This window comes from Microtus oregoni, unplaced genomic scaffold, assembly GCF_018167655.1.
Source record: "Microtus oregoni isolate MIOR12 unplaced genomic scaffold, Mior012 000006F_ref0000085, whole genome shotgun sequence".
NCBI lineage: Eukaryota > Metazoa > Chordata > Mammalia > Rodentia > Cricetidae > Microtus > Microtus oregoni.
In genome coordinates this window covers 52,831,870-52,971,134 of record NW_024543065.1, presented here as the reverse complement: position 1 = coordinate 52,971,134, position 139,265 = coordinate 52,831,870, and the positions used below count along the sequence as shown (strand labels likewise).

The 139,265-nt window shown below is 47.8% G+C and overlaps 5 protein-coding genes across 15 annotated transcripts; 3 read left to right on the top strand and 2 right to left on the bottom strand.

The window, feature by feature from the left end:
• Positions 1-17,717: 17,717 nt before the first annotated feature.
• Positions 17,718-32,187, bottom strand: Kcnn4 (potassium calcium-activated channel subfamily N member 4). Of its 2 annotated transcripts, XM_041653812.1 has the most exons (9): positions 31,666-32,176; positions 27,837-27,932; positions 25,584-26,005; positions 24,002-24,137; positions 21,656-21,766; positions 21,113-21,231; positions 20,847-20,916; positions 18,614-18,781; positions 17,718-18,239 (listed from the first exon to the last, which is right to left on the bottom strand). In XM_041653812.1, exons 1-8 carry the CDS (start codon positions 31,822-31,824, stop codon positions 18,617-18,619), a joined length of 1,278 nt encoding a protein of 425 aa, XP_041509746.1. In that variant the 5' UTR covers positions 31,825-32,176; the 3' UTR covers positions 17,718-18,239; positions 18,614-18,616. The 2 variants fall into 2 exon arrangements, with proteins under 2 accessions (XP_041509746.1, XP_041509747.1); XM_041653813.1 differs by lacking the exon at positions 18,614-18,781 and having other exon boundaries at positions 31,666-32,187.
• Positions 32,188-51,308: 19,121 nt separating this feature from the next.
• On the bottom strand, positions 51,309-56,275 carry Lypd5 (LY6/PLAUR domain containing 5). The gene is made up of 5 exons (XM_041653239.1): positions 56,218-56,275; positions 53,433-53,561; positions 52,425-52,601; positions 51,930-52,076; positions 51,309-51,568 (listed from the first exon to the last, which is right to left on the bottom strand). Exons 1-5 carry the CDS (start codon positions 56,273-56,275, stop codon positions 51,309-51,311), a joined length of 771 nt encoding a protein of 256 aa, XP_041509173.1.
• Positions 56,276-73,088: 16,813 nt separating this feature from the next.
• On the top strand, positions 73,089-73,787 carry LOC121449083 (calcineurin B homologous protein 3-like). Its single transcript, XM_041653284.1, has one exon. It carries the CDS (start codon positions 73,089-73,091, stop codon positions 73,785-73,787), a length of 699 nt encoding a protein of 232 aa, XP_041509218.1.
• A 24,830-nt stretch (positions 73,788-98,617) lies between these two features.
• Positions 98,618-123,427, top strand: LOC121449150 (zinc finger protein 45-like). 10 transcript variants are annotated; one of them, XM_041653401.1, is made up of 8 exons: positions 98,618-98,708; positions 100,151-100,221; positions 101,504-101,617; positions 101,727-101,787; positions 102,467-102,507; positions 104,510-104,636; positions 110,648-111,900; positions 122,633-123,427. In XM_041653401.1, the coding sequence occupies exons 5-8, from the start codon at positions 102,493-102,495 to the stop codon at positions 123,389-123,391; spliced, it is 2,154 nt and encodes a 717-aa protein (XP_041509335.1). In that variant the 5' UTR covers positions 98,618-98,708; positions 100,151-100,221; positions 101,504-101,617; positions 101,727-101,787; positions 102,467-102,492; the 3' UTR covers positions 123,392-123,427. The 10 variants fall into 10 exon arrangements, with proteins under 10 accessions (XP_041509335.1, XP_041509329.1, XP_041509326.1 ...); XM_041653395.1 differs by lacking the exon at positions 122,633-123,427 and adding an exon at positions 104,281-104,426 and having other exon boundaries at positions 110,648-113,243; XM_041653392.1 differs by lacking the exon at positions 122,633-123,427 and adding an exon at positions 102,087-102,153 and having other exon boundaries at positions 110,648-113,243.
• Positions 114,966-134,559, top strand: LOC121449149 (zinc finger protein 227-like). Its single transcript, XM_041653390.1, is given in 7 exon segments — positions 114,966-115,274; positions 118,013-118,058; positions 118,847-118,973; positions 128,934-128,995; positions 129,696-129,822; positions 131,612-131,707; positions 132,332-134,559. Coding segments are annotated over 6 exon segments (2,316 nt in total). The 5' UTR covers positions 114,966-115,274; positions 118,013-118,040; the 3' UTR covers positions 134,218-134,559.
• The last annotated feature ends 4,706 nt before the right edge of the window (positions 134,560-139,265 follow it).

Here is a 139,265-nt window from a genome sequence, read left to right as displayed (position 1 = left end):
CTAGGGACTGGCTGTGGGGCGCGATCATGAAGGGCTTATGGGCACGGCCCAGTTCAACAAGGGCAGCGAGAACACCTAGTTCAGTGGTTCTCAATCTTCCTAATGCTGTGACCCTTTAAAACAGCCCCTCAAACGGGCGGTGGTGGCGCTTGCCTTTACTCCCAGCACTTGGGAGGCAGAGGCAGGCGAATCTCTGTGAGTTCGAGACCAGCCTGGTCTATAAGAGCTAGTTCCAGGACAGGCTCCAAAACCACAGAGAAACCCTGTCTCGAAAAACCAAAAAAAATAAAAAAATAAAACAGCCCCTCAAACGGGCGGTGGTGGCACATGCCTTTACTCCCGGGCATAAGCAAGTGGATCTCCGAGTTCGAGCCCAGACTGGTCTACAAAGGAAGTTCCAAGACAGCTAGGGCTGCACAGAGAAACCCTGTTTAGAAAAATCAAATAATAGTAATAATAATACAGTTCCTTGTGGTATGGTGACCAACCATAAAATTGTTTTCGTTACTACTTCATAACTGTAATTTTGCTATTATGAATCGTAATGTAAATACCCGTGTTTTCCCATGGTCTTAGGCGACCCCTGTGAAAGAGTCGTTGGACACCCCCACCAGGGGTCGGGACCTGCAGGTTGAGAAAGGGCTGACCTAGAGAAAGGTCTAGACTAGCATCTGTGGCGAGCGATGGGCACCAGAAGCCTCAGGTGTATGTGGCCCGATTGAGGACAGAACTATCATATCAATTACTGATGGCTGCTAGGAGCCTGGGTCTGCAAAAGGGGCTGACATTCAAAAGGCTCCACGCACAGCATGAAGCTGCAAGAAGGCATAAGACAGTGGGCTGCACTCATGGGGACCCAGCCAACCACCAGGTGTCTGGTTGCCCAACGGAAAGACAGGTGAATGGCAATGTGCCACCTCCACCAGTTCTTTTCCTTTTTAAAAAGGCCTCAGTGTTGTTACCCTGCTGCCCCTGTCTCTTATCCTACCTACGTGCACCCCCTTTCTTACCTTTGCCTCCAGAGTGCTGGGATCCTGCCCCCTCCAGCTCTTCTTTGTTTCCTCCCTCTTTCTCTTTTGTACTAAGAAAAGAAAGAGAGCCTTGCTATGTAGCATTTCAACGCGCGCGCGCGCACACACACACACACACACACACACACACACACAGTATGGTCTCCATGCATGCTAATCTCAGTGATGGCCGTAACTCAGACAGCATCCCCCCCTTCCCCATCCCCCAGCTCTTCTCTCCATTCTCCTGTGGGCAGCTGCCAAGACTTAAAGTTTGCCTTCCCTTTCTTTCAAATTTCAATACAAGTGCCCTCTGGAGTGCTGAGATACAGACATGCTCCATTATGCCTGTCTGTGTGAGGCTGGGGATTGACCTAGAGCTTCATGCATCCTAGATAAGCACTCTGCCACCTGGACCACATCCCCAGCCTCCGAAGGAGTTTTGTAATTAAAGCTTGGCGACAGAAAGCACAGGTTTACTGGCTGAAGGTGGCCTGCAGGGCATGGCTGTTGGAGGGCTGTTCATAAAGAGCTCAATGCTTCTGCAGTCACTGGAGCTTTAAGCAGGATGTGTGGCCTCTGGGGGTTAGGATGAGGCTTGAATTAAAGGCTTGTCTATTTTGTAACATTTATTATGTGTGCATGGGTGTGCACGTACACATGGAGGCAGAAGGTGACTTGCAGAAGTCAGTACTCTCTTTCCATCACATGGGTCCCACAGATCAGACTGAGGGCCCAGGTTTGGCAGCAAGCCGGCTCACCGATCCCTGAGTTTTAGCATACATATATTTGAGATCGGGTATTGGGGACTGAACTTAAGGATTAAGTCAGCTACAACCCAGCTCTCTGCTTATTTTTTTTAAAGATTTCTTTTTTTATGTGTATGAGTGCTTTGCCTGTAAGTATGTTTGAGCACCATGTGTATGCCTGGTGCTGTCAGAGACCAGAAGAGGGCATTGGATTCCTGGAACCAGAGTAACAGAAGGTTTTAAGCCACCACAAAGGTGCTGGGAATTGAACCCCTGCCCTCTACAAGAGCAGCCAGTGCTGTTGACTGCAGAGCCATCTTTCCAGGCCAGATTTTATTTTTTGAGACCAAGTCTTAAATTGCCCATGAACTCACTACAAAAATAGGCCTCTTCTGGCTTCCATGGGCACAGCATGGATGCGGTGCACAGACATACACGCAGCAAAACACTCCTACACATAAAAACAAAAAATAGACGTCACTGACGTCAACTCTGGCCTCCATGTTCACTCACACGGAGTGAGTGCACTCGTCTGTGCACACACCACCAAATGGGCATGGAGAGGCTAAGCATTGACCTTGGGCCACTGTGTACCAGGCTGTGCCTCCCCTGACTTCTCTCGGTACAGCTCCCTCCCTTATTGACAGGAAAGTGGAAGCTGAACTCGAAGGCCCCATGGTTAGGGAGTATCAGAGCCCAGCTACCAAGCCAAGGTTGACTCGCCCAGGGAGAGTCAGCTGCACAGTCCGCCACAGAGAGTTCTCATGCTAGCAGCTGCTCAGGCTGTTCAGCTTTCTGTTGATGCCTACACACGCATCCTGAGCCTTCCTTCTATAAACACGTATTCCTGTGTATACATGCATGTGGCAGGATTCTTTTTAATTAGTAGTTAATTATTTTGTGTGTATGAGTGTTTTACCTGCATGTGTGTAAGTGCACCCACCATGTGTGTGCTTGGTTCCCATGGAGGTCAGGAGAGGGCATCGGATCCACTGGGAATGGAGTTTCAGCGTTCATCATGGGGTGAATGCAAACAGCTCCTGGGTGCTGCCAACTGAGCTCCCGTTTCAGTGAGAGACCCTGTCTCACGGCAGTAAGGTAGAGAGCAATGAAAGAAGACACTCAATGGCCTCCATGGGCGTGTGCACAGATATGTGGACCCACACTCACGTGCATGCACCCTGCTTCCACACACAGGCCCGTCGTATGTCTGACATTGTGACTATAGTTACGAGCAGTAAACCCTCCATGTGAAAACCCTGAAAAACAGGCTCATGTGTTCTCAGTAATAATACCACAGAGTGTACGAGGTCAGGCAGATGTCAGTAGTCAGCAGCTGTCAGGCTCCAGATCCAGGTCCAGGCGCTCCAGAAGAGGCAGACATTCAGGAGATAAGAGAGAGGGGTAGTCAAGTTTCTTACTGGTCTTGCATTTGGAGGGAGTCCTGCTTCCAGACTCCTGTCTTGGCGAACTCTTTTTTTTTCCTTTTCTTTCTTTCTTTCTTTTTTTTTTTTTTTTTTTTTTTTTTTTGGAGACAGGGTCACCATGATGCCCCATCTGTCCTGGAATTCCCTATGTAGACCGGGCTAGCCTCCAGCTCACAGAGATCCGCCTGCCTGTGTCTCCGGGTTTCTGGGATTAAAGATGGGCACCCACACTTTTCTGAAGAGGAAACAGAATTGTGGGGAGACATTTGGGTAGGAAGGCTGCATGCTGGGCTAGATTTCCATCCCCAGAACGTCTCCTTTTTCCTTGTAGAAGCTCAAAGTGGGCTTGGGGGCTTGGACTTCTGGGAGCGCGAGGTGGGGGGGGAAGGGGGCATACTTCCTCTCTTCTCTTTCAAAGGTCTTATGACCTTGTTTGTTTGTTTTTAAACTAAACTGTGGAGCAGTTTGCAAAGTTTGTGTTAATCCACACTGAACTGAAGGGCCCTCTGATGTCATCTGAAGGTCAGCGGGTTCTTCTGAGTTCTGTAAACCCAAGGAAGGATTATTATTTAGGGGCTAACATCTTAGTCATTTGTGTGCGGCTTTTTGGAGTTAAAAATGCTAAACCGGAACAAAGGAATATAATCCTTGCCAAAGGCTTAGTGAGGGCCATGAGCTTGTCCTGAGTTTTGGGTAGCCCAGGCTGGCTTTAAGCCCCTGATCCTCCTGCCTCCATCTCCTGAGGACCATAGGCATGTGCCACCATGTTTGGCTGGGGGGCACCTCTGAAAGAATCAAGAAAGGAGACTTAATCCTTGCAACTGGACAGTTGGAACACTTCACAATAGAGTGTGCTGTAGTTGTGGCCTACATACGTTTATACCAAAACATTGTGTGGGGGCTGACGAGATAGTTCAGTTGGTAAAGGTTCCTGCTGCTGGACCTGATGAGCCACACACATGCACATGCATAGACACACTTACACCTGAGACAAACATAATAAAATCCATTGCCCACCATACACATTCAATTTTTATGTATTAGTTTTACAAAGAAAATAAAGCTCTAAGGAAAAGACAAGGGGATTGAGAGTTTTAAAAGTCATAGGGTGTGGCAGAGCCCCAGAAAGTTACTGTAGGGGGTGGTGCTTGAGCGAAGGCATTAAAGGGCAAGGAAGTGAGTCTTCAGGGAGGTTCAGAAGCCCCCAAGAGGTGGAGTGGGCCTGGGACAGGAAGAAACAAACTCAGTCTGCCCTCCCCCATCTCTCTCTACGGCTCTGACTGCAGGTGTGGGCAAGGGGGTTCCCCAGCATGCAAAGCAGTGTGAACTGGGTGTCCTCTAGCTAGGGTCCCACAAGGTCATTTGCTGGCAGCAGCACCTCACAGATGGGGCTCTGCCCCTAATACTGTCCCCCATGCACCAGACACAAGCCTCAGGTGTCCCATTCCCGTAGAAGTCAGGGAATGCTGGGTGCTAGCTCTTAAGAAGGATGAAGTGTGTCATAGAGTTGGTGTGAGAGGGGGACAGGGGCTGCTATATCTCTAGGGGCATGGCCAGAAAGCTTGTCTTTCTGTTTTGTTTTGTTGGTTTTTTGAGACAGCGCCTCACTATGTAACCCAGACTGGCCTCAAACTCAGGCCAATACTCCTACCTCAGCCTCCTCGGTGCTGGAATTTAAATTTATTTTGTTACATTTATTTCTAGTGTATGTGGGGAGGTCAGAGGACAGCATTTGGGTTCTCATCTTTCAACATGTGGGGCCTGGGGATTGAACTCAGACCCTCAGGCATGGCAGCAAGGGCCTTTACCTACTGAGCCATCTTGCCATCCTCTCCCTTTGATTCTATATGGGGCTGCATTCCATAGGCGTACTTGATGACATCACTGGCCATTGCCGACCAAGGTGGCCTTCACCTATGACCTGTCCCTGAAAGTTGGGATGGGACAAGCCATGAAGATGGCCAGAGGGGCCAACAAAGCGGCAAGAAGAAAGCGGGGCCATGAGCACTTAGGAATGGAGGCACAGGTTGGTTTGTTTTTCAAAATTTCTCACATTTGTTTATTTATCATGTGGACATGGAGTAGGGAGACGTGGAGTAGGGGGTAGGATGTGAATGTGTGAACCATGGTACACATGTCAGGAATCATTTTCCTCCTCCCGCCCGTGGGTTCTCGGGAGAGCTCAGGTCATGATGCTTGTGGAAAGAGCCCAAGATGGCCTACACCCAGAGGTACTGTCCTCCTAAGTCATGTATGGATTTATAACTTCAGGTGCAATAAGAAATGGTTGGAGGACTACATACAAGGCCTAGCATGTTCTGATGTGTTATTGTTATTAATAATAAAATATTTCCCTAGTAACCTCCAAACTTCACAATGGTGGTTGCCTGGAGGTTAAGGTGAGAGACATATGTGAATCAGGACTGGTAGCGGGGGGGGGGGGGGCGACACCAGAATGCACTACCCTTTCTACAAGGACTCTCTGGGTGCTTTGAGGAGAAAGGCCTGCAGTGCTGTCAAGTGCAAGCAGGGCATGTGGAAGCCGCAGGACCTGTCTAGGCAAGATGCCCCGCGATGACTTGGGAAGGTAGAGGAGCTGATTGACAGGGAACTTGGAAAGTTGAGCAGAGGGTTAAGCTGGAGTGAGAGGAAGTATGACTCAGGGTGACAGACAGTTATCTTAGGGATCCATCGGGCAACATGATGACTCCAGATGATAACCACCTGGGGAATGCGTGGAGTTTGCTGAGGGAAACTTAAGGGTTCTCATGACAAGAGTATAGGTGCTAAGGTAGTGCGCATGTTTAGCAGCACGAGTTAGCCTTCTGTACTTGTGTGCACATACTAAAAACACCACGATGTTTAAAAAGTTCTTTTTGAGGGGCCAGAGAAATGGCTTAGTGGCTAAGATCCAACTGCTCTTTCCAGGGCCTGGTTCAGTTCCCAGCACCCCTATCAGACAGCTCAGAACCCCCAGTAGCTCCGGCTCTGGGAGATCTGATGTCCTCTGGCCTCCACAGCCGCAAGCATGTGGTATAGGTAAACACAGGCTAGCACTTGCTACACATTAAAGATAAAGAAATATCTTTTTTAAAAAGATAGTCCTTTTGATGCAGGGCAATCTTTGGAGACAGAGTCTCTCAACCCCAGTTGGCCTCTCACTCACTACATAGCCCAGGTTGGCCTTGAACTTGTGACCTCCCAGCTGGGTACACTACCACACCTACCCTGAGCAAGGGTCTGGGGCCTGCTTAACTTGATGAATGATGCTCCTTATGGCATGTGGGAAAGGACAGAGCTAGATAAACTTTAAGGTTGGCAGAAAGCCAGGCATTGTGGTGCACACCTATAACCCCAATCCCAGGGAAGTTGAGGTAGGAAGGTCCTGAGTTCAAGGCTAGCCTGGGCTCTACAGCAAGAGCTTCTGGCAGCAGAGAAGTTGGCGTTTGGAGATAACATTTTTTCTTTTCACTAAATAATTTTGAAGCCTACACAAGGGTATGATGGAGTCAAGAACTCCCGCGTGTCTGCTGCCCAGTCTGAAGGCATCTTACCTTGTTCCCACCGCTCCTGCACCCCACCCCCCAGGTGTGCTTGTTTTTTCTGTTGACTGAGCTTGGTTGCCAGCTTGGCTGACACTCTTGGGGGGGGGACCAACTAAGGAGTTGCCTCTGTCGGATCGGCCTGTGGACATATCCATGTAGCAGTCTCTTGATTGCTGGTTGCTGGCAGAGGGTCCACCTACTGTGGATAGTGCCACCCCAAGCAGGTGGTCTGGGTTATAAAATACAGCCGACTGAGCAAGCCTCTGCGAGAAACAAGTCGCTAAGGAGAGCTGCTCCGCGGTCTTGGCTTCAGTCCCTGCCCTGACTGCCCTCAATGATGAGCAGTGACGTGTATGAAGTACAGCCCCTACCCTTTCATGGGCAGAGTTGGTTTTGAGATTTGTTTATTTATATACGGATGTTGTGTCTGTGCTCCATATATGTGCAGTGCCCATTGAGTCCAGAAGAGGGCATCAGACCACCTTGGAACTGGAGTTACTCATGGTTGAGAGCTGCTGTATGGGTGCTGGGAATTGAACCTAGGTCCTTTAGAAGAGTAGCCAGTGCTCCTAAGCACTGAGCCATCTCTCCAGTGCCTTGGTCAATGTTTTTTTTTTAAAGATTTATTTATTTATTATGTATACAACATTCTGCCTCGATGTATGCCCGCACGCCAGAGGAGGGCGCCAGATCTCAGTACAGATGGTTGTGAGCCACCATGTGATTGCTGGGAATTGAACTCAGGACCTCTGGAAGAACAGCCAGTGCTCTTAACCTCTGAGCCATCTCTCCAGCCCTGGGCAGTGTTTTTTTAAATACATTTTTAATTGATATTTATTGAGCTCTACATTTTTCTCTGCTCCTCTCCCTGCTTCTCCTCTCCCCCTTCAATCCTCCCCCAAGGTCCCCATGCTCGCAATTTACTCAGGAGATCTTGTCTTTTTCTACTTCCCATGTAGATTAGATCTATGTAAGTCTCTCTTAGTGTCCGCATTGTTGTCTTAAGTTCTCTAGGATTGTGGTTTGTAGGCTGGCTTTCTTTGCTTTATGTTTAAAAACCACCTATGAGTGAGTACATGTGATAATTGTCTTTCTGTGTCTGGGTTACCTCACTCAAAATAATGTTTTCTAGCTCCATCCATTTTCCATTTGGCTGCAAAATTCAAGCCGTAGTGGCTTTTTTTCTGCTGTGTAGTACTCCATTGTGTAAATGTACCACATTTTTCTTATCCATTTCTCAATCGAGGGGCATTTAGGTTGTTTTCAGGTTCTGGCTACGACAAACAAAGCCGCTATGTATGAACATAGTTGAGCACATGTCCTTGTGGCATGATTGAGCATCCTTTGGATATATACCCCAAAGTGGTATTACTGGGTCTTGAGGAAGGTTGTTTCCTAATTTTCTGAGAAATTGCCACACTGACATCCAAAGGGGTTGTACCAGCTAGCATTCCCACCAGCAATGCAGAAGTGTTCCCTTTTCCCCACAACCTCTCCAGCATAAGTTGTCATCAGTGCTTTTGATGTTGGCCATTTTTACAGGTATAAGATGGAATCTCAGAGTTGTTTTGATTTGCATTTATCTGATGGCTAAGGGTGTTGAACATTTCCTTAAGTATCTTTCAGCCATTTTAGATTCCTCTGTTGAGAGTTCTCTGTTTAGGTCTGTACTTCATTTTTTTTTATTGGATTATGTGATCTTTTGGTGTCCAGTTTCTTGAGTTCTTTGTATATTTTGAAGATCAGACCTTTGTCTAATGTGGGGTTAGTGAAGATCTTTTCCCATTCTTGTTGACCGTGTCCTTTGCTTTACAGAAGTTTTTCAGTTTCAGGAGGTCGCATTTATTGTTTCTTTCAGTGTCTGTGCTGTTGGGGTTTATTTAGGAAGTGGTTCCCTGTGTTCTTCCCACTTTCTCTTTTATAAGGTTCAGTGTGGCTGGCTTTATGTTGAGGTCTTTGATCCATTTGGACTTGAGTTTTATGTATGGTGTTAGATATAGGTTTATTTTCATTCTTCTACATGTTGATATCCAGTTATGCCAGCACCACTTGTTAAATATGCTTTCTTTTTTTCATTTGATATTTTTGCTTCTTTATCAACAAGCAGGTATTCGAAGATGTGTGGATTGATATCCAGGTCTTCTTTTTTGTAATATTTTTTTAAATTTATTATGTATACAATATTCTGTCTATGTGTATGTCTGCAGGCCAGAAGAGGGCACCAGACCTCATTACATATGGTTGTGAGCCACCATGTGGTTGCTAGGAATTGAACTCAGGACCTTTGGAAGAGTAGGCAGTGCTCTTAACCTCTGAGCCATCTCTCCAGCCCCCTATCCAGGTCTTCTATTCAGTTCCATTGGTCCTCCTGTCTGTTCTTATGCCAGTACCAGGCTGTTTTCAGTACTGTAGCTCTATAGTAGAGTTTGAAGTCAGGGATTGTGATGCCCCCAGAAGTTCTTTTATTGCCCAGGATTGTTTTGGCTATCCTGGGTTGTTTGCTTTTCCAAATGAAGTTGAGTACCATTCTTTCAAGGTCTTTGAAGAATTTTGCTGGGATTTTGATGGGCATTGCATTGAATCTGTCTTGGTCAGCGTTTTATCAGAGTAATAGAGAAGCAAACTGATACATTTTCCTTTTGGATTTTGTCTGTCTTAAACAAATGACAGGTGTTCTGTCCTCTTACCAATAATTACACAGGTACGCTAAGTTTACATGTAGCTTGTATTTAAAGTCCTGAGATCTGCTGAGGTCATCTGGGCTGAGGGGTTGGTGACGACAAAGTGAGGCTTGGCCTCTTGGAATTGGAGATGGGGAAAGGAGCTGAATGCTGGAGAGGGACTGAGGATCAGGGACGTTAGGAAGGCCATGACTTAGAGCCAAGGGAACAAAGTGCTCCAAAGAGAAGGTGATGAGCTAGAGGTGAACCTGGAGACCATCATGAGAGAGACAAAGGCTCCTTTGTCTGTGAATATGATGCTAGGGACTGAGTCCAGCTAGGAAAGTGCTCTACCATTGAGCCACGCCCCAGCCCCTCACTGGGGAATTCTAGGCAGGGGCTCTACCACTGAGCCACACTCCCAGCCCCTCACTGGGGGATTCTAGACAGGGGCTCTACCACTGAACCACACTCCCAGCCCCTCACTGGGGGATTCTAGGCGGGGTCTCTACCACTGAGCCACACCCGCAGCTCCTCACTGGGGATTCTAGGCAGGGGCTCTACCACTGAGCCATGCCCCAGCCCCTCATTGGGGGATTCTAGGCAGGGGCTCTACCACTGAACCACACCCCCAGCCTCTCTTTTAATGGTTTCACTTTGAAGCAGTATTTCAGTGTCTCAGTAAGTAGGTCAGGCTAGCCTAGAACTCACTTCGTAGCTTAGGCAGTCCTTGACCTTTTGAGATCTTACAGTAATTCCCATCACAGGCCCAGGCAAAGAATTTAAACTCCCCATTCTAACTATCATGAAAATTTCTCAAAATCGAAGTTCATATTCTGTGAGATGTTTGTCAGCATTTATCTTGGGAGAAGTGTAGCTTTGCCGAGAGAGTCCATGAAGAGTGTGGTGGCACATGCCTGTTATCACGGCCCTCAAAAGGTTGAGGCAGGACGGTCACCAGTGGCCTACCTAGTGAGGCCTTGTCTCAAAAAATGCAAAACACATGAAAGTCACAAGATGGGTGACCTTCTTGCAATAATATGGAATAATTTTTCAATTCCGAGTCATTTTCCTAGGCTAGTTCTCTAGAAGGTTCTGATGCCCCAACACCTGTCATGATGGATGACCTAAACTGATCTCCAACCTAACCTAAGTGACTTGAGCCAGCCTGCCGTCTGTGTATCTGCTTCATCAGCTTTTGGTCAAAGTCTTCCGTGTCACGTGTCACCCACCTTGTGTTCCTTAAGGGCTGGCTTTGAACGATTTCCAGAACTGATAATTGTACGGTATTTGTTTTTGTTTCATTTTTGTTTGTTTGTTTTGTTTTTGAGACAGTCTTCAAACAAGAGATTGCCTTCAAAATCACGGAGATGGGCCTGCCTCTGGCTCTGGAGCGCTGACATTAAAGGTGTGCGCCACACCTGCAAAGTGTGCAGTGCTTAAAACCAAGACCCGTGCAACCCAGCGGAGAGCACTGCACACCCGGCCTGTGAGAGGCCCTGGGTTTGGGTGCCTGTATAATACATAAAGGAATGGACGAACTGAAAGGCTGAACTTCAGATCTGAATGTTTGGCTGTTTGGTGTCTGGTGGGCCTTAAGTACCACATAGAACCTAAAGGGTCCTTTACAGTCCCGACGAGATGTTTATAGGATGTGTGTCTGAGGTGAGTGCGAGCAAGTTCTAGGAGAGATGAGAGTTAAAGTTGGTCTTTCCCTGCCTTTTACCCCCCTCCCTCCCTTGATCCTCTTCTTCTTTCCTTCTTTCTCTTTGTCTCCTTTCAAGACTGGGTCTCACATACTATAGACTGCTGGCTGCAGATGACCTTGCCTGCCTGCCTGGTCCTCCTGCCTCCACTCACTGAGCACTGGGAATGTGAGGTTACAGGCCAGCACCGCCATGCGCAGCTCAGGAGTCTGTCCACGAGGAAATGAGGGAGGGTACTGACAGGACAGAAGGCTCACCTCGTTGGTAAGAGGAAGGAAGGTTTTGGCATTTGGCACTCCCTCTGCCCTGTCTCCGCCTGGCTCTGGTATGCTGGCAGAGACTCCCCAGCACATAGGCTGCAAGCAGGTCTCTGCACAGCCAGCGGAGTGAGGATGTTTACAGAGGATGATAAATCATGCTACAAATGCTGGAGATGATTGTTCTAAGCAATGGGGCGAGGGAGGAGGAGAATAGTGGGGTAAGGGAGCCACAGAAGGGGACCTACTGGGACAGGGAGGGGGGCTGGGGAAGGCAAACAGAGCCAGGCCTTGAAGAAACTCCAGGTGAAGGCTCATGGGGCCTCTGACACCCCAGAACACCCCTGCCCTGGGTGGGCATGATGTCCATGGAGGACATAACAGCAGCTGTGAATCCCACTCACTTCCTGGGCCCTAAGCAGGTGAACCCCAAGATCTCTTCCAGGTTAACCACACCAGGAGGGACGGCATGGAAGACAGCCAGTGGGTGGAGGACTGCAGTGGCCCTGAGAGCTTCGAGAGGGCTGGGGACTGCTTGCTTGGATTGAGTGGTGACTAGTCATGAGAGTGCATCGGTCCAAGTGCACCAAGGTGCCAGTGAGACGGCTTAGCAGGTACTGGTGCTCCCTGCCAGTGCTGACATTTGGTCTGGGTTTGATCCCTGTGCCCCACAAGGGACACAGAAGAGGCAAACCAACTCACACAAGTTGTCCTCCAACTACCACACACATGCTATGCCATGTGCATACCCACGCATGCTATGCCATGTGCATACCCACGCATACTATGCCATGTGCATACCCACACATGCTATGCCATGTGCATACCCACGCATACTATGCCATGTGCATACCCACACATACTATGCCATGTGCATACCCACACATACTATGCCATGTGCATACCCACACATGCTATGCCATGTGCATACCCACACATGCTATGCCATGTGCATACCCACACATGCTATGCCATGTGCATACCCACGCATACTATGCCATGTGCATACCCACACATGCTATGCCATGTGCATACCCACGCATGCTATGCCATGTGCATACCCACACATGCTATGCCATGTGCATACCCACGCATGCTATGCCATGTGCATACCCACGCATGCTATGCCATGTGCATACCCACACATGCTATGCCATGTGCATACCCACACATGCTATGCCATGTGCATACCCACGCATACTATGCCATGTGCATACCCACACATGCTATGCCATGTGCATACCCACGCATGCTATGCCATGTGCATACCCACGCATGCTATGCCATGTGCATACCCACACATGCTATGCCATGTGCATACCCACGCATGCTATGCCATGTGCATACCCACGCATGCTATGCCATGTGCATACCCACGCATGCTATGCCATGTGCATACCCACACATGCTATGCCATGTGCATACCCACACATGCTATGCCATGTGCATACCCACACATGCTATGCCATGTGCATACCCACACATACTATGCCATGTGCATACCCACACATGCTATGCCATGTGCATACCCACGCATGCTATGCCATGTGCATACCCACACATGCTATGCCATGTGCATACCCACACATACTATGCCATGTGCATACCCACACATGCTATGCCATGTGCATACCCACGCATACTATGCCATGTGCATACCCACGCATGCTATGCCATGTGCATACCCACACATGCTATGCCATGTGCATACCCACACATGCTATGCCATGTGCATACCCACGCATGCACATGTGTGCACAACTGAAGAAAAAATCCCCAGTGAGGGGCTGGGAGCATGGCTCAAGTGGTAGAGCATTTCCTGGAATTGAATCCAACAGTGAGGGTGGAGATAGAGCACCAGCATGTTGTCTACTGCATATAAGGTCCTGGGTTCAGTCCCTAGCAGTGCAAAGTAATGGGGGTTGGAGGCAGAGATTGAGTGTCTGTGCTAGGCCTTGCAGCTAGCCCTTGACAGAAAGCCCCTGGAAGCCACTGTGGATTTTGAACGGGGAACGGTGCAATCAGTCTGGATGTTAGGAAGGTCCTCAGGGCAATGAGGAGTATGGTATACATTAAGGAGGGAGGCTGGCCTCTGGCCCTTCTGACTCCTCTATGAGCCCTGCTCCCCCACATGTCCTCGTGGGAGTGCAGGCAGGACAGAAATAGGAGAGGGAAGTAACCCAACTCATCTCACCAGACTGTTGGAGGCCAGCACCCTCTGACTCAACGTCCGCAGCTCAGCTCCCGCCTGGCATGGGGCTTTTAGGAAGCATTGATATGATGAAGGGGAATGTACAGCCATGGGAAGAGGGGAGTCAGGCTCTGAGCCCCCCTGAGAATAGGGACAGAGCCGAGCTACCCCAGGACAAGGGGTCTCTTGTGGGGGCTCACAGTGTCGGCCAAAATCCGCTTGTGTTTCTGCCTTTGTTTCAGTCAAAATCATTGAAGATGTGCATGCATGTATGTGTGTTTGTGTGTGTATGTGTGTGCGTGCATGCATGTGTGCGTGAGTGCATGTGTCTGAGTGTGTGTGTGTGTGCTTGTGTGCTTGCGTGTGTTTGAGAGTCTGTGTGTGTTGCTGTAAATGGAACCCGGGACCTCCTGCATGCTGGGCAAACACTTTACCACTGAGCTGCATTCCTCGCCCCCACCTCTAAGTCTGAGTTCTCTGATGGCAGGGTGCTTCTGACTACCCAGATATATAAAACATTTTTCCTTAGGGACATTTTCTAAGATCGCTGGTGTGCGGGGACCTTTGGTACTGAAGATGTGACAGAGAGCTAGTTAGCGTGATGGCCATCCCCTTCGGCAGAGCAGCTGTGAGGACTTGCAGGTCTTAGAGATCGGTCTCTGGCCTCGTGGCCTTGGGAGATGGTAGAGTACACAGACTGGGAAGGCCAGCTGAAGGGGCACTCCATCTATGGAGCTGTAGGGAAACCATCGTTCTGTTCCCATATCCCTTGCTAAAGGGTTCCAGAAGCAGCAGGGAAAGTCAAAGATGCTAAAATATAATGTAATGGTGACTGAGCGACCTCTTGACTGAGTAGTGGGGTGCAGGACCACATCCCACTTCCCTATGACTCCTCATTTCTTTATCTATTAAGAGACAGAATCTCACTCTGTGGCCCAGGCTGGCCCCGAACTCATGACTTCTTTCCTCAGCCATCTAAGTTCTGGGGTTAAAGGTATGCACCCTAACATTTGGCTTCCCCTATCTCTTTGCTATGGTTTTGGATAGGTTTCTTTGATTTTTTTGTTTTTGTATAGTGTCAAGATTTGAACTCAGGGCATGACACACTCTACTGCTAAGCTACAACTCCAGCCTGTGCAGATTTATTGTCTGTCCACTACTTAGTTAACTCATGTAGAAAACTCAACCCTCCCCCGCCCCCGTGTTTCCTTTCCCTGCACTAGTGAAGTTTTATAAAGAGCTTAACATGGTGCTTGGCTTGATCAATATTATGATGACAGGAGAGGTCACTAGAAAGGGCTTCCTGGAAGACTTCCTGGAGGAAGGGGCATCTGAGCCAAGGCCCAAAGGAGGAGTAGGCAGAAGTTTCCCAGCTGAAGGGAATCTGGAAATAGTGGTCCCATAGGAACAAGTTGATAGGATATAGTCCTAGACCTGAGGGCCTCTTGCAGGGGATGGACATCTTTGGAGCCCCTCCAACCTGTTTCTGGAACCTCTGCTTAGCCACCAAGTGGGCAGGCATGCAGAGGAAGGACAGTGGAGGCAGTAGGTGGTGGATACTCCAATTTAGCCCAGGGGTGAGACTAGCAGAGGACTTGGAGGGAAGTCCAAAGATAGCTCAGCCAGAATGACTCGTAGCCTGGGCTTCCCCCTTCCAAGCCAGGATGATTCAGCCTGGGTAGCAGGAATGCAGCCTGGGTCCCAGGCCCAAGGCCACTGGGCTCTGACTCACATGGGGCAGGGCAGGCGGGCAGACCAGCCAGGGGACACGAGGGCTGGCTGGGAAGTTGGGCTATGCAGCCGGATGTGTGGCTTCCTGGCTGGGACCTCGGATCAGACCTGTGTGCTCTGCAAGCTCAGTTTCTAGTTCTGTGTAATGGGGAAGCTGAGGCATGTGTGATGGTGGGGGTTAAGGGTTTCTAAAGACAGAGAGCTGGAGAGAGGCTAAGGGAGCAAAGGCACTTGTCTCCAAGCCTGGTGACCTGTTTGGGACTCCTATCAAAGAAGTAAAGAACTAACTCTTGTAAGTTGTCCCCTGACCTGCCACATGTGCCCATGGTGTCCACACAAATACACACATACAACACACAAAATGTGTTTTTTAAAACAAAACAGGGTACTAGCCAGAGGTGGCACATGACTGTAATTCCAGCACTTAGGAGGCTGAGCAAGGATTGAGTTCAAGGATAGCCTGGACTACAAAATACCAGGGTAGCCAGGGCTACATAATGAGACCCTGTCTCAAATAAAATAGCGGGGCTGGGGAGATGCCTCAGTTGGCACAGTGCATGTGGAGCAAGCATGAGGCTTGGATCCCAGAACCCATGTTGCATCAGCCAGACGTGGCAGTGCCTGGGAAGGCAAACACAGGCTGATGCCTGGCACTCCCAGCCATGAATGGGTGTAGTGTGTTCCATACCAATGACAAATCTTGTCCCAAAAGAAAAAGCACAGAAAAGAAAGGAAAGGTAGGGGCCCAACCTAGCAGCTCACACCTTTAATCCCAGCACTCAGGAGGCAGAGGCAGATGGATCTCTGAGTTGGAGGCCAGCCTGGGCTACAAGAGCTAGTTCCAGAACAGCCAGAGCTCCATAGTGAGACCCTGCCTTAGAAGAAGAGAAAGGTAGAGCAGAGCCCAGAGACGACACTCAAGCTTGACCTGTGGCCCTTACATGCATACATACTCACAAATACACACACACGTAAACCCTTACATCCATACATACTCACAAACACACACACACGTAAACCCTTACATCCATACATACTCACAAATACACACACACGTAAACCCTTACATCCATACATACTCACAAATACACACACACACGTAAACCCTTACATCCATACATACTCACAAATACACACACACGTAAACCCTTACGTGCATACATACTCACAAACACACACACACATAAACCCTTACGTGCATACATACTCACAAATACACACACACACACACACACACACACACACACACAAACCCAAACAATACAAAATGCAAGAAGCAGGGTCCAAAGAGTAGGTGCTCTGTCAGCTCCGGCTCCTCACTTCCTGAGACCCAGGCAGCTCCATGTGAGCAGTTGTGAAACTACTATGTGCGGCACAGTGGGTGCCTACTCATCCCTCCGTGTGACTTCTTTTTTTTGAGACAGGGTTTCTCTGTGGTTTTGGTTCCTGTCCTGGAACTAGCTCTTGTAGACCAGGCTGGTCTCGAACTCACAGAGATCCGCCTGCCTCTGCCTCCCAAACGCTGGGATTAAAGGCGTGCGCCACCACCGCCCGGCCCTCCATGTGACTTGGCATCTAGGACAGGGTCAGGCGTGAATGAATAGGGGGAAGTCAGCGAGGACTGGGCAGCCACATACCGTGTGTGAAAATGATTAGCCATGGTGAAAACAGCCCCTTCCACTTGGGCAATATTACATGCTGGCCGGCCCTCTATGGCACTGTTTTTCCTTAGATCTTCCCAGCAGTTCCATGGAGACACAGCACTTGACAGGTGCTTAAAAAAGTCTTCACAGAAGTGAATGAAGCTGCCTGTCCTAGGTCAACAGCAAGGAGAAGGTAGACTCAGAATCTTGTTGTCCATCTGCTGGAATTCAAGAGCCTTGCTCTGGCCTCGGATCTGGACAGGGTGTCCATGACAACAGCCTAGCTTATGAAGCTGGGCGTGGGCACTTCAGGAGACTTGGATAGCATTTTTGTTTGTTTGTTTTCCATTTATTTATCTGTGGGTAGTGGGTGGGTTGTGGTAGTCAGTAGGTACCTCTAGACCAAGCTGGCCTTGAACTCACAGAGATCCTCCTGCCTCTGCCTCCCAAGTGCTGGGATTAGAGGTGTGGCGCCACAGATCCAGAAACAGAGCAGGGACAGCGAATGATGCTAAAATATAACAAGCATGGTGATTTGCATCTGTAACACCAGCTTCTCAGTAAGTGGACAGGTAGAGATGGGAAGGTCAGGGTTCAAGGTCATCCATGGCTACGTGAGTTAGTTTGAGGCCGGCCTGAGATGCTGAAGACCCATTTTCAAAACAGTTGGTGAGGTATTTGCCATCATACCCTGCTCAGGCTTCCTCAATAGATGGAAACTGAGCTTGGATAGGGCAAGTGCCTTCCACAGGAAGGTCTGAAGGACTCTGGTTTTGGGAAAGAAACTGCTGCGTCTGGCTTTGTTTACCATTTATTACAAAGTGTGACAGTGGACAGGTGAGCGGCACCCACACCCCTCCTCCCAGCAGACGTCTCTGCCTTCCGGGAAAGCGGCGTCTTCCATGGCGTCCACCAGGGGGCACCGGCTCCTGCCTCTCGGACCTGGTTCCTTCAGCGAGGCCAGCCCTCCCTTAACTGAAGCTTCCCAGCATCCTGGACCCCAGGCTACCAGTTGCCTCTCTCCCCAGGAACCTGTAGTCTAGCCCTAGGCACCTTCACCTTTGACAGAGCTTGAGAGTTCGTGAACAGCAGCACAGCAAGAAGGCTTCTGGTGAGCGCATGTGTGAGGTGGTGGCCATGATCCCATCACGGTTGGAGATCCAAGCCGCTACCACCAGAGAGTCCACGCATCTCAACGTGGGCCCACTTTGGTCCTAGCATCTTGAAGTGCTTTATTCATGGGACTCGGTCAGAAGTGGTAGGGAGGAAGTTGTTGAGGTCAGTCCTGGGGTACATAGCCTGATTCTTCTTCCGTGGGTGCTGAAGACAAAGGGGTGGTAGATGGGTAGTAGGTTAGAAAGCACAGGGCAAGGACACCAGAGGTGGAGGCTGTCGGAAGCCAGGTAAGGGAAGAGAGAAAGGTGCAAAGGTCCAGGAGAGGGGGTACAAGCGGATATGGGGACGGAGACCAATCAAAGAAAGGGAGAGGGCCAGGTGAGAGGCTGGGGCATGATTCAGTGGTAGAGCACCTGCCTAAAATCCCTCAGGCTCTCTTCCTCAGTCCAGCCCAGAACTCAAAAGCCCTAAGAGGTGACACAGCTTAAGAGAAAGGGTGACTTTATACATGGGCAACAAGCCACCAGGTGCCTGCCTCGTCCTCAGGGTTTTTCATGGCCCAGTTCCTGCCCCCTTACCAGCTACGTGGCCTCCTGCCTGGGTTCTGGTAGCTGCTGTTGCTGCAGGGCAGTGCCCAGCAGCTCGGTCAGGGCATCCAGCTTGCCTGCCAGCCCGTCTATTCTCTTCTCCAGGGCCCGGTGCGAGGTGTTGAGACCCAGCTGCAGGTCGCACAGGATCATGTGCATCTGAGTGGGAAGGGAACGCTGGAGTGAGAGTGTCGAGAGGTCCTGTCTGCTCTGCAGGGTGGGATGGCAGGGTGCACACACGCCCTCTCTGGCCCTTGAGCACTGTTCTAACCGTATCTTCTGTGAACCTCTCAGACCCTGGTGTTTGGCAGGTGCTGTTGTTAGGCTTAAGAGTCTCCTAAAAGTCAAAGTGGCAGGGGCTGGAGAGATGACTCAGAGGTTAAGGGCATTGGTTGCTCTTGCTGGAAGACCTGGGTTTAGTTCCCAGCACCCCACATTGGGTGGTTCACAACTGCCTGTAATTCCAGTTCCAGGGGCTCTGATGGCATCCAGAGGCAGAAGGCATACACATTCATACATACAGGCACAACAATCATACACGTAAAGTAAAACAAATCTAAAGAAAACTAAAGTCTAGGGGCAGGCATAGAATGTGGCTCAGTTGGTAGAGTTCTTGTCTAGTACTCCCAAAACCCTGGGTTTGATCCCCAGCGTGGCGATCCACATCTGTAATCCCAGCACTTAGTAAGTGGACAGGCAGAGATAGGAAGGCCAGGAGTTCAAGGTCATCCTTGGCTAACGCGAGTTAATTTGTTTCCTATTTTTTTTTTTTTTGTTTTTTCGAGACAGGATTTCTCTGTGGTTTTGGAGCCTGTCCTGGAACTAGCTCTGTAGACCAGGCTGGTCTCGAACTCACAGAGATCCGCCTGCCTCTGCCTCCCAAGTGCTGGGATTAAAGGCATGCACCACTACCACCCGGCTGAGTTAATTTGAAGACCCCCTTTCAAAATAACCAACCAACCAACCAACCAAACAAACAAACAAAAAACATGCCCCAGGGGTGGGAACCCTGTTCTGGTGTAAACAGCAGGGAGGTGTCATGAGAAGGCCTAACATGAAGTATGTGCTCATTCAGATTCATTAATCATTTGTGGAATTGGTGATGCCTGGCCTCCAGACCCAGGCAGCCTTATTCTGGAGAGGATCCTGAGGATCCTTGGGGGTCTGTAAGACCTTTTGGGAGCAGGCTGGAATTTAATTTACTGTGTTATTGAAGTTAACAGGCAGATGGAAGCTGCCATGCGGGCGCTGGGAACAGTAGTGCTCTTAACTGCTGAGCCATCTCTTCAGATCTAAGTACCCTGAATTTCTGATCCTCCTGCCTCTGCCTCCCAAATGCTGGAGGGCTGGGGACTAAACTCAGGGGCTCTCGCATGCCAGACAGGCACGCATCCCCAACCTTCAGAGCTTGCTGCAGAAACTCTCCAGTTAGGTGCTCACACTGCATCACTCCCACCTGTTCTGCTGACCCAAGCCACCCTGTCCTTCCTCCAACGTGTCATGTTGTTTGGGGACCTGTGTCTTTGTGTTTACCATGGCTTTGGTGCCAAAGGTGGCTGTTTGAGTAGTGCTGGGCTAATGACAAAAGGCAAAGGCCATAAGGAAAGAGCAACATGAGCCAGGCCAAGGGGTACAACGTCACCATCGCTGGTGGAGACACGGGAGCTGAGCCTTAGCTGCGCAGGGACCCATTCTACCCTCAGGCAGCCACTTCACAACAGCATGGGAAGTGGCTTTCACTAAAACAATGTCATCGCTTGTCATTGTGTCTGTCAATTTCTTTTCCAAGTTGGGCTTGTTGCCAGTGTTTGAGAGCTGTGTAAATCTGCCTGGTTTTATTTGAATAAGAATTGCACCTGGAGGGAAATTTTATATATGTCCACATGTAAGTAATAAAGATAATTTGAAACCAAACATTGGCATTCTTTGTGTGCTTTTTTTCTTACGTCTAAAAGGGAACGGTGTCTTACATGTGCGTAGGAAGCTTTTATCTTCATTCCATAACCTCTGCCACACATCTGTGCGTTCCAGCCCCCTGCAGTGATTCCCTTTTACTTATTTATATTTTTTAACCTTTCGTTTTTCTTTATTTTCTTTTTTGTTTTTTTTTAAGACAGGGTTTCTCTGTGTAGACCTGGAACTTGCTCTGTAGACCTCTATTGAACTTTCAGATCTGCCTGCCTCTGCCTCCCAAGGCCTCCCGCACACCTCAAGGGCCTGGTACCTTGGAGATGTCCACCATGGAGTTCACTTGTTCCCGGAGCTTCCGGTGTTTCAGGCGTACCTGGCGGAACCTGTGGGGAGGAGGACTCAATTACAACCCTGGTCCCTGATTACCTCAGAGAGTAGGGGTGAGGAGGGGAACAGAGCACAAAGGAGCAAATCCGGGAATCCAGGACCACCGACACTGAATTCCCATCCAGGTGGACAGGCCTGGACATGCACACAGGAGCCAACAGAGAGGTGACAGGGACCCCGAGAGACCCTCACGTGTAGATGGCGGACAGCAACTTGCGCTGATGCCTCCTGGCAGCTCGGGAGTCCTTCCTGCGAGTGTGCTTGTAGTACATCCAGGCTTCCTGCAGGAGGCGTGCTGCTGACTCCTTCATCTGATGGGGGCACAGTGTCAGCGAGAGGGATCCCTTGTAATCTGAAAGACCTGGCTTGGAGAAGGCGGACTGGATTTTTTCCTTTAGGGTCTTGCTATGTAGCCCATGTTGGCCTCAGTTTTACTGCCTAATCCTCCTGGGGTTACTGGCATGAACCTCTATGGCTAGCTTTAAGGGAACTGGCTTTTTTTTTTTTTTTTTTTTTTAATCCACGTCTCCTGTGGCCCAGTTGGCCTTGAACGAACTCACTTGCAGGTGAGGATGACCTTGAACTCCTGATCCTCTGAATCCTGGGATTACAGGCCTGTACTACCGTGCCATTTATTTGGTGCTGGGCATTGAACCCAGGGTCCCATGCACCCTAGGCAAGTGTTCTAACTACTGAGTTACAGCCCCGGTCTGGGTGCCCAGTACCCAGCCTCACCTCTTTGGCATAATGAATATCCATCATGAAGTTGTGCACGTGTTTTTCCGCCTTGTTAAACTCCAGCTTCCTGGCCACCACAGCCACTAGCAAGGCAGTGCAACAGACCCCCTGTGAGTACAGCAAGCAAGGCGTGTGAGGCTGTGGGACTCCGAGGGTCAGTCGTACGTCACCAGCTCCCTTCTGTCATCTCACAGCCACAGAGAGCAGGCACAACCGTTGCCATTCCACCGCCATCAGAACTGCCTTTCAGGCTGGCCACAAAGTTCCGATCCTTCTGCCTCCAACTCCAAAGTGCTGGAAGTACAGGCACTATCACTGTGCCCAGTTAATACAGTACTGGCGGCCTAACCCAGGTCTCTATGCATGCTGGACAAGCCAGATTCCCAGCCCTGTTTATTTGGGGGTGCAGAGTCACTCTATGTAGCCCAGGCTACCCACAAAGCTGCATCAATCCTCCAGCCTGTGCCTCTCTGGTTCTGGAATCACAGGCATACCCCACTCGTCCCCACCCCACAGCTTGAATGCCTCTTTCCTTAGACGACTATTTTGAAGAGGGGAGGTAGTGTAAATGCCACCAGCTGCCACCTGCAAAGCGGCAGAGCAGAAACTGGCAGAGGACCAGTCTGCTACAGGGCCGGGCTCTATGATACACACCTATGTATCCAGTGCCAGGGGAAGAGGGGACAGCACTGAGGCAGGAGGATCAGCCTATGTTACATGGCACCTTTGAGGCCAGCGTGGGTGGGCTACCTAAGCCCTTTGTCCACCCCTCCGCCCCCCCCCAAAAAAAACACAAAAAAGGGTCATCAAGATGGCTCAGGGAGTAAAAGGCACTTGCCTCTAGGCCTGATGATCTGAGTTCAAATCCCGGAACCATTACGGTGGAAGCAGAGACCCCACCCCCTCGACATGAATGCCAACAGACATGCCCTCCCAAATAAACAATGAAATGTTATTTGAAAATGGTGGTGTCTAGTCATCTCATTTCACGTGGTTTCTGTTTTTGGTCAAATGATACAGACCTGAGGGTCCCTGACCCTTGGGAATATCCTTCTGGCCTTTCCTTTGACCCAAACACTCACTACTGTTTGGGTGTCATGGACTCAAGGTTGAGGGACTCAGCATGTGTGGGGGGGGCAGCATCGGAGCTGGGAGCTGGTGGCTTGGGTCCCCTGTGGGAAGGCCTAGACCAAAGCACTGGGAGCTGGGCCCTGAAGGCAGGGGCTGGGTGAGAGAAACTGGTCGGGGGAGGATCTGTGGTAAGGAGGGCAACTGTAGGGAGGAAACAGCCTGGGGCTAGGAGCTTCTGCCTTGGCCTGGTGGGGCAGCCAAATGGTGGGGATCCGTTAAACCAACCCCCGCTTCCTCATGGAGAGTCAGGAGGGGGGTCAGAACAGATGTGTAGGATTGGTCATAGCAACCGTCATCTCCCCCACCCCTCAACCGTCACCCCCTATCCCCTCAACTGTCACCCCCACCTCCTCAACCGTCATCTCCCCCCCACCCCCTCAACTGTCACCCCCACCTCCTCAACTGTCACCCCCACCTCCTCAACCGTCATCTCCCCCCCACCCCCTCAACTGTCACCCCCCACCTCCTCAATCGTCATCTGCCCCTCCACCCCCACCATCTCCCCCCAGGGCATTTACTGAATACTTCCTGTTTTGAGCTTTTGATATGATGTTCTTCATTTACCGCTCAACAATCCCACAGGAGGATGCTGGGACTGGGACCCACCCACTTTATAGACGGGAACACTGAGGCCCAGAAACATCAAGCAGTTTGCTTGAGCTTCCAATTGGCAAGGAACAAAGTGAGGTTCGAATCTATGAAGGCTGGTCCCCAAAACATACTCCAGACGATGACTCTATGCCCAAGGGGAGGACAGGAGACTGGATCCCTTGGCTCAGGAAGGAAAGACTGGAAAATTGGGGCCTGGGTCTGAGGAAATGGAACCTGGGTTCTAGGAAGGAGTAAAGGGCAACTGTCTCAAGAGAAAAATGGGTTTTAGTATGTCGTATCCAGCATGCTGAAGGCTAAAGCAGGAGGACTGAGGGTTTGAGGCCAGCCTGGAGCATATAGGGAGGTTGAGGCTAGCCTGGGCTACTTAGCAAACCCAACCCCTAACTTAAAGGAGGAGGAGGATAAGCGGGGGAGGGAGAGGACGAAGAGAACGCAATGGTTCTGGGTATCTGGGTCTTGAATAAAGAACGAAGCTGTCAGGGGTGGGGTTCAGACACCCACATTCCTCAGGGACATCAGGGAGGGCCTGTGTTGGTTCATGGTTTCCCGAGCCATGAGGTTAAGCAGCAGGCAGGATGAGGGGGTGGGAGTGGCACTCACCATGACTCCAGTGCACAAGCAGACGATCTTGCCCCACATGGTGCCAGGTACCACGTCCCCATAGCCAATGGTCAGGAATGTGATGGGTATCAGCCACAGCGTGTCTGTGAGGTGCCCGGTGGCATTGACAGCCTGCCTATGGGCAAAGGGAACTTAGTTCTGAGATCCCAGCCTGGGGGTGCTGGTACTCCTGCTCCTACCTCCCCACTCTTAATCCAAAGAGGCACCCGGATGAAAAGCCAAAAATGCAGGTCTTTTTCTCCGCCATGTGACCTGGCTCAGATGTTCAACCACTCTGGGTTGCAGAAATCCAGGTCTAGGATCCAGATCTAGTGCTGGGGCAGTGGCTCTCAGCCTGTGGGTCACGACCCCTTTCTTGGGAATCGCTTATCAGATATCCTATATATCAGATATTTACATTATGACACATAACATATAACTGTAGCAAAACTACAGTTAGGAAATTAGCAATAAAAATATTTTTATGGTTGTGGGTTCACCACAACACGAGGAACTGTGTTAAAGGGTGGAAGTGATGGTAAAGCTGACAGCCACGGATCCTAGATCCTGTTGGAGCTCAGCTAGGCAACCAGGGCTGCTAGATCCAGTGTGTGGGGGTGAGGGCTGAGCCTGAAGACCCAGCCTGAAGTGCAGTGGCCAGGCAGGCTCTATCCGGAGGAAGGAACACCTCTAACACCCACAAAGAGGCTACATGGCCTTCAAGTAATAGATCAGGATCAAAATGATTGATCTCTCTTTTGTTGTTTGTTTGTTTTTTGAATCAGGGTTTCTCCACATAGCTCTGGCTGACCTAGAGTTCACTCTTTAGACCACGCTGGCCTCAAACTCACAGAGATCCCCCTGCGTCTGCCTCATCAGTGTGCCACCATGCACAGTTTGGGATTGACCTTTCTTTGAAAAGAAAAGAAAAAAAACTTGTCCAGAACAGGACACGATGGCACACACCTGTAACCCAGCATTCAGGAGCCTGAGGCCCTAGGGTGGAGAGTTGGGGCTCCAAAGGTTTAGCTTTGTTAGGTTAGAAACCCACCTTTGCAGCAGCTCTCACACACACCACAGGCTAGATTTCTCTCTAAGGGAGACAGTAAGGCTCTGTGGGGATCCCATCGAGCCCCCACCTATTTACAGTTGCTAAGCAACAGCCAGGGACTGCAAGGAAATCCTCTTCAAAGTGGTTCCAAATGTCTGCTTTCCAGTCACAGCAAGCACTTACTGTACCTGCTAATTTGGAAAAGCTGTTCCCTTTCAACAAGGTGGTTACTTAGGATTGGCCCTATTACAGAGTCTTAATCTGGACTCAGCATGGGAACCACAGGGTGGGGTTGCCTAGAAGCTGTGTGTGTGTGTCTGTGTGTGTCTGTGTGTCTGTGTGTGTGTGTTATAGGTGGCCCAGAGGATTGGTTGGGAACAACCTATTGAGGGCGTAGGATTTCCCAGCCAAGAAGGACGGACGGAAAGTGTGAGCCTGCCCTGCTGATGTTGGCTGGCCCACAGCCTTGCAGCCTGCACCACCATACCCAGCAGGCCCTGATGTCCCCTCCCTGTTTTCCAGGCCCCTCACCTCTCAGCCACAGACAGCACCCAAGCTGTGGTGAGCCACAGGCCGAGCGTGAGGCCCAGCAGCAGGCGACCCGGGTGCGTGTTCATGTAGAGCTTGGCCACGAACCAGTGGCGGAAGCGAACTTGGTTGAGCGCCCCGATGCTGCGGTAGGAGGCGTTGAGCAGGACGCCGCTGCGCAGCAGCACCGCGCGGGGCACCAGGTAGAGACGGAGCAGCATGGCCAGGGACAGCAGCGCCTCCCCTTCGCCCAGGAAGCTCGGCCACGGCTGTGCGTCGGTGGCCTCCCCGGCCAGGACGCAGTGCGGGCTCCTCAGGGGCACCGGGTGCACCCCGCACACCAGCAACTCCAGCAGGATCTGCGCCACCTGCCGCCGGGTTAGCGCCACCCGCCAATCCCGGAGCCCGTTGTCGGTCATGAACAGCTGCCGGGAAGGGGCAGACAGGGGAAGAGAGAGGGTCAGGTGCAGGGCAAACGGTGGCACACCCGGCCTGCGCCCCGAGATAAGATATGGGGGACGCCCTGGGCCTGGAAAGGATAGAGATAGCTGCGCAGGGCGTGGGGCTGGTGGGGGGGGGGGGAGGAAGGAGGGCAGGCGTCTGGAACCCAGCAAGCTGTCTCTTCACTTTCTCTACTCTCAAACTCTCCTGGCTAGTTGTGGCTCACTTGCAGAAGGTATACTCCTCCTACACGAATTTAGTGCCTACTGTGTACAGTGACAACTTCTAGACACTACGAATGTGTAGTGAATGAGACAGAACCGTCTTCCTCGCAGGGCTTAGTTTCCACTCCTGGGGGCTCTCCCCACTATGGCTCTGGAGTAAGGCCACTGGCAGAAATAATAGTCAGGGCCCATGGGATAGCTTAATGAGAAAAGACACTTGCCACCAAGCCTGACTCCGAGTTCCATCCCTAGGACCCACTGTTGAAGGAGAGCACTGACTGCATAAAGTGCTGTATCTTTATATGCGCGCGCGCGCACACACACACACACACCAATGTAATTATAGCCAAGGCTGGGTTCAAATTCGTGATCCTCCTGCCTCTGACTCCCAAGTGCTGGGACTTCAAGAGGGTGCTGCCTAGTTCCATTTAGGCAGCACTCTGGATGCCCCAGGATTGCTCTGACCCCTGTACATGTGTCCCAATAAATGCTCGCAAATACAGAGTGAGATTCATGCACTATACTTCCAATCTAAACATCTGGAAACTGAGGCCTGGGTTTCACAACAGGTCCATGGAACAGTGGGCCCAGGGCATGAACAACTCTGTGATTCCCCTCCCCCGCAATGCTGGAGATAAAACTCTTCAGCATGCTTGACAAGTACTTTATCATGGAACCTCTCCCCTAGCCCTCACTGGGGGACTCTAGGCAGGGGCTCCACCACTGAGCCACACCTCTGGATCTCTGTCCTATATTGCTGTATCCCCACCTATTTCAATCCCAAGTCACCTAACACAACATCCCATATAGTGCCAGCCCCTAAAGTCTCCACTTCTTTGTAATTTCCCCCCCGTCCAGACTCAGCAACTCTTCTTAGCCATCCTTAAACTCAGATCTCTCTGAGATATAATCCCATTCCCATTTCCCCAGATCCTTGTGCCCCACTCCCATGTAAAATAGTGTCTCTCAGCCATGTACAGTAACACCTAGGGAGGCACTTGGGTAAAAGTACACATTCTTTTGGGGTCTGTGTAATGGCTCTGCAAGCCAAGTCCTTTACTTCTAAAACCCTATGACCCAAGTTTGATCCCCCAAAACCTACAAAGTAGAAGGAGAGAACTGATTTGCATAAACTATCTTCTAACTTCCACTTGTGGGTCCCTATAAATAAATATAAGTTAAAATTTTAAGTATACACTATTATTCTCACTAATAACAGTTGTAGAGAAGTTTGGAATGTAACTAGTGGTAGAGCCCCTGTCTAGAATCCCCCAGTGAGGGGCTGGGGTGTGGCTCATTTACCAACCTGTGCAAGGTCCTGACTTTAACCCCCAGCACCAAAAATAATAAAAGAACAAAACAAAACAAGGGGTGTTGGGACCTGGAAGGGCAGACAGGGTCACCATCCCTAAGTGGGCAAGAAGCACGGGGGCATAGATCAGATACTCCAGCAGAATCTGTCCGTCCGACTGTCTGTCTGTCTGTGCTTTACTCCATCCCAGCGGGCAAGGGCGTAGACACATGCATTTCAGGGCAGGAAAAGGAGGTGGCATATATGGGGAGCCAAGCTGAGGGGTAGGACCCGACTTACCTGCACCTCCTTGGCATGGAAGGCCACAATGAGGCAGAGGAGGAAGACAGTGGACAGGGTGATCAAGCACTTAACTAAGAGCAGGTACAGCACCCACTGTGGGAGGACAAGAGACAGTGAGTGGCGCTTCAGGCCCATCCATCCCCATTCCCCTCTTTCAATAAGGCCATCTTTGTCCATTACCAATGTTCTGGCCCCCAAATCAGTTTCCTAACAGAATGTCTCAAACACTGTTCTTGAGTCTAGTGTGGTGGTCACGCTTACAGAAAGTTGAGAAAGGAGGGTGTCTGTATCTACCTGGGCTTAAATAGCAAAACCCTGCCTCACCCTGTCCCCAACCAGACAGCCATGTCCCAGATCACCCTCTACCCTCCACTCTCCCAGGGCAGGAGGGGGTGTCTGAAACCCACATCCTTTCCCTTTCCCTATGAAGAGCAGTTCCTCATTTGTGTGTACATGTGATGTCCAGAATAAGACATCTACCCACTCGAGGATGCTCCTTCCCACTCCAGCAAGCAGGGCTTACCCCCAAACCCCAGTTCCAGAAAAAGTGAGATTGTCACTCAGTCTGCCAGAGCAGAGAGATGCCCTTCCTTGCTCTCATCTGGGGAATGAGTCCCTGAGATCCCCAGCCCTAGCTCCCAGAGGGGCATCCAATCTTGCTCCTTGAACCCCTTCTTCTCCTCTCCCACCACTTCCCCTGGCTGTAAGCCCAAGACACACAGACACACGGGGCGGGCGGAAGTTCAGGGCCTACAGAAACCACCAGAAGTTTTTTTTCTTTCTTTCTGTGTGTGGCAATGCCTTGGAGGGATTGAAGCCCAGGGAAGGAGTTTGAGAGCTGGTGATGAGAACTGCTCAAGTCCCTAAGATGGATGATGGCTAGGAAGACAGCTCTCCAGGGCAGGGGTTCCCTGATTCCTTCCTTGACCCTGCACCTGTTTCTCCCCAGCCCTCTACCAGCTTCCTTGGCTGGGCCTGGGCCAGCACCCCGCCTCTGAGCAGGGGAAGAGGGCCAGTTTCCTGCCCCTGGGGGCCTCCCCCCACCCCTGCCTGAACAATGGTGCTGTTGTCCCCAGCCTTCCCCTCCCCCTTTATCCTTCCCAGGCTCGCCCGCCCGTGGTTCAGGTTTTCAGTCTGCTCCGCTGCCCCATCAGACACCAGCCACTTCCTCACAACAATGCCACACATTCCCACTTCTCCACCTGGGTGGGGTTTCTTCCCTCCCTCTCTCCAGTGGATTAGATTTTGTGTATCGTGACAGGGTACTATGGAGCCCCTCTGGCTGGTGCTGCACTTGCTAGTTAGTCTAGGACAACTTCAAACTTCTCATCCTTCTGCCTCTGCCTCAAGGGAAATGAATCCTCTAGTCCCAAGCAGACAGCCCTGTCTCAGATCTGCCCCCCATTCTCCACTCCCCCTCCCCCAAGGAGGGTCTTGAAACTCACATTCTTTCCCTTTCCCTAGGCAAAGTAGTTCCTCGTGTGTGTGTACATGTGATGTCTAGAAAAAGATCCGGCTCCCAGGCATGCATCATTACACCCAATTCGTCCAGTGATGAGGATTCGAACCCAAGGCTTTTTGTATGTTGAGCAAGCACTCTACAGACAGGGCTACTGCCCTTCCCTGGTGTGTGTGTGAGGGTGAACTCACAGAGATCCGCTTGCCTCTGCCTCCTGAGTGCTGGGATTAAAGGCATGCACCACAACATCCTGCTTTTGTATGGCCTTTCTACAGCCCTCTGGTGTGTATCTCTCCAACTGGGGTTTTTCAGTGGCTCTGGAGCCCTGTCTTTGAGGCTCCATTTCTCTGTCCCTTTCTGTGTGGTCTGTCTCCGCTCATCTTTCCCTCCAGTGTCTTTTTATCTCCCCGTGCCCCTGTCCACCCCATCCTCTCCACTTCACCTCATCCAAAGAGTTCTCTTTCCCTTCCTCCCTATGTCTTGGCACCTGGCCCTCCTCCTGAGCATCAGGTGTCTTCATCCTGTCAAAATAAGTTTGCTAGCTTGAGTTGGAGTTGGCGAGGGAGACATGAATGTCGCCAGGCAGCCATGGGAAGAGAGCATAGCGCAGGATGTGGTGCGTTTGGTAGAGGTTTGCTTAGCACGCATGAGCCCTTGGGTTCAACCCTGTCTCTCTGTAAACTGAGTGTGCTGGCACATCCTGTTGTCCCTGCACTTGCATCTGCTGAAGCAGAGGCAGGAGGAGCAGAAGTGCAAGGTGGACTGAGCTGCGGGGGGGGGGGGGGGGGGCTGGTTCAAACAAACAAACAAACAAAGGTAGGAAGAAATGGAAGGATGCTTATGGCCATGCATCTGAACAGGTGGGGAAACTGAGGTTCAGGGAGTTGTACCAATTCCCTGATGGTATCACAGCTGGAGGAAAGAGCCTGGGCAGGTAGGTGAGATGAGAAGGGTGAGGGCAGATCTCAGGGAAGGAAGGACCCCCTGTTTCTTCCCATCTGCCAGGACTCCCAGGTCCCTACCTCTCCTGCTGGGCGCGGTGCTGGAGCGTGGGAGCGCCAGGCAGGCCCCAGCCATGTTTCCTGTTGGCATAGCTTTCCGCAGCCCCACCCCCTCGAAGTGGCTGCCCTCTCCTTGGCCACTTGGCTGAAGGAAGCTGGCCTGCTCTGACCCTCCATGTGGCTGCCAATCACTTTACAGTAACTGCCCCCCAACCCCCAGTCCTCAAATGCAGGCTGAGCACTGGGGCCCAGAAGTTCTCCTGAGGAACTTCCAATCTGCTTTCCCACCAGCAGACCAGATCCACAGCCCCTGCCCCAACTTTCCTGTTGAACAAGTGTTTGGCCCTCAGGCCACACACTAACCCTTGCCCTCCATTCTCCTATGCCACTAAAGCCACAAGCCTGACCAAGGTCAGATTATCCCACGGGCTTGCTAAGGCACGTTCCAGACACACCTGCACTCCCTGGTCCTCCGAAGGTTGATTCGGTGGCCCTATCCAATGTGCTTTCCCGATTCCCCGTGTTGTTTAGTTCTCTCGGTATTTTGTTTTTAATTTTTTTTTTCAATAAGGTCTTGTGTAGCCCAGGCTGGCCTTAAACTTCTGATACTCTTCCCTTCATGTCCCCAGTGCTTGGATCACAGGTGTGCCACCACCATGCCTGGCACAACTCTCCCAGCCTCCTCCTCTTGAGACTCTTGAGTCTGAACCCCCAGCCTTCGCTTCTCCAGGGACTAGAGTTCAAACCACTGTCTGGCAAGTGAATAACAGGTGCATTCTGGGGGAAATCAAGCATCTGTGTAGTGTGTGGGGGTGGAGGCACCACTTCCCACCTTTCCTTTGTCGGTTACTGCCGGGTGGCACCGAGTAAACGGTAAGGGCTAGATAAGGAGCAAGGAGACACCACCTAATGATAACTTCTTCTCCCCCTCGCTCCCTTCGCCGGAGCTGGGCTATCAAGGGTCAGCTTTGCAGGGTCCTCAGCAAGGCCTGGATCCCCTCCAGCAGTCTGACAACACTTACTCAAAGACTGACCCTGGGAGCCACCTCCCTTTCCGTGCAGGGAGGGCTCGGGAAGGTGTAGGGTGTATCACACTTGCTCAGGTCTCAGGGGTCCAGACTTTCCTTGGTAGACCCAGGATTGCAAGACCTCAGCTCTCCTCCCTCACACCCAGGGGTCCAACCCTAGCTCTCTCTTCCCTCAGAACCAGGAGGTCCAGACCCAGCCTTCCTCCCTCAAACCTTAAGAGCCCCCCACCCCCACCCCTTTAGACCCAGGACTAGATAAGACTAGCCCTCCTTTCTCACACCCAGAGGTCTAAGACCATAGCTCTTTTCCCTGTTCTGTGGAAGGGCTCTTTACTCACCTTGCAACCCAGGAACCACAACATCTCAGCGTGCAGCACCATGAGTCCGATGCCAGTTCCCGCCAGCACCAGCGCCCAGCCAGCCACCCTCTTCTCTTGCTCCAGCAGGCGTTTTCTCCGTCGCAGGGCCCCCAGGCCAGTCACCAGCTCCCCGCCCATGGTCCCTGAGGTCTTGGGGCTCAGCCAGCTTCCTGCCCAGGGTCCCCCACCTCTCAGTACGCAAATGGCAGCCAGCTTGGCTTCCAGGCTGGAGGCCCGTTCTGCTCACTCTGGGACTTTTGCTGGAAGGCACAGCCTAGCCCTGTGCCCTCTGGGGAGTGGTAACTGCGGCAGGGCAGGGCGGGGAGAGATGGGGAGGTCCCTGGGTAGGGGGAGGCTGCCCATCCCGTCCCCTTCTGAGACTAAGGAGGGGCTGGGGTGTGTCTTGTGGCCCCAGGCAAGGAAGAAGAGTCCATCCACGTGGGCAAAGACACACTCTGACACACAATAGTTTGTGACTCCCTAACCGTTTGCACTCAGTGGTACACACCTACAACCCGCCACACCCAGACACCACAGAGCACCCCACGACAGACCGGAGATGGAGTCCAACACACCAGGACACACCACACAACCTCCACAGAAGTGACTCACAACTCCCGAAAGTTCAGAAACCCACAGCCACACCCAGACACCACACACACACATGCTGTATGTGACACACGCCAGCATTTAGCAGGGCAGCAGCATCCCGTGGCACACGGGGCCACCCAAAGGTTGTAGTAACACACGCTGCTCAAAGTGGGCCTGGGGGAGGGGCTGGAGAGACTGCACAGCGGTTCAGAGCCAGTGCAACTCTGAGAAGTCTAACTTCTGTTCTCAGCACTTACCCGGCAGCTTGCAACCACACCTGCAACTTCAACTCAGGGGATCGGATACCCTTTTCTGGCTTCTGCGGGCACCCACACACACGTGGCATTCATTCACATAGATATGCACACATGTAATAAATAAAAAATATATCTTAAATAAAAAAAAATAAAACGGAGCCAGGGATGAGTGCAGCCAGCAGAGTTCTCACCCAACATGAAGACTCCCTGAGGTTCATCCCCAGCATGGCACCGTGGCATAAGGGAGCCTGAGGCAGGAGGATCAGCAGTTCTAGGTCCTCCTCAGCTGTGAGTTCAAGGTCAGCCTGAGCTATGTGAGACCCTGTCTCCAAAACCAAAACCAAGGAAATCCCCTTCATATTTTATTACATAGAGTTAAGCACCAACAGCCACATGAAACGTGCACCGAGAACTACACAGACACACATCAGGTGTGGACACAGGGACTTGTAAAAGGCACCAGGCACAACATACATGTGTCAACAGATACCCAAGTGTGGATGTGACACACATGGGGTTGTACCCAATACACGCAAACACCTGAGGGTGGCAGATGCTGACACGGAGTGCCTAGAGAACTGGAAACATACAGCAACATGCACTGTGCGTGGGACTCACACGCACACTCCCGACTGTGATCCCTGACCTGTCTGACACTCCACGTGCCCCAGCACACTACATAATGCAACCCTACAGTCGGAGAGTAGTCCAGATGGAAGGGTACAAGCTGCTTCTACCCACAGCTGGACAGCCTACAGCATTCTAACCACACAAGACACAGCCAGCATCCAGATCAGCATCCCATCGATCCAAAGTCACACACCATGCTCCAACATGTGTGGCCACACACCCACAACACACAGGCAGGAGAGAGACTCTTAGCGTGGGCACGCATCCTGATACTAGACACAAGGTCATTTCACTGAGTGAGACACCGTGTTACATGCATGTTTACACACACAAAACCCATAATGGGGCCGGGGAGATGGCCAGTTGGTAAAGTCTGCACAAGTGTGGGGATCTGAGTGTGAATCCCCAGCACATTTGTGAAAATCTGGTGCCGGGGTTGGAGAGATGCCTTAGCAGGCAAGAGCCCGTGCTGCTCTTGTGGAGGACCCTGGTTCAGTTTCCAGCATCTGCACTGGGTGGCTCACAATAGCCTTAACTCCAGTGAATCTAGTGCCCTCTTCTGGCCTCCGCTGGCACCTGCACACACATGGCATATAACACACACACACACACACACACACACACACACACACACACACGACTAGAATAAAATAAGTAATTTTAAGATTACTATTTAAAATGTGTGCCTAGGTACCCAGGCACACATCTGTAACCCCAGCCTTGAGTGGGGAGGTGGTGCAGTTGGATGAATCCCTGAAGCCATCCTAGCTGAGTCAACAAACTGGTAGAGGTAAAGGAGATGCAGGGCTAGTGAGCTGGCTCATGGGGTGTAAGAGCACTAACTGCAAACCCTGGTGATCTGGGTTCAATTCCCAGATCCCGCATGGTGGAAGAAGAGAGCAGACTTCTGCAGGTGGTCCTCTGACCGCCTTGCATCCCCATGCACGCACACTGTAAACAGACAGGAGGTGCACAACTGAGGATGATCCTGGCATCAGCCTCTGACCACCACAGACACCTGCATAGCCCACTCCACAGACAACACACACACACACACACACACACACGCACACACACACACGCACACTCTGCATACTTCACTCCAACACAGAACACACACACACTCACACAGACACACATACACCCAGCACCCACCACTCCAACACAGAATACGCACACATATACACACACAGAGACACTCCCACACCCTGCACTCTCTACTCCAATACACACTCCACAGAACACACACACATATTCTCACTCACAGACACACTGTCACTCACATGTACACTGGCACCTCTCTACTCCAACACAGAATTCTCTCTCTCTCTCTCTCTCTCTCTCTCTCTCTCTCACACACACACACACACACACGCCTTGCACACACTACTGCGACACAGAGCGCACACATACACATAGTGACATTCTCACACACAGACACACACCTGCACACTCCATTCTGACACCGAGCACACACTCTCTCTCATATACACACGAGAGACAAAACAAAGGCACACGGTGAACGTGACACAGGAATGGGATGTTGTGTGTGATACAGAGATCCAAATGGGAACGCACAGTGACAAAAAGACACACGAAGCTACACACCATGTCCTGGGACCTTAAATGCTCCCATGCATGGCAACCACACAACACCAAACACAAAGTGATGTTGTGACGAGGTGACTCACCGCATGGTCCCCACTCACAGAGAAATGCTCAGACACAACTCCTTGCCTCCTCGTGTCCTGTGGCATTCAGGACTATGGACCCGCCAGCCACAGGGAAATGAGATACCCATGGATAGGCATGTCTGGCACCACACTAATGCAGCCCAACAGACACACCCAGAGACTCCCAACCACACACACACAGACACGCCCAGTGACAAAAACACACCCCGTGGGGGTGCTCCACCCCATGGCACACAGCATGGTCCCACTCGGTGACACATGGCTGGAGAAGGAAGGAGACGCACCCAGGCACACCCTGACACTACACGTGTGTTTGCTTGGAGAAGATGCTGAAAGCCGGGCGGTCCTCATGCTACAATCTCAGCATCCCTGGCTGCTTGCTGCATGGAGCCTGCCCTTCCCCCCTTCCTCCTCTCCAGGAAGATCCATCAACGGGCCTTGCATACAGCTCCTATCTCACTGCCTCCCTCATTCTAAACCTTTATGTTTCTCTTTTCTTTTCTTTCTTTCTTTTTTCTTTTTTGGTGTTCAGGATTAGAACTCAGGATAGTCTGTGTGCTCAGCATGGGTTCACACCCTGAGCTCTACTGGGGACCCTCACTGGGGGATTCTAGGCAGGGGCTCTACCACTGAGCCACACCCTTAGCTCTGCCTTTATTCCCTCATCTTTCTAGTCTTTGTGTCTCTCTCCTACGGCTTCTCTGTCAGCCTCTACCTCTTCATGTGTGTCCTTCTCTCTTGTCCTTATCTCTCCGTTTATGCCTCTTTCGGCCTGTTTGTCTTTGTGTGCCATGTATGTCACCTTTGTTTTATTCTCTCTCTCCTTTCTCTCTTTGCCTCCCTCCTTCGTTTGTTGTCTCGGCTGTCTTTAGGTTCCTTCTCTCTGTTTCTGAGCTCCACATCCCGTCTCTCCAGCTCTCTCTGTAGCTCTCCTGTTTCCCCATCTCTTCCTCAGCCTGCATCCCTGGCATAGCCGTGGATAGCAGGTCACTTCTGCTTCCATCTTAACCCCACGGAGGAGCTGATAGCCATGTACAGAGAATGGGCCACTAATAAGTCCAAAGCCAAGAAGAACAGCTCAAGCCACTCCTGCTACACAGCTACTGGGCCCCAGTTCAGGGATTTCTGAGAAATGTACACAGAGAGACAGACTTGGGGGGGGGGAGTGACAGAGGAACAGAGCTTGAGGAATCACAGAGGATCCAGAGTATTAAACATACGTAATTCCAGTAATCTAGAGCCCGAGGCTGGTGATGAAGTAAGTGGTTGAGTCTAATTGGGATGTGTAGTGACATCCTGTCTCAAAAAAAAAAAAAAATACAAAAAAGAAACAGCACCTCAACAGAGGTTTTGGACGCAAAGGTGAAAAAAAATGACTGTGGCATGGCTCAGCAGCAGAGCCCCTGCCTAGAATCCCCCAGTGAGGGGCTGAGGTGTGGCTCAGCAGCAGAGCCCCTGCCTAGAATTCCCCAGTGAGGGGCTGGGGGCTTGGCTCAGTGGTAGAGCCCCTGCCTAGAATCCCCCAGTGAGGGGCTGAGGTGTGGCTCAGTGGTAGAGCCCCTGCCTAGAATCCCCCAGTGAGGGGCTGGAGTGTGGCTTAGTGGTAGAGCCCCTACCTGAAATCCCCCAGTGAGGGGCTGGGGGCTTGGCTCAGTGGGACCTATCTTTAGCGCAAGAAAAACAAAACACAACAAACTTAAAGAGATAGAGAAGACACAGAAGTGAAGAGAAAGCAAAATCTGAAATCCAGACGTGGACATTAGACAGAAATTTTGTCTCCAAATATACTGAAAATAAGAGATACCTGGAAAGGATGGCTGTGGGAGACGCGCCAGTGGGCAGCACTGACTGACGGCCGTGCCAGACAGACACCAGACTCTCCACTGAAGCCAGGAGCAGTTGAAAAAGCCGTCATTTTCTGCCTCTCTCGCCCCAGGAGGGGCTGAGCTGAGAGGGGAGTGACTCAGGGCCGGAGGTTTCCTGTGACTCAGCCTCGGGCTCAGTACTGAAACTCTGAAAGGGATGTAGAGGGAGATGGGGATCTTCGGAGAAAGAATGAGAGGATTGCCGTCTGCAAGAGAAAGATGCAGAGCCCCGGCCCTAGATCCTAAATCTAAGGGAGGAGGCTGGGCCTTGAAGCACTGAATTTTCGCGGGAGAGGCCTGGGGCCTGGTTCCCCGAGACGGTGGGCTCTGGATACAAGGCGGGAAGGGGGCTGGATCCCACAGTTCTATCCAGGAAGATTGGAAGAACTGATTCAATGTCCCCAGGACTTTTCCCTGGCCCTTTCCCAGATGCCCCACCTTTGTTCCAGCCTCCTCTCCGGACCTGGAAAAGAACCAGGAGCCTCAGGACCCAGCCGGAAGGGGCCAAGGACAAAGGGTTGTTTAACTAGCTGGTGCTGGAGGGAAGTGGAGAAAAGGGTGTCTCAGGCGGAAAGGTCACTTGGTGCCCGGGGCATGTGCTGGGACTGGCACATGCCCCAGGGAAGACATCCTGAACGTCCTAGGCACATCACACAAAGCCTGCTCTGAGAATGGCTTAAGGAGGCTTCAGGGTTTGGAAGACTCCCACCTAGTGGTGATTTTGGGAACTGCAGGCGCTCTGCAGATTTATAGCAAAAATATTTCTTGTTCTATATTGAGCACCTACTGAATGACTGACATTGTTCTAAAAGCAGGGGATGTTGCCACAAACAAAACAGACAATCCTTCCCTGGAGGCACTTTCGGGCCGTGGAAGAGAGCGCTCAGGATTCCATCCACCTCAGTCTGATGTTTTTGACCAATTCCAAGTTTTCCTTCCTCATTGGACTTCTGTCTCTTAGTCTCCGAGGGCACATGTTTGTTATTCCTACACTGCAGCTTTCAACGTCCTCCCTTTCTTTCCTTTTCTGTTATCCTTTCCCCATTAGTTTACAGAAAGTCAGTAGATTTTCTTCATTTTAAACAGACATTGATTGATAGATTGATTGGCAGGTGTGCACGGGCATGCATGCATTCTACATCACGTGTGCGTAGGTCAGAGGACAGCTCTCCTTCTACTGTGTGGGTCCCGTGGGCCAAACTCAAGCCCTCAGGCTTAACAGCAAGTGCTTTTACCCTCGGAGTGATCTCTACCAGCTTTCTGTTTTCTAATTTTATAACTATTTACTCATTCATTCATTCATCATTCATTCATTTATTTTTGAGACAGGGTTTCAACATATCCCTGACTGTCCTGAAACTCACTGTATAGACCCAGTGGAAGGCTGGGTAGACCAGGCTGGCCTTGAACTCAGACATCCACCTCTCTTCCTCCCAAATGCTGAGATTAAACGTGTGTACCTTTTGGCCAAGTAAATGCTCTTAACCAGTGATCTCTCCTGCCATTTTCTGGTGTTTTGGAAACAAGTTCTTACTTAGCACAAGGTGGCCTTGAACTCATGAGGCCAGGATAGTACTGAACTCCCAATCTTCCTGCCTCCAGACGTCACATGGGTTACATGGTACTGCGCCATCATATTCCACCCCTCTTTCTTGTGCTTGAGCCAGGGTTTTCCTAGGGTTCCTTAAAGTTGTAATCCTCTGCCTCAGGTCACATGTACCGCAATATCTGGTGTACACTGCCACATCTGTCTGTCTTGGACTACAGAGAGGGGGGGGGAAGAGGAGGGAGGGAGAGAAAGAGCATCAGTGTTCACTGTCAGAGCTGCTCTGGTCTCTCCCCCCGCCCCCCGGCTGTAGATGGCATGGTTCTCCTCCTCATATCTGGCTGACTTTCGATTTGCTTTTATGCACAGTGTTGTGGAAACAGCTTGGAGCATGCTAAGAGCAAAAGGAACTTCTGTCTCCATCCTCCCACATCTCAAAGCCACCAAGCTGCCAGGAAGTTTAAGTCCATCCCACGGAGAGGGACGTTGGAGGAGAGTCTAGATACTTTAAGCAAAAGGTTCAGAACGGTAGAATACAGCCGGTTATGTGACCCAGGGGAAACCAGTAGGAGGCTCCAGACCACACTCAGAACCACAGGACCTGTTCTCAGGTGTTACATTTTGGAGTGGTTTGCTACATAATAGGGTTGCTGTGTGAAATGTGTCTCACAGGCTTCTGTGTTTGCACGCTTGGCCCCCAACTGGCAGTGTTGTTCTCGGAGGCTGCGGACAACCTCTGGGACTGTGGACTAGCTGGCTGGAGAGGTTCACTGGGGATGGGCTTTGAAGGCAATATCTGCTAACTACTCTGGTGCCAGCAGGAACACTCTGCTTCCTGGTCCATCCAGGTCTATCAGGCAGCCTCCATGTCTTCCCCACCATGATGGGACTGTTCCCACTGAAACTCTGAGCCAGAATAAGTCAGGTAACTTGGCAAAGAGATGACTCTCTTTGTAATAGCAGCAGTTACACTTTTCTGTTCATTTACATACATTTCAAGCCTTCTACTACTGGAATAATTTTTATATATCAAGCAATAATGGTTATTTCACCATGTAGATTCTGGCCAATATGAAAAAAAAAACTTGGCACAGATAGTGGGCCATGGTGGTGCACATCTTTAATCCTAGCACTTGGGAGGCAGGGACCAGATGGATCTCTATGAGCTTGAGGCCAGCCTGGTCTACAGAATGAGTTCCAGGACAGCCAGAGCTACACAGAGAAACCCTGTTTCAAAAAAAACCATAGATAGATAGATAAATAGATAGATAGATAATCTTTAAAAACTGAGTGTATATGTGTGTGTTTGTTTGGTAGTATGTGCACATGAGTGTAGGTACCATCAAAGGCCAGAAGATGGCGCCAGATCACCTGGAACTGGAGTTATAGGCAGTTGGAAGCTACTGCATGTGGGTGCAGGGAATCAAACTCTGGTCGTCTGCAAGAGCAGTGTGGGCTCCAGAAGAGCTGAGACTCTCGGACAAGACTGTTTTGCCTTAGTCTTCCTTGATCAGCCTCTGCTTTTCTTTTACACTTCTCTGTCTTTTCCTATTTCTGTCTCTGTGCGTCAACTTCTGTCAAAATTCATCTCACTGTTGACTGTCCTTGGCTTCTCTTTGCTGATCTGCAAACATCAAAGACCTTAGGTCCTTGACGTTTATCTGTCCTCTTGAATAGGACCAGTCTCCTCCAATCTCCTTAGTGCCATTCACTTATTTCTATACTGTATTTGGTTCTCTGCTCAGATATATAAGCTCTGTCTCTGTCTCTGTCTCTGTCTCTCTCATCCAGAGATGGAATCCAGGATGCTATATTAACTAGATAAGACTTCTACCATTAAGCCACATGCAGGCAGTAGTGTATCTTCCTTGATAAGATCTCACCACTTCTCCAAACACAGCCTTCGATACTGCCAAGGCCGACCTACAGACACTGGTTTTGTCCTCCACCTCATGAGCCCTTGGAATTGTACTCAGATCTTCTCGGAGGATTTGTGTTTACCCTCTGAGCCATCTGTCTGGTCCATTTCCATTGCAGCCATTGCATCTGTGAGGGATTTTCCAAGGAGGACATGCTGGAAAGGGTACAGACCAACCCTGAGTGTGGGGCGGTGATACTTCCTGCTCTGGGATTCTGAAATGAACAAATTGGGGGAGGGGAAGCCAGTAGAGTGTCAGCATCTCTCTCTCTCTCTCTCTCTCTCTCTCTCTCTCTCTCTCTCTGTCTGTTTGTCTCTCTCTCTGCTATTGACTCACCACGGATTGAACAGGCAGCCCCCCCACACTCCCACCATGCTTTCCACCCCATGACGGCCTGTGCTGAAAGACCCTCAGAGAGAACCTTTTCCTCCAATGAAGTCCCCAGAACCAGGACACTCTGAGTCCAGACTACAGGATGCAAATAGCAAGAGGTTTATTGAGTAAACACAGGTACCTGCGGGCGGCAAAGTCTTTCGGAGGACTTGCGTGCCTGCAGACTGGGGGAAGGTCTTTTTATAGGAAAGAGGGCAGCAGAAGCAGATTACAGAAGCAAATGCGTGGTTAGTGGTCAGTTGGAATGGGGCAAGGGGCATAAGTGGTTTTTCCTTTCCCAGCACAGATGTATGGGAACAGATATCCTGTTCCTCTTTTAGTTTTTCCTTTCCCAGCACAGATGTATGGCAACAGATTTCCTGTTAATTGATGTCCTGTCCTATTCTATAGATATAGATATCCTGCTTTACAGCCAGGGGCCCTGACCTCACTCTGCACTTACATCTGTTTGTCAAAAGCCTTGTGGAATGATGTTACAGCAGCTAAGCTGGGATCTTTCATAGGGGGAATTGTTTCTTTTGTGAATTACTGATATTCTAAGTTTGGCACATGTGCTGACTATAGGCATCCCGTTTCCCTAAGCAAACGGGATGTTCTCATGAGAGCCGGCTAGCTGCAGGTCCTGAGAGGGTCCTGAGGGTCTCAAGCGAACAGGATGTTCTCATGGGAGCAGGCCAGCTGCGGGTTCTGGGGGGGGGTGTCCAGAGGGTCTTTCAGTGCCATTACAACTCATGAGGCACAATTGATTTTCCCTCCTAAGGCGCTTTCTGTCAAGTATTCTGTCACAAGGAAACAGGACATGTTGCTCACACAGCGTCCACTCTGATCATTCTGTCTTCCCAGACTAGCACTTTGTCATTGCCGTGGTGTCAATCCTACAATAAAAGGGTCTCACTTCCATTTTTATTATCTAGTTTTATTCAATGTGTATGGGTGTTTTGTCTACATTTATGTCTGTGTCACGAGTGTGCCTGATGTCCTGGAGGTCAAAAGAGGGCATCAGATCCCATGGAACTGGAGTTATGGATGGTTGTCAGCAGCCATGTGGGTGCTGGGAATCAAACCCAGGTCCTCTGGAAGAACAACCAGTGCTCTTAACCACTGAGCCATCTCTCCAGCCCCCATGAACTTCCTTCATTATTTGTCTAATTGTTAATGCAAGTCTTGCTATCCAAGTGGTACAGAATGATGTCAGGTACACTGGGAAGATGTTCAATAAATATTTTTTTCTGTGAAAGGGTCTTATGTGTCCCAGACTGGCTTTGAACTTACTTCATAACCAAGGGTGACCTTGAACTTTTGATCCTTTGCCTCCACATTCTGAGTGCTGGGATTTCAGATGTGCACCATCACACCCAGCTTTATGTGCTGCTGGGGATGAGGTCCGTCTTCACTCTAACCACTGAGTCAATGCCTCAGCCCTCCACAGATGGTCGTCAAACGAATGTTCTTTCTCTGAGATACTGACCGGCTTTTCTCCTGCTCTTGTCTGCTCCACATCATCCTATGGGGCTTGGGGTGGGGGATACCATTTCTCCATTTCCCTCGTGTTTGCCCCACCCCTTGTCAGATGAGTTGCTGTCTGTGGTCCTGATGTTGTGGCTCTGTCCTTGGTGCTGACTCTGGGGCTTCATTTCTGTGACATAGGCGAGGGTGTGAATGTCTTGCGGGAGGGACCAGGTTCTGTGTTAGATGCAAACATTGAATCACTTGTGTCATGAAGGGAAGACAGATGCATGAGTGAAGGGGAGAACTTCACAGGCCCCTGTGATTACCAGAGGATCCACTGTCTATTAATTGTCCTATGCACACATGTGAATGTGTGTGTGTGTGTGTGTGTGTGTGTGTGTGTGTGAGAGAGAGAGAGAGAGAGAGAGAGAGAGAGAGAGAGAGAGAGAGAGAGAGAGAGAGAGAGAGTCTGAGTGTGTGTGAGCATGTATGTGTATTGATCTACACTGATCTTTTTTGGCATCCAGAAAGGTTGGTGCCAGCCTGCTCCAGGACATTGAGACCCAAGGGTTCTCATGTTTCTTTTTTATAATATGTTAGTGTTAACATTTAGTCTATGAGCACTGTTCCCACTCTTTATCCTCTCATCCATTCATTTTTTGTATAGATGGGCACATGTGTTAACCTATGTGCAGGTATGTTATAATCATGTGTGTGGAGGCGAAAGATCAAATGTGTGTGTTATTCCTTAGGGGCCATCTATTTTAATTTTCTTGTGTGTGTGTGTGTTTACATGTAGAGGTAAGAGGACTCCTTGTAGTGGTTGGTTCTCTCTTGTAGGTCCTAAGGCTTGTTGGCAGTCACTTTTACCCACAGAGTCATGTTATAAAGAGGCCACTTGTTTGTTTCCCAGCCACCCGGCATTTCAGACCCAAAACAATCACACAGAAACTGTATTAATTAAAACACTGCTCATCTCATTAGCTCTATCTTCTTATTGGATAACACTTATATTAATTGAATTATAATATAATTATAATTAAATTATATTAATTTAACCCATTTCTAGTAATTTGTGTATTGTCACGTGGCTGTGGCTTACTGGGTAAAGTTTCCAGTATCTGTCTCCAGCGGGGCTACATGGCTTCTCTCTAACTCCTCCTTTTTCTCCCAGTATTCAGTTTAGTTTTCCCCCCATACCTCTATTCCCTGCACAGGCCCAAGACAGTTTCTTTATTAACCAATGGCATTCACAGAATACAGAGGGAAATCCCACATCAGAGTCATCTCACTAACCTAACTTTTACTTTTTGAGACTTATACTGCCCATGCACTTACCAAGTAAGGTAGTCTGTCTAGCCATTGAGCCCCCAGGACCTTCTTCTCCTCTTCCTTCTCCTTCTTCTCCTCTTTCTTCTCCTCTTTCTCCAACTTCTCTTCTTCTCCTCTTTCTCCTCTTTTTCTTTTCCTCTTTCTCTACTTCTTCTTGCATAAGTACTTCAGGTCCTTGTGCTTGCAAAGAAAATACTTTACCAACTGAACTATCACTCTGGCCCTCAATGAATTCATTTTAAAGATATGTGTCCTAGGGTGGGTGACATATTTCTGCAGGTAAAGATATGTGTCCTATGGTGGGTGACATATTTCTGCAGGTAAAGATATGTGTCCTATGGTGGGTGACATATTTCTGCAGGTAAAGATATGTGTCCTATGGTGGGTGACATATTTCTGCAGGTAAAGATATGTGTCCTAGGGTGGGTGACATATTTCTGCAGGTAAAGATATGTGTCCTAGGGTGGGTGACATATTTCTGCAGGTAAAGATATGTGTCCTAGGGTGGGTGACATATTTCTGCAGGTAAAGATATGTGTCCTATGGTGGGTGACATATTTCTGCAGGTAAAGATATGTGTCCTATGGTGGGTGACATATTTCTGCAGGTAAAGGCACTTGCCACCTTTGGTACCTGCACCATCTGGAACCGCAATTGGGCAAGGGTCTGGGGATTAAAAACATACAAAGACACATGGGTCACTCTTGACACAAGAATGCCAATTATATTGTGTTCCAGGGCAGCTTATATAGCGTTCTTCTTGAGTAATGGACATGCCCTAGCTCTGGGGATTTTTTTTCAGTTGCAAGCCCACAGAAACTACTTCCTTATTATCAGGAACTCATGAGGGTCTCATGCTCAGAGCAGCTGAAAGCATAGGAAAACAAGTTGTTTACTCTGGCAGGCAAGGGACCATAGAAAATTCAGGGTCTGAGGATCTGCTGTCCCCAACACCTCCCTCTTTTCTATATAATTAGACCAGGCCTGTCTTAGGTAGCAGAAGCACAAATTCACATCTTACCCTTCATCAAAAACACTTGTTTCAGCACTCAAGGTCTCTGTCTTAGGTGGATGTGACAGGCTCCTGTCTCACCCGTCTATGGCTCACTGGCCTTCTCATAGCATGTGGACTCACACTACACTCAGAGGAAGCCCACTTACTGGGGCAAGCATTAGCCGCATAACTACATCGCTGCTGCCGCCGCCGCTGCTGCTGCTGCAGCTGACACCTGTTATAGAGGCAGAGAAATAGAAACCCTCCAGCTAACAAGAGTTCCTAGGGCAACAGTCTCAGACCAGCTTTTCAGCAAGCCTAGACCATAAAGAAAGCCCTGAGTTAAAGAATCCGTGAAAGGGGGCTGGAGAGATGGCTCAGAGGTTAAGAGTACTGGCTGCTCTTCCAGAGGTCCTGAGTTCAATTCCCAGCAACCACATGGTGGCTCACAACCATCTGTACTGAGATCTGGCGCCCTGCTCTGGCGTGCGGGCATACATCGAGGCAGAATGTTGCATACATAATAAACAAATAAATATTTTAAAAAAAAGAATCTGTGGAAGTGGGAGGAATTCACCCTGCTGACAGTAGCCCCAAGGTTCTTGACTGGCCTGGGTGTGGCACAGATATTGATGGAAGGAAGGGGAGCAACTAACAAAATGTAAATCCCATAAGAAACTTAGCTGCCCTTGTAAAGGGGTGGTCTGTAGGTTAAGTTGGAAAATGCCCTGGATAACATGCTCATTAAGGGAATTTTGGGTCTCTAAGGCAGCGGCAACTTGTCCGGCTAGGGATCAACAGTGCTAGCCCAGCAGCCGTCTGGCTGATGGCAATTCCAGCTGCTGCAGCAGAGGCTACAGTGGTGATCCTGAAGTCTCGGCAGGGGTGGCTCAGCAGCAGCTGATTCACTGGGATAGGTACAAGCCTGGAACCTGGACCACAGCAGCAGTCTGGCTGATAGCAATTCTGGCTACCATGGCGGAGGCTGCAGCGGTGACAATAGTAGCCACTACAGCCTCGGTGACCCTGAAGTCTCAGCAGAGGTGGCTCAGCACCAGCTGATTCACTGGGATAGGTACCAAGCCTGGAACCTGGACCACAGTGGCAATCATCGCATTCACCCAACAGCTGCTTAAATGACATGAAACTTGAGAGCAGTTAAGGGCAGAATCATTCAAGGTATTCTTAGAAGAAAAAATGGCCCTGACATACAGACAGCTGCATGAAAAGTCTTATTTTGGCTCTGGTTTAACTGTAAGGTATCTTCAAAGATATTTGTGGCATTCCATTTTACTGTGCCATTAAACAAGGTAGAATCCTGCACAGACAAGGGCCCAAAATTTAGACAGGCATGAGGTCCACAGAGATACCATTCCATGAAGGTAGGCAATAGACCATATTGGGCTGGAATTCAGAAATGAAACTCCTAAGAATCCTTGCTAGCATTCTTGTAAGGTGGTCACGGTCCACACCACCATAATGAATTATTCAAAGTATAAGGAGTATTGGTAATGTGCTCTGACCATAGTGGGGGTACTACAAATTTATAAACTGTAGGTTTGGGCCAACATTTAGTGGTTGGAGCCACACAAGAGGTGGCCTTGTGAGTATAATATAATGGCATCCATACATTACAAAGACCAATAGCAGAAGCATTGGTGGAATTTAAGGGCACAGAGCTACAGAGGCATTGCTAATAATAACACAAGGGGAGAGAAAATTCAGCGGAGATAAACTACTTGCTTTCTGAAAACACAGACTGCCAGATAAGTTCCACATACCGGTAACATTATTGCTTTCCCAATGGATGGGAATGGCTGGCTGTCCCACAGCCCAGTCAGTGGAAGGGAAGTACGAACATGTGGGGCTATCCAGGCCCACCGGTAGCAGCACCAGTGGACTCCTGACTGGGGCCCATTGTACCTGTTGGCCATGGCTGATGATTAGGATTCCAAATGGGGCTTTCATTCTCCTGACCCCCACTTCACTCTAAAAAGCTGCATCCAATCACTAGGAGTCAGATTTTGATCCATGTAGGGTTCCACCAAGGCAGCGGTAAAGGGACCATGTGGCCCATAAGCAGTTACGGCCTCTTTAAGCTGTCTTACATCCTTAATTGAAACTATTGATGTAGCCTCTGCCTATCCCTTGAGGATCCGCAGTTTCTTAACAGGGAACGCCTGGATATTTCTGGACTTAAGTTCTATTAATTGTCTCCTCAACTCTTCTACTTCCCTCTCACTAGGCAGAGGGGCAGTTGCTTTGTAAAAGGATTCTTTCTCCTGGAGCGAGGCAAGAGAGGCCCAGTCCTGAGAGATGACTCGGACTCACTACTATCTGAGATCCGGGCCTCGCAGGCTCCTTCAGCTCCCCTCTGGACCTCCTTTGCATGATTCTCTATCTTGGACATTCTCCAGTATCTTAATGGCTTCCGTAAGCTTTTCCTTGACCCCATAATCTTCAGTACACATAGACTCTTTAACCAACCTCCACAGGGAAAACGTGGCATTTGAAACAATCATTTAGGGAATTTTGGTGTAGTTCTCTCCAAACTGCTTCCTGCTTTTTATTGGGTGAAGTAATTTTTGGGGGTGTTCATGGTGTCCTTTGGGGGGCCTTGATCCATACATATCCTTAGACTCAAACTTGACGTTGAGTTTGAGGTCAGCCTGGGCTACATGAGACCTCGTCTCAAAGGTGGTACAAAGCTCAATGGCATGGCTATCTAAATTAGACCTAAACACTTCCAACAGCAATTGAGCTCCTAATGTGGTCCCCACCCCCAGGTGAAGAGCCCCTGGAGCTCTAGCTGCTCAGGAGGGAGACTTAGCCTTCCCAGGGACGATCCCCCGACTGGTTACTCAACACCAAGCAGTCAGCCCTAGAAACACACGCACAGCAGTACTGAAGGAGTTCGGCAGGTTGTAATTACACATTTGTTCATCTATATGTGTGCACAACAGTGAAGGTGGGACTAGAGGGAGGGCAGGAAATGATGTAATTATTTTTTACTTAAATGTACAATACACATTTTCTTTTCAAGGCAGGGTTTCTCTATGTTGCCCTGGCTGTACTGGAACTCATTCTGTAGACCAGGCTGTCCTGGAACTCACAGAGATCTACCTGCCTTTGCCTCCTAAGTACTGGGATGAAAAGTGCGCACCATCACCATTTTTTAAAAAGACACAAAGGTCCAGTTTGGAATAAGAACAGGTAGTGGATCCCCTGGTCTCTCCACTTCGAGAGGGTGCAGCCTTTCTGCAGGACCCCATGCAGGCCCGTTAGCATCATGCCCATCCTCCCCACCTCCACAGGGAATGCTGTGTTCAAGCAAAGGGTGACTGACTCCCATAGCCCTCACATACTGCCCCATCCCCGTCTTTTCTTCTCCCTCTGGCCTTCAACATTAATCAACCCTTGACCTTGGAGACTTGAAAGAGAGTCACCTTTGCTGGCCTCCTTCCTCTGCCCCTGCCTCTGGTCTGGTCTTATATCTTGACTTTCACCATGCAGCTCTCTGCCTTTAGATCCTTCCATGGCTCCCAAATGGTTGTAGGAGGAAACTGAGAAGGCTCGCTGTTGGTGTACGATATTTCTAGGCCATTCAGAGCCAAGCCATTTTTTCCTTGCTAATCTTCCTCACCTCCATATACTAATACATCCCAACTCTCTAAATCCATCTTCTACATTTTATTTATTTTTGTTGTGTAGGTGTGTACATGTGTGTTTGTGACATGGCATGAATGTGGGGATCAGAGGACAACTTTGGGGAGTCTGTTCTCTCCTTCCAGCACGTGGGATCCAGGGATCAAACTCAGCTTGACAGACTTTTGTGCAAACACCTTTACTCACTTTCTGGCCCTGTCCCAACGCTGTGCAAGTGGTCCTAAAGCCTCTCTTACTGCTCTGTCACATAGGCTTCTTCTCAGACGTCCATGACCATCCAAACTGTCCTCTCAGGCTCCTTTCTGAACTTCCCTTACTGGATCATACTCCCTTTGCTTATTTCTTGCTTGTTTATTTTTGAGACAGGGTCTTATGAAGCTTAGGCTAGACATTCTGTATCAGAGGATGTAGCTCAGGATAGACAGTGTGTATCAGAGGATATAGCTCAGGCTAGACATTGTATATCAGAGGATGTAGCTCAGGGTAGACACTGTGTATCAGAGGATGTAGCTCAGGCTAGACATTCTGTATCATAGGATGTAGCTCAGGCTAGACATTCTGTATCAGAGGATGTAGCTCAGGGTAGACACTGTGTATCAGAGGATGTAGCTCAGGCTAGACATTCTGTATCAGAGGATGTAGCTCAGGCTAGACATTGTGTATCAGAGGATGTAGCTCAGGCTAGACATTGTGTATCAGAGGATGTAGCTCAGGCTAGACATTCTGTATCAGAAGATGTAGCTCAGGGTAGACTGTGAATTCTTTATCCCCTTCTTTCACCTCTGGAGAGCTAGGAAAAGAGTTGTGCCCCTTTCCCATATCTGACTCACACCCCAATTTCATCAACCATGATCCTCCAGGTTTGTGACTGCATCTTTCCAGATCAGGAGGGCAGGCTGACTCTGACTAATTGCTGGGGCCGGGGATGCACCACCCCAGAAGAACAGGTTCCAAATGACTGCCAGATGCCTCTTCCTGCCCCTTGGTTTCTTATTCCCACCTCTGCCCTGTGTTCTTGCCACACAGTGAGTGCTTCATGAGTCCTCATCATAGACCGATCCCTTTGCCTGGACTGCTTCCCACTGCACCCTCCTGGCAAACTCCGATTTGTCCCTTAGGATCTGGTTGCGGCTGCTTTCTCACCACAGTCACCTCCGATGCCGTGGCTGTCAACCTGACAGGAACTAGTGTCACTAGGAGACAAACTTCTGGGAACATCTGTGAGGGAGGTTCCATGTTGAGTTAATAGAGATGAGAAGGCCTACTATTATGTTGTTGTTGTTTTTCAAGACGGGGTTTCTCTATGGGACAGTCCTGGCTGTTCTGGAACTTGCTTTGTAGATCCACCTGTCCCTGCCTCCCAAGTGCTGGAATTAAAGGCCACCCCCCAGCTGAGAAGGCCTACTCTAACTGCAGGTGACAACACAGTCCACACAGAGCAGAAGGGAGGAAGTGAGCCGAGCACCAGAATCCACTGCTCTGGTTCCTGACTATGGACACTAAGTGACCGGCCACCTCCCCATCCTGTCACTGTGGCTTCTCCACTATGATGGATGGTTCCCTGGCTGATGAGATGGCTGCAAGATGAAATAAATCCTTTTCTCCCCAAGTCACTCTTCTCTGTATTTCCCTGGATGGCCTGAAACTCACTCTGTAGACCAGGCTGGCCTGGAACTCACAGAGATCCGCCTGCTTCTGCTTCCCAAGTGCTGGGGTTAAAGGCGTGTGCCACCACTGCCAAGTTTATCTTTAAAATTTGAGACAGGGTCCCACTAAATTACTCATGCTGGCCTTGAATTCAAGATCCCCAGTGACTGGGGCTATGGGTTCCTGGCACCTCATCTGACTCAACCCTGCCATTTAATGCATCGCTTAAAATGCAACAGTTGACATGAGAAGGCAGGACTTGAACTCTCCCCTCTGCTCAGTTACTTGTCCCTAATTAGACAATTTTAAGAAAGGGGCAGGCTTGGTTGTTCCCTCTGTATCCCCCTCTGGCCCTTTCCCAAAAAGAAAAATTCTTCATTTTTAAAAACCTTTTATTGCAAATAATATACATGTGGGGAGAGGAGAAAAGACAGGTGTGACGGCGTGACTCTGTCATCCTGGCATCTGGAAGGTCCAGGTGGGAGGATCAGGAATTCAGGGTCATCCTAGGCTACACAATGAGTTTGGGACCAGCCTGGGCTACATGAGCCCTTTTCCCAAAACAACAGCAGGAGGTTCAGTGAAAAGAGCAAAGCAGAACCAGTGAGTCCTCAGACCCTGTACCTCAGTGTCTAGACCTCCAGACACCTCATGTTCCTCTTCTGCACACTTGTCCCCAAAGATAACCACTCTTCTGGCTTCTGATTGCGCACACTGTTATTTTCTTAACCAACGTCCATACTTTGTTTTGAATGGAGTCACATAACCTGTTCTTTCGTGTGTCTTTCCTGTTTTGCTCAACGCAATCTTTGCGAGATTCTTCCAAGGCCACTGCAGATAACTGTCCACCGTCATTTCCATCGCTGGGCAGCCAGCCGTCCTTTCAGTGAGAGGTCATGGCCTCCTCATTTGGCTGTTGGTATTTATTTGTGTTGTTTGCAGTTTGTGGCCATATGGACCAGTTTCTGTTGGGGTGGTGGACCCGAGAGTGGGACTGCTGGATTATAGTAAGGGTGTCAATTCTGTTTTCAGAGATAATGAAAAGTAGGTGTCTCTCTACCTCCCTCCCTTCCCCCTTTTCTCTTTCTTTCTTTTGAAACAGGGTCTCACTATGTAGTCTTGACTGTCCTGGAACTCACTATGTAGACAAGGTTGACCTCAAACTCAAAGATCCACCTGCATCTGCCTCCGAGTGCTGGGATTAAAGATGTGTGCCCACCATGGCTTGCCAGGGTCTCACAGTGTAGATCAAGGCTCGACCTAAACTTGTAGTGTAGTCCAGCTTGGCCTTAAAGCAGTGATCCTCTTGCCTCAGTCTCTTGGGTGCTGGGATTACCACCACCCTTGTGAGTAATGTGTTTTTAAGGTGAGTGGCATGGTTTGGCTGTGAGGTGTCACAAAAGAACCATGTGTTGAAGCCAGGTTAGATTTTGAGGGGCCTCACTCAATGCTCTGATTAGCTCCCAGATAAATGGGACTTCAGGAGGTGGGGGCAGTGTCATAAGGAAGGATGGATAGAGGGAGGGAAGTCTGTGACTGAAGAGGGGGAGGAGTGAGGTTCCTTATTTGATGTCATTTTTAAGGGAACCCACACTAGGGGCTGGAGTGGTGAGAAGCAAAGCGATTCTGGAGGCGCTTTCTATGCGGGGAGCCTAAGGGACCCCCCCAGAGTGATGGCCAGTAGTGGAGCAACAAACAGCAAGATCAGGATTCTGGGAGCCTGGGGAGGGGCTGGGGACGCGACGCCGGGGATGGTCTGTGTCACCGAGTCCCTGTTGCAGAGGTGGCCCTCGCAGCAGTAGCCCTGCAGGTCGATGGATGTCCAGGGGCTGGTGGTGCCCATGGTGGTGCAGGAAGGCCGGTGGCAGGTTCGGATGTACACGGGCACTGAGAAGTTGCCTGGATGGACAGGGAGGAGGGGTCAGGCCACTGGAGGGTCTCCCGTGAGCTCTGCCTTAGCAGGCAGGGGCAGGCCTGCGTCTTGTTAGGTCTTTCTGTAGACCAGAGCCACATCTCTCAGAGTGCAGACAAGCCTCCTCCCTCATACCAGAGCCATATCTCCTTCACAGCACAACAGACCTCCTACCTCAGTCTATAGACCTTTTCCTTAGATCAGAGCCCTGCCTACTTCAGACAAGAGCCATACCTCCTCCCTCAGACCAAGGCCACAGAGAACTATACCTCCCTGGTGTCTCTGCCTTCAGGTCTTCAGTGCCCCCACATGTCTATCCTAGGCCATCCCACCGTTCCAGCCCCTCACCAATATTCATCCGGCCATTGCCCTGGAAACAGACGCTCTGGTCCTGGTGGCACTGGACCCGTCGGGACCTCTCAGGGGAACAGTCTTCAGGGCGGGTCCCCAAGCAGGCATAGCACTCTGTGCCACTGAGCGTCGGTGGGTCAGGTGCTTGTAGAAAACAGTAGATACGTTAGACCTGTAGTTAGATAGGTCGCTCCGGGCTGCAGTGCTGGCTGCTTGCTTCATCTGCTCATGCCAAAGTGGAACCTGGCATCCCACAACCTTAGCAGCACTCAACGGAAGCCTCTCGCCACTCCAGTCCGCCCCCACCTCTTCAGCCCCAGCCCCACCTCTCTAGCCCCGCCCCGACCTCTCTCCAGCCCCACCTCCGACCTCTCCAGTTCCGTCCCCATCTCTCCCACCCCACCCACAGATCTCCAGTCCCTCCCCGTCCCTCCAGCCCCGCCCTGTCACCTTAGTCTCGCCTTACCCCCTCCAACCCCCGCTCCCGCACACCTTGACTCAGGTTGGGGAGGGTGTCGTGGTTCTTGAGTTGGGTATTGCAGAAGTCCGTTGCGCATCCACGGACCACCGCGTAGTCGGGCGGCAGCGCGTCCTGGTTGGACTGCATGGGGCCAGTGGTGGGGCCGGTCCAGCATCCCTTCCGGACTATTGTCACCAGGGAGCGGTACCCTGGGGCGAGCAGAGCATCAGGCCTGGAGTGAGTTCTCCCTCCTGCTTGTCTCCTTCTCTTAGTTTTGCCTCCTCCCTCCTTCCATTCTGCCTTCTGCTATCTTGTTTTGTTTTACTTTCCTTTTCTTTCTGCCCAGTGTTCATTTCATGTTTCCATCATCTCTGTCCTTCTTCATTTCATGTTCCTCATTTACCCTCTCCCTTTCTTCCCCCTCTCTCTTCTCCCTTCCCCTCCTTCTTCCCTCTGCTCTCTCAGTCTCTCTGTTGTTTTTAAAGATTTTTTTAAATTAATTTTAGTTTATACATAGCACATTGCAGTGCTCACAGAGACCAGAAGAGGGTGTTAGATCACCTGGAACTAGAGTTACAGTGGGTGTGAGCCACATCTAAGTGCTAGGAACCAAACCTGGATCACCTAGAGGAGCAGCCAGTGCTCTTAGCCATTGAGTTGTCTTACCAGCCCTGTTTGGTTTCTTTGTTTTTCTGAGACAGGGTTTCAGATAGGCCCTGGATGGTCTAAGGTTTGCTACTAGCCAAGGATGACTTTGAATTTGTGATCCTCCTGCCTCTGCCTTCCAAGGATTGCAAGTGCTTGGATTTGTGCCACCATGCCAGGTTCTCTCTTTCCCGTTGACCAGGTCTTGCCATGTAGCCCAGGCTGGCCACAAAAACACAGTTCTCCTGCATCTACCTCCTGAGTGCCATGATCTCAGGCATGGACCACCATGCCCAGCCATCACTTCCTTGCCCTCCATCCCTTCTCCTCCCTTTTCTCGTCCTCTCTTCTCCCTCCCTTCTCTCGCCCCTCTTTTGCTGCCCTCAGGCCCTCACCAGTATCCAGCAACAACATCGCCTCAGAGCACCCCTGAGGACAGGAGACACTGGGGAATGTCATGGCACTGAGGTCGAAGGGTCCGAAGTAGGTGTGCTCGAAGCTGTAGCACTGTAGGGCCTGGGAGCCTAGGAGAGGGATGGGGAGTGTTAGCAGATGGGGGGAACCTGTCACAGGACCGAGGGCTCCAGATACACACCAGCTGCTGTGTCTCATGTCACCACGAGAAAGTAGTGTCATCACCAAGTGCCACCATGGTCCTCAAAGACCTCAGTCATTTGCATAAGGGGCTGAGGCGATTTCCCCCTGCTCTGCTCATCTCCCAACAGACGACCCCAAATCGTGTAGGTAGGAAGAGTGCAATCTCACATAGACACAGCCAGCAACACAAGTGAACTCTGGCCTAAGTGCTGACACGGGTCTGTGCAAGCCTCCTATTTAATAATGCGTGCAGAACAGCCTGGTTGCAGCCCATGTCCCCCAAGATCCCACAAGGATAGATACGACACCCTTAGACCCAACAAAGCCACTTAGAGGAGGAGCCACTCACTCACAGGCTCTGATGTCTGCATATTTTTGCATGTGTCATAATGATAGAGGACCAGGGGACCCAGAAGCAGAGAGAGGGGCCGCTAAGAAGGCTCGGCGGGTGAAAGCGCTTGCAGCCAAACCTGACCATCTGAGTTCCATCCCCAGGACCCACATGACAGAAGGAGAGCATCCAGTGCAACTCCTGCAAGTTGTCTTCTGCCCCTTTCCACAAAGCTGACATTTATTTTAAAAGAAGGCTGAATTCGTGGGAGAGAAAAATCACATGCACAAAAAAAAAAAGAGCACAATTATGTAGTTAGAAATGACACCATCTGCCTGGCGGTGGAGGCACAGGCCTTTAATCCCAGCATTCAGGAAGCTGAAGCAGGTGAATCTCTGAGTCTGAGAGCAGCCTGGTCTATAGAGTGGGTTCCAGGACAGCCAGGGGTACACAGAGAAACAAACAGAAAGAAAGGAAGGAAGGAAGGAAGAAAGGAAGGAAGGAAGGAAGGAAGGAAGGACACCATTGGTTGGGAATCTGACTTGTGTCAGGTAGGGGTGTAAAGCTTGTCCTTAAGTGTGAGCGCCAGGGTTAGACCCCAGGTGTGGCAGCCCACCCATCACCCTGGTGTGAGGGAGCAGAGAGGCGGGCCCCAGAACGAAGGAGCCAGCTGGACTCGATCAGCGGGGGGTCTGGGCTCATGACTTGGCAGAGAGTGATGGAGGAAGATGCCGGGTGCCAACCTCAGGCCTCCACACACGTGCACGCACATGCTATACACATACACATGACAAAAAGAGTAAGGAAAAGAAATGACCCATCAAAGTGGTTTCAAATTATATATAGACACAGGATATTTAGAAACATGCAAACAAATATGCAGAGAGTAACACATCCTAATATCCAAATACACACAGATATGGATATGTAAGCCACGGAAATAGCATAGGGACAGTGGACATGTGGGTGCAAAATTACATACCCATCTTTTTTTCTTTCTTTTTTTTTCAGAGAAAGTGAAGGAGAAGAACTGGCCCTCAAAGAATTTTTGTTGTTGTTCTTGTTTTGAGACAATCTCATGTAGGCTGGCCCAGAACTCACAATTCCATTGAGTCTGGCCAAACACTGGGATTACAGCCCTGTGCCACCATGTGAAAACATTTGAAATTTTAAAATTATTGCTGAGCATAGTGGCGCATGCCTTTAATCCCAGCACTCAGGAGGCAGAGGCAGGTGGATTTCTATAAGTTTGAGGTCAGCCTGTTCTACATTGAGACAGTGAGAATCTGTCTCAAAATTTTTCTATTGCATTTTGTTTACAGTGTTGTGGAGCGGAGCATGAGTTACCCCACCCCGTGCATGTGTGGAGGGCAGAGGACAAGTTTTAAGAGTCAATTCTCTTTTTACACCATGAGTTCGTGGGACCAAACTCAATTGTCAGACTTGGTGGAAAGCACCTTTACCTACTGAGCCATTTTGCCAGCCACACAGTGCAATCACCTGCACACACACACACACACACACACACACACACACACTCTGCTACTCAGATGTTGAAATCTGGTACAGAGAAGCACATGCAGGTGCTAACACAGGGACACATCCAGAACCAAACTGTGTCCCATGGTGAGCAAATGCACACAAATTAAGACTCACGTGAGGTTTGCTCAATATCTAATTCTCCCCTCATGACCCATCCCTGCTCAAGTGAGTACATCCCTATAGGAGAAGAGGGTCCAAAAAAGAGCTAAGGTCCTTGCCAGCTCCAGGGAGAGCCCCGATTGCTCCACAGAAATTCCCTCAATGGGAGGGTGGCAGGGAGAAGAAGGAAGACCCATGTCAGAGGAGATGACAATGTGAGGGTGCAGAGGGGTTAGAAGGGGTGCACACATGGTCTCCACCATCCTGAGATTCGTGAGAACAAGCCTCTAACCCTCCTCTCCCAGTCCCAGAGGTCCAAGTTCCAGCCCTCCTCCCTCAGACAAAGGGGTTCAGGTCCCAGCCCTCCTCCCTCAGACCCAGGGGTCCAAGCCCAGACCTCCTCTCTCAGACCCAGGTCTCCTGGGTCAGCCCTCCTCCCTCAGACCCAGGGGTCCAAGTCCCAACCCTCCTCCCTCAGACCCAGGGGTTCAGGCACAGCTCTCCTCCCTCCTCCCTCAGACCCAGGGGTCCAGGCCTAGCCTCCTCTCTTAGACCCAGGGGGAGTCCTGGCTCAGACCCTTCTTCCCACTGGACTCAGCGCAGGTGGGTACCTGTCAGGTAGAGCCCGATTCCGAGGAGGCCGAGCAGGAAGGTCCTGGGGATCTCCATGGCAGCCTGCGGTGTGGAGATGCGAAACCGAGGACAGCTCCTGCCACTCTGACTTGCTGTCGGGCTGGTTTTCCCTGAAGATCCCCAGGCATCCTGGCTACCAGCCTGGCCAGGATTCCAGATTCCTCCACCCCGCCCTTCCGCCCTCCTTCACGTGGGCTGCCTCCTTCTAGGTAATCATGGTGGGGCTGCTGGAATAAGGGGTGGGGACTCGGGCTCCTGGGTGCTGAGGAAGATATTAGGGGACTGGAACCTTGATTTTGGGCGTGATGTGTATTTTGCCAGTCTGTTTGTATCCTCTCTGCATTCTGTGCTGGTCAGCAGTTGGTCCCTGGATTCCTGCTCTTTCCCCACTCCTCTCCACTCTACCCCTAAACACCCACACAGACACAGGCTTGGAACGTCAGGATAGAATCTCCAGGCGAGACACCCAGCCATCCTCTTTCCTCGAGGCTTCTCTGACCCTAACTCCTGACAGTACCGCCTCTCCAGCATCTCCCTGCTACCCTCCTGCTGCCAGTTCTGATTCCACAAGACAGGCCACTGCTTATCTTTTCCATTGGACTGGAGATGTCTCTGCAGCCTCTAGGGATGTTTGGGACAATGAATGAATGAATGAATGGGTGGATGAATGAATGAATGAGCATCAAGAGAGGGAAAGAAATAAAAATGATCACACACAAGATGCAGAATGGCAGGTTAGGGCTGTGGCTCACTTGGTAGAGCATTTGCTTAGCATCCAGGAAGTCCCAGGTTCCAGCCCCAGCACTGCATAAAACTGGACATGATGGCCCCAAGGTCAGTCTGGGATTTAGGAGGCCTTGTCTTAAAGAAATAAGAAGCCAGGCAGTGGCGGGGTACGCCTTTATCCCAGCACTCGGGAGGCAGAGGCAGACAGATCTCTGTGAGTCTGAGACCAGCCTGGTCTACAAATTGAGTTCTAGGACATGTTACATGGAGAAGCCCTCTCTCTCTCTCTCTCTCTCTCTCTCTCTCTCTATATATATATATATATATATATATATATATATAATACATAGATACAGAAGGCTTATAAGATGGCTAGAGGGTAAAGGCGCTGGGCCCAAGATAGATGACCCATGTGGTGGGAGGAGAGAATGCCCGTAGGTTGTGCTCTGAGTTCTGTGCATACCCCAGGGCACACACCCTTCCCCCACATACACACAGAAAAATGAATAAGTATTTTTAAGTTAAAGAGAGATACAAGAAGACACAATTTGGTGCAGACAGATGTCAATGCAGACACACAGACAAGCTCAGATGTGAAGAGAGACAGCGTAGTAGACAGGATGTGCCCCAGAAGGCGTTGGCAAGCTCTAATTAAATAAATGGAGGACCGCCTGCTTCCACAACACCTGTATTTAAAACTGATGGAGATTTGATAGCACAAGGGCTGCTTGAGAAAGTTCCCGAATTAGTGACCGAGGCAGGCTGGGTGTGTGTGTGGGGGGGGGGATTGACAGAGCCGACAGCTCCTACACCTTTGTTCCTTTCAGGGATGGTGAGGGTGGGCAGAGTGTCACCGCTCGTTCTTCCAGTCCTCAGGTGGAGGCAGGAGAATCAGAATTTAAGCTCACGCTGGCTGCATAGGGAGTTCAAAGCCAGCCTGTGCTCCAGGGGACTCTGTCTCAGAACAAAAACAAAAAACACGGGGCTGGGGAGATGGGCCAGTTTAAGTGTTCACTATGGTTGTACCAACTCTAGCATCTGTGCAAGACACAGCAGCATGTGTCTGTCACTCAGTGCCAGACAGCCGGAGGCAGAAGGACCCCTGACGCTCACAGAGCAGCTGTCCTAGCTGACTGAGTGTGCTCCAGGTTCAGTGGGAGACCTGAACATAAGACGTAAGATGAAGAGGGGGTGCCCTACCTTCCCCAGACACTTTATTCCACAGGTGCACACACACACACACACACACACGCACACTCACTCACATCTACACATATATATATATATCCCACATACCATATCTCTACCCTCCACTCCTTCCACACACATATACATATGAGACTTTGTGGGTTTTTTGTCCATTCATTTATTCATTCATTCATTTAATATGGATGGGTGTTGGCTTGCACTGTGTACACTCAGTCAGAAAAGAGCATCAAGTGGAAACCAGAAAAAGCATCAAATACACTGGAACTGGAGTTACAGGTGGTTTGTGAGCCGCTCTGTGGATGCTGGGAATCGAACCTTGGTCCTCTGGAAGAGTGGCAGTGTTCTTAACCACTAAGCCATCTCTCCAGGTCAGACCTTATATTTTTTAAAGATCTATTTAAGATCATAAGCCACACGTGTGTAGATACTGAAGAAGGCCAAAAGATGGGCGCTATATCCCCTGGAACTTGAGTTACAGGCAGTTATGGGAGTTGGGAACAGAACTTGGGTCCTCTGAATGAACAATTATGAGCATTTTTTTTTTGACACAGGGCTTCTCGGTGTAGCCCTGGTCAGCCTGGAACTCATTCTGTAGACCAGGCTGACCCTGACCTTGAACTCAGATTCACCTGCCCTGGCCTCCCAAGTGCTGGGATTAAAGACGTGTGCCACCACACCCGACCACAGTATAAGCTCTTAACCACTGAGTCACCTTCTTCAGCCCCACAAAAGCCTTGTAATTTCAGTTTCTGTCCCAACCCCTTTGAGAGAAAGGTGAGTTTTCCTCTGGCCTCTGACTAAGAATTTTATTTCCAGGGACCTCAGAGCTGTGTCTTTGAAAGACAGTCAGCAGGGGAGATAGTGCCCTTATCTGCCAGTCTCTGCCGCAGGGCAGGATTCTGATGTTGATAAGCCACCGGAGCAGACACAGCTGTCCTAATCAGAAGAGAACTTTTGCAGTCTCAGGAAAAGCTGCGCGTGCTCAGCAGATCTGGGGCAACCTCCCGTTGGCATCCTCCAACTGCTTCCAGTGCCAGAAACCTCCACCTTCGTTTCGAGGGAGTCGAGTTTAACCCCAATTTATGGCAGTGGTATTGAAAAAGAGTTTCCTTTTCTCTCTCTCTCTCTTTTTTTTGAAATGGGGACTTACTGTGTAGTTCAAGTTTAGGGTGAACAGGAAACTCGATGTATAGATCAGGCTGGCCTCAAACTTCAGAGATCCACCTGCTACTGCTTCCAGACTGCTGGGATTAAAGGTGTGCACACCATACTGGCTAGACATTTTTATTACATCTATTTACTCTCTGTGTGTTTGTGTGTGTGTGTGTGTGTGTGTGTGTGCACGTGCATTAGTGCACATGAGCTCAGAGGAAGTGTACACACACACACATATGCTCACGGATGTGGAGACCAGGGTGTCGTCCCCTTATTTCTTCTAGAATTCACCATGGAGCCTCAGACACCCACCTGTCTCGAGCCAGCACACACCACACCCAGTCCCCTTTTCACAATGGGTTCTGAGGATTGAACTCTGGTGCTCGTGCTTGTGTGGCAAGCATTTTACCTACGCACCATCTCCCCAGCTCTGTGTTAGGCCTCAAACTCCCAATGGAGCCAAGGATGACTTTGAACTTCTGCCTCTCCATCCCCAAGTGCTGGGGTTACAGGTCTGTGCCCACCAGACCTAAAATGAGTGCATTGTTTTTCTTTAATGGAGACACAGAGCTCTTGTGGGCAATCAAGGACTTGGGCCCTCCTGCTCTCCTCTTGCCTGGCCTCTGCCCCTCCCACCAGGCCTCACTTCCCAGAACCTGTTTGGCATCCATGTTGTTCATCCTGCTTCTCTGGTTCCCAGAGCACAGGCTCTCTGCTGGGGAAGGTTCCTATTGGGGAGGGTGGAGCCTGGGCCCTCTGAGGAGTGGAGACTAGCTGGGAAGAGCTGGGAAGGGCTGGGTTTCTGCAGCTAATGTGGAAGGTGGCAGAATTGAAGGATGAAGGTCTAAAGGGTAAGCAGATGACTGATGTGTGTGTGTGTGTGTGTGTGTGTGTGTGTGTGTGTGAGAGAGAGAGAGAGAGAGAGAGAGAGAGAGAGAGAGAGAGGTCTTGGCTGATAACCTCCAAGTACTTGTGGAGAAGTTACGGTGTCACATGGGGAGTGCTCCATTATGAGAGGTGATGATTACAGAAGGCAATGGTTCTAAAGTATCCTCTTGGGGTTCCTGAGGAGTTCCCCATCCTCTCTGTAGCCCTCTGATGATGTGGGAGCCCCACCCACATCCCTAGCATCAAATGAAATGTTTAGGAAGCTGTCAGTCAAACCAAAATAAACCTAATGACCAGGGTTCATGTCACAAGACAAAAATTACGACAAATTCAGTTGATCGTGATCTCTGGAATCCACGTGGTAGAAGGATAAAACCAACTCCTATAAGTAGCCTCTGACCTTCTGACCCCAACGCTGTGGCATGCACACCAGACCACATAAATAATGGAATGAATAAATGTAAAAAGTGTTAAAGCAGGGCTGGAGAGATGGCTCAGCCGTTAAGAGCACTGGCTGCTCTTCCAGAGGACCTGGGTTCAATTCCCAGCAACCACATGATGGCTCACAACCATCTGTAATGAGAGCTGGCGCCCTCTTCTGGTGTGTAGGCACATGTGCAGAACACTGTATACATAATAAATAAATAAAATCTTTTAAAAAAGAAAGTATTAAAGCGATGGAGATCAACTTGAGGAAGACAGCAGGGTTGACTCTGACCCCAATATGCACCCGCAATGGGCCAGTGTACTCAGAATGAGACCCTAGGGTGCTCAGGCGTAAGTAGGAATGTGTGTCACATCTCTTCCCCCAAAGACTGAGGAATGAGCAGGAGAGGAAGCCAGAGATAGCAGACGAGGCCAAGGAAGCAGTGTTTCCCAGCAGGGCACATGCGAACTCACAGTGGTATGACAAGCTCAAGCCAGACAACAAGAATCTCAGCACAGAAAGGAAGGGCTGGCACAAACCCCAAGCCCTAGCTGAGGAGCGATGGGCATTCGATAGCTTCTGGGAGACAGGGAGACAGTTTTCTTTAATGATGTCACTCCCTGGGAAGTCAATCACACGCCATGAATATTTTCAAATGTCTGTTCTCCTGAGAATTCTCTCAGATTGAATGTTGTATAAGCAGTTTACCCAGTATCTTTAATATCTACCATCTGGTTCCAGCTTTGCCATTCTCTGGCCAGAATCCCCTCACGGTGCTGATGCACAGAAATAAGCACATCTTGGAAATCTAGTAAAGTTTTTTTTAATCTCTCTCTCTCTCTCTCTCTCTCTCTCTCTCTCTCTGTGTGTGTGTGTGTGTGTGTGTGTGTGTGCGCACGTGTGTGTAATAGTGCACACATGGAGGTCAGGGGGCAATCTTGGCTATCCATCCTTGTCTTCTACTTCCTCTGTTGCTCACTGTGGTGTGCCAGCTGAGGTGGCCTTTGGAGTCTCTTCTGTCGCCACCTCACCACAGGAGTGCTGGAACTACAGATGCACACCCTGAACCTAGCTTTTCATGGGTGCTGGGGATTTGAACTCAGGTCTCCAAGCTTACATAGCAAGAGCTTGACCATTGAACCATCTTGCTAGACCCAGCAATGATTTGATTTGATTTTTGGAGAGAGTCTTAACTAGGTAGACCCAGGCCTCCCTCAAACTTGACATTGTCCTGCCTCACCCTCCCCAGTACTGGGGTTACTTGCACCATCACACCTAACAAACCATGATTTTAGTTTTTTTTTCTTATTAAGCATATAATTTGTGTGTGAATGCTTGCCAAGGTATGTGTGTAGAAGCCAGAGGGTATAGAGAGGGAGAAGATTCTTTCTTTCTACCACGTGTGTCCTGGGGATTGAACTCAGGTCATCAGGTTTGGCTGCAAGCCCTTTACCCACTGAATCATCTCATAATCCCCCCCTCCCCCTCCCCCCGCCGCCCCTGGCTGCCTGCTCCAATTCATTTTTCCTTTTGTAAGGTAGGGTCTTGCTGTGTAGCTCTGGCTGTCCTGGAACTCATGTTGTAGACCAGGCTGTCCTGGAATTTACAGAGATCCACCTGCCTCTGCTTCCAGCGTGCTGGGATTAAAGGCTCATGTACCACCCCTACTCCAAACAAGGATCAGAGACTTGTTAATTGAAAAGTCTTTTTGACACAACGATTGAAAAATATTTAGGATTCCTTATTTCAAACGACTCCACTAATTGAGCGTGTGGTAATCGTAATGAGTTCTCAAAAGTTAGCCCCCAGGTCACGCATCTTTTCTCTCGGTCTCCTTTGTTCCCATATGTTAGCTGCAGCGAGACTGTTTGCGGAGGACTCAGCTTGCTGCCTCGTCAGAAACCGAATCACGTATGTTGTACGCCAATATTTTCTTTTGTTATTTTCGCACACTCAGCTTGGAGCATCAATATTTCTTCCTCGGAGCAGATTTTAACTTATAAAATTAGCACGGTGGTGTCCGTATGTTCTCGGTGTTGAGCAACCAGCACCCAGAAGGTTCCATCTTGCAAAGGAGGAATCCCAGGCCCGTAAGACAAGTCCCCCTTCTCTCCCACCACCCTCCCCCAAGTTCATGGTGCTTTAGTTCATTTTCTGTTACCATAACTAAAATGCCACAGGCTGAGTAGTTTATGAAGCACAGGGGTTGCTTAACTGGTGGTTCTGGAGTCTGGAAGCCCGAAGAACAGGGCTTGGCTCTCTGTGTATTAACATGGTAAAAGACACCCACGGTGAGACACATGAGGTGTCTCTCTCCCTTTATTTTTTTATAATTTATTTATTTTTATTTTATGTATATGGGTGTTTTGCCTGCGTGTGAGTCTGTGTGAAGGTGTAGCATCCCCTGGAACAGAAGTTAGACAGTGTGAGCTGCCATGTGGGTGCTGAGACCTGAACCCAGGGCTTCTGGAAGAGTGGCCAGGGCTCTTAACCACTGAGTCATCTCTCCAGTCCCTCTCCCTTTATTTTTATTTGTGTGTGTGTGTGTGTGTGTGTGTAATTCATATATACGTGTTTACATGTATGTGGGTGGAGGTCAGAGGTGGGTACTGTCACATTGTCCTCCGTGTGTGTGTGTGTGTGTGTGTGTGTGTGTGTGTGAGAGAGAGAGAGAGAGAGAGAGAGAGAGAGAGAGAGAGAGAGAGGGGTGTGGGTGCGTCCATGCCGCAGTGCACGTGCCGTAGTCAATTGTGGCATCAGTTCTTTCCACCTCTCTGTGGGCTCTGAGATTGAACCCAGCTCATCAGTCTTGTTTGGCAAGCATGGTCACCAGCTGAGACATCTCACTGTTCCTTATTACAGAACTCTGAGACAGGCTCTCTCGCTGAGCCTGAAGCTCACTGACTCCTTCCTCTGGGGTCCCTAGGGCTGTATTATAGACATTTGCAGTCACGTCCAGCTTTTTATGTAGGTGCTTGGGGTTTGAACTCTGGTACTCAGGCTTGAACAGCAAGTCCTTAACCCACGGAGTCATCTCCATAGCACCAAATACATTTATTACAAGTTTTTGCCTGCAAGTTTAACACACATGTGCATATGTGGTGCCCCTGAGGCTAGGCAACAGCTTTGGGTCCCCTGGAACCAGAGTTACAGAGGGTTGTGAGCTGCCACGCAGGTGCGGGAACAGGACCTGGGTCCTCTGCAAGAGTAGCAAGGTTTGGATGGCTCCAAATCACGGAGCCATCTCTCTGGCCTCTGTTTTTATTTTTTTGAGACAGGGTCTACTATAGCCCAGGCTGGCCTCAAACTTACTATATAGCCAAGGTTGGCCTTGAACTTCTGATACCTTGCCTCCATTTCAGGAGTGCTGGGATCACTGGTGTGGGACAACACACCTGCCTTAGGCAGTGTTGAGGGTCAAACCGAGGGCTTAATGATTGGCAGGCCAACACTCTACCTACCGACTAAGTTACATCCGTGACCCCCCATTTATCATCTTTAGAAAGTCATTGATACAACCATGGGCACCCGTCCTGGTGACCTCATCTTGCCCTCATGACTCAAAGGCCCTGCTAACAATGTCATCCACATATGAACTTGAGGGTGAGCTTCTGACACCTGAAGTCTGGGAGAAGACAGGGAACCCGCGGTACCTGGGGAGAAGACAGGGAACCTGCAGTACCTGGGGAGAAGACAGGGAACCCGCGGTACCTGGGGAGAAAACAGGAAACCCGCAGTACCTGGGGAGAAGAAGACAGGGAACCCGCGGTACCTAGCAGCTGACATCCTACTTTATTTATGTGGCCCCAACTCTACTGCAAACCTCATCCAAGATAGGATTGTGGATTCCCTGTCTTTTTGGGACTGGCTCATTTCACTTAGCCTGGTATTGTTAAAGTTCATCTAGGTTTTAACATCTGTAGAATTTCCTTGTTTTTGTTTCTCAAGCGGTTTTTGTTTGTTTTAAACAGAGTTTCTCTGTGTAGCTCTGGCTGTCCTGAAACTCATACATTTTTTTTTTGTACAAGATCTCAAAACTAATAGTCCTCTTGTCTCTGCCTCCCAAGTGCTGTGATTATAGCCATACTTGGCTTTCTTATCTTTTACGACTGAGTAATATTCCGTTGTAAGGACATACCACATTTGCTTTGCCCATCCATCCATCAGTGGACATGTGGACTGCTTCCATGTGCTGGCTCTTGTGATTAAAGCTATTATGAATGAACCAAGGCACACAGACCTCTAATAGGGACGTCCTTCGAATTATCTTGGGTACACAGCCGAAGGTCTTTGTTTGGGGTGTGGCACACTCTTCTAGGTGCAAACCTCGCCTCCCTCTCCTCTTTAAGCAATGCGGAGTCAGTGCTGTTTGTCGGCCACAGGCTGGATGCGGTTGTTGGCCCCAGGAGGCTTGCTGGAGGGGCGGGGCGGTGATGCTGAGGTGGTGCAAATCAAAGAGGTGGGACCGATGCAAATGACTTGCATCATGGGGATTCCACTCTGATGAATGGGCTCTCGCTGTCACTCAAAGTGGGTCAGGCCCTGTGTCACCCACTGGTTAGTTCTCATGAGGGTGTGACAGTATGAGGCAAGGTTACTGCACAAGCTTGTGTTCTCACACTGTGTCACAGATGGGATGGCAGAGAGGGAGAACAGAGAAACTTGTCAGGACTCTGGAGCCATCCTGGATCTTCATCTACCAGCATTTGGGGACAAAAAACCCTCTCCTCTATGTAAGACTGAAATAAGCGACTAGCTGCTAATCGGTATCTTTTAATTATGCCTTACATTTTTGAACAAACGACACAAACACAGTATTTTAAACAAGAGTAGAAACATGCATGCAGCATAACAGAAATAACTTTAAATTTGTATCAATAAAATTAAGATCCATACCAATGTAAAATATCGTAACTGTAATTCTTACTTAATAACTGTCTTGTTATATATAATCTTACTATGTTAAAAAACTTTCCTTTTTAATTAGACAAAAGGGGGAAATGTTATGGATTATTAATAAAATGCTGTTAATAAAACGCTGATTGTCTGACAGCCAGATAAAAGATATAGGAGGGGCAATCAGATTGAGGATGCTGGGGAAAGAAGGGCAGAGTCAGGGAGATGCAGGCCAGCTGCAGAACAAGAAGGAAGGATGTGTAGAAAATGTGGTAACAAATCATGAGCCACGTGGCAAAACATAAATAGAAATATGGATTAATTTAAGTGTAAGAGTTAGCTAGTAACAAGCCTGAGCTATTAGCAGAGCATTTACTATTAATATAAGCCTCTATGTGGTATTTGGAAGTGGTTCCCAGGATGAGGAAACCCCACCTACAGTAGTTAAGAGTCTTTCTTCCTGAGAAGTGTGTGTGTGTCTGTATGTGTCTGTGTGTGTTTGTCTGTGTGTGCACACATGTGCGTGCTGGTGTCTATGCCATATGTAGATGTCTGCATAGAAACCAGAGGTTAATAACTGGTGTCTTTCCTTCTCGGAAGCGTGTACCTTGTTTTGTTGGATTGCTGAGACAGGCTTTCACTATGTAGATCAGGCTGGCCTAGAGCTAACTCATTCTGTAGACCACAACTGTCTCAAGCACCTTGTTTTTTTTTTTAAGGCATACTCTCTCAGGTTGCTGAGATGGCTCAGCGGGTAAAACTCGCCACCAAACTCAGTGACCCGACTGCCTTCCCCAGATGTAGGAGAGACCCAGCCAATCAACTTGCTAGCGGGGGGCGGGGTCCCCCAAGGATATTTTTTACTTATAAAGATTGTGGGCATGTTCCCAACCACCCCTTCTGCTTTTCTTATCTCCACGGGAACCTATGGTTCTGTAAGTCTATTTCCCCATTAAAGCTGTATATATTATTACAATCTGTCTACATTCATTTATACCGTTACACCCAGACATGACAGAAGGGGAGAACTGGTTCCCTCCCTCGTTCAGGTCCACACATGAATAAATAAGTGTAAAAAATAATTTTTAAAAAGACAGGCTTTTTCATTGAATCTGGAGCTCACGATTAGAGCAGCCGACTAGTGAACCTCAGGGGTTGGCCGTCTCCACCTCCTCAGTGAAGGGATAACAATGCCCACCACCATCATTCCCTTTCAAGGTGGTGTCAGCATCCAACTCAGGTGGCCATGCTCACAGGGCTAACACTCCTGACTTGAGCTCTCTCCCCAGCACCGAGAAAGCCTCATCTTGTAGCCCAGGCTGGTCGACTTTTGTCTCATGATCCTCCAGGCCCCAGACTTCCAATGCTGGGGTGACAGTCTTCCCCCACTAAGATCGCCTGGAAAGACCTTAGGGGTCAAATCACTGTGCTCACCATCCTCTACTCTTTATCTTTTGAGGTTTTTCTTTTTTAAACTATGGGCTGGAGAGATGGTTCAGTGGCTAACCATCTCTGGTTATTTTTCCAGAGGACATGGATTCAATTCCCAGCATCTATGTGACAGCTCAAAATCATGTGTTATTCCAATTAAGGGGAATCTTATTCCCTCTTCTGGCCTCTGTGGGTACTGCATGCATGTGGCTCATAGACAAAACCCTCATACACACAAAATAATTACAACAATAACAAAGCCTGATGGTGATACATGTCTTTAATCCCAGCACTTGGGAGGCAGGGGAAGGCAGATCTCAGCTAGTCCAAGGCTAGCCTGGTCTACAGAGTCTTCCAGGCCAGTTAGGGCGACACTCGAAAATAAAATAAATAAAGGAGACCCATTCCAAGTGTAACCTGAGTTCACAGCCCCTGGCCTACAGAACACCATGAGGCCCAATGGAAGCTCTTAGTGCCGACTGCAGGGTTGGGGTACATCTCAGTCCACATCATAGCTCGGTGTGATGGCTGAATCTTAAAATGTTCCCCAAAAGTCACGTGCTGTTGGGAGATCACCAGCTAAAGCAGCAAACTTGGAGAGAGGCGGCTTGATGGGTAAAGATGCTTGCTGCCAATTCCAATGCCATGCATTTAATCCCTGGACCCACGTGATGGTAAAGAACTGAGTTCTTTGTTTTGTTTTGGTTTTTCGAGACAGGGTTTCTCTGTGTTTCCCTGGCTGTCCTGAAACTCGCTCTGTAGACCAGGCTGGCCTCTGCCTCCCAAGTGCTGGGATTAAAGGTGTGAGACACCATCGTCAGGTTTGAGAACAGAGTCTTGAAAGATGAACACATAGACACAGACAGACATACACACAGACACACACAGAGACACACAGACACACACAGAGACACACAGACACAGACATACACAGAGACACACAGACACAGACATAGACACACACAGACACACACAGAGACACAGAGACACAGACATATACACACACAGACACAGACACACACACAGGCACACAGACATATACACACAGACACAGACACACAAACACACACAGGCACAGATACACACACACACACATAGACACAGACACAGACAGACACAGACATACACACATAGAGACATACACACACATAGACACACACACACAGACAGACACACATAGGCACACACAGACACACACAGACAGACACACATAGGCACACACAGACATGCACACACATAGACACACACAGACACAGGCATACACAGACACACACAGAGACAGAGGCATAAACACACACAGACACACAGACATAGACACACACAAACACAGGCATACACAGACACACACAGAAACAGACAGACACATATAGGCACACACAGACACAGGCATACACATACACACAGACACAGACACACACACAAGCCTCCCAGACAAATGATAAACAACAACATGTCACGCTGAAGGTTCACTCTTTCCTTCACCACAATAATTTCCAATTTTCTCACCTTGACAACTTTTTTTTTTTTGTGGGGGAATTGAGGAGGGGGTCTTGGGGACAGAATCTAAGGTAGCCCAGCTGGCCCCATTCTCCCTATGTAGCTGAGGTTGATCTTGAACTTCTGACCCCTCCAATAGTAGCTACCTCCAGAGTGTTGAGATCATGAGCTCTCTGACCTAGTGGCATCGTGACAGGTGTGAAGTCGAGCTGATATTTTATCTCAGGATTTTAACAACTTAAATACCCAGGTAACGGGTCACGGGGCTGGAGTAATCGTTTATTTTTTACGCTGAGGAAATGTCCAAAGCAATAACAACCAACTGAAGCCACATCACAGCTGACTGGCAGGTACACGATACCCTGCAATTTCTGCCCACTCACATTCTTTGTGATTCTTAATGGTAATTGTGCGTTCGTTAACATATGGTGATTCGTGCCAAAGAAAAGACTGTGGATTTAAATTTGTAATTCAACAAATCCGGTTGGGTACAGTGAACATTTAGCTAAGTGCTGGGTGTGGTGGTGCCTGTCTATGACCCTGGCTGGCACTCAGGAGGTGGAGGCAGGAGGATCAGGAGTTCCCTGGGGTATGGGAGACCAAGCCAGACAACAAAACCTGGAGAGATGGCTCAGCAGCTAAGAGCATTAGCTGCTCTTCTAGAGGAGCTGGGTTCAATTCCCAGCACCCACATGGTGGCTCACCAGGCATACATGTGCGTACATGCAAGAAAAACACACATAAACATAGAAAAATGATAAATTGTTGTGGGATATTCGAACTGTGTGAAAATGAGGCTGAGGTAATAAAAAGCCTTCAGCCAATAGCTAGGCAGGAGGTATAGGTGGGACTTCTGGGAAAAGAGAGAATGAGAGAGAGAGAGAGAGAGACTAAGAGAGAGAGAGAACTCTGGGAAGGAGGTGGGGTTACCAGCCAATGTGAGCAGTAAAGAGAGATGAGGTAATACGTCATGAGACAGAACGCAGATTAGAATAAATGGGTTAATTTAAATCATAAGAGCTAGTGGGACAAGCCTAAGCTAAGGTTGATCATTCATAATTAATAAGTCTTTGTGTCATTATTTGGGAGCTGGTGGTACAGAGGAGGACTTGCTACAGCAAATAACTTTTTTTTTCTTTTGAAACCAATACAAAACACCATGAGCCAAAGAGGTGCTTCCATTAAGAGCACTGTCTACTTGTCTAGAGGGCCTGAGTTTGGTTCCCAGCACCCCATTGGTATAGCTCACAATCTTTTAACTCCAACTTCAATGGCTCCAAAACTTTCTTCTGGCATCCCTGGTACTGTTCATGTGACACATACAGAGATACAAACAGATCAATATAAGGAAAAAACAAGAGAGATGAGCAGGGTGGTGGCTCACACCTTTAATCCCAGCGCTAGGGAGGCAGAGTCTAGTGGTTCTCTGTGAGTTCGAGGCCAGCTTGGTCTATATAGTGACTTCCAGTACAGCCAGGGCTATGAGACCCTGTCTCAAAAAAAGAAATCTTTAAAAAAGAAATTCCAAATGCAGTCCATGTTAGACTGTATTTAGGAATTGGGGGAAAGGGTTTCCTGTGTCTGGTGAGAAAGCATTTCTTTGTGAATGAAGAAAGGAGGACATTGCTTTGGATGACATAGGATGAAAGAGGCCTTTTCTGTTGTCAAAGGCTGTGGAGTAGAAGCTGAGAGCCAGCTTCCGCCTTGCTGGACACAAAATGCTTTACCGCCACCTGCTGGAACTTGTTCACAATGAATTTTATAAATCACCCCGGTTAACAAAGAAACAACATACACATACACACAACTTTTTATTTTAGTGACAGAGTCTCATGTTCCCCAAACTGGTCTTGAAAATACTAGGTAGCCAAGGATGGCCTTGAACTTGTAATTGTCTCTACCCCTCCCACTCTCTGACCCCTCCCACTCCCTGACTTCGTCTCCTCCAACAAACGCCACTGCGCTCTGAAGTCCCTACCATCTCACGTCCTAGGCAGAGAACTAAAGTGGACAGGCTCTCCAGAGACAGGCCAGGACCGAGGGAGTGCAGAGTGACTGTTCTGTTAGCCCCAGATGAAGAAGGCTACAAGAGAACAAAGAATCCCACTCAAGTCCTTTCAAGGCCGAGACCAGTTCTCGGCCCCTACCTAGGGTTGCTCTGAGAACAGGGATTGAAAGATTTCTATAACAACTTCACATAGTATCCGAGGGTCGTTGGTTTTGTATCCCCTTTAATGTTGATTCTCTTGTCCTAATTGTCTATAATTTCTTATCTCTAATTTTCTGTCCCGATTCTAACAGTCTTTGTTTTCCTACACTCTTTCCTTTTCTATCTTCTACATTCTACATTTCTCTACCGTCTCCATTCTACCTTCTTATTCTTCTACATTTTACATTCCTATTCTTCCACTTCCAATCTTGTTTCTTCTGCATTCTTATTTTTATCTCTATATTCTTATTCTTCTCGCCGGTACAAAATCCCAAGTGTATAATGCCTCCATTCATTAGAGACTTGTTAGTAATAAAAACAAACAAACACACACTAGAAGGAAGATTCTCTGGGACACAGGCATTCTTTGCAGACACCAAAGGAAACTTACCGGCCAGTTTTCACCCAACAGCAGCTGCAGCTGTGGGAGGTTCCAGCCTCTCTTAAAGAGTCCGCTACAGGTTACAAAGAGAGAAAACAGGAATAGTATCAGGACATAGTTGTCAGCTGCCTTTCTCATCACCGAATCTCAGGACCTAAATGAAAACAGTAGTCTACTGCACCAAGGCAGGCACAAAGCGTTAAGTGCTACTTTGAATTAGTTCAGGGAGGTGTTGATGAAGGAAGCTCAGGACTGCATAGATGCTATTGATCTCTTGAAGGACTGTGACGTAACAAGGCCAGACACCTGCGATTTTATAAGTAAAGTCTGTGAAAGTTCTGCGTATGATCTGTCCACAGGGACACTCACCTGGCCAAACTGCTCTGTCACCGAGAGCTAAGGATAGAGAGCAGGCGTCAACGTTTCTTTCCATAAATGGGACAAAGTCTGGACAATGAGAGCTTGTTTTATAGAGTGTAGGAAGAAGTCTTCTTCCTGAGCATCCACAAATGTGTGTGCCCTTAAGACTGGGATGGAATCATGTGACTGTATGTACATGTTACATTAAAATGCACGGTAATGGGGAGCTATCAAGCTGTTGTTGCACATGTGAAATTACAGGGGAAAGTAACAGTTTTCAGAGTCAGTGGCCCGTAAGTCTTGCTGACGGGTTGCCCCATTGGGAAAATAATTCCTCTGGTAGGTTGACATCTGAATTATCAATTGCTCCAAGCTGTAATTGCATCATGGCCCACAATAGCTCATGATAAACGATCCTGACAGAGCCCATCTTGAACGTGTTGAAGTTACAGGAGCGTGGGCGACGACTCGCAAGCCTTGCGTCCCGAGTTCCGGCGTCCACTGTCCAGTCAACCTCTCACCTCCCGCCTGCTCTAGCTGCCAGTGTGGGAGGGGCAGGAGGGAGAGGGTCGCTGGAATCTCAGGCACTGCATGAACCTCTGGTCCTGACAAGGAACAGTAATTGAGGCCCACGAGAGTCTCTGATCCCAAGACATCAATGGCCACATCATACCCCAAAGGTGGGGTCCCAGATGGGAGTCACGGGCTGTCATTATTAGTTTGGGTCCCCGTGTGAGAGAAAGCAGGCGGACCTTGATATGGAAATGCAACTGAGATAAGCCTCCCTCCCCAAGTTGCTTTGGTCTTGATGTTTTGTTGCAGAAATAGAAGAACAGCAAAGACAACGTGTTTCACGAACTCCTAAAACTCCACTCTGAGAGGCTTATCCTTCTATACATGAAGGTAGGCACCCAGCTTCTACTGGTCAAGCACATGATTATCAAGGCATGTATGGCTTGTTAACACATTACTTACATATAACTACCCTAGAAAAGTCAAACTTCTATCTGTTGGTTTTTTTTGGGGGGGGGGTTGGTCACAGGTTATGTAAGCACGAACAATGTCACAATTGTTTGGGACTTCTTGTCCATGTTAATTTGCCTAGCTATTGCTAGTATGTTTCCCCCTTCATTCTCTTTCCTTTCTCTTTTCTTTCATCTTTTCTTCCATTTATTCCTCCTTCAACTTTTTTCTCTTTACTCTTTCCATCTTTATTTCTACTTTGCTCTTCTTTCCCTCCCTCTTTTCCTTTCTCTGTCCCTCCCTCCCTTTCTTCCTTCCTCTCTTGAATGACTTGGAACTCAGCTGTGTAGACCAGGTTGGCCTCAAACTCAAAGATATCCTCCCGCCCCTGCCTTCGGAACTCTGGAAATTACCGGCGGTTCTAGCATCTTTAGTTTTGTAAGGCAAAGATACACATTTCTGTGCTTTCCCAGAGAGGCCCTAGGAAAACCAAAGGTAGAATATATAATATAATATGTGTTACAATTAGCTTCATTTTACTGAATTTGGGAAGGAAAGAGGCCTCGGGGATTGTGACGGGCCTGCCCCAACAGAGGATGCCTTGATGACCTAATAAGTCAGAAAGGCAGTAAGTTGAGAGCCCCCAGGTACCCAGGTCCTCTTCGCTGGGCAGCTGAGATAGATCATCTGGAGCCCACGGGACACCATGGGTGTCTCGCATTCGTCCAAGGAGGAGTGGGAGCGCGAGAGCAGGAGCGATTTCTGGTGGACACAGATGCAGGAGGGGTACCAGAATCAGAGCGTCTTCAACTGGGACCAGATCAAGCAGCTGCACCAGAGGTTCCGGCTGCTGAGCGGAGACCAGCCCACCATTCGGCCCGAGAACTTTGACAACGTCCTGGACCTGGAATTCAACCCGATCCGCTCCAGGATCGTCCGCGCCTTCTTCGACAATCGGAACCTGGGCAAGGGGACCAGCGGCTTGGCGGAGGAGATTACCTTCGAGGACTTCCTGACCATCATCGCCTACTTCAAGCCGCTGCGCTCCCATTTAAACAAGGAGGAGGCGGAGCTGTACCGCCGGGAGAAGATGCGCTTCCTTTTCCACTTGTACGACGAGGACGGCGACGGGCTCATCACGCTGCAAGAGTACCGCAGGGTGGTGGAGGACCTGCTGTCGGCGAACCCGCAGGTGGAGCATGTATGGGTGCGCTCCGTTGCCAACTCCATTGCGCACCGCGCCTTGAATGAGGCAGCCAGGGCGTCAGACCAGCCGCTGGAGGAGGGCCAGCCATACCAGGGCATCACCTTTGAGGACTTCGTCAAGACCTGGCAGGGCATCGACTTGGAGGTCAAGATGCAAGTCAGTTTCCTGAACCTAGAAGCCGTGGCCTTATGCCAGTGAACTGCGGGCTAGCCCCGCCCACCACCATCACCAAGGGAGAAGCTGCCCCCTGAGCCTTGCAGCCTCCTGGAGCAGCTACGGGGTATGTGGGACCTGGGCGGCTTTTATCTCCGAGAATAAAAATGATCAAAAGAAGAGCGGGGCATGGTTGTGCTTGCCTTTGGTCAAGGAGGCAGAGGCAGGCGGATCTCTGAGTTTGAGGCCAGCCTGGTCTACATTGAAAGTTTCAGGACAGTCAGGGCTACCCAGTGAGACCCTGTCTCAAAAACAAAAACAAACAAACAAAAAACAGTACAGAGCACAAATATAACTATGTCCTCTTATTGTTTCTCTGAAGATACAGAATTTGACAATGTAGAAACTCTCTCAAATAAGAGGTATTCTCCAGATGGGTCTCCCATTCTTAGGCTCAAGTAATCCTCCTTCTTTTACTGCCAAGCAGCTGTGGCCACAGGTGCATGCCACTGGCTACAAATTCTTGCCGTAGTTTCCCAAAATCATCTTGCAAAAGTTATCTGATCCTTTTTTAAAAAACTTTATTTTTTACTCATTTTACATATCAACCACAGTTTCTCCATTCCTCCATTCCTCCCACTCCTTCTCCCCCAAGCATCACCCCCATCCACTCCTCAGAAGGGGTAAGGCCTCCCATGGGGAGTCGACAAAGCCTGGCACATCAAGTTGAGGCAGGACCAAGCCCCTCACCCCTCATCAAGGCATCCCACCACAGGGAATGGGTTCTAAAAAGCTAGCTCACGCACCAGAGATAGATTCTGGTCCTTACCGCCGGGGCCCCTCAAACAGACCAACTGTCACCCACATGCCTAGATCTAGATGGGTTCCATGCAGACTCCCAGCTGTCAGTCTAGAGTTCGTGAGCTCCCACGAGGTTGGGTCAGCTGTCTCTGTGGGTCCGTTCTCCCCCCTTCTTTATTATTGTTATATATGTATATATAAATACATCTGAGTTCATTTAATGTTGATCCTATGCATGAGTCTAAGACTGGCCACTTGGGATTGGGTAACCTGTGGGGGTGGGGGGAGGGTGGCGCAACCCTGGAGAAAACGATTTCCAGGTCTGTCAGTAGTTGTTGGCTGCCTATAGCTCTTCATCTGTGGTTGGGGTCTTGTGGAGTTTCCCTAATCCACACTAGGATATCAGCTGGTGTTGTCACTGTGCTCATCTTGTTCAGATGACAAAGCTGTTGCGATTTCATGGGTGCAGCTGCCCATGTCTCAAAGACACCCTCTCAAAGTATCCTTGTCTTCTTGCTCTTAGAATCTTAGAATCTTCTGTGATGTTCCCAGAGCCTCAGGTGCAGGGTTGTGTTGTAGATGTAGTTCGTGGGGTGGGGGGACGGAGAGCTGTGATCACTAATTCTCTGCATTTTGACCAGCTGTGGATCCCTGTGATGGTCTCAGTCTCTGATAAGGGAGGTCGGCCAGCTGTGGATCTGTGACAGTCTCCATCTCTGATAAGGGAGGTCGGCCAGCTGTGGATCCATGTGATGGTCTCCGTCTCTGATAAAGGAGGTTGGCCAGCTGTGGATCCCTGTGACGGTCTCCATCTCTGATGAGAGAGGTCGGCCAGCTGTGGATCCCTGTGACGGTCTCCGTCTCTGATAAGGGAGGTTGGCCAGCTGTGGATGCCTGTGATGGTAAGGGAGGTCGGCCAGCTGTGGATCCCTGTGATGGTCTCCGTCTCTGATAAGGGAGTGGTGAGAGCTATACTCACCAGGTTCTGTTTCTGTTGTTGAGGCAGGGTCTCTCTATGTAGCATTGGCTGGCCTGGAACTCGCCATGTAGACCAGGTTGGCCTCAAATTCACAGAGATCCACCTGCCTCAGCTTCCCAAGTGCTGGGATTAAAGGCACCATACCTGGCCGGGTTCATCTGAGGATTCTTGAAAGAGCTACAAATTTAACAAGAGGGTCTAGTTTTTCTCTGTTAAAAAGAAAAAAAAAAACAACAAAACCATTCTATCCTATTTTGTATTTATTCATTAATTTTTGCAGTTGTGAGACTTGAACCTAGGCCTCACGCATGGGCAAGTGCTCTGTCACTGAGCCCCATCCCACCCCTTCTCAAATTCATGTAAGTGCTTGCTGTTCTCTGCAGACCTGTTATCACTCTGAAGGCTTCCTGAGATGTCTTTAAAAGTCTCATGCAGTAATTTTCTCTTTGTTGTTCTAGTTGAGAAAACATTAAAATTTAAAAATCTGCCAAAATACCTAGTGGAGTTCTAAATTGGAACTAATGAAAGGCTGCTGCTGTGATGAATATGCATGAGCGAAGGAATGATGAATATTCATGAAGCAAGAGAATAACAAATATGCATAAGAGTGAATACTAATGAATATGCACGATGAAGATAGTAATGAATATGCATAAAGAGACTGAGTTCTCTGAGGTGCAGTTAGTTGCTTCATGTTTCATTTGTTTGCTTACTTATTTAAATTTTGGGGATAAATTTTCAAGTATCTCAGGCTAACCTCAAACTCACTGTGTAGCCTAAGATGACCTTGCTTCTGTCTCAACTTCCAGAGTTCTGGGAGTACAGTACTATGCTGGATGCATGTGGCGCTAGGAACCAAGCTCAGGGCTCTCTGCATGGGGAGCAAGCAGTCTACCAACTAAGACTCACCTCTGGCCCCCAGACCTTTCATTCAGATCAGAGCAGACACAGGATTGCTTCTGTGCCTGGAAGGGATCCTTAACCATGATGTAGAGAGATGGAAATAATTTTTTCAACAATACAGTCAGAGTCAAGCTCACAGAATTGCCAATGTGTGATCTTGCTGTGGACTAAGACCTGTAAAATCAAAAATAGAGACAACATCTCATTGTGTAGAGGGACACTTTGGTTTCCTGTGACATCAACCAATTAGAAAGTGGGGAGTGTGCCTACCAGTAAGTACCCGAGCAGACAAGAGATTAGTTCAGATACCAAGTGGAAATTAAGTTCAACCTTTCAGGGGCAGCACATCTTTTAGGCAGTTCTCCCCATGGTGAGATTTTCTGCTAGAAAACAAGTCATCTCATGGGAACCAAATCACCTCAAGCAACAAGAACTTCCAGATGGAGCTGGCTCAGTGGTTAAGAGCACTGACTGCTCTCCCAGAGAACCTGTGTTCAATTCCCAGCACCCACATGTCAGATTACAGCTCCCATTCCAGGGGGCCCAACACCCATGCACATAAAATAAAAAGCCCATAGCCTTAAAGAAGGAGAACAGAAATAATGAACAGTCAAGCCACAGTTGGACCCAGATATCTTAATTATGTGAAGAATGTGGCAAGGTTGTTAAGTGCGGTTCAAGTCCTGAAAGCCCATAGGAGTGCGAAGCTCTATGAAGGCAAAGACCGCAGGGAGGCTTTTGGTAGTGACTACCAACCTAGTGCTTGCTCCTCAGAGGTGCCATCCTGCTGGGAAACCTCATCAGCCTGAGGGATGTGTGTTAGTATCCAGGCACACCTCCGCCCCCTTTGCGCCCATGGCAAGCAGTTCCCTGACTGTAGCTGATGCAAGGGTCCCTTTAAGAGACAAACTCCACCCACTCCAATCTCTCTCTCTCTCTCTCTCTCTCTCTCTCTCTCTCTCTCTCTCACCCCACCACCCCACTCTCACTGTTCTTCTGAAGAGGCAAGCAGACCTTAGTCTCTCTCCCTCTCCCCCTACTCTCTTTCCCTCATCTTCCCTCTCTGTTTCTCTCTCCCTCATTTCTCCTCTACTCTTTATCTCAACAAAGTCCACGTTCAAACTCTGTCTGTATGGTGTATTTGTCTGTCCCTCACCCGTTGTGGTTCGGACCTACCCACCATGGGACCTGCCTCTAAGGTCCCAACTTGCTCAGTATCATAACAATATGGAAAGACCTTTGCATGTGCTTCTATCAACTCGAGAGAACCGAGACTCTGTGCATAGGAAGATGCAGGCTTCACACAGACAACTGACTCAGACGAGAACACAAATGCTGGTGAAACTGGTAGCTAGGTAGCCAGTAGCCAGTAGGAAGATTGAAGATGTCCTCCCCTCCCTCAACGCCCATTTCCCTTCTAAAAATAGAAGCAGCAGTATGGTCCCTTAAGACTTAAGTTGTCATATAAAAAGGTTTAGGTATCTGGGTTTTGATGAGGTCATTAAGGCAAATCTACTTCCTTCTGGCCAAAATGGAATATTGAGATGTAGGTGTGGGTAGAGACATGACATTCCAAACTACATAGTGTGTGTGCTTGTTTGTGCGCATGCATGCACCAGGGTGAGAGGGGGTGGGATGGGTTAAGATAACAGCAGCCTTCTTGGACCACCAGCTCCTGAATAAAGTCACAGAAACTTAATATTAGTTATGAGTATATGAATGCTTGCTCTTATGTTTGTCCCACTAGCTTTATTTTTTTTTGTTATTGAAAATTTCCGCCTCCTCCCCGCATCCCTTTTCCCTCTCCCTCTCCCCACTCCCCACCCCCTCCCTCTCCAGTCCAAAGAGCAGTCAGGGTTCCCTGCCCTGTGGGAAGTCCAAGGTCCTCCCCACTCCATCCAGGTCTAGGAAGGTGAGCATCCAAACAGGCTAGGCCCCCACAAAGCCAGTACATGCAGTAGGATCAAAACCCAGTGCCATTGTCCTTGGCTTCTCAGCAGCCCTCATTGTCTGCCATGTTCAGAGAGTCCAGTTTTATCCCATGCTTTTTCAGTCCCAGTCCAACTGGCCTTGGTGAGCTCTGGTTAGATCAGCCCCACTGTCTCAGTGGGTGGGTGCACCCCTCGCGGTCCTGACTTCCTTGCTCATGTTCTCCCTCCTTCTGCTCCTCATTTGGACCTTAGGAGCTGAGTCCAATGCTCCAATGTGGGTCTCTGTCTCTATCTCCATGCATCGCCAGATGAAGGTTCTATGGTGATATGCAAGATATTCATTAGTATGGCTATAGGATCGGGCCATTTCAGGCTCTCTCTCCTCAGCTGCCCAAGGACCTAGCTGGGGACATCTCTCTGGACCCCTGGGAACCCCTCTAGAGTCAAGACTCTTGCCAACCCTAAAATGTCTCCCTTAATTAAAATATATACTTCCCTGCTCCCATATCCACCCTTCCTTTATCCCAACCATCCCATTCCCCCAAGCTCTCCCCATCCTCCCCTTCTCACGTTTCTCTCCCCATCTCCCCTTTCCCTCATCCCACCCCACTTCCCAGTTCCCAATTTTTGCCCAGCAATCTTGTCTACTTCCAATATCCAGGAGGATAACTATGTGTTTTTCTTTGGGTTCACCTTATTTAGCTTCTCTAGGATTGCGAATTATAGGCTCAATGTCCTTTATTTATGGCTAAAAACCAGTTATGAGTGAGTACATCCCATGTTCATCTTTTTGGATCTGGGTTACCTCATTCAGGATAGTGTTTTCTATTTCCATCCATTTGCATGCAAAATTCAAGATGTCATTGTTTTTTACCACTGAGTAGTACTTTAATATGTATATATTCCACAGACTAGCTTTATTTTTATTTATATTTTTTTGTTTGTTATTTGAGATTGGGTTTCTCTGTAGCTTTGGAGCCTGTCCTGAAACTCACTCTGTAGACTAGGCTGGCCTTGAACTCACAGAGATGGCCCGCCTCTGCCTCCTGAATGCTGGGATTTAGGGTGTGCCGCATCACCGACTGGTTCCAGTAGCTCTTATAACTTTGTTTTACCTGTTTTTCTCCATCCACATTTTGCCTCAGGGATTTTTACTTTTCTTTCATTCTGGAAGTCCTGCTTTTCTGCTTCCTCTGCACCTGGCTGACCGGCCCCCCTCTCTCTCTTTCTCTCCAGCCCAGATTCCTCCTCTTCCTTATTCTCTCTGCCCACCAGCCCTGCCTATCCCTCTACTACCTATATTGGCTGTTCAGCTTTTATTAGACCATTCAGGTGCCTTAGGCAGGCAAGGTAAACCAAATGCAGCATAAACAGATGCAGCACATCTTTATACAGTTAAGGTAATATTTCACAACTCATTCCTCATTCCTGGAAGACCCTCCCCTCGGTATTCATGTTTGCAATAGCATTCAGAGAACATGGGAGCCCTGCCTGCTTCTCTAACTCAAAAAGTGAAACTTTCATTTTTTCCTTCTTTACATTTTTTTCTCCCAAATACTGGCTAAAACCTGGGCATGCTTTTCCAAACACCTTGTAGTTTCTCAGGTTTTTTCAAGTCCCACCCTCACCCTTCCACCCCCACAACTCCCCATGAAGCTGCCAAATGGCTGCCAGCTTTCTTGTACCCTAACTTTGGAAAGCGTGACTTTCCCTCTCCCTCTTCTACTGCCAAGTTTCACAGCGTGATTGCCCCAATTTTGTCTCAAATTTTAATAAAATTGTCCTCAGGCTTCCTTCTGAGTCCATTTTTAAATTATTTTCTTAACAAGATGACGAGACGCAAAAGGGACCCTTGGTTTTCCTGGTGATGTGGAGCAGTCCTTCAAACTTTCTCATGTCATAAGTACGTTACTCCAGAAACATAGGCTTTTCTGTTTCCACGTGGCAGAATCCATTGACTAGTCTGGTGGTGGTGGCGCACACCTTTAATCCCAGCACTTGGGAGGCAGAGGCAGGTGGATCTTTGTGAGATTGAGGTCAGCCTGGTCTATAGCGTGAGTTCCATGACAGCCAGGGTTTCACAGAGAAGCCCTTTCTGGAAAAAAAAATAAAAATGTCCCTTAATAACAAATTGACAAGGTTTAGTACATTCCATGGCAGCAGCTTGCCAGATAACTCTGCCAACCTTGCAAATCTGGCTAGTTAGGGCTCTTTCAGTTCAGTCTTAATTACTAATACTAACATCGCAAAACACTTACTAAATATGTTTACATATCTGTTACATATGAGCTGACACATACTTTGAGGTATGAGGTTTATCAGAATGAAAGGACCTCAAAGTCATGACTGACCCTCGAGGCAGGAGGAAGAACATTGGGCAGAAACAACACAGTAGAAAGCAAGATGGCTGGTTTTATCTGTCAGCCTGGCTATACCTGGAACTAACTAAAAACAGGGCACACGTGGAGGGATTTTTAGCCAGCTGGATTATTTGAATTAGGAAGACCCACTTTATATACAGATCATTTGAGGTGGGAAGACCTGCCCTAAATCTGGGCCACTCGTTCTCATGGCAGCCCACGAAGGAAATGTTATTAGGAAGCTTTTGACCTGTGGTGGTGGCCACATCTTTAGGCTCAGCACTTGGGAGGCAGAGGCAGGTGCAACTCTAAGTTTGAGGCCAGCCTGGTCTACAGAGCGAGTTCCAAGACAGAATGAAGAAGCTTTTGCTCCTTGCTCCATGCTCTTTCTGGAGTCCACTCCTTCACTGGCATTAGAGCCGACTTCTTTGGGATTCCAGTGTATACTGGAGACCGGCTGAGACATCCTGAACAATTACTGGATTTGTGGACTTTCCAAAGATAGACAACCATTGTTGGAATAGTCAGACCATAGCCTGTAAGCCACTCTAATAAAAGAGGGAGCAAAGCTAGACCATAGGAGGAAGGGGACGCAAGAGAAGCCTCTTCAGAATATCTCTATAAGCCACCTCCCCCAAGGAGTCTTTCTAAACCAAATCCTCAGAACAAAGGAAATACGTTTTAGAGGTGTCACGAAGTTTTACATCATGTGATTTGGTGCAGAATAGTGTATGTGATGAAGAGCATGGAGGAGCCAGGTACGGTAAATTGAGAGCAGTCAAGCCACAGAGCAGTCTGCTTCTTGGGCATGGGTAAGTGCAAGCTTGCATAGTTTTCTTTTTACTCAGTCTAGCTCAAATATCTCATTTATTATTATCATTATTTGTTTCTTAAAAAAGAAGCATTATTTCTTTTTTTAAAAAGATGTGTTTCTACTTATGTGTGTGTGCAGTGCCCACAGAGGCCAGAAGAGGGCAGAAGATCTCCCGGTGCTGGAGTTAAAGGCATTCTTTGAGATGCCACCATGTGGGTCCTGGGAGCCAAACTGCAAAGATGCAAGAGCTTTTATCTGCTGAGCCCTCTCAGGTCCACATGACTGACTCACTTTCTTCTCTTTCATAGGCCATGTGTAGTTGTTTTTTACTTTTAACTCTTTTGATCTTTCGGGGACCCACTACCCAGCTCCAAAATAAATCACACACACAGAGTCTTACTTTTACTTATAAATGCCCAGCCGTAGCTTGGCTTGTTTCTTGCCATCTTTTCTTAAATTGTCCTCTGGCCTTTTACCTTTCTGCATACCTTTTCTTTCTTTCTTATTCTGTGTCTAGCTAGGTGGCTGGGTAGCTGGAGCCTTCTTTTCTCACTCCTTCTCTTCTCGATTCTTGACCTCCCTTCCCAGATTTCTCCTCTTATTTATTCTCTCTGCCTACCAGCCCCGCTTATCCTTTCTCCTGCCTTGCTATTGGCTGTTCAGGTGTTTCAGGCAGAGAAAGTAACAGCTTCACAGAGTTAAACAAATGCAACATATCTTTGCATCATTAAACAAATAGTCTACATCATAAACAAATGTAACACATCATAAAATAATATCCCACAACAACCGTGTGTGTCTTAGAGTTTTATTGCTGGCAAGAGACACCATGGCTATGACAACTCTTATAAAGGAAAACATTTGATTGGGGTTGGCTTACAGTTCCAGAGGTTCAGTCTATTATCATCATGGCAGGAAGCATGGTGGAATACAGGCAGACATAGTGCTGAAGAAGGAGTTGAGAGTTCTACATTTGGATCCACCGGCAGCAGGAAGAGCAAGTGAGCCACCCAAGGCCTAGCTTGAACATTTGAGACCTCAAAACCCACTCCCAGTGATACTCTTCCTTCAACAATGCAGATCCACTCCAACAAGGCCACACCTCCTAATAGTGCCATTTGCTATGACCCTATGGAGGCCATTTTCATTCAAACCACCACACCTTGTGCACTAGGGTTCTCTAGAGGAACGGAATTTATAGAATGTATCTAATGTATATAGAAAGGAGATTTATTAGAGTGTCTTACAGGCTGTGGTCCAGCTAGTCCAACAATGGCTGTCTACCAACGGAAGGTCCGAGAATGTGCAGCCCAGATTAAATGTGGATCTTCCCACCTCAAAAGATCTGGATTAGAAGTGGGCCTTCCCCCTTCAAATGATTTAATTAAGAAAAAAATCCCCAGGCTGGAGAGATGACTCAGTGGTTAAGAGCACTGACTGCTCTTCCAAATGGACCTGGGTTCGATTCCCAGCACCCACACGGCAGCTCACAACTGTCTGTAACTCCAGTTAAAGAGAATGCCAGGGAACCCAGCATCCTCACACAGACAAACATGAAGGCAAAACGCCAATGTACATAAAAAACAAATCTTTAGAAAAAAGAAAAGAAAAAGAAAAAAAAAAACTCCTCCTAGGTGTACCCAGTCACTTGGGTTTTCATTAACTCCAGATGTAGTCAAGTTGGCAGCCAAGTATAGTTATCCCAGCGTGTGGATCAGTGCGTGAAACAGAAAAAAGAGAAAAGAAAAGTTGATTCAGGCACAACCTGACAATTTTTTCCTTGTGTTTTCGAGACATGCTCTCCTTATGTGACCGTGGTGGTTTGAATGGAGTGGCTCGTATATTTGAAGGCTTAGTCACCAAGGAGTGGAACTGTCTGAGAATCAGAAGGGCTGGAAGGTGTGGCCTTGCTGGGGAAGCCTGTCACTGAGAGTGGGTTTTGAAGTTTCAAAAGCCTATGGAGGGCCCTGCATTTCTCTCTACAGTTGCCTGTGGGTCAGGTGCAAAGATCTCAGCTACAGGACCATGCCTGTCTGCTTTCTGACATGAGGAGCATTGACTGTCCTTCTAAACAGCAAGCAAGCCGCTATTTAAATACTTTCTTTTATAGTGGTTACCATGGTCATGGTGTCTCTTCATAGCAATAGAACAATAACTAAGATAGTTACCCACGCAGGACTCTTGCCTCATCTTCCGAAGCACTGAAATGCCAGGAGTGCCCACCACGCCCAGTTTCCACCTGTTTATTGAAAGGAAAATTGTAAGCTGGTGGGGAAAGAGCTTTTCAGAGAATTCTGGGACATGTAGTCCAGACGCTTTCTGTGGTCAGAGCACTTCTACGGGAAAGCTTGACTTTGGAAATGTTTCATGCGATAAACTAAAGTATAATCCGCATGTTTGGTGAGATTTCGGTTGCCTGAAGGCTAGAAAGTAAAGCCAATTAATCTGAGGACTCTAGGAAACGCTACTTCCATATGGGGTGATGGCGCAAACTCAGCCCCGGGCTCCTGCCCCTAGGAATCCTGGGAGTTGTAGTTTTGGAGCTTGGAGTTATGGGGCATTTTGCCTGCAGCGGTTGGAGATCCTGTGAAAGCGTTCCTTCGAGGAAGGTGAGAGGGTCGGGGTGGACTTGAGTACCTCCTGATCTCTTTTGACTTCCACGGTCTGGTAACGGGATGGGCGAGGATCTCTTCCGGGTCACCGAAATGAGACATTGTTGCTGATGTTGCGGGACGGCAGCAGCGGCTGCCTTCTGATTTGGGGGAAAGTTTAGCAATTCTGGGGGTTTGGCCCCAAGGAAGACCTGGACTTGACAGCGTTTGCAGAAACTCCTCGAGTTGGTGATGACAAGCTCACTTTCCCTCACCTTTCTCACACCCTGAATCTTTCTGTGCCTTAGTTTCCCCTCGTGCAAAAAGGAATGCAAAGAGCATCTGCAATACACATTTGGTTTTAGGATCAATTATAGAGTACAAAAAATGCTTGCATATATATGCCCTATTTAAATATGTGTGTTCTGTGTGGTATCTGGTTTGGTAACTATACAAACACACATCTTGTATGTTTGTATAGTTCTTGGTACATGCAGTGTTCTCGTGATCACGGAAATTTGTCACCCTTCATGTGGATGCAGCACTTGTGTCAGAGATGTTACGACAATTTCCACTTATTTATTTATTTATTTGAGGTAGGATCTCGATCTGTAGCCTGCATGCACTAGAATCCACTAGGCTCTCCCTGCAATCCCCCCACCTCAGAACTGAAATTATGGTGTGTGCCGCCACACCTTGCTTTTTCCGACCTTTTTGCCTGACTGCTTAAGGAATTTTTAATTGTCAAAGATATATTTTTACTTTTTGAAATTATGAGTATGTGCATATGCCCAACCCATTCCTGCACAGACACACACACACACACACACACACAAACAAACACACTCCTGTCAGTGGGCAGCAGGTGTCCATGGAGTCCACAGGTGTTGGAGCTTCTGCAGCTGGAGTTATTGGTGGTTGTGAGCCACCCAGTGTGGGTGCTGCAAACCAAACTCACACCCTCTGCTAGAGCGATATGTGCTCTTAACTGCTGAGCCATCTCTCCAGTCCCTCTGTGACCTGTTTTTCCATTTTTAGCTTTATGCGTGGGAGTGTTTTACTTGCATGTAAGTCTTGTACTGTGTACATGCTTGGTACCTGGAGTGTTCAGATGAAGGCATGGGATCCCCTGAAACTGGAGTTAGAGATGAGTGTGAGCCTCCAAGTGGGTGCTGGGAACAGAACCCGGGTCCTCGGCAAGAGCAGCCAGTGTTCTTCCCTGATAAGCCTACTCCGTAGCCCCAGACCTGTTTCAAAAAGGAAGAGTGTGACATTCACAAGTGAGTCTGGGAAATGGTTGTCAGAGTATTCACAGTGTTTTCTTTCACTGTGGAAATTTCCAGATACTCTCAGATAGAGTAAAATGAACTCCCGTGTGACAGTCACTCTCTTACTGTCTTGTTTTGAAAGACCCTACAGACCCCCTCCTCAAAACCCGCAGCTAGCATGCTCCCGGGGGAACGTCCTGTTTGCTTAAAAAAAAATTCTCCGGATCAGCAGCCAGCCTGCTCTCGTAAGAACATCCCATGTGCCTGAGAGAGCAGTATGTCTATGAGATAGGAAGACTGCAAGGCAGCATACCAATAAGATAGGACATCAACAAAGCAGGTTGACTGCAAGGCAGGATATCTATAAGATAGGAACAGGATGACTGTTGCCAGACATCCACGCTGAGAGAGGAAACCATTCATGCCCCCCCCCCCCCCCCGCCTCATTCCGATAACCACACCTTTGCTTCTGTAAACTTGCTTTTTGCTCTTCCCTATAAAAAGCCCGCCCTCCAGTTGGCAGGCGCGCAAGTCTTCCGAGAGATCTTGCCGCCCGCAGGTACCTGTGTCTACTCAATAAACCTCTTGCGATTTGCATCCGTGCGGTCTCGGCCTGTTCCTTGGCGTTGGGGAGGTCTCCTCCCGAAAAAAGGTCCTCGTCGAGGGTCTTTCAGTTTTTGAAAGTCTTCCTGCTTTCCTTCCTCTCCCAGTGCGTTTTGTTTTGCCCTTGAATAATGTGCATATGTGTGCGCATGTGTGTGTGTGCCTGTGTGTGCTCATGTGTGCATGCCTGTGTGTATGTATGTGTAGGTGTGATAGGTGTGTGTGGAGGCCTCTCTCTCTCTCTCTCTCTCTCACACACACACACACTCACACACACACACCACACACACACACACACACACACACTATATCTTCTGAGACAGGCTTACTGAACCTGGTGCTCCTCCATCCCGTAAGATTAGCAGGTCAGTGAGCTGCAGGGAGCCTCCTTTTTGGGATGTTTACTCAGCAGGACTTCAAATTTACTGTGTTTGTATATGAAGACCAAGAGAGGAACTTTTCTATTCGTTAGGACTGCCATTCAAAAACACACAGAGTGGACAGTTCAGCAATCCTCGTGTATGCGACTGAACCTTGTGTAGGCCAAGATGACTCTCCTAGTGTAGACTACTCTATGTAGTGAGACCCTGACTCAAACAAAATAAAACAGTGTAGTTATAAAAAAGGTGCTTGCCTTCCTTTGCTCTTCTGCGGGTGCATGGTCACTAAAGTGTGAGTCTTTTTTGCATTTCTTCATTTTTATTTTCTCCACACTAGCAGGGTGCAGGGACCTCTGTTTCATGGACCCCATCGTGTCCTCCTCTGAGTGGCCAGCAGTGGGCCTTCAGGAGGAGTTATCCAATGAGTAAGCATGGTTCGTGTGACTGTCCCACCAGGCAGCCGGGATAGGTGCTGTGGCTTGCAATTAGACCTTGGTGTTCCTTGGGGAATGGGACTCATGCAAAGTGGGGCTTCCTCTAAGGAAATCCGGAGACTGTGTTACCTTTTATCAGCAGCAAAGCCTGTGCATAATGATTGCCAGACAGAAATAGGAATCCAAGAAGGTCACCGGCTATTCCTGCTGGGGGTCCAGCTCTCTGCTGCTGCTGCTTCCTAGGTGCCAAGGGGGATGGGGAACCTGAACCAAGCCGCCAACCGCAAATGAGCGCAAGCCCTCTCCTCTCCCCGCCTCTGCCGGTGCCCTTTATTTGGGTCACATACTTTTCAACCCAACTCCACCCCTTGGGTCAATGCTCTGAGTGCAGACAGCACTTTCTGCTTTCTCTGCTGGCCCTAGAACAGAACCGCAGTCCTGAGACCCATAGGACGTGTGTTGTGTGTATCTGGCGTGGGTCTCCTTTACAGGGTCCTGAGTAGACAGTGACTGAAATCCGGCTCCTTCTTGTCATCAAGCCACACATGTAAAGCAGCCACATATGGGCTGGAAGCACGGATGACCAGACTCGCATGGGCTGTCTTCTCTCCTGGATTATGTCTTCCCCAGACTCAGCTGTGTCCCAGGAAGACAACAGGATGACCAAGGCCAAGGTGAGTTGAGCTTTTTCGTTTGTTTTTGTTTCGTTTTCTTTTGAGACCGGGTACCACTAGATAGCTCTGACTGGCCTGGAACTTACTGCATAGACCAAACTGACTTTGAACTAACAGGCATTTGCCTGCCTCTGCCTCCTGAGTCCTGAGATTAAAGGCGTGTGCCATCACTGCCTGGCCAAATTGGGCTTTTTCTAAGTTTCAAAGTATTGTCTAACTGGTGGTGGTGATCACCAGCCTGGTCTACCAGGACAGTCAGAACTGTTACACAGAGAAACCCTGTCTCCAAAATACAAAAAAACAAAACAAAACAAACAACATCAAGAAAGTGTAGTCTAATTTCTCAAGGATTCTGACATCTTGCTTTTTTCTCTGGGGAAGAATAGAGGGGAACAAGAGGTGTTTGAGAACTGGTTGGGCAGAGCTGGAGAGGTGGCTCAGCAGTTAACAGTGCTGGCTGCTCCTGCAGAGGATCCAGGTTCCATTCCTAGCACCCCAAACATCTGTAACTCCAGGTTCTGGGTATCTGCTGCCCTCTTCTGGCCTCTGCATGCAGTGCATAGACGTGCATGTAGGCAAAATACTCATATACATAAAATAACTTGTTTGTGAAACAAGAACCTGTTGCTAAATGCTTATTAAACTTTTTATTTTAATATATATTAATTTCTTTTTATTTCTAAAAATTACCTCAAGGGACTGAGAGATGGTTCAGCAGTTAAGAATGTTATTGTAAAAGACCAAGTTTGGTTCCCAGCAGCCATGTGGTGACTGCAATTCTGCATAGCTGCGGTTCCAGGGGACCTGACTTTCCTTTTGCCCTCCATGGACACCAAGTATGCATATGTTACAGAACCATATAGGCAAGCAAAACACATGCACATATATATATATATATATATATATATATATATATATATACATATACATACATATATATATATATAATAAGAATAAGTAAATCTAATAATCACCTTGAAATTGGATAAATGAGCCCAGTATGGAAAAGCGGGAAATGCTGAATAAACCCACATTTACTGTCATTTTGCTTGTAAAACACCCAATTTCTGTTGTTGGGATGTTTTACTCTTTTGGCTTTTTTGGGGGGCCCCACCACCCAGCTCCCAAGTAAATCAATCTCAGACTCGTGAGGTAGGACCAAATATTACTAGAACATTCGTTAACACATTAAAACTGCTAAACTATTTAAATATCTGTGGATAGAAAAAAAAATCTGTTGCAAGTACCTCTTCCATGATAGATCATGTAGATTCATGGGAGCATGATGTCATTGAAAACATGGAGTAAAAGCCAGAAATCTCAGCACTGAGAGTCAAGCAGGAGGATTGAAACTTTGAGACCAGACTTAGCTACACAGTAAGACTCCACCTGTTAAATAAAGAGAGAGAGAGAGAGAGAGAGAGAGAGAAAGAGAGAGAGAGAAACAGGATTTGAAATACAGCTCAGTGACAGAAGCCCCACCTAGAATCCCCTAGTGAGGGGCTGGGGTGTGGCTCAGTGGTAGAGCCCCTGCCTAGCACAAGGATGGCCTTGGATTTTATATTCAGTACTGAAAAAAAGAATTAAGGTGTATAATATTGCTTGAAAAGGTATAATTTTAAAGTTTTATCTATACTATTATTACAAATAAAGCATTGTGTCATGGAAAAAAGAAGAAAGGAAATTTGGGGGGAATATTATTTTAAGGTGTATGCTTTTTGTTTATGCTGCATTTGTTTAACTCTATGAAGCTGTGATTTTTTTGCCTGTCTAAAACACCTGATGGTCTAATAAAGAGCTGAATGGCCAATAGTGAGGCGGGAGCAAGGATAGGTGGGGTTGGCAGGCAGAGAGAATAAGTAGAAACCAAGAAGAGGACAAGCAATGCGAGAACAAGGGGAGGAAGATGTCAGGGGCCAGCCACCCAGCCAGACGTGGAGTAAGAGTTAAGTAAGATCACAGAAGTCAGAAAAGCAAAAAGCCCAGCAAAAGGTAGATGGGACAATTTAAGATAAGGTAAGCTGGCTAGAAACAAGCCGAGCTAAGGCCAGGCATTTGTAAGTCAGAATAAACCATATTTGGTCCTACCTCCCGAGTCTGAGATTGCAGGTGTGCGCCACCATATTTGGTCCTACCTCCCGAGTCTGAGATTGCAGGTGTGCGCCACCATATTTGGTCCTACCTCCCGAGTCTGAGATTGCAGGTGTGCGCCACCATATTTGGTCCTTGTATTTTAAAAAAATCAAACAGGAAGCTGGGTTTGGTGGCTTAATCCCAACACTTGGGAGGCAGAGGCAGGTGAATCTCTATGAGTTCAAGGCCAGCCTGGTCTACAGAGTGAGTACCAGGACAGCCAGGGCAAATACACAGAGAAATTCTACACACACACACACACACACACACACACACACCCTCAAACAGGATCAGTGACATTGTCTCAGTGGGTGAAGGTACTTACTTGGTGCTAAATGTGATGACCTGAGTTCAACCCCAGGACTCACATGGTGGAGAGAACTGGCTTCCCTAAGTTGGCATCTGACCTCCACATGTGCACCAAGGCGCACGCGTGCGCGCGTACACACACACACACACACACACACACACACACACACACACTCACCAACCCGAAAATAAATTGGGGGGAAGGCTAGATCTCATTGTATCTCTGGCTGGCCTGAAACTAAAAAAAAAAAATTGCCTGCCTTCCAAATGCTGAGACTAAAGGAGTGCACCACCACACCAATCGCGAAAAAGTTTCTTTTAAACAAACCATGAAAACTAGCATTTAAAATAACTTTAAATGGATATTTTTACAGCTCCAGTACCACCTGCCCTGAACTTCTCTTCTCTGTGGTCTCCATTATTACTGTAGCACCCATTGTAAGTAGAGACTGCAAGTTCATTTCCTGGCCGCCCAGACCTAAATAATCACACAGAAACTATCTTATAATTACAACACTATTTGGCAAATAGCTTAGGTGTATTCCTATCTAGCGCTTACATCTTAAATTAACCCATTTCTATTAATCTGTGTATCACCATAAGGCTGTGGCCTGCTGGTAAGGTTCCAGCATCTTTCTCCTTCTGCAGCTACATGATGTTTCTCTGACTCTGCCTTCTTTCTCCATGCATTCATTTTAGTTTTCCTGCCTAGCTCTATTCTCCCCTGCCATAGGCTAAAACCACTTCTTTATTAACCAATGGTAATAAATCATATTCACGGCATCCAGAGGAGAATCCCACATCAACCATTGATCCGTTTTACTTCTAACAGTTTACTTCTTTTAAAATGTCATAAATGGGATCCTATGGTTTGTAGCCTGTTGAATCTAAGGCTTTTCACTTGGTGTAATTCTTTAATTCACCCATCTTGTATATGTGTCTTTGTGGGGTAACTAGTGACTGAACCCAGAGTTTCACATATTAAGCAAATATTTCCCCACTCAGCTTTATCCCTCATCCTATCATTCCCATTCTTTGCTGGATAGTATTCTTTTTGTGGGTACACCACATTTCTCTATTCTTTCACCACTTTGAACAGTGTTTGGATTTCCAAATTTGGTGATTATGAAGAAAGCAGCTATAAGCACTTCACACCATTTCATATATAATCTAACATTTCTTTTGGATTCATAAATATCTAAGACTATTGATGGGATATACAGTAGGACTATGTTTAACTTTACAAAAATCTTTTAAAAATTTTAAGTTCTGTATGGGTATGTCTGTCTCAGTGTGTGTATGTGCACTTTGTGTGTGCAGGTGCCACAGAGGCCAGAGTCCTAAGATCCCGTGGATCTGTGGTTATAGGTGGTTGCAAGTTGTTGGACATGGGTGCTGGCACTGAGTTTGTCCCCCCCTTTGAGGTTTGTTATCAACTAATGCATTTCAGCTAACTTTGCATAAGTGTGAAGTCATATGAACCTCCAATTCGCTGCCCTTTCTACACTGAATCTACCACACTTATGTGAATGATTCATGTGTTTATCTTTTACTGGGCTTGGGGTCTCCTGATGTTCCTGTTTGATGTTTTGCCAGATATTGTGTAATCAGAGCTGTTCAAAATCAACAGAGTAGCTTCATATGATTCACTGGAATCAGTGTGAGTCTTCCAGCTCCAAACTATTCCAAAATTAGACTCCTCCTCCTTTTCTTTTTTATATAGCAAAAAATATTTTACTAAAACATAAGATTTACAGAAGTTAATCCCAGCACTCGGGAGGCAGAGGCAGGCGGATCTCTGTGAGTTCGAGGCCAGCCTGGTCTACAAGAGCTAGTTCCAGGACAGGCTCCAAAACCACAGAGAAACCCTGTCTCGAAAAACCAAAAAAAAAAAAAAAAAAAGATTTACAGAAGTTTCCAGACAAGGCATATAAACTAGTCACAGACTTTCATCTTCTTTGCTTGTGAGGGGAATCTACACTTGACAGCAAAGTCACAACATTATTAGTGAGGGCTGTGATGTTTATTTAATGTTCTCACTTTGGTTCAGACAATCAAGCCTGTCCATCTATAGCATCTAAAGTTAGACTTGGCTGGAAAGCACATTCTAAAAAGCTGGTTAGCTCCATTTAACTGCAATTAAATCCCATAAGAAGGGGGAGGGGGAGGAGACCATAAAATTAAAATAAAACTATTTTCCCCCTAAAAAATAAAATAAAACCACACATACTCCTGGCAACTAACCCTGACAACTACCTTTATTCACAGTGCTTTGTATTTAAACCATAACGAGGAAATGAATTCAAGCAGAGATCCACAGCTTTTAAACATTTCACAACAACCCGGAGGATACTTCTAGCCTCTGCTCACCAAAGATGAAGGTGCCTGGGCTTTTATTCTGGAATATTTCTAAGACCAAAACCACTGAATGCAAGGAAAAAAGGAAAGAAGTCTTTACAGAACAGGAGAAGTGATAGATGCTTGGTGATCTGATTGACTTTAATGTTATTCTTGGTACATAGCCTAGTTCATGCTCTTGGTGTTTCTGTGGCTTGGACTTTTTTCATCTTCCACTGCTTGACTACATCTGTAGCAGGCTCTATTAGACTGCCAGCCCCCAAATCATAATATGGAGACTTATTAATTCTGAATGCTCAGCCTTAGCTTAGGCTTGTTTCTAGCTAGTCTTTTTTCTTTAACTTAAGTTATCCCATTTCTAGTAATCTGTGTGCTTCTCTGAGGCTCATTTACCTTATCTATGTACTGTCCATCCTGCTTTCCTGCTTTTCCTGTGTCTGTCTGTCTGGCCTCCAGCAGGCTGGCCCCTTTTCTCTCTGCCCGCCAGCCCTACCTACTCCTTCTCTGCCTAGCTATTGGCTGTTCAGCTTTTTATTAGACCAATCAGATGGCTTGGGCAGGCAAAGTGAAGCAGTACATCTTTACATCATTAAACAAATACAGCATAAACAAAAGCAACACATCTTTATATAGTTAAACAAATTCAGCATAAACAAATGTAACACATCTTTACATAGTTAAATAAATATTCTATTCCACAACATTTCCCCCTTTGTCTAAATAAAAAGGTTTTTACTTAACATAATAAAACTATAAACAATAAGAACAATTATCAAGTAGGAATTACATTTACAACATCCAGTGCAAGTGTTACAGCTCTGAAGAGAAAAAGGCATCCTGAGTTTTGGAAGCCAGGCTATATCTATCTCTGTGAAGGGAAGGTATCCTCGATACCTATAGCTCTGAAGAGAAAGGTATCCTGACTGCTGTGTTCTGGCTGGGGATAGATCTCCCCAAAGGATGTAGCAATCCTGTTCCTCTCCTAGAGAGCCATTACAGTCCAGCTCTGCACCACTCTGCTAAGAGAGTTTTCCAGAAGAGATGTCAGTTGCTTCTATGCTCTGGCAAAAGTTGTTACTTAATTGCTTCACTCTGCTAAAGGGAAAACCCCCATATAAATGTAGCAGTTGGCTCCTGCTTCTTCAGGAGTTGTTACTTCTCTTCTCCATCCCATTAAGGGAGATTCTACTCCACTTTGGCAAAAGAAGGTCTTCACCCAAAACTCATTTAAGAGATTTATTGAGAGGAATCCAGGAGAGTGGCTGCCTTTGCCAGGGTTGAGAAGATCAACTTCCAATTGAATAGGCACAAGGCTTATCTAGGACTTCTTAGGAGCAGAAGGGATTGGTTGGTTTTGTGCTCAGTTGGTCAGGGGCAGAGTGTTTCTTTGACTCTGGTTTCAGGGTCAGAGTGTTGCTTTCACTGATTCTAGTTTCAGAGGCAGGGTGTGTTTCTTTGGCTGGCTCTTTCCCCCTATATCCAGTCCATTTGCATTTGGCAAATTCAGAGAAAATGATCCATTATTTATCTTATCTTGGTGAGTCCAAAGTTTTGTACCTAATTTACTTCTATTATAACTAAGAAAAACTGTAACTATATCTAGTCTTCAACTGCATCAACAACCCCTGAAGTATATAATATTACCTAAGCAAACAGGAAGTGTAGTGCAAGCCACTTCCAAAACTATAGAAATGATAGAGACATCTGGCTGTTTGGATAGTCATCCAAAGTCCCTCAGCAACATTGGGGCATCTATCTTTGGCTGACAGGTCTAGAATATCTGACAGACTTTTCTGTGAAGTAGGAATTTTGAAGGATTTCCCTACCTTGTCTTGGGAAAGTCTGGTAGTTACTTTCCTTTGTTTTCTGCATGTCCAGTTTAGATGGTATACTGTCAGCAGTTGAGGCAAGGGCAATTTCCTGCTCAATTGGCTAGCTTTGCCACATTGAAAGCAAACTCTATGTGGAGGTTCTTCAATGCCTGTCTGATGCGGGAGAATTGTCTGTATTCTGTCAATCATGTTTTAAATAAACACTGATTGGCTAGGCAGGAAGTATAGGTGAGTCAACCAGACAGGAAGTAGAGGCAGGGCAATGAGAACAGGAGAATTCTGGGAAGAAGGAAGCCCATTCCCCCCACTCCTGTCCAGACACGGAAGAAGCAGGATGTGACCTGCCCTGCTGGAAAAGGTAGTGAGCCATGTGGCTAACATAGATAAGAATTATGGGTTAATATAAGCTACAAGAGCTAATAAGTAGCCTGAGCTAGTGGGCCAATCAATTTTATAACTTATGGCCATCTCTGTGTGATTTTCTTTGGGGCTTGCCGGCTGTGGGGAACTGGGCAGGACATAAACCCCAACAAGCTGGTCCTGCATGTTACACCTGTCATTCTTTATCATCCTTTTATGAAATAGATTGGTGTTGCCTGGAGCAGGCATATCTCAATGTCATGAAAAGCCTTAGGTTATTGAAACATCTTAAGTGCCTTATTCTGTAGGTCTCTGAAGTGTTTGAAGATCATCTATCTATCTAAAATTTACCTGTTTAACTATGAATACACGACTAACATAACTACAGATTTGATTATTATAGATGACTAATTATTAATCTGTACTTCTTAATTATACATTACATTTTTAAATGAGCTGCATAAGCACAATACCCCCAAACAAGAGTGGAGACATATGCATAGTATAACAAAAATAACTTTAAATCTGTATCAATATACCAAAATCCATACCAATGTAAAATATTTGAGGTTAATAGTTGTCTTTTTATCCTGTATCCCCCCATAAACAATGACAAACATTCATAACTCACTGAATGACAAAACCCACCCACCATACCTCTTGGGAATGTGGGCAAAGAAACCCTGTCTTGAAAAACCAGTAAAATAAAATAAAATCCAAAGTCAACACAACATCATACAGGATCCACACTGCTTGTGTATTTCCCATCTTTCTGTGGCTTTTTTCCTTTACATTATTTTACTTTATTTTAAACTATTTATTTTTTCTATTTATTATTATAAAATATTATTTCTATGACTATCTATACTCCTTTTCTTTCTTAAGCATCTACACACATTTTAAAAACACACTGTTGCCAGTTTAGAGTTTCTTTTCAGTCTGGACCTGCTTTACCATGTGCCTGCAGCCTTTTCTGACTGTGTGAGCCAGACCTTAACCTGCTGAGTGGCTCTGTACTGGCAGCTATCTCTGCCTTGCTGAGGCCTGTGAGAACCAAGCGTTATGTCTGATTGGCCTGGGCAAGAGCTGCATTTAACAGGGAGCTGTGTTTAACCAGGAGGTGCATTTAACAACCCCAGCTCCAGAAAGTTGGTGCCTGCACTATGGCAGGCATTTTTACTTAACTTATTGTTTCTATTTAACATGCCAAGTGATCAAATGCTCACTCTAGGGCAGAGCTGCACCTCTGTACACTACGAGCACCAGGCTACCAGGAAGCCATGTCATTTTTTGTTTGATTTTTCTTTTCATCCCCCCCCCCCCGCATCATTCTTAGGCCCTACATAGAAATATGTGCCCTATGTTGGGTGCCAAATGTAGCAGGCTTTCTTGGTCTGCTGGCTCCCAAATTAAGACAAAGAGACTTATTATTAATTATGAACGCTTGCCCTTAGTTTAGGTTTGTCCCACTAGCTCTTATAGCATATTAATTTGTTTCTCTTCATCTATATTTTGCCTCAGGGCTTTTTACCCTTTTTCATTCTGTATGCCCTACTTTCCTGCTTCCTCTGTGTCTGGCTGGCTGGTGTCTCCCTCTCTTCCTCCTTCATTTTCTCTCAAGCCTAGATTTCTCCTCCTACTTATTCTCTCTGCCTTCCAGCCCTGTCTATCCCTCTACTGCTTAGTTATTGGCCATTCATCTTTTTATTAGACCATCCAGGTACCCTAGGCAGGCAAGGTGAAACAGCAACGCATCTTTACATAAACAAATACAACACAACTTTACTTAGTTAGACAAATATTCTATTCCACAACATACATCATTTGCTAATGGGGGCACTAAACAAAGCCTGGATTGATAGCAGAGCTGTGTGGATCTGCAACACCAGGCACCACTTACCTTTCAAAATATCTAAACGTATTCTTTCCATCTTGTCTACCGTAGGATGACAAATATTGGTCATGAAATGCACCTTAGGTACTGATAGTTCCAGTTTAAAAGTCCGTCTCTCAGAGGGGAATCCTGGGCCCAGCAATGACTACAAGAAAGGAACAGACTTGCTCTCGTCTGGTTCTGCTTTAAGGCCAGGAATTGGTTCTACCAGCACACCTTGGGTTTCCTTGGTGACGCCGTGGGCAGCTCAGCCATCTTCTCAGATCCAGGGCTTGTCCCTGCTTTTGTCTCTGGCTCTTCTCATCCCCCTTTTCAATTTGCTTCTCAGTAACATTTAGAATCAGCTTTGTGATTTTTAAATGCAAGCTCTGGTTTTGTTTGGGACTGTACTGGATATATAATTAATTTCTGGACAGTTAACACCTTAACAATATTGACTGTTGCAGCAATCAATACAGTATGATTTGCCCAGGACTCTGGGTTTCCTTCAATAGTTTTCAGCATAGAGATTCTGTACATATTTTATTCAATTTATACATAAGCATCCCACATTTTTGTGCTAAATTAAATGATTCAAGTTTTCTAACTTCATTTCCAGTTGTTTGCTGCTCGGATGTCGAACTCCAGTGGACTGTTTTATTTTGGGCTTGTTTGCCACAACTATTCTATGGGTTTCTTGGGATTTTCTCTGTGGATAATCATATCATGTGAAAACTACTCTTTTTCCCTTGCTGCTCTGTGTGCCTGTTACAGCATCTCCAGTGAACCACACACATACTCCAAGATTTGATTTGAATTAAAAAAAAAAACAAGCACTTTTGACAGTGGTCCTTGGGGATAATTTAAAACAAAAGTTCATCTTGTGGATTGATAATCAGAAGATGGGGGGCGGCAGGAGGAGGGAAAGGGGAGGGGTGTTACGGGAAATCTGTCACCGGTCAACTAGTTAACTGAAAGGAGCATTTTTCGTCCAAGAGACAGGGTTTTCATTGGGGATGGATGCGACCAAGGGGAAGGTGACCCTTTAGAGGACTGAGCGAGCAGCGGCAGGTGTAAGCAGTGGCTTGTGACTCGGTTCTGGGTCCCCATTTGTCCTTTAATATTTGTGCACGGATCTTGCCTGATAATAAACCGCAAAGCAATCGTTTATCAGAGGGGAGAGGGAGACGGAGAGTTTGAATTACCAGTGTGCCCGTGTTTTGGAAGAGGCAGCATGGCAGGAGGTTAAGAGATGGTGGGGTGGGCGCGTCTGTGAGGTGGTGGGTGGATCCGTCCAGATATCTAGGAGGTGTGGTGTTGGTCAAATCCTTATGTCACCCATGGTTCTGGCTTACCACAACTTTAGTTTTTCTAAAAATAAGAACTTTTCTGATATTTGAGAAGGACCATGCTTACAAAATTGGCTAGATAGAGCTAGTGACTTTAAAATAGGATTGTCTTTTCTTAGAGTCAGGGTCTCACTATGTAGCCTGGGCTGGCCTGGAACTCGATATGTAGACCAGTGGCATAATGTCCTGCTAATCTGGACAATTGAAAAAAAACAAACACTATAAGAACTCTTCAAAATAAAAAAATACTCTTCCGTACGTGCAGGAAGTGTACATTAGGACTGTATTTAAAGACATTCTGTCCTGCTTTATCCGTTTTAGTATCACAGTGTCACATTGCACAAGTCTTCATCGGATTCCCCGGTAATTCCTTGAAGATTCTTATCTCCGCAGTGGTTTGCTTTCCTCCTTCTTTCCCGCATCCAACTGTCAGGCGTGCTGTTTGGGGACTATTTACCTTTAAGACTCAGGTATATAAGGGAACGCTAGGGACAAATTAGTGCCTGTGAGGTGAGGACTCTTAACTTTTCCTCTAGGGTCCTGTGGGAAGCGACAACTTCAGAGGCAGCCTGGCGTCGTGGCACACGCCCCCAGCACTTGAGAGTGGGGAAGGCTGAGGCGGGAGGATTACTGTTGAGTTCAGTCCGGGTTGCATAGTGCGGACCAGTGTCTCGCAGATCAAATAAGAATTTCCGGGGAGGAGTAGGGGAATAGTTGTGTGGCACGCACACAAAGCACAGAGTAGCTACACTCGATAAAGCGAGTCCACGATCGGGTTTCCTCACCTCTACAATTCCACAGTGTCTGGCCCGCTTGTAAGTGGGCGCGCTGACGCGGTTGCTTCTGGGAATTGTAGTCCGGATTCTCCGACACTGGGCGCGATTCTGCATTCTGGGAATTGTAGTTTAAATTCTCTGCCTGTCGCCTGAGCTATGGCTGAGCCGGGGCCTATGCGTAGTATTCTGGGAAGTGTCTCCCGGTGGTTTCAGTTAGCACCTGCTCCGCACGCCTCCCGTGAGTCTCCTCTCTCCCGCACCTTCCTCGACTGAGCCCTAGATCTGGAGGTTTGCGGGGTCGGAGGTGGGCGGCCGTAGGGGAGTCGGCTCCAGGTTGGCTGGCCGGAGTGCAGTGAGCCGCCAGTGAGCCCCACTCCATCCCGCAGAGATCATTGCACTGACAGGGTCTCTGCGTGTGACCGGGTCATTCTCCTGCCTCAGCCTCCCCAGTACTGCGACGACAGGTGTGAGCCGTCACACCTTGCTTCACTGCTGTCGCCTGGAGTTGGGGAGCGAGGGCCATGCTGACAGGGTTGTTTGGGGGATTGATGCAGCTAGTGTCACCGGGCCTTGAAGGTTCTATGACTCACACCCATAAATGTAGGGAACCGGGATAGGTGGAGGAGGTACTTCGCGAGTTGTCATAGACTCATAGACGGACACGTCTGTGGTTTTTCACGATGTCATTTTATTGGACGAAGAGAAGGTCACAGCTATTATCAGTTTCGTTGGCTGCCACCTTCCAGGGAATCTTGATTTCATTTGGTAGTTAAACCATTAATCACGGGTTCTTTTATTCCCATCTTAATAACTAATAATAAATCTCAGACCATGCATTACTCTGCACACACTTATACATACACTTGTGCACAGGTTACGGAGTGACTGATGAGAGGGTTAAAGATGTTTCAGCATTCAGAGAGGTTCCCTGAAGTCACATTGTTTGTACAACGAGATTGTGTGTGTGTGTGTGTGTGTGTACACACGCACATGCAGGTGTGTGAGCCTGCACTCTCACATGCTGCACTGTGCATGTGGAGGTCAGAGAACAATTCACTGAAGACTCCCAGGAATTGGACTCAGGTCACCGAGTTTGGTGACAAACACCTTTTCCCACTCATCTGTCAACACAAGTGTTTCCCCTTGCTTTAACTTTTTTTTTTTTAAGGCAGGGTCTCTCTATGTAATTCTGGTTGTCCTGGATTTTGCTAAGTAGACCAGGCTGGCTTCAAACTTGGAGATCTGCCTGCCTCTACCTCCTGGATGCTAGGATTAAAGGCATGTGCCACCACCGCCTGGCCCTTTAACTTTTTAATCTTCTCTGTTAGTGTAGAAATGAAAGCCTTGAACTGTTCATGTCATGTGATCCTGAGCTCTTCTTGTGAGTGTTTATTTCTCTAAGCTTTCAGATCTCTCACTGGGGGCAATTTCAGCTGTAGGGCGTGTTCCCGGACCTCCTTCCACTTCAGGGAGTGCTCCCGGACCTCCTTCAGCTGCAGGGGGTGCTCCCGGACCTCCTTTTTGTCTCCATCAATACTGGTTAACCCTGTACACCTTCCCTATACTCTTTAGAAAGGGGGAAGGAAGATTGTCTCCAGATTGGTGGGCAGGAGGGGACGGTTTAACTGCTTTGTTGGGGATGACTGCCATGGTATTTCACAATATTCTTCCTTTCCACAGCCTGACCTCTCAGCATGGATTGAGTGGAAGGTGAGGTCATGATTCCTTCAGCATGGACAGCAAAGTTCCTGGTGAGTTGATCTGGCTTCTGTTGTTTTGAGGAGTCTCTCTGTGTAGCCCTGGCTGTCCTGGAACTCTGTATATCAGCCATGCTGGCCTCAAACTCAGAGAGTTAACCACCTCTCCTTCCAAGTGATGATACTGAAGATTATGTAACCACACCTGGCATATTTTTCTTATTTTAATGATGAAGGGCTTGAGGTCGGTAGGATAAATTAGGGCTTCGAGGTTGGGTTGGAACTTGTATAGCTCAGGTCTATGGCCTAGGTTCATAGCTTCCTGAATATATTCTGATCAAGGCATAGAACTGCCTGGAATTGTAACCAGAGTTTTAGAGCCAAAGTCTTAGGAAACCCAATTGGCTAGGCTCAGTTGCCTGTCCCAGTCCGACCAAAGAGACAAGTAGTGGCAAAAAGTAGAGAAAGGAGACTGAACTGTAGTGGCCGTTATTGGGACTTACAGATGAAGGGGTCCAGACGTTGTGGTACTGACCCGAACTCTAGGTTTAAGTAGGGGAACAGGGGCCTGCAAGATGGCGCAGCAGGTAAAAGTGCTTGCTGCCAAGCCTGCGACCCGTGTTCAACCCCCAGAATATAGATGGTGGGAGGACAGAGTCACCTCCTGCTGCAGGTTGTCTTCTGGTGGCCACACACGCGCCCTTCACACACTACATTCGTGGTCCTCCACCTTCCTGATGGTGCAACCCTTTAGTATAGTTCCTCATGTTGTGGTTTTCCCCAACATGCAATTATTATGTCACTACTTTGTAACATAATTTTGTCACTATTCTGAATCATAATATAAATAATTGATATATAGGCTGTCTGGTGTGCGACCCACAGGTTGAGAACCGCTGCTCTAAAAAACTGTAATGAAATAAATAAATAAGGAAGCCTCAGGGCAAATGTGTACATAACTAAGCAGCCCTGCTGCATCTCTCTGTCCTTGTTTCGGCTCAGATCCCTAAACGCGGATCCATACATCGTTAATGGCTGGCATTGCCTCAGGGCACCCCCGATTTGTTATGGAGTGTCCCTTCTCTATCATAGCCAATTGTTCCTATCTTGGAACAGTTAGTGTCACCTGGTCCATCCATAGTTAAGGTGAAGGCTGGTTGGGATGGTGACTCATCGTGGTGCCCTCAGATGAGAGCGCTGATGCCAGCTTAGGTTGGCTTGGAGCAGTTCCTTCACCTCTGACCTCTCTCTGCGCTTGTATCTGCCTCTGCCCTTTCTGTCACTGTCAGCTCTCATTCTCTCTCTGTGACTCCTGTCCATGTATTTTTGTCATTAGAGGCAACAGAGAGACAAAGCTTGGAATGCTGGCTGCGGGATGAAGCTGGGATCGGGGACCCCACCTGCCTCTGACCTTGTGTGTTCATAGGTGCAGTAGCTGTCATCTTTGTTGGTAAGAACACCCTACAATACCAGGTGCCTCACCCAAGGTGCTGCCGCGTGTGTTCACTTACTTCCCGTCATAACCGTAGGACCACTTTCTGTTTCTGTCCCTTCTATAGCTGAAGATGCGCACAGCAGGTTAGGTGTTGGGACCGAGGTCACACAGCGGTTTCATCACAGGTAAGCATGAGGAATCTTCTGGAGCAGTGTGCTAGCATGCATGTGCTACATGGATAGCCCCTGATGTGTCAAACAATAGCATGCTAGATATTATAGTGACTTTTGGGATAGGGTCTCACTGTGGAATCCAGGCCAACTTGAACTGAAAGCAATCTTCCTGCCTCAGTCTCTCCTGAGTACCAGAACTGCAGGTGTATGACATCACACCAAGCTCTTGTTTCTGCCCAGCAAATATGATTCCTGTAGTTTGTTAATTTTAATTCCGTTGATTCTAAAAATGTGCCTACATTATTTCCCAGAGGCGGGACTTCATCCAGTCGTCTCTGTTTCCATAGTGAAGTCTTCCATGGCTCTCCTCTTAGCTCAGTGAGTTTGCAAAATGGCATGATTTGAAAAGCTGGCCATCCGTGCACTGATTCCCAGAGCACTGACTTGACCACCATTCCCCACTGACTCAGAGCCCGGGAAGGGAGTATCTGCTCGGAGCAAACAGTTTCTCTCCTAAGCAGGTCACTCCTGGCCAGGGGTTCTCAGCTGCAGGGGCGAGTGCTGTCTGAATCAGCCTCCCTGAGGAGGGAGCACGATTGCTATCCACAGCATGCTGCCATGGGAGCTGGCTGGTCGCACCCTGGCCAGATGTTGATGGCTCTTTTCTCTTCCATCAATGCACCTTCCTAAGATGCAGCTGTTCGCTGGGAGAACAGAATGACCAAGTACAAGGTGAGCTGGACTGACTGTTTTGGTTTTTTTTAATTCTCTCTCTTACGTTTATTGGTTTATGTGTTGTGTGGGTGTGGCTGTATACAGGTGTACATTGCCACAGTGTGGTGTGCATGTGGAGGTTAGAGGACAACTTTGGCTCTCTCCTTCTACCGTGTAGATCCTGGGGCTGGAACTCAGTGTCCCAGGCTTAGTGGCAAGCATCTTGACCCATGAGCTGTCTCACCAGCCCCTAAATTCTCATCTCTTTTCTCAAAAGTTCCACATATCTCCTTGCTTCTTAGGAAGTATTAAGGAGAATTGCTGACATTTGAGAAGCCCTGGGATGGCAGATGTCAGTCACCCTGTGACACTTAATTTCTACTTCCTTTTTATCACTTTATAATTGGATGAATAAAACAATAAAAACAAGGGCTGGAGAGATGGCTGCTCTTCCCGAGGACACAAGTTTGGATCCCAACACCTCCATCAAGTAGCTCACAACAGCCTGTAACTCCAGCTCCCTGAGGTGCGATGCCCTCTTCTGACCTCTGAGGACACCTGCACTCACACAGCACATACACACCCCATATACACATAAGTACAAATAATAAAGATGGTTTTTAAAAATATAAAGATAAAATGTAAATATGATTGGATGAACAATCGCAGACTAGAAAAGCCCGCGACAGCATCATTCAGGTTGTGACTCTGCTATCACACACAAAGCTAGACAAGAATAAGAGGGAGAATATCTGCTACATGGGTGCTAACGGCTGGCAATACGGGCTAGAAATTAGCCTGGCAGAGCACTTGCCCTGCTCGTTCAGTGCCTGGCTTTGCTCCCCATCAGTGCAGAACAAACACTAAGCTTAACGTGGTCAATAGAATTTTACATATGGCCTTAAGTTATATACTTGTTAAAATAGAGGGACAGGCAAAGTGCCAAAGAGAAATGAACATGGGGCTGGGGGCCTAGCCTCATGGGTAGAGTGCTTGCCTTGCATGCATGAAGCCCCAGGTTCAATCCCCAGCACCACATACACCAGTCATGGTGTCACTGGCGATCCCAGCACTCGGGAAATAGAGACAGAAGGACTAGAGTAGTGCAGGGTCATCCTGGGCAATATCAAATTCGAGGCCAGCCTTAGCTATAAGACCCTGTCTCAGAAGAAATAATAAAATACATAGAGGAGAGGGGCCTGGTGGTGCACATCTTTAATCCCAGCACTTGGGAGGCAGAGGCAGGTGGATCTCAGTGAGTTCGAGGCCAGCCTGGCCTACAGAGTGAGTTCCAGGACAGCCAAGGCTATACAGAGACACTCTGTCTCAAAACAAACAAACAAACAAACAAACAACCCCCCCACCACCAAAAACACAAAGAGAAATAAACATGGTTAGTAAACTCGTGAAAATATAGTAACGCTGATTTTGAGCACATGTGGAGCTCAGAGGACAACTGGCTGGAGTCAGTTCTCCCTTCCACCACGCGGCTCCCAGGACTTGAACCTGGGATGTCTGGCTTAGCAGCAAATCCCAAATTTGCTGCCTCTTGTTAGCCCAGTTTTTTGTTATAGGTTCAATGTTGTCTATGGCATGAAGAACCAAGGGTCTTTATATTCATTTGAGGGAAAGAATATGATAGCCAATAAAGTTGAAAAGGAAGTTGGCCTCATACACTGTAACTTTAAAATGGAATATTTGTTAATGTTGCAGTTTTAATGCTTAAGAAAATGGACAATTGAGTTCCGTATAAAAAGTGGTCTTTTTGTTTGTTTTATGTTTTTGAGACAGGGTTCCATCCTGTCCTGGAACTCAGTATGGCTTCCAACTGACAAGTCATCCTCCTGTCTCAGCTCCATGTACTGGCATGGGACACTGCACCCCACACCCAGTGTCTGTGGGGCTGCGGGTGGGACCCAGGGCTTTGTGGATGCCAGGCAGGTACTCCATGCCCGTGCTCCATCCCAGCCTCAGCTACCCTTTGTTGCAAGATTCAGGGGGCATGTGTTTGGTGTTGTAGGAGGCAGTGACATTCAAGGATGTGGCTGTGGTCTTCAGCGAGGAGGAGCTGGGGATGCTGGATGCTACCCAGAGGAAGCTGTACCGTGATGTGATGCAGGAGACCTTCAGGACGCTGCTCTCAGTGGGTGAGGATGGTTGTGTAGCAGATGGTGGCTCCCGCAACATCTCTGTGGCCCTGGCTGTGCCTGCAGCTCTTGAAGGGGTCTCAAGATCTTGAATCATTGTGAGATACAGAGCTGGATTTTTCCAGTGTTTCTCCCCTGGCTAATAATGTGTGTGTTTTGTACATGGAGCACAGGAGGGCAGTGGGATGCTGTGTTTTTGTGCCTTCTCTAATTTTAATCACTGCCACACATGGAGCAAATAGATGAACATGTTTTTTTTTTAACATTAAAAATGTTCACTTTGTGGGGCTAGAGAGATGTCTCAGGGTTAAGAGCACTGGCTGCTCCTGCAAAGAACCTGGGTTTGGTTCCCGGCACCCACATGGCAGCTCACAATCACCTGTAACTCCAGTCTCATGGAGATCCAACTCCTTTGTCTCATCCCTCCAGACCCTAGACATGCACATAGTGCACAGACATACATGCAGGCAAAAGATTTATACATGTAAAATAAATAAATCATAGATTAAAAAAGTTCACTTTGTGTGCGTGTTTGTATGTATGTGGCGCACACGTGCTATAGCTTATGTACGAAGGTCAGAGGGCAACTTGGGGAGTTGATGCTCCTCAGGGCTTCAGGCTTGGCAGCAGGTGCCTTTCCCTTCAAAGTTGTCTTGCTGGCCTCTTATGAGCAACCTTTAATGAAATAAAAAATAGGGTAGAAAAGCCAAATGTGGCGCCACATACCTTTGATCCTAGCAATCTTGAGGCAGAAGTGGACAGATCTCTGTGAGTTCGAGGCCAGCTTGATCTACATGGTGAGTTCCAGAATAGCCTGGAACTTTGAGATCCTATCTCGAAAAAACAAGAAATGGGGGTGGAGGGTAGGGATAATCAGAGCCCTTGGTGGTAAGTTCTTATTGCAGCAAAAACTATAGCCTGTTGCCAAAAATGTGTGAGCCTCTAAAGGGAAACATGTACGCACGTGCGTGTGGGTGTGCGCATGCACACACACACACAAGCACTCTGCCAGGAAGATGTAACCCTAATACTGTTTTCACTTTTTATCTGGGCAAGGGCTCCCTAACGTGGCCAGGCTGGCCTTGTACTCAAAGTTTCCCAAGCAGGCTTTGAACCTATAACCCTCATGCCTTAGCCTCCCAAATGCTGGGATTACAGGCTAGCGCCACCCATCCTGGTGGAAAGGGAAACTTTTAAATAACTTATGCTATTGTCTGCATCTTTTGTGTCTTTTACACAAAACGTATTTCTTTTGTTATGATACAACTAGAATATTGGAAAGCAGGGCAGAAGGCCAGAGGATCACTTTGTGTTTGAGACTAGCCTGGGGCATAGAGTGAAACTGTTGTCTCCAAAAGTGATTTTTTTTTAGGTCATTTTCTTCTGCTTCATCTATATTTGATTGTTCAAGTCTTGCTGTTGTAGGGCTACTAGTTTTTATTGGTGTCGTGTTGCTCTTTGTGGTGTTGAGTGTGTTCTTACCTTGTCTACCCATCTTTTCCTCTGATTGGTGTAATTGGGACTGTCTTTGTCTCTGGTGATCAATCTTCCAGGTGCCAGTGGATCCAAGGCTCAGATGGTTGCTCCTCGTGGTGCAGTCAGGGCCATGGTTCCAGTCACCCTGGAGGTCACTCTGTGTTCCTAGAGGTCTCTCAGCACTCCCTGGGGTTGCTCTGCAGTACTGGGGGATCATTGGGGCCTGCTCCCACAGCGGTTGCTTGCTTGGATCTGTTTCTGCTGAGGTTGCTGCCTTGGGCCTGCTCCAGCGGAGGTCGCTGGTTCATGCCCGGTCCTGCAAAGGTCTCTGGCTCGGGCCTGCTCCCTCAGCAATGGCTCCCTTGTACCTGCTCCTGTGGAGGTTGTTAGTAATTCTATTCTTTATAAATCACCGAGTCTCAGGTATTCTATAAGAGCAGCTAGAGGTGTCCAAACTTCAGACACTGTGAAACAACATTGCTAGCTACAAATATGTTGGGCCATATTCACCCTCCATAGGCTGGGCACAACTGTCCTAAGGCAGAGACATTCCAGCGATAACTGATTACAGTGTAAAGGTGCTGGTCTAAAAGAAACATCAAAGAGTTTGCCATAGCAGCATCAGTTGCTATGTAGATTGCCGGGGGTGGGTGCTCAGCAAGGAGAATGTCTGCTGTCTGCAGTGGTGGAAGATGGCAGAAGGTTGCAAGTCTCAGCTCTCTCATCTGTAAAGAAATGGTAGTGATGTTTGCACTGCAACATGGGGGAAGTGGGAATTAACAGAACAGTGAAGGTAAAAGTCCTCAGGACACTGCCTCTACCAAGCCCAGACCGAAGGGACAGTCCTGACCCCATGGAACTGTCTCCTGAGTGAAGAAAAACATCTTAAGGCCTGGGTGTTAGCAGTACAGATGTGCTTAGCACACACAAGGCCTTGTATTTATTGCTCAGATTGCCAAAAATTAAGTCTCTCTCTCTCTCTCTCTCTCTCTCTCTCTCATGCACGCACACACTCACACCACACACCACATAATATAAAACACCTAGGGGTTTTATATTATTATTATTATTTTATTTATTATTTTGTAGTGCTGAGACCTAAACCCAGGGTTTATGCCTATAATATTTTGTTACAGCATCTGGAGACTACAGTGACCAGATAATGAACTTTAACATCTATCTATCTATCTATCTATCTATCTATCTATCTATCTATCATCTACCTACCTACCTACCTACCTATCTGTCTATCTTCCTCATCTATCTATCTATCTATCTATCTATCTATCTATCTATCTATCTATCTATCTACCTATTTATCTACCTACCTACCTATCTTCCTCATCTATCTACCTACCTACCATCTATCTATCTATCTATCTATCTATCTATCTATCTATCTATCTATCTATCTTCTATCTATCCATCCATCTATCTACCTATCTACCTTCCTCATCTATCTATCTATCTATCTATCTATCTATCTATCTATCCATCATCATCATTATTATTATTATTATTATTATCTATCTATCTATCCATCCATCTATCTACCTATCTATCTTCCTCATCTATCTATCTATCTATCTATCTATCTATCTATCTATCTATCTATCTCCTTCCCTACCTTACTATTTCCTTAAGGCAGTACTGAGTACATGTGTGTGTAGATATTTGTGAATGAATACAGCCTGAAGAATTTCGACATCAGTACCTTTCCAGCACACAGAACACCTCTGAAATATTCCAGTTCTGTCAGTGCTCACCACCAGCCACTAAACGTAAGTCCTGGGGCCCCAACCCTTGGTGTGGAGCTCTGCGGTGTGGCCCGCAGGACTGTTTCCTGGCATCCATCACTTTTACTGTTTGTTTTCTGACATGGTGTTTTCCCTGAGTCTACTGATTTCTTTTTTAAAAACACTTTTAAAAGTTTTTTTTTTTTTTTAACACACAGGGAGAGAGAATGAAGTTTCAGAACTAACCCATGGAGTCCCAGGGTCCATTTCTGGAGCATGATTTGTCCTCTGTCCTTTCTGGGCTCCTCTGGACATGCCTCTGTGGTCACCCTGCTAGCACTGGAGTGACCTTCCGGTGAAACAGGCAGGGAAGCCATCAGGCTAAGGGCTCTCTGTGAGTTGGAGGCTAGCCTGATCTACTACCAAGTTCCAGGCCAATAAGGAACACCACTGATACCTGTGCTTTAGTACTGACAAAAGTCACATGCTAACCAAGACCCTGCTTTAGTACTGACGAAGGTCACCTGCTAACTCCCTGTCTATATAACAAAACACAGTTGGCCATGCAATAGGTAGAACTGTGTGGAGTTTGTTTTCCAACCTCCCACAAAGAGGATGCAATGTTTCGGTTAAAAACATTCTCGTGAGCACAGTATATTTTTTTTAACGTTTCTTTTGAAGCTCAGCTTTAAGGTTTGTTTGTATGAAGTATGTTTATGTGTGAGAGTGTGACCTGAGGCCAGCGCCCTCGGAGCTGGAGTTACAAGCGGCTGTGCTGCCTCAAGTCGGTGCTGGGAACTGAAGAACACGCTTAGCTGTCAGTCATCTCTCCAGCTCCTCGAAGGTCATTTAAAAAAATGTTTTATTACTTAATGTGCTTGGTTGTTTTGCTTGTCTATCTGTGCACCAGGTACATGCAGTATCCTCTAAGGCCAGCAGAGGGCATTAGATTCCCCTGGAACTGGAGTTACAGATGGCTGTGAGCAGCCTTGCAGGTGGAAGGAATCAAACCCAGGACCTCTGGAAAAGCAGCCAGTGCTCTTAACCCCTGAGCCATCTCTCCAAGCTCCTAAAGGTCATTAAAAAAATAAAGACAACTTTAGAAAAAAATTAAGAAAAAATGCTTATTAAATAAATATGGTGATTAAATCAAAGAAAGGACATTGTGCCATGTTCCACCACTCCACATATATATTTTCCCCTCATATTTCTGCATCCAAAGGGGGGTGAAATATCAGTTTAAAGGGATACTAATCATGTAAATATTAATTTAATTTTTTTGGTGTGTATACATGGCTCGCCAGCATGTATGTCTGCACCAAATGCATGCTTAGTACCAGCAGAGGTCAGAACACGGCATCAGATCTGGGCCTGGAGTTAGATGGTTGTGAGCTGCCATGTGGGTGCTGGGAACTGAGCTGAGGTCCTCTGGAAGAACAGCCAGGACTCTTTTCCATTGAGCCATCTCTCCGGTTTATGTAAGTCTTCAGTGGCAGCTAGATTTTTCTCATTTTCCCAATAACTTAATTTCCCTTTTTCTGTTGCTTGCTTTTGTTTTTGGAGACACTATCCTAGTAGTCCAGAGAGGTCTCAGACTCACTGTACCTTGAACATGTGACCCACCTTCTTCCTCCTAAGTGGTAGAATTACAGGCCCTGGCCACCTCGCTCAGTTCATTATTGTCTTCACTATGTTGCCCTTGACAGGACTAGACAGGCCTCAAACTTACGTCAGCCTCCTGTCTTTGCATCCCAGATACTGGGATCATAGGCAATCTCCGGTCACCAGAAGTGGCCCAATTCCCATCTTAAAACTGCATCTTGAGGCTTTTAAAACAGATAAGATAATTCCCAACCCTGTAATCTCAGCTACTCAGACTGCATTTTCAGAGGAAATTTGGTAGACTGTCTGAAAACGTGTAAAAGGGCCAAGGCTGTAGCTCGATGGTAGAAGGCTTGCCTAGCCTGTGTGGAGCCCTAGGTCCACTCCTGAGTCCTGAGCAAACAATGCCTGGAGTCCTGGTATAAACCAGCACTGCTGAGGTGAGGTAGAGACAGGAAGATCGGGAGTTCAAGGTCATCTTTGTTGATACAGTGAGTTCAAGGCCAGCTTGGGACGTCAAAGACCCTGTCTCAGAAAAGATTCCACAGGATTCTGTGGTCCTCCCTTTGCAAGGCAAGACCATCTCTGTAAAAAGATCTGCACGATGCATGGTCCAGGAACGCAGGGATTGTTAGCGATTGGCCATCCACCTCTGTCCTTCCTTCCTTCCTTCCTTCCTTTCCTTCCTTCCTTCCTTCCTTCCTTTCTTCTTTCCTTCCTCCCTTACTTCCTTTTTTCTTTTCTTTCTTTTTTCTTCCTTCTGTCCTTTCTTCTTTCTTTTTCAAGATAAACGTTCTCTGTAGCTTTGGAGCCTGTCCTGGAACGGACTCCATAGACCAGGCTGGCCTTGAACTCATAGAGATCTGCCAGACTCTGCCTCCCAAATGCTGGGATTAAAAGTGTGCACCACCATACCTGAGGGGAAAAAAAAAATCTTTTTTTTTTTTTTCCGATGGGAATACTTTCCTTGCTCTAGTGAGGACAGAGTGTCAACTTGTCACTCCCCGGTGATGCTCTCTAGTGCCCCTGGCTTCTAGGGTGCGGGGGTGAGATGACAGACACAGGATGTTAAAGGGAAGGGGACCATTCTCTGGTCCAGTGAAGCCTTAGGCTGAGGTCTTAACTATATAACTCTGGCTCCAGTCAACAGAGCATCCACACGCCCTGCCTCTCTCTGAACTCTCTTTATGCTTTTAGGAGCCAGGAGTCTAAATGAGACGGAGTTGCTTCAGGAGGTAGGATGGAGGTACCTGCCGCACGAGGAGCTTTTCTGCTCACGAATCTGGCACCAAGTTACAAGGGAGTTAACCCAGGGTCGAGACTGCATGGGGAACGCTGGAGAAACTGGCTCTCCGTTGGAGAAACAGGATGGTGTCCAGAGTGAAGAAGCCGGCTTCAGTAAACATTCCGGTCGGAATTCGCGGCTTCAGCTCCACTGCGGAATGAGTGGTGGTGAAGATCCTTCTAAAAAGGGGGTGAATGGGGAAGAAGCTAGCTGGGATTGTCATCTCGGGGTGAATGGGCAAACCCACGTGGGAGAGAGGCGGTACCAATGTGAGGAGTGTGGCTACTCCTTCTGCCGCCTGTCGGGTCTTCAAGCTCACCACGTAAGGCACACGGGAGAGAAGCCGTACAAATGTGAGGAGTGTGGGAAGGGCTTCACCCGGGCCTCGACGCTTCTGGACCATCAGCGAGGCCACACTGGAAACAAGCCCTATCAGTGCGATGCTTGTTGGAAGAGCTTCTGTCACAGCTCAGAATTTAACAATCACGTGAGAGTCCACACGGGCGAAAAGCCCTACATATGTGAGGAGTGTGGGAAAGGCTTCAGCCAGGCCTCGCACCTTCTGGCTCACCAGAGAGGCCACACTGGCGAGAAACCCTACAAATGTAGCACGTGTGGGAAGGGCTTCAGTCGGAGTTCAGATCTGAACGTTCACTGTAGAATCCATACCGGAGAGAAACCCTACAAATGTGAGAAGTGTGGCAAAGCCTTCAGTCGCGTTTCAATTCTCCAAGTCCACCAGAGAGTTCACAGCGAAGAGAAACCGTACCAGTGTGCAGAGTGTGGGAAGGGCTTCACGGTAGAGTCACACCTCCAAGCCCACCAGAGGTCCCACACCGGAGAAAGACCCTACCAGTGCGAGGAGTGCGGGAAAGGCTTCTGTCGGGCCTCCAATTTTCTAGCTCATCGCGGAGTCCACACAGGAGAAAAACCGTACCAATGCGACGTGTGTGGCAAACGCTTCCGGCAGAGGTCCTACCTCCACGACCACCACAGGATCCACACTGGCGAGAAACCGTACAAGTGCGAGGCGTGTGGGAAAGGCTTCAGCTGGAGCTCCTACCTCAAAGCCCACCAGAGGGTTCACACTGGAGAGAAACCGTACAAGTGTGAGGCCTGCGGGAAAGGCTTCAGCTGGAGCTCGAGCCTCGTGATTCACCAGCGAGTCCATGCTGACGATGAGGGTCACAGGGATTCCCCTGCACCAGAGGACACCCCCAGGAAACACACTCTATAAGATTTTATGATCTGCGACAGTAACCGCAGAAAGGTTGAGCTTCATCCTGAGGTTTCTAACTATCCTAACAGAAGGGACCAGGTCTGTTTGACAGAAGCAACATTTCTTAAGCTGCTGGTTGCCACCCCACGTGGGGCTGCAGAACCGAATGTGGTGGCCACAAGGTATTTATAAACACTACAAGCTTTCTACATACCCAGTGGCCAAAACCTCAGAATTCAACAGTTAATAAGGCTGAGGGGCTTCTGGCAGCTCTTACCCAAGCCGGGACTCACAGCGCGAGCCCTGGCACCTCACTGTCACCACCCACAGTGCCCGTGGGCTGCTTGAAGTCCCTCTGCTCAGGGCCGACATTGCTATGAATCACAGTGCTTTCTACTCTGCGCACAATTTCTGCTCGCACAGAAGCATAATCGTTTCCTTACACTGTTTTCCTCTTCTCACCCCTGGCACTTCAGTATCAGACGGGTTTAGCTGCAAATCTTGCTGGGTCCCAGCCAGCGTGGTTTTAAACAGCCACGTAGCTACTCTTAACAGAAAGTGGCCCACTGCTTTCACCATTAATAAAGTATCACTTATTGGAATGGTTCTGAAATACATTTCTTCCTGATTAACAGTAAACATTTGAGATGTCCACTTACACTGTGTGCCTCTGTACGCAAGCAATGCCCAAGACACCTCCTGCCTTCAGTAACTCTTAAGTCAGCTTTGAGAAGAGCCGTCATTTGGAATTTTTTATTCAATCTATCTCTGAATAAAGTTTCTGTAAAATTGTTCCTAGGAGGCTTGAAGGACATGTTAGTTACACACACAGGCCGGTTTCCCAACCCCGTGGAACCTGTGTACCAATGTCTATCAAACTGAAGGGCTTTGTCCATTGGTGGCTTCAGCAGTCAGGGGATTGTGGCCAGTGTTTCGGCACACTTGTCCTTCACTGAAATATCTTTGTAGGTCGTCACACATGCACAGACCTCAATTTCATTGCTTCCTGAATTTTGATGAGTGTCTACACTTCTGTGGCCATCATCATCAGCTGTGTGTTTCTAGTCAACAGAAATGTGCCCCGTGGCATTCCCAGTCAGCCCCACCTTCAGTCCAACAAGCTTTCCGGCTTCTGAGCTGCAGATGCAAATCACAGCCGTTCTCGGGGCTCATATAGGTGCAGGGTGTTGGTGTAGAGTCTGACCTCTCTCTCGATTTATTCAGAAAATATTTGACAAAACTCAGCATTCATTCAAGATTAAAAAAATACACAGTGAGGTAAGAGGTAAATATGGAGTTCCAATAAAATGATTTCAGTGGAAACGTAGACAGTAAGGCTGACTTTGTTATGTCATGGTAGACTTGGCAGATGTTTGCTATGGGGTGGCTCCCACCTAGACATCTAAATTTAGCATCCTCGCTGAATTCTTCTCTCTCTTTGGCCCTTGACGATTTCTGTATTGTTTATTTTTCCACAAAAATGTCATAAACGGGACCCTATCCTGTGTGGCTTGTTGATCTAGAACACTATCCTGTGTGGCCTATTGATCTAGAACCCTATCCTGTGTGGCCTATTGATCTAGAACCCTATCCTGTGTGGCCTGTTGCATCTAGCTTCTTTCACTTGTATAATTCGTTGTTTATTTTTTTTTCCGAGACAGGGTTCTTTGTGTAACAGTCCTAGCTGTGATGGCGGAAGATACAAAATAATCCCACACTAGTTCAGACTTACATATAATAAGGGGTTATTTATTTAGGGGAGACTATCCTAGATCACAGTCCTCTGCACGAACGGGAAACAGGAACAGAGTCTAGCAGCCAGAAGTGAGAGCTGGAAGCAAGAGAGCCAGCGCAGGCTTTACAGCTGCATTTATAGTCTAAAGGACCACACCCAAGTGGGCTGGTATCTTAAAGGCTATTGGCTGAAGGAGCCAAAGGAGCTTTCACAGCACTAGCTGTCCTGGAACTCACTCTGTAGACCAGGCTGGGCTTGAACTCACAGAGATCCGTTTGCCTCTGCCTCCTGGGTGCTGGGATTAAAAGCATGTGCCACCACCGCCCAGCTACTTGTATAATTCTTTAATTCATCCATTTTGTGTGGATCCCAGAGGAGGGGTGCTTACTAGGGATTGAACCCATGGCTCCATACATAAGCAAGTGTTTTACCACAGCCTTCAGTCTCTAGGCCTTGGACATTCCTTTTCATTGCTGAATAGTATTCTTTTGTATGGCTAGACCACATTTGGGTTTGGTAATGGGGGCAGGCAGCTATAAACAATTGAAAACCATTTCCTTATCAACTTTCCCTTCATTCAGACCTAGGATTATTCTATGTTGATGAATGGTGAGAAACATATTTAACACGGCTAAAACCAGAGCTTTTGAGCACAGCTGTCCATTCCGCATCTTCACCACCAGTGTGGGACAGTTAGGTTCTGCTCACCAACACTTGGGATGCTAACATTTTCTTTTGTTTTTGTTCCTTTTTTTTTTTTTTGGTTCTAACAAGCTTGTGGTGCTAGCTCATTTTGATTATATCCATTTCTTTTCTTTTACAAAAGATTTATCTTTACATGTCCTTGTCTGCTATAGTCACATTCCTATTTGAATCCCTGAACCCATGTTTGAATCTTTGCCCATTTTTGAAGGTTGATTATTTCCAAGGGCTGGTAAGATGACTCAGCAGGTAAAGACCCCTACTGCCCAGCCTGACAAGGGAGTTGGATCCCCCGACTCTCACGGTGCAAGGAGAGAATTTTCTCCTGGAAGTTGCCCTATGACTTCCTCGCTTGTGTTGTGGCACGCATGAACACACCGATAGATAAATAGGGTTCATTTTGTATATTTTTAGTTTTTAAAAAGATTTTATTTGTATCGATGTTTTGCCTGCATTATGTCTGTGCATCACGTACACTCATGCAGTGCTCGAGGAGGCCAGAAGGCGGCGGCGTCCTCTGGAACCGGAACTGGAGTTCTATACTTTCAAGGTACACATATTACTATGTAAAGATATTTTACTCAGGCCTTTCTTAGGAGTATAAGGAATGAAAATCTAGAGGGAAATTCGATGCAGGAGGGCGGTCCTCCACTAGCCTTCTGGGACTGCGTCTGTGCCTCTGCATCCTCACTTCCGTTACCACCGAGCCGGCGCCACAGTTTCTCCACGCGGAATTATGGGAACTCGTCAGCTTCAGATTGACTTGTTAGCCATCTGTTCCCCTGGGTTTGAGTTATTTTAGCCAGGGACCTCTAAAATGTCCCCTAGATGCTTTTGAGATTGACAGTATTTGAGGAGACAAGGAAGAAGTGAAGTTTGAAAGGTAAGGAGCCGCGGCATTCCGTGGGACGGGGCGAACCTGGATCTGCGGGCCTTCGGTGCCAGCCACTTCAGTGGCCCCTCTCCCCATCTGCAGTCCCCTTCTCTCCCTGCTCGCCGCCCCCCTCTCTGCCTGCATCTCCCTTCTCCCCGCCCGCCCGCAGCTCCTTCTCCCTGCCTGCAGCCCCCTCTCCCTCCCGCAGGCCCTTTTTCCCTGCCCGCAGCCCCCTTTTTCCTCCTGCAGGCCCCTTTCCCCACCCGCAGCTCCCCTCCCTACCTACAGCCTCCTCCCCACCCACAGCCACCCCCTACTCGCCTGCAGCCCCCTCTCCTCACCCGCAATCCCCCTCCCCACTCTCAAACCCCCTCTCCCTGCCTGCAGGCCCCCCTCTACCTGCAGCCCCCTTTTCCTGCCTGCAACCCCCTCCCCGCCTGCAGCCCCCCCTCCTCTCTATAGCCTCCCTCTCCCTGCCTGTAGCCCCGTCTCCCTGCCTGCAGCTCCTTCTCCCTGCCTACAGCCCCTTCCCCGCCCTCAGCCTCCTCTCCCCGCCTATAGCCCCCCTCCCTACCTGCATCCCCCTCTCTCCTGCCCCGCAGCTGGCTCTGCTGCTTCCGCTCTAGCTGACCCCTCTGCATTTTCTGGCTGTTCTGCAAAAGAGAAGTTAGACCTTCCTAGTAAAAGGAAAAAAAAAATGGATCGTAAAATGCTTAAAAACTGTCTGGCATGTGGGTGTCATGGAGACCATTGTAATATTCCAATTCACGGCTTTTGTGAGCCAGCAAGTGCTGGGCTGTCCCCACCTATGAACCTTATAGGTAGCTGGCAGCTTGCCGCAGGTACTGGGGCACGAACCATGAGATAGAGTAGACGGAGATGGGATTTTGTCATTTCACTATTTTCGATTTGCCCGCAGTCCTGACTTCCCAAAAAGCACCATGCGGAGCCCCGGGTGGGTAGACTGACTCTAGAGGGTGTGTGGGTCTTACACTTGTACATGACTGTGATTAGACGTTAGGAGACTGGCCTCAGAAGCTAGGCTGTGTGAACCCAGACTGACTTGGTCCACGCTCCCTGAGGAAGCTGGCCAGTGTCATGTGAAAATGGATTAGAACTGTCTCGCAGGGGTCTTGAGAGCAGGGTTTGTATATTTGTGTGTGTGGACACTGCAGATCGACTCGGCTTCTCCAGGAGCCGCCCCCCGCCCCTTTTTTCCCCATTTAACATTTATGGGGGGGGGCACACGAGTTGTGGTGTGCATGTGGGAATTAGAGCAGGGTTTGTATATTTGTGTGTGTGGACACTGCAGATCAACTCGGCTTCCCCAGGAGCCTCCCCCACCGCCCCCCCCTTTTTTTCCCATTTAACATTTATTTTGTGGGGGGGGCACGCGAGTTGTGGTGTGCATGTGGAGATTAGAGGACCAGTTTGGGGAAATGCTGCTCACCTTCCACCGTGTGGGTTCTGGGGCTCAAACTCAGTCTGGTTTGGTGGCAAAGCACCTTACCCACCGAGTCACCTTGTGGGTGTCTTGCTCACCTTGCCCAGTTAGGTGAGGCTGACTGGCTGGCGACAAGCAGGGAAGATAATGCCATTAGCTGCTCTTCTCAGCACTGGCTTTACCAACCTGTGCCACCAGCACGGAACTCGGGTCCCCTTGCTTGCCCAGCAAGCTCTACCAATGAAGCCATCTCCCCAGTTCCTCATGGTAGGGTCTTCAAAAAGCGTGTTTCATCTATTCCACTCTTCCCAAATAATGTTTACCGTGCAGACATGGAAATGTTGGAAAATACAGACTTATGCAAAGAAAGAACTTGTTCTACTCTAGCCTGTGAATGGAACAGTGACTGTTTTAGCGTGGTTTCTGTCAGGTTCTTGGGTAAGTTTCTCTTTACTGGTGTCTGTGTTTCAGGGGACTGGCTGTCCCTTGCAGCAGTTGAGAAACTCACCCTGAACTGGCAGCCCTGGCCTCACCTGGGGAGCCCTGCCCTGCTCAAGCCCTGCCCACCTAACTTGATTCCTGCAGACATTTTCGTTCTTTCTCTCTCTCTCTCTCTCTCTCTCTTGTTCTCTCTCTCTCTTTCTTTCTTCTTCCTCCTCTTCTTTTTTATTTTTATTTTTCCATTGGACAGGGTTTCTCTGTGTATCTCTGGCTGTTCTGGAACTCACCTCCTGCCTCTGCCTCTTGACTGCTGGGATTAAACAATAAATACTGTCAACAGTCCTATCTTACTACAGACTCCCAAGGAGCAGAAGGCGCTGGTGTGTGTAGGGTCAAACTAGAGTTCACAGAGCACTCATTCCCTGTGGGCTCTGGGGAGTGGATTCCTTGCCTTCTCTTGTCCTAGAGTACTTCCGCCAGGAGTGGGAAGACCGACTAGCGGCCACTGTGGATTGTTAGCATTAGAGGTTATTTCCTTGGGCACTGGCATCACCATGACTACCAGCTGTGACTCTGACAATTTCTGATCATTAAAGCGAGTTCCAGGACAGTCAGGACTGTTACACAGAGAAACTCTGAATCAAAAAAAATTTTTTTCCCTGTAATTTAAAATTTAGAGAAAATCGCAAAAATTAGTATAAGGAAATCTAATGTCGTACACTGTTCTGAGATGTTTTCCTGAGAGGAGTACCTGTGATACGTGGGAGGAACATGCACCTGACTGTCTGACAAGGGTCCTCCGCCGTGTGTTCAGTGGCATGCTGGCTCTGACCTCTCTCTTTTCCTATTTCTGCCTTCTTAGGCTTTACGCCTCCTGGAAGGAACACTAAATGATGAACACTCTCAAGGTAAGAAGAGCTTGCCATTTCCACCCTCAGATTGCTGAGGTAATCCTCAGACAAGATGGCGCAGGGGTCACCGTGCTTGCCTCCAAGCCTGAAGACCTCAGTTTGATCCCCAGGACCCCCATGGTGGAAGCAGAGAACCGACTTCCACAAGTCACTCTCTTTCACACGAGCGCTATGTCACATGCACTCCTGTGTGACACTGCACGTGGGTGTACTCACACACACTAAAAGAATAACGTGATTTTAAAAATAGGATGTATGAAAGCAGTTGAGGTCCTTAGGATGTGCCAGGTGCCCGTTTGTCCCAGTACGTTTAACTCCTCCCTGCCTTTTCAGGGCCATTTTGTCTCTAATGGACGTTGGTGTTGATCCTTTTCCTGGGGAGACACAAACAAACATCTTTTCACCCCAAGTAGGGAATCCATGACAGAATCAAGTAACAATCCCACTCAAGTCCAAGTAGGTGAGTCAGTGAGTTTCTTGGAGTTAGCCCCAGGACTCAACCTGGAACTGCAGACACCTCAGGAGGTAGAGGTGTCCCTTCTAGGAAATTCTGCTGACTTGAGTGCCCTCAGCAGTCCTTACTACTCACCCTGTGACCAGAGGGACTTTGTGCATCTGGCCAGTTTCTAGGACTTCCTGAGACTTTTGAGTTGTTTATTTCTGGAATCTCAAGACACCTCATTTTAGAACTTCCTGAGTCTTTCTGAGCTTCCCCTGGGACAGATGCTGCTAATGGTGCTAACAGAGGTTGGTTGTAAGATTGAGGTCACTTGTGCTTCTTGTAGGAGGCGGTGACATTCAAGGATGTGGCTGTGGCCTTCACTGAGGAGGAGCTGAAGCTGCTGGACTCCTCCCAGAGGAAGCTGTACCAAGAGGTGATGGTGGAGAATTTTAGGAACCTGCTCTCAGTGGGTGAGAACGGAAGCTCTCTAGCACATATCTTTGTGGCCTTGGAGTTGGGAGGAAGCTTTGGGGCTCTCAGAATGGTTCTCTGAATTTGCTCATTCCTGTGGTGCCTGTGGAAGCCAGTAGAGGGTGTTGGGTCTTTTGAAACTGGAGTCACAGATGGTTGTGAGCCACCATGTAGGTATTGAGAACTGACCCTGGGTCCTTTGGAAGAGCAACCAGTGCTCTTAACAACCGAGTCATCTCTCTAGCCCCACATTTTATTATTTTTAAAAATTATTACATCTTGTTCTGTGTATGTGTACATGAGTGTGGGTACCCTCTTAGGCTAGAAGAGGGTATCAGCAGTTATGGGTGGTTGTGAGGTATGGGATGTGGGTGCTGGGAACTAAACTTGGGGTCGTCTGGTAGAGCAGCAAGTGCTCTTAACTGCTGGCCCATCTCTCCAGTCCCTCTACTGATGATTTCTTAAAGATATTTATTTTTATATGTGTGTGTGTGTGAGAGAGAGACACTTTGGTGTGAGAGTCCTCAGAGGCCAGAAAAGGGCATTGAATCCTCTGGAGCTGGAGTTAGGCAGGTGTGGTGCTGGAGATCAAACGCTGGTCCTTTGGAAGAGCAGAAGTGGTTTTAACCACTGGCCCATCTCTCCAGCACCGAACTGGCAATAATTAAATAGAAAACACTAGCCTTTCTCAGAGAAAATGACACACGTTGTATGGAAAGCTGGCCAAGTACGTGAATCGGTGTAGAGCCAGTGAGGAGGGAGCAGAAGTGACGGGAGGTTAAAGGTCACTCAGATGTTGTTTTTGCAGTATATGTTAATGATGGGAGGGTCACAGAATCAACGGTATTTCTCCACTGGGCTGTTGTGTAGGAGTTTCAAAAGATACTATTTTCATTGTATTGGTGACGACTCAGTTGCTCCTGAAGTTCCCACTGCAGTTTTGCTCTAATGTGCCCTTTGGGCATCTGTGGTTTTGCATGTTTGCAGAGCGTCAGCTTTTCGAATGAGATAAGTCGCACATAGAGGAGTGAAGCCTCTAATGCAGAAGGCAGCAAAGAGGGAGAGAAATTTAGGCGAAGTCTTACGTGACTCATCCCAGTACTTGCTGTTCACTGTCCCTGTTGCCGCTGCCATGCTGTCCGAATGTCCAAACTTGGTCCTAGGTCGTTGCGACATTCTTGTGGAACTCGTCTTCAAATTAATCCTAGCCTCGTTCTGCCGTCTCAGGAGTGTGGGCTCGCACAGGCTGATTCACGCATGTCTTAAAGGACTTGTAGTTCTGTGGAGAGGACTAGCTTGAGACGTGGTTTGAGCAGTTGTAGCTTCACTTCACGTTCACTTCGATAGGAAATCATGTTTCAATATGGCTTTAACTGCCGCCACCCCCAGCACTGGCATCAAACCTCAGGCCTTGTGCACGCCGGACACTGAGTTCCGTCGTCATCTTGGGAAGTGTGTCCCACAAGAATTCCTATGATTAGTTCTTAGGCTTTATCCATAGGAAAAGTAAAATTCTGTCTCCTTACTCCTTATGTAGGAGAAGGAAGTCTAAGAAAGTAGCCAGAGTGAACTTTGCTGTTAAGAGGTTTGCCCGGCTGCAATCCATTAGTTTCCTCCAGAGTTCACATCTACAGTAAGAAATGAATATTCCATTGTTAGCCCAACAAATGTATGGGGGAAATTAAATATATAATATATACTGAAACTTATAATAAATTAGATATAACACACGCACACACACATTTTCAGTAGATGTTTAGTGATGCCATTACTGCTTGTAGTGGTTCTCTGGTAGTTTGTCTCCTATTTCTTCTGAATGTTTATCACAAGCTACTTTAGTTTCAAATTCCCTGATACATTGCATTTATCAAGTTGGAAGACTTTTGATTGAGAACATGGTCTCACTTTGTAGCCCTGGTAGGCTGGAACTCTCTCTGTAGACCAGGCTGACCTCAAACTTGCAGGGATCTGCCTGCCTCTGCCCCCGAGTGCTGGGGATCAAAAGTGTGCACCACCACCACCACCACCACCACCACCACCACCACCACCACGCTTGGATAACTCCAAAGCACTGTTTTCCTTGTTCCCACGATGATGATGACAGTCCTCACTGCCTCTGAATTTGGACTCCTGGGAAAGTGAGAACAGGGGCGGACCAGATGCCTCAGTGAGCGTTGGGGGATGGCTCTTCATGCTCCCTTTGGCTTCCGTGTGTCCTTTGGCCTTTGACTGAATCCTCGGCTCTCCCACCGTGTACCCGACCCCAAACAAAGCGTTGCAAGTTCTCAGCTGAACTTGGATCCAGATCACTTCCATACATTTACTTTAAAATGCCCTTTGCTTCCGTGACTTGGGTTTGGAGTTAGGGTGAACCAAGGAGCCACCTGCACATACTTTGCCAGAACACATGCCAGGCAGGAATCTAGGTAGTGGCTGGAAAACTGAACACTGAAAAAATGTTCCTTCTTATTGACACTGTCATGTGGTAGGAAAGATACATAATTTTAAAAAGAAAAAAATTTCAGAAAGTATGTCGGTAATTAATTTGAATGACTTTTATTAGTTCTCTCCTTTAAAATTTAAATTATTGTTTTATCTGTATGGGTTTTTGGCTACATGCATTTATGTTTACCATATGTATGCTCAGTGCCCACGGAGGCCAGAAGAGGGGGTCAGATTGCCTGTGAGCTGCCGTGGATGAACCTGTGTCCTCTAGAAGCGTGGCCAGTGCTCTTAACTGCTGAGCCATCTCTCCAGCCCTGGCTTTATTAGCTCTTAATAGTTGGGAATGCAGTAGACTATATCTAGGTTTCTGTCAGTTTTTAAAGCAGAGAACTTCATGAGTAATAAAAAAAGAGAAACTGAAGAATCCTCTTGAATTGCATTACAGTCTAGTGTTATGTCCTGAGTGTGAAACCCTGAAGTGTAAACAGTTTCACTTGTCTTTATCCCTGTCTTCATAGGAATTAACAGTCAGAGCGAGTTGAGGGCTGTCCAGGATGGAAGGTCACGTGAAGCCCTTTCCTGCTGGCACATCTGGCAGCGGGTCATGGACGACTTAAGCAGGTGTCAGGACTCCATGGTGACTAGCACGCAGTTACAGGGTGACTCCCCCTGCCTGGGCGGGAGATGGTCATCTGCACATGTTTCCGAAGATGAGAACTATACCCAGAGTCATAAGGCAAAGGCTGATACTGGAAGGCTCCCACTTCCAACGTTGAGAGCCCAGGGTTCTTGGCAAAAAGTTTTCCTGACTGAGCCACAGAGTCCTAAGAATGGATACCAACCGATTTCCACAAGAAGTGAACGGGGTCAGAGTAAACAGGATATGGACTCTGTAGGTCGGATTTCGCGTTCCCTCAGTGATCACAGAGTACACAAAAGTAAAGATGGTCACAGCCCCAGTGGTTGTGTGAGAGAGAACATAAAGGCAGCAACCTTTGATCAGAATAGAACCATTCAGGCTGGACAGAAAAATAATGATCTCTCCAGCTTTGACCCCCACAAACGGTCAGACCCGAGAGAGAGGTCTTGCACCTGTGTGGAATGCGGGAAAGGTTTCCGTTATAGCACAGATGGTTGTGTTCGTCAGCGAGGTCACACGGGAGAAAGACATCAGGGACTTGGCCATGATCCGCATCCACACATCCCTCAGGAGGTCCCTGCGGCCATGAAACCATACGAATGTGAGCGATGCGGCAAACTCTTCCGCTGTAGATCTGCACTTAATGTTCATTTTAAAGTCCACACCAGGGAGAGACCGTATGTTTGTGAGGCGTGTGGGAGCGCCTTCAGCCAGGCCTCCCACCTTCAGGACCATCAGAGACTCCACACCGGGGAGAAGCCATTCAAATGTGACGCGTGCGGCAAGAGCTTCAGTCGGAATTCACACCTGCGGTCCCATCAGAGAGTACACACAGGTGAGAAACCCTACAAATGTGAGGAGTGCGGGAAGAGCTTCATTTGTAGCTCAAATCTCTACATCCATCAGAGAGTCCACACCGGAGAAAAGCCCTATAAGTGTGTGGATTGTGGGAAAGAGTTTAGTCGCCCTTCGAGTCTCCAGGCCCATCAGGGCATACACACCGGAGAGAAATCCTATGTTTGTACTGTGTGCGGGAAAGGCTACACCCTGAATTCAAACCTTCAAGTCCATCTGCGCGTCCACACCGGAGAGAAACCATACAAGTGCGACGTGTGTGGAAAAGTCTTCAGCCGTTCTTCACAACTACAGTCTCATCAGAGGGTTCACACAGGGGAGAAACCTTACAAGTGTGAGGTTTGCGGTAAGAGCTTTGGTTGGCGGTCAAATCTTCTAATTCATCACCGAATCCACAGCAGTGATAGGGCTTCTAAGAACACGAGAGATGGCAAAAACATCAGGGAATCCGTTCAGGAAAAACATTCTGTAAAATAATGTTTTGAAAGATTTGCGTCCTGTGCATTTTTTGTTGCTTTCGATTACATTTTAAAACAGTTTAGACCCAGAGATGGCTTAGTAGGAAAAGCACTTGTTGCTCTTGCAAAGGATCCATTTCCCGGAACTCATGGTGGTTTACAACCAGTTTTTTTTTTTTTTTTTTTTTGAGACAAGGTTTCTCTGTAGCTTTGGAACCTGTCCTGGAACTAGCTCTTGTAGACCAGGCTGACCTCAAACTCACAGAGATCCGCCTGCCTCTGCCTCCCAAGTGCTGGGATTAAAGGTGTGCGCCACCACCACCCGGGGGCTTCACAATCATTTTTTAACCTTAGTTCCAGAAGATCCAATATATGGTACATGTACATGCATGTAGGCAAAGAGTTCATACACATAAGTAAAACTTATCTCAAAGACAATTTAACGTGTTTGGGGACACACACATGCCAGTGGAGGCATGCCATAGCATATGTGTGGAGAGCAGAGGGCATCTTTTGGGGAACCAGGGATCAAACTCAGGATGTCAGACTTGGTGGCAAGCACCTTTGCCCACTGAATCATGTCACTGGCCTGTTGTGTGAATTCTTTTAATTTTTCAAAAGAAAGTGTAATTGTTCAGGTTAGTGTTTCTGCTCCTCACATCCCAGTGTTTCCAGGCACTCTGTTAATTACCCTGAGAAGGCTTTGGTTGCAACCCTGACGTCTTTGAGTATCACAAGAACTTTGGGAAGGGTGACCTACCAGGGCATTTTGGAAGTGCCACAGTGTCTGTTATAAAGGGAAAAGGGCTGCTGGATTGGCATAAATCTCGTGCTGAGTACTGAAAAGATTTTTTTTTTTTTTTTTTTTAAGCAAATAGGGGGAGGATGTACTTTTGAAGCTTGAGATGTTTCTGTTTGGAACAGGAACCCTAACAGCCTTTAAAACGGCAAAGCCAAAATCTATAAAAACCCCCTTTGGGCCCGGGGATGTGTCAGTGTTAGAATACTTTTCTAGCTTGCCAGATCCTGGGTACAATCCCCAGTGTGGACGAAAGAGGAAGCTGTCAACTGCGGTATCCACTTGGTCTTGTTATGGTTAGTATCTGTCCTTCCCCCCCATCCTTTGCTGTGAAGTTGGGCCCTGTCTTCTTGGATTTTGTGTTTTGTTTGCATTATGCTTTATAGATTCAATTATCCTTTCTGATGGTGAATTTTGTTACCCTGGCGGTAGCAAGATGCTCCATACTGCGCCATGGATTCTTAGGCACAGTATGGAGTAGATGGGAAATGACTCCAGACTCATGTATGGGACACGTGATCCCAAGTTACTGAAACTTTGGAAATGGGGCCTCGAGGGCAGACATTCGCTTCTGGTGCTGGCTTTCCTTCTCTGCTTCTCGGACCAGTCACCAAGTGGGAGACTGCATTTATAGATGCCCAAGACAGAGCTGTTCCCAACCCGCCTTTCGAACCACGATGAGCTGATGTCCCTTTAAAACTTGGCTGGTCCCTAACCCCCCCCCCCCCCCCCCCCCCCCCCCGTCCCCCACTCCCAAAAACAAAAAACCATAACCTCTCCTAATGTTATTTTTGTCGGGTATTTTGTCCCAGAGACCTCCAAAACAATACAAACTACCTAATAGTTCAGGGAATGACCAACACTTATCCAAAGGGTCTACGATCTTTCTTTGTGAGGCAGATAAAGTGACCGGAAGATGAAGAGACTTCTGGGAGCTGTAGTCCGAAAGCTCCCACAGGTCTTTCCTTGCAGTGGGGTAATTCTGGGAAGTGTGTCCCAAAACTCTTCGGGGAGGGCGGGCGCTTGTTCTTCCGATGGCTTCCGGGAAGTGTAGTTCAGGAGCTAGAACTAGTCAAGCCGTGTTCGCCCATGGAGAGCAAGGCACCGTCTCTTTCGGACGAGGAAGGCGAGTGCATCCCGCATCAATCACAGCCCCTTTCAAGTCTTTTCAGCCTGCGAAACGACGCTCCTGGAGCCCGGAAGTGCGAAACCGGAAGTTCAATTCTCATCCCCCCCCCCCCCCCCTCCGCCTCTCAGCATCTCCCGTTGTGGCTGGGTTGCCACGCAGTTAGGATCTAATGAGGACAGATTAGCCAGCCTCCCTTTGTTTGGTCCCAGCCGTGTCCTCGGGCGTCCTCCTCCTGGGAGCCCGTGACGAGAGCCATCCTTGGCTGTGGGAAAGTCTCCCCGCGTCCTTTCCCTAACGCATCTCCAAGGAAGGAGGGACTTGTTACAGCCGTCACTGCCCCAGGTACTGCGCCAAAGGGGCTGTTCTGTTGGGGTGTCCCTTCAGTTCATCCGGGTCCCTTGACCCGGGAAATTGGAAACCAGAAACATAATCACATTTAATTTGTTCTCTCTCTCTCTCTCTCTCTCTCTCTATATATATATATATATATATGTGTGTGTGTGTGTGTGTGTGTGTTTCGGGGCTGGGGGAGAGAGGGAGGAGAGAGAGAGAGGGAGAGAAGGAGAGGAAGAGAGAGGAGAGAGAGGAGAACGAGAACGCACGGGTGCTTGAGGAAGCTAGTACTAGGGCCATCAGATCCCTAGAGTACGGGTTCCATGCAGTTTTTTGTTTTTGTTTTTTTAAGTGCGTGTTGGGTGGGGGGGTGGAGAGCGGGAAAGAGATAGCGTTCCAGGCGTTTGTAGTGCTGACATGGGTGCTGGAGACTAACTCTGCTCTTCTGGAAGGCCTGCAAGTGCTCTTAACGCCCGAGGCACTGTCCCCCCCCCCCCCCCCCCCAGGTGTAACCCAGGTGGCCTCAGACTCACTGTGCAGCCAAAGACAACCTCTTACTTGTCATCTTTCTGCCTCCACCTCTCCAGTGCTGGGATTACAGGTGAGTCTCCACACTTCGTTTAGTAGGCCTTGTGTAATGAGAAAGAATACAGCTGGCATTTCTTTTTAAGCCTGTGATCAGCTGTCTCGTTAAAACGTCTCGTTAATACATATTTATATGAGTATTGGTTGAGTTCAAGTACAAAGTCACTTCTTAAATTGAAATGATTAGGAAAATAACCTCCCCCTCTGTATTACATACATCTTTATATATACATGTTAAAAGATTTATTTATTATGTATATAGTGTTCTGCCTGCATGTACACCTGCAGGCAGAAGAGGGCACCAGATTCATTATGTATGGTTATGAGCCCCCATGTGGTTGCTCAGAATCGAACCTAGGACTTTTGGAAGAACGGTCAGTGCCCTTAACCGTTGAGCCATCTCTCCAGCCCCATGTATATATGTTTTTAACTTGCCAGGTCCTGCATTGCCTCCTCTTGTTCACCTTTCATGTCTTAGTTTTATCCTTTAGTTACCGTCAGTTGATGTGGAATTTATGTTGTCTGTGTCATTCTTATACAAACTGATATCTAGGGCTGGGGAGGTGGTTCCAGGGTTAAAGTGATCCGGAAACCCTTGTAAATGTCAGGTGAGCTTAGCCTTAGGCAGCTGAGATGGGATCCCCAGAGCAAACTGCCTAGCCAGAGTACCCTCCTCAGTGAGCTCTGGGTTTGATTGAGAGACCCTACCTCTCAGTGAATGAATGAGATGGAAAAGGAAGGTTGATTCTTGACTTCAGCCTCAGGCCTCCACATCCATGGGTGCCCATACATGCTGGGTGTTGTGTGTTGTGGGGTGTTCCAAGGAGAGTCACTCCAGAATGTAATTTTAGGCTCGCTGGCTGCAGGGAGGAACAGTTTTTGTGAACTTGACCTCAAACCTTTGTTCAGAAGTATATTTGTTAATTGACACACAAAGGTCGTGTTTGGATTACAACAAATTCCTCATACCAAGGTCTCTTTGATCTACTTATGCTCGCTGAAGGAAACCATCAGACCCCTGCAGCCTTAGTCCTTATTGTGTACTGTTCGCAGTACCCAGTAATTCAAGTTGCTCCATGTGTGCCTGGATAGTCTGGAGACCAAAGTCATGCACCAGATGGAAAATCAACTCCATAAACCATAGAAAACAATCCCTGTGCTCTGCAATAGTTTCCTCAAGGTCTAGGAACCTCCAACAAGCACTAATGCATTCTACTCCTACCCTAGACCCAGTGAGAAACAGCAGTTACATTCTAATGTTACCCTAGAGACAATGACTCTGCTAGATTCCCACTGTACACACGTAAAAATATCCGTGCACATGCACATCACACATACTGGAAAAGTGGGGGGTGGTTACTTACTGCAGAAATAGAAAGCTGAACCAGCATGTATTCCCATTCTGAAAAACACAGAGAATACAAAGATAATTAAAATTTGACAGTGTCTTTTTAACTGTCAGTGAGGTCTGAATCCAAGGCCTTGTGCTTGGGAGGCAGATAACTTCCCAACCTCCCAACAGTGTCTTTCTTGTTTTAAATTGTGTCTTAGGGGCTTAGGTTACAGGCCTGACTTTTACCAGAACCACAGCCATACTTTGTTGTTATAAGTGGCCCGATGTCATGGTGAAAGCCTTTGGTCACAGCACTGGGGAGCTAGAAGCAGGTCAATTTCTTTGACTTCATGGCTTGTTTGGTCTATATAACTAGTTCCAAGCCAGCCAGGATACTGAGCTACTGTCTCCAAGAAAACAAAACACCAAAGGTACTGAATAGATGCGTGTTGTTTTCCCTTAACCTCTTATAGTCCATTTTTTTCCAGGTTCATATCTGTTTCCTTCATTTTTTGTTCAGCTAATAAATTGATGCCTTTTAGATACCAGTGTCAATAAAATATTACTCTAGGGTAAAAATATTTAGTTAAGGTATTTTAGGTCAGAATTAGGCTTTTTAGAAATTAAAGGTGACTTTCATAGGAGCACACTGTATATATAATTTATGTTGCAGAATATCTGCTTTTTTTTTTCTCATAAGAAAAGGGGTTTCCTAGTCTTTAAAAACATTTTGATTTTATGTTGTTTTAAGTACGTAAGTACTTTGCCTGAATCTAAATGTGTATACAATGTGTGTACCTGGTACCTGCAGAGGCCAACAGAGGGTGTTGGATCCCTTGGACTGGAATTACACACAGTTGTGAACTACTATGTAGGTGCTGGAAATAAAACCCAGGTCCTTTGCAAGCAACAACTCAAATCTCCATCCCCTCTTCTTGTAACTTTCCCTGTGCTCTTTAGTTCTTGGCGCCCCCTGTGGGGTAGGCAGAAATGACATTGTGGTAAAAGTGAGACACAGGTTTTCTAACATTCCCTGTGTTGAGATGTAAGCAGTACTTCCAGAAATGGAGCCAGGCATTTGGATCCTGCTTTTCCCCTTTCTTTCCTATCATTCATTTGCTCATCAGCTGAACATTGTTTCCTGACCCTCATGTCCCCCCATTCTCAAATCTGAAACTCCATGGTAGGAATAAGGAACTTGGTTGTATAGGTTGTTCACTGCCCAGATGAGCTAAGGGGTTTGCTAGTCGCTGAATCCAGTGTGTGCTTCTGGTTTCTGAGCTGTGTGTGGTGGCGTGTGTCTGGAAGCAGGAGGGTCAGTGTTTCAACTGGGCTAATGACAGTTCTGACATTTGTTTCATGGCTTCTTCATCTTTCCTTAGTTATGCCTTCTCAGGGCAGTGACCTTCCTCCAAAGGAACAAGAGAAAATGGCTGGATTTCAGGTCAGATATTTCTCAGTAATTTTATATTGCATTTTGTCTTTTTCGGGGACTGAGGTGTTGTAGAAACCTGAGTTTGGTGCTCTGTGTGTTATCATTTGTTACCGATTTACAAAATTGTTGAGAAAAATAACTTGTTACTTTGGGTATGATATAGCTATTTGTGGGGCTGGAGCTGGATAGAGTGCCTGCTTAGTGTCCCTACAGCCCTGGCTTTGATCTCTAGCACTGTATAAACCAGGCTTGGCATGCATGGCCAAAATAAAAACCAGGCCTGGCGTGCATGGCCAAAATAAAATCCAGGCCTGGTGTGCGTGGTCAAAATAAAATCCAGGCCTGGCATGCATGGTCAAAATAAAATCCAGGCCTGGCGTGCATGGCCAAATTTCGAGTGCTGTGGGTAAAGCCAGGAGGAACAGAGGTTCAAGGTTATCTATCTTCTGTGATACTGAATTTGAGTACAACCTGGGCTGTGTGGGACCCTTTCTCACCTCGCCCTCAAGGAAGAACACACGCACATACACACAGAGGGAGGAGTAGCAGAGTCAGTTTAGACTATTGTTGGGGAGGAGTGTGAGTGCAGAACAACTATTGGCTCAGGCTGCTTGGACCCCTGAGTCTGCAGCACCCATGTGACCGTGTCCTCTCTGCTTCTCCTCTTCCATGGGAGCTGGATCAAAGTGACTTTTGTTTGATGTCACAGGAGGCGGTGACATTCAAGGATTTGGCATTGGTGTTTACTACAGAAGAACTGGGGCTGCTGAACCTCACGCAGAGAAAGCTGTACAAAGACGTGATGCTGGAGAACTTCAAGAACCTGGTTGCTGTGGGTGAGGACGGGTGTCCTGTGACACCGAACCTCAGCCTCCCAGAGACTCTCTGTCCTCAGATGCTCAAGGCTCTGGATCATTTGAAAAGATTCCCTAGGACAAAAGGGATTTTTCTGATGTTTCTGCTCAGTCAAAATCTTTTTAAACCACCGATTCTCAGCTAGATTTTCTGTTAGAGAACATTCGGCAATGTCTGGACTCATGTAACAGGTGGAGTTTTCCTGTCCCTGGAGCCACTTCCAAATTACCACACAGGCTTAATATTATTTATAAATGCTAGGCCAATAGCCCAGGCTCGTTACTACCTAACTCTTACATTTAAATTAATCCTTATTTCTTACCTATGCTTTGCCACATGGCTTATGGCTTGTTACCGCATTTTCTATATGTCTTGCTTCCTCCACAGCTGACTGGCTTCTCCTTGACTCCACCTTTCTTCATTCCAGTATCCTCTGTTTGATTGTCCCTGCCTAATATTATCGTGCCTTGCTATAGGTCAGTCAGCTTCTTTATTAACCAATGGGAGTGATATGTATTCACCGTGTGTAGAAGAATTATTCCACAGCAGACATATTTCTCACAGTTCAGGGATGGCTGCTACTAACATTTAGCAATTAGTAGCCAGGCCCAAGACAGCTCCCACAGCAGGATGATCTACCATCCAGAATGTCCATATACTGTGGGGGGAGGGGAGGAGGGAGGGGAGAGGAGGGGAGACAGACGACGGACGACACACCCTGTTTCCCATGAACCACAAATGAGTAATTTAACTCAATACTGTGGATTTTTCTGAGACTAAAATACGGGGTCTTGTGTATGCTAGGTAGGAATCTGCTGTTGAGCAATGTTGAGCTTTCCGGTGACCTCTAGGCAAGTGTAGTCCCACAGAGTCACACTCCCAGCCTCTCACTGGGGGATTCTAGGCAGGGGCTCTACCACTGAGCCACACCCCAGCCCCTCACTGGGGGATTCTAGGCAGGGGCTCTGCCACTGAGCCACACCCAGGCCCCTCACTGGGAGATTCTAAGCAGGTGCTCTGCTACTGAGTCATGCCTCAGCCCTGTACTTTGTCTTTCTAATTTTGCCTGTGATCCATTAATAGGTAAAGAAACAAGCACGGTGCAATATAGTAGTAGTTTCTTTTTTTCTTTAGAGACAGGGTTTCTCTGTTTAGCCCTGGCTGTTCTGGAACTTGCTTTGTAGACCAAGCTGGCTTCTAGCTCGAAAAGATCTGCCTGCCTCTTCCTCCCGAGTGCTTCCTCCTAAGTGCATGTGCCACCACTGCTTGGCATAGATTTTCTTTGCAATAGACTAGATAAGGATAGGATGTCGGAATCTGTTCTGGAGGACCTCCTGCAGCAGAGCCTGGTGGTTTCCAGTGAGGGATGCGAGAGAAGGTTAAGACATGATGGAACAGATTCTGTCATATATGCACGGCCATGACCTTGATTTCTGTTAACTTTTGAAGTTCCCTTCAAATCTGTGTGCACATGGAGATTATCAGGCATCCTCCTTTATCACTGTCTGCCAAAGCATCAGGGATATTAGGTGCCATCAGGAGACCATGTATGGCTGTTCCCATGGGTGCTGGGGACCGATCTCAGTCCTCATGCTAATAGCAAGTGCAGTTAGCCTCTGAGCTGAATGCCCAGCCCTTGGCTTCTCAGTACAATTCGTGATCAAAACATTTCTAACATTAATTACACAGGTGCTGAGGATTTTGTAATTTAGACAAAAACATGCTTCAATTTTGTGTTCACCTTAAATTATTTGTTTTGTCTTTTCTTAGGGCGCTTTCCCCACAAAGCACATGTGGTGGCTCTACTGGAAGCAGAAGAAAAGCTTTGGCTGAAGAAAACAGAAGCCCAAAGAAGTAGATATCCTGGTGAGAACCCATGCTACCTGTTTCCCAGGTCCGCTCCATAGTGTATCCGTGTTGTTATTCCTGCCCACTGGCCTAACAAAGTTTGAGGGTTTTCTAACTTAAATTTGAAAGAGTCCCATTTGCATAAGTTCTAAGGAAAAAGGATGAACACACTTTTAATTAACGTCATTGTGTGTTAGAGCATGGATGCATGGATAGTCTTTGTGCCCATAGCGTTCGTGGTTTTGTTTCGTGTTTCTTCATTTTTAAATTTTAAAAAATGTTGGTGTTTGTATGGCCCATGCATATGGTGTGCGTGGAGCTAGACTCCCTGTAGCTGGAATTACAGGGAGTTGTAAGTCCATTAATGTAGGTACCAGAACCCAAACTCAGGTCCTCTGGAGGATCAGCAAGTGCTTTTAAGCACTGCGCCATCTCTCCAGCTATTGTAGCACTGATGGTGCACACCAGACAGAGTCTGTAAATGGGTTCCACCCAACACTGCGAGTCACCCTTGCTCCACATCTAGGAAGACCTGAGGAAAGGACAGGGTGACCTTTGCCCTGCCTGGATTCGATCTCATCCATGCCCTTAGTATGGCCTTCTCCCATAACCTGTTTCATCTCTACGACTGCTTTCTTACAGGCAGCAGGAGTGAACATGAGTCGGCGACTACTGGGAGACGTGCACTAAAACACCTTGCCCAGGAAGAGCTGTCTTGCTGGCGCATCTGGAAACAGGTTGCGCAGGAACCGACCAGGTGTTTTCAGAGGAGGCGTTCTCAAGCACTGCAAGATGATTCCGTTCTGGTTTCTGACAACAACGGCAATACAGGGAATCCCGAAGGAGATAGCTCCAGCTGCCTTGAACATGAAGACTTTTCAGTCTCAAGAACTCATAATTATTGCCAAAATAGGTGTCTGCATAATTCACAGAACCAGAGCAGAAATAAGCCGATCTGTGTGAAGTGTGACCTGTGTGTGTTTGCAGATTCGAGGAAGAAATCATCGCTTTGTAAGCAGCTTAAAAGCAACAGAGGACAGAAGCCCTACAGATGTGAGAGCTGTGGAAAGAGTTCAGCAGCAGCGAGGGTCTCATCATTCACTGCAGAGCTCACAAGGGAGAGAAACCATTCCTGTGCTGACACCGGAGAGAAGCCCTGTATGCGTAAGGAATATGGGGAAGGCTGCCGCCAGGATTCCAGCCTTCAAGTCCATCAGAGTAGCCACACTGAAGAGAAGCAATTCAAATGTGAAACCTGTGGGAAGGGGTACAGTCGGTCCTCGAGGCTTCGCGCCCACCAGAGAGTTCAAACTGGAGAGAAATCATACAAATGTGAAGTGTGTGGGAAGGGCTTCCGCTATAGTTCAAATCTTAAACAACACCAAGTAACACACACTGGAAAGAAACCGTCTAAGAGTCTGGAGTGTGCGAAAGGCTTCAGTTGTGGGTCGGATCCTGCTTCTCAGAGGGTCCACTCAGAGAAGAAAGTCTACAAGTGCGAAGAGTGTGATAAGAGCTTTAGTCAGCTCAGTGATTATCAGTCACACCAGCAAGTTCACACTGGAGAAAAACCACACCAGTGTGAGGTGTGTGGGAAGGGCTTCAGTCGCTTATTTGGCCTTCATTCCCATCAGAGAGTTCACACTGGGGAGAAGCCATACAAGTGTGATGTGTGTGGAAAGAGCTTTAGGTACAGTTCTCAGTTCATCTACCATCAGAGATGCCACACTGGAGAGAAACCCTACAAATGTCAGGAGTGTGGGAAAGGCTTTGGCAGGAGCACAGAACTTCGCCACCATCAGAGGATGCACACAGGAGAGAAACCTCACAGATGTAAGGAGTGTGGAAAGGCCTTCAGTTTGCCCTCCAATCTTCGAGTCCATCTGAGCATTCACACGAAGGACAAACTCTTCAAGTGTGAGGAGTGTGGGAAGGGCTTCAGCCAGCGCTCGCGTCTTCAAGCCCACCAGAGAGTTCACACTGGAGAAAAACCATACAAGTGTGATATATGTGGGAAAGGCTTCAGTCGCTCCTCTGGCCTCCATTACCATCACAGAGTCCACACTGGGGAGAAGCCATACAAGTGTGATGTGTGTGGAAAGGGCTTTATATACAGTTCTCAGTTTACCTACCATCAGAGATACCACGCTGAAGAGAAACCTTTCAGATGTCAGGAGTGTGGGAAATTCTTTGACACCTGCACGGACCTTCGCCACCATCAGAGGGACCACATGGGAAAGAAACCTCACAAATGTAAGGAGTGTGGAAAGGCCTTCCGTTTCCCCTCCAAGCTTCGAGTCCATCTGATTACTCACACGAAGGAGAAACTCTTCAAGTGTGAGGAGTGTGGGGAGGGCTTCAGTCAGCTCTCAAGTCTTCAAACACACCAGAGAGTTCACACTGGAGAAAAGCCGCACAGATGTGACATCTGTGGGAAAGGCTTCAGTCACGGTTCCCGCCTTCAAAACCATAAGAAAATCCACACCTAAGGAAAGCAGCAGAGCCGGTGTGATCATGCATGCCTGTGAACCCATTGTTGAAGAGGCCGAGGCTGGAAGATGATAGATTTGTGGTCTGCCTTGGCTCCAGATATGGCACTTTCTTAACTTTTGTGCATGTGCCCATCTACTCCATTAAAACGATAATATACCAGAGTAACACCTAGAACTCATTTTTAGGGAAGAAATACAGGCAGTGGTCATCTTGGCAAGACCGAATGAATACCAGCAATCTTCTTTCAGTGTACTGTGCGCCAAAAGGTACCAGGTGAACCAGCACTCACCAAGTGCTGACTTCGCTCTCTCTAACTAACAGTGGGCACTATTTTCACTAAAGCCTAAAGGTGTGGAAAATAAAACTGCTGACTAAGACTTTCCTGTAGCTAAGGACTTATTCTGTGTATTTTTTTTTTCATGCAGTATGGAGGGTTGCAATGAAAAAGGCTGTACCCATAATGCATTTCTGATCATCAAAGGTAAATTGGTGTCAGCCATAAAATGATCATCAAAGGTAAATTGGTGTCAGCCATAACGGTATGTAAGATGTTCATGGCATCGTCGTTTTGTAATTGGTTGGCCGGCAAATGGACTTTCTGTTTTGCAGTCCAGTGGTAACTGTGCAAGCATCAAGTGAAGAGAGGCAGAATTAGCTATGACCGCTGAACGTCGATCAGGGTATATAAAGTGCGAAAGCTAGATGCATGTTTTTAGAGAAACAAATGGGGCTGGAAAAGATGGCTCAGTGGGTAAAACAGCTTTCTGGACAAACATGGGAATCTTGCAAAAAGCTGGGTATGGCCATGTGTAGGTCTGTAATCCTAGTGCTGTGACAAGTGGAGACAGGAGGATTGTTGGGACTTGCTGACTGACCATGTCTCTAGGCAGCAGGGACAGTGTGACAGAGCAAGACACCTAAATCATCCTCTAGACACATGCACATGGGCAGACATACCTGTTCATGTATGCAGAACATAACCTACACCACACACACAAAATACAGATGGTGGGCTGGAGAGACAGTCCAGCAGTAAGAGTATGTGCTCCTGTTTCCGCGGACCCAAGTATTGCTACCTGCCCCCACTTCTGGTGGCTCACAACCAACTGTGTAGCTCCGGCTCTAGAGGGTTCAATGCTTCCGGCCTCAAGCACATTTGCACATACGTGTGCATGCTCAATTTAAAGTTAAAGTTTTTTTTTCTTTTGGTTTTTCGAGACAGGGTTTCTTTGTGGCTTTGGTTCCTGTCCTGGAACTAGCTCTGTAGACCAGGATGGTCTCGAACTCACAGAGATCCGCCTGCCTCTGCCTCCCGAGTGCTGGGATTAAAGGCGTGCGCCACCATCGCCCGGCTTCAATTTAAAGTTGAATCATTTTTAAAAGGTACAGATGTATGGGCTTAGTTATCTCTAGTGAGATTTTAATCGTGTGCCTTAAACTTTTTGAAATCTAGAACTTTTAGAAAAACTATAAAAATCATATACAAATTTATACCCTTCACCCAGATTTGCCAGTTGTTAAATTGCCTAGTCATCGTTCTCCCGATACATGAATTTGTGCACACTCAAACACTGCCACCTACGTATGCAACTGTTCAGATGTCTCATCTCTTCAGATACTCAAGTGTGTTTTCCTTAAGCAGCTGTAATATAATATTCGACCAAGTCGGATATTGATATACAACACTGTACAGCCAAAATAGCTTATTTAAATGTCACCAGTTGTCCCGGCTGGCAAATATAGTGTGTACTGATTCTGATGGAGTAGTTGCACTGGGCACCTTTATTCTGAACCTCCCTGTTGTATCAGTGTGGGTTCACGCGGATCCGTGAGGAGAAGACACAGAGGTACTCTAAGGATGAATTTAGCCTTGTCAGCTGCAGGGCCCAGCCTATGGCCGGCTGACTCACTGCCACTTTGATGTTGTAGAATACTGTTTTAAGCTGTGTTGCTTTTTGTAGAATATTTGTTTAATGATGTAAAGATGTGTTGCTTTTGTTTATGTTGCATTTGTTTAACTCTGTGAAGCTGTGATTCTTTACCTGTGTAAAAAACCTGATGGTCTAATAAAGAACTTGAACGGACAATAGCAAAGCAGGAGAAAGGATAGGCAGGGCTGGCAGGCAGAGAGAATATATAGAAGGAGAAATCTGGAGGAGGGGAGGAGGAGCCAGATCGAACAAAGAGCAGGACATCAGGGCCCAGCCACCCGGCCAGCCAGGCCGTTAGAGTGAAAGTGAGGTATACAGAAATAAGGTGAAATCTCAGAGACAAAAGGTAGTCAGGGATAATTGAAGTTAAGAAAAGCTGGCAAGAAACAAGCCAAGCTAAGGCCAGCCATTCATAAGTAAGAATAAGTCTCTTTGTGTGTGATTTTTTTTAAGGAGCTGGGTGGTGGGCCCCCAAAAGAACTAAAGAGTAATTAAAAAAAAAAAGAAAACACCAACAACATTTTGGCCTTCCAATGTGGGGCTAGAGTAAAAAATAACATGTTGCAAAGGGCCTTTTAAAAAACTATTTCTTTCTGCATATGAGTGCTCTATTTGCATGTATGCCAGCATGACAGAAGAGGGCATCAGATCCCATTATAGGTGATTGTGAGCCACCATGTGGTTGCTGGGAATTGAACTCGGGACCTCCAAAGGAGTAGGCAGTGCTCTTAACCACTGAGCCATTTCCACAGTCCACAAAGGGCCTTTGTATTGTTACACAGTTCACACCTTCAGCACATCAGTTTCCATATACCAAAACGTCTTGACAATGCCAATGCAAATTTTCTGTTAAGAGACATCTTGCCTCCTGCAACCAGGTTTTGCATAGACTTTCAACCTTTAGGAAACTCATATAAGATTTAGATACTTCAAACAGAAGGTACTGGAGACAAAAGTAACAGTTAAGGCTAGGTGCCAAGACTCCAGAATCAAGCCAGGAGTGGAAGTGAGGAACTCCCCTAACATATCCCCCTTTTGTATATGCGACAATTAATTATATTGGAAATTATGCATCCTTTTCTCTATCTGTTTTATAGTCTTATGCAAGTAAGCCCAAACAGTTTAAAGCCAATAAGGTTACATTGCTAGAACAAGAATAACACTTCCTAAAACAAGAAATCCAGTAAAGTGGTTCACAAGGTTAAACGAGGCTATGGTGTCTGCAAGGCTTTCCGTAGTATCCAATCCTGTTGTATCAGGTGACCTTTTTGTAAAAGTCTTAATGTCTTGCTGTAAATCATAAAGCACTTGAGAAGAATTAGAGTGACCCATCAAGTGCATATAACCTTTCTGCAGTCATACTTGCTATTATTGGATTTTAAAGTGTAATACAATAGGACGTTGCATCCCAATCACATTTAATTTTACCTACTCCTTTAATATTTCTAACTGATCTCCCAACAGTATAACAGCTTGTCTCAAATCTCTGTTTCACTGATTATCTCACTATTTTATTTTGCTGAGTCCAAAGTTCTGGAGAATGCTCATGCCAGTCTCTGAAGAACTCAGCAGCTTGCATTTCTTCATGAAACACCACTCTAGCTGTTGCAGTAGCAGCAGTTAATGCAATATTCCCATAATAACTTCCATAACCAGTTCAACCATTCAACACGTTCTTTTTAATATTCCCTCAGTGAGCTTCTGTACCAGGATCATCATAGGTAAGTAAGTCTTGCCATGGCCTCGGCAACTTCACCAATATCCAGATTGCTGACCTTGCTCTAAGAATGTATACATTTTCAGAGGTTAAGTTTAAGGACATACTAGAATTAACACAGGTATGAAGGACACAGCATTCACAAGTGATGCTGTAATTATTTGGGTGCTATTGGACAAGCCCCTTCATTAGCATGTGGGGTAATGGTACACATGCCATCAAACGCTGGCTTTGATTTGTCTAAAAGACAAAAGTTTATTTATCATTTTAATGTTTAATTTTCCTTCCCGTACCTTAAGAGGGTGGAAGGCACTTGCCAGTTTCCACAAGTTAGTCTGAATCTAATTGGCAGATTGCAGGAGAGGACTAGACATTCCAACTCCATGCCTTCAGATAGGTTCATTAGTGGAAAAACTAATTCCTAAAGTTCCATCCAAACTATACCGCTGTCATCTTAACTCAGAATATTTTCCTTGAGGGGAGCCATAAAGACTCCAGTCAATGAGGCGTCCTTGGGAGATATTAATTAGCACATTATGCTTCTCTTTTTTAAAAAAATTTTTTAAATTAAAACTTTTTTGTAAAGGAACTGCAAAGAAGAAAAAAAATCACGTTAAAATTATTCAGACCCAAAGTATGCATTTTAGCAAACGCCTATGGAGTTGAGACAGACACTCCAAAGCTGTGCAAGTTAACATTGGATCTTATGCTTTCACTAGCCAATACATGCATTTATTGATTTTTATTGAGCTTTACATTTTTCTCTGCTCCCCTCCCAGCCCAAACCCTCCCCTTTAACCCTCTCCCAAGGTCCCCATGCTCCCAATTTACTCAGGAGATCTTATCTTTTTCTACTTTTCATGTAGGCTAGATCCATGTATGTCTCTCTTAGGGCCCTCATTGTTGTCTAGGTTCTGGGATTGTGATTTGTGGGCTGGTTATCTTTGCTTTATGTCTAAAAGTCACTTAGGAGTGAGTACATATGATAATTGTCTTTCTGGGTCTGGATTATCTAATTCAAAACCATGTTTTATAGCTCCATTTGCCTGAAAATTTCAAGATATTTTTTTCTGATGTGTAGTACTCCATTTTCCTTATTAGTTCTTCAGTTGAGGGGCATTTCGATCATTTCCAGGTTCTGGCTATGACAACAATGCTGTTATGAACATAGTTGAGCACATGTCCTTGTGGCACAGTTTAACATCTTTTGGGTATATATCCAAAGTGGTTTAATTGGGTTTTGAGGAAGGTTGTTTCCTAATTTTCTGAGAAATCACCTCACTGATATCCAAAGGGGCTGTACCAGCTTGCCCTCCCGCCAGCAAGGCAGGAGTGTTCCCTTTACCCCACAACCTCTCCAGCATAAGTTGTCATCAGTGTTTTTGATCTTGGACATTCTTACAGGTGGAAGATGGAATCTTGGAGTTATTTTGAT

What these genes read in the sequence shown, in the direction of transcription:
- Lypd5 (XM_041653239.1), bottom strand. Translation starts at nt 56,275, where the DNA reads ATGGAGATCCCCAGGACCTTCCTGCTCGGCCTCCTCGGAATCGGGCTC. An exon ending in AATCGGGCTCTACCTGACAG is followed by an intron (nt 53,562 to 56,217) that starts GTACCCACCTGC and finishes TCCCTCTCCTAG; the next exon opens with GCTCCCAGGCCCTACAGTGC. An exon ending in CCTCCCCAACCTGAGTCAAG is followed by an intron (nt 52,077 to 52,424) that starts GTGTGCGGGAGC and finishes GTTTTCTACAAG; the next exon opens with CACCTGACCCACCGACGCTC.
- LOC121449083 (XM_041653284.1), top strand. Translation starts at nt 73,089, where the DNA reads ATGGGTGTCTCGCATTCGTCCAAGGAGGAGTGGGAGCGCGAGAGCAGG.
- LOC121449150 (XM_041653401.1), top strand. An exon ending in CAGGACGCTGCTCTCAGTGG is followed by an intron (nt 104,637 to 110,647) that starts GTGAGGATGGTT and finishes TTATGCTTTTAG; the next exon opens with GAGCCAGGAGTCTAAATGAG. An exon ending in GCCTCGTGATTCACCAGCGA is followed by an intron (nt 111,901 to 122,632) that starts GTCCATGCTGAC and finishes ATCCCTCAGGAG; the next exon opens with GTCCCTGCGGCCATGAAACC.
- Kcnn4 (XM_041653812.1), bottom strand. Translation starts at nt 31,824, where the DNA reads ATGGGCGGGGAGCTGGTGACTGGCCTGGGGGCCCTGCGACGGAGAAAA. An exon ending in GTGCTGTCTGTGGCTGAGAG is followed by an intron (nt 24,138 to 25,583) that starts GTGAGGGGCCTG and finishes CTTTGCCCATAG; the next exon opens with GCAGGCTGTCAATGCCACCG. An exon ending in TTGCTGTCCGCCATCTACAC is followed by an intron (nt 20,917 to 21,112) that starts GTGAGGGTCTCT and finishes TCCTCCCCACAG; the next exon opens with GTTCCGCCAGGTACGCCTGA.